The following is a 144,179-nucleotide window of genomic DNA, read 5'->3' as shown; positions in this document are numbered from 1 at the left end:
TATAATACAAGTAGTAACTGGTGAGTACCAGAAGACAGGCCCAGGGAGTTCAGAGGAAAGAGAAAAGAACACTGGCTGGCAGTTCGGAGGGATATCTACGAGGAAAGAAACATCCCAGGTAGGACTAGAAGGATAAATTCATACATAAAGAGTTAGAAGGAGGGAATTCCAAGGATGAAGAACAGCATAGATAAAAGTGGGAGACGATAAACAAAAGTGTTGAATATACACAGGGAACACTACAAAAATTCATTAATCTGGAACAATGTTCTCAATGTTATGCACATGCCACTTCCCAGGCCCCAGCCCAGACAATGACATCAGAAGGTCTGAAGGTTGGACCCAGGCATCTGTATTATTTTTAAAGTTCCCCAGGTAATAGGGTGATTCTAAGGTTCAGTCCAGGTCAAGAACCACTGTACTAGAGGTAGGGAGGGGTTAGGGGAGGTGGGGAGATGGGAGGAAGTCAGTCAGGCAGGTCTTTGGCTGGCACATTAGACCAGTGCATCCTCCTTCTTAAAAGTCTGCATAAGCAAAGCAATGTGGCCTTTCTCCCAAAGCTTATGGAGAACATGAAAGAGCAGAAACAAAGGAGTCAAAGTATCAGAGGTATATTTTGGAATGATGAATCAGGCAGTGGCGGGGATAAGACCAAGGAGGCCATTTTGGGTTTTGTTTTTTAAATGTTTTATTTATTTGTGAGTGAGACAGCATGAGCGGGGGAGGGGCAGAGAGAGGGGGACAGAGATCGGAAGCCGGCTCTGCGCTAACACCAGTGAGCTGGATGTGGGGCGCAAACTCACTTCACCAGCCGAGAGATCATGACCCGAGCTGAAGTCGGAAGCTCAACCGACTGAGCCTCCCAGGTGCTACCAAGAAGCCCCTTTTGATCTGGTTCTATTAATCGTCCTATTTACATCTTGAAGACATTGTGACCCTGCTGAGCACCCAAATCTTATATCCTTATTCTTCAAGATAAATACAAGCATTAGTTTTTGTTGTATTTATAAACATTACTAGTAGAACTAGTACATGCCAAATTAGACTCCTAAGGGTTAAATTTTCACAGGGTAAAAATTTTTAGAGTAAAAATAACCTGATTATACAATCACATCTTGTTGGCAACAGGAACTTAACCCAGAAAAAAAGTCAGATTTGGTAGAACTAAGTCATCCAAACTAACACTGTCAATGTCCAGAGCTGTACCTAATAAAATTTGTCAATGACCAAAAATTGCTAGAAGATTAAAACGATTTTTGACAAAATTTAAATCTACAGAACCTGAGCCAGGAAAAATGGGACTTAGTGTTTTAGAACGAGCTTAAAGAAATACCAACAATGGGGAGAAACTGTGATTGATAAAATCTGATGAAAACAACACCAGTGCAGAAGATCAATATGCCAAATCTGCCATAAACATAAAAAATGATCAAACAATAATTTTAGAGTAAAATAAAAATGAAAGTAGAAAAAAATCAGGAGTGGCGGAACCAACTTGAATTAAAAAAAAAAAAACAACATACAATTGAGGAAGTAAATTGACTTTGTGGAGTTAGATCTTCAAAAGATTTTCTTAGTTAAAATGCATTCCTATGCATATAATTCTGGTTAAAATGTTTGGGTTTGTAACTATCGAGTTTTAACCCTAACTTTATTGGCAAAGTAGCAGAGTCAAAACAGTGAGAATCTAAATATCCTGTAGGGATTAGATGCGAAGAGGGAGAAGACTGGAGAGGGTGTTATCCAAGCAAAAGGTGATGAAAGATTATGTTCAGGTGAGGGGTTGAAACCTCAGGCTGAAAGTCCATGCACTGGTGAAAGTCCACGGCCTTGGTGAAAGTTCATGGCCCTATCTACAGATAGGTATGAAAATTTCACCACAACTTAAGGTCACAGAAACCATCTTAATTGTCCCTAACCCAAACAATAGCAACCAGGTTCCATTAGCCTGATGGTCTAGCATGCAGCTCCAACCCCAATGGAGGGAGATGCTTGTACTTACTCTCTAGTCGTTTCTGAAGTCTCAGAAGAGCCATAATCATGACCATCCTCAGCAGCTGGGTAATCAGGCTTCCCCCAAAAGTTTGGAGAGTTCTGATAATCCTCAGTCCTGGGATAGTCTGGTTCCCCAAAAAAGTTTGGAGAATTAGGTTGATTCTCAGCACCCGGATAATCAGGCTCTCCTAGAGTGTCTATGTATGGATTGATTCTGGAACCAGCAAATTCTGGATTCCTTCTAGAGCCTGGATGGTTGGACATGGCTCTGGAGCCAGGGTAGTCAGAGTTTCCCTGAACTCCAGGGTAGTCTGGTTCTCCCAAAGAGTCCAGATAATCAGGATTTGTTCTGGAGCCTGCATAGTTTCTACTGCTTCTGGAACCTGCAAAATCAGAATTTTGTTGGGATTTAGAGTAGTCTGGCTCTCTGAATGAGACTGGATGGTATGGTTCACTCAAAGATCCAATGTAATCTGGCTCTGCCAGAAATTTGGGATAATCTGAACTTCTTCTGGAGCCTGCAGAGTATGGATTGTTCCTGGTGCCAGGGTAGCCTGGATTACTCTGAGATCCAGGATAATCTGGCTCTGCCAGAGACCCAGGATACTCTGAACTTCGTCTGGAACCAGTAGAGAATGGAGTGCTTCTGGTGCCAGGCTGATCTGGATTACTCCAAGATCTAGGATAATCTGGGTCTGCTAGAGACCTGGGATAGTCTGACGTTGTTCTGGAGTCTTCAGAGTATGGGTTGTTCCTGATGCCAGGGTAGTCTGAGTTGTTCAGAACACCTGGAGAATCTGGAGAATCCTGAGTTTTCAAATCCCCCCATGTCCAGTTCTGAGATCCTGAATATTCAGGGTAATCTGGATCTTCCTCATAGCCATAGTTCCTGTAGTAGGCAGACATGCTGGTAAAGCTTCTTTACCGTGGAATGTTAAAATGTTCCTGCATTTGTAGTTACTCAGGGATCTTTTTTTTTTTTTTTTTTTTTACCTGAAAAACAAGCAAAAAAAAAAGAAGGTCAGATTTTTTTTTTTTCTTCCCTGTAGAGATTGCTGGTTATCTTCCATTATTATCTATTCTCCTTTCTTTCATGGTTGGGTACACAGCTGCCCAGAATCAGAACTATGTATCCCAGCCTCCTGTGCCCCAAGATGTGACCATGACAGTGGTCAGTGGGATGTGAACAGAAGCAATATATATAAGTCCCAGGGTTGTGCTGTTTAAGGCAAGGGGCACTCCTCCCTTTGTCAGTCTTCTTACCTCCCATAGGCTGGAAGGCGGAAATGATGGTGTGCCATCTTGGGCCATGTACACGAAGATGGCACCCACCCCAGGCATAGCAGCATGAAAGATGGAAGAAGCCTGGGTTGCTGATGACATCACAGATTAGTGCCAGCATATCAGCAAGGGCTTTTATATAAAAGAAATAAGCCTTTGTCTCCTGTAAACCACAGTTTTTGGGGGGTCTCTGACACATGTGGCCAAACTTCCATCCTAACCACTATATTCCCTTGGTTGTGGGGGGAGCAGAACAATAAACCAAAAGACTGGAAGAAACAAGGACCTTGTGAACATTTCGATTGCACTTGTGGTTGTAGGGTTTAAAGCATAAATTAGTATTAGTGCACAAGAGAAGAACACTTAATGGTAACTAGAGGACTTGGGTAGGAAGACAATTGCTACCATCCCTTCCAGTCTGAAACTGTGTTTTTGTGAGTTCTCTGAGCTCTAATCTATAGACAGGGTATACTTTCAAATCAGAAATAATGGGATTTTAATTTCTGAGTGTGCTGGATATCTGTTGTTTTTACTTGCCTATTACTCCTTTTCCCTTCTTTTGGCACCAATGCCCTGGTTTTCATCTGGGCACCTGCCCCTCCCCATTCCTGACTCCAAGGACAGTTACACGACCTAGGCTTAGCCAATCAGGAATGGGTATATAACCCAGGATTTGGTTCAGGAATGGGTATATAACCCAGATCCGTCCTCCAGGAGCTTGACTGGACTAACTGGGAAAGATGACCTCTTATTTCACTAAGTTGCCAAGGTGATGGAATGTAAGCCTAGAACCAATGGTGTCATGTCTATAGGAACAGAGAAGAAAATAAGTACAGGAGAAAATTTAAAGGAAAAATCAGTAGGATTTGTGGACTAACCAGATACGGGAATGGTGAAGGGTAAGGAAATGAAAAGACAAAAACAGCTCCATGGTTTCAAGCCACCGTGATTAGATAAGTAGTGATGTCTTTGAAAGAAGGAAGTAAGACCATTTTTAAAGTTCAGCCAATGTTTACAAGTTTATCTCTATACAAACGAAAAAGGTTAGACTCTGTTGAGTAATCAGAGCTGAAGAATTAATCTTCTGCCATTACCTGTAGTCTTAGAATATGCACTCACCAACTCAATTCCATATCCCTCAGCATAGTGGAAGTCAATTATTCATTATTTTGTCCCTGCCTAGCACCCATTTCTCTCTTTTATGATAACATTTTCCCTTGAGTAATACCTCTTCCCCCTCTTAGTCCATGTGGGCCAGGTGTGGACTTATGACCCAGTCAGAATTCTCTTCTTTCTGGCCACAGACATTGGGTCAGGGAACATAATCCCATCAAAGTCAATGAGATTCAATTCTGGGAGTTTTGTCAGAAATGCTGGGAAGAGAGAGGCTCTCTCTTTTGGCTGGATATGGAGTTAGGAAGCTATAAGACTGAGGCTGCCAGGGGTCATCAGTGGAGGAGGCCTGTCTGAGAGTGATGTCGACAGGGAAGAGTGAAGAGCCAAGAGATAAACAAAAGAAAGATCAAATGTGGACGACAGTGTTTCAGCACCTGAATCCAGCCATGCCTGATTCATACTGGGTACTTGAATAATTACATTCCCTTTATTTTTTTTTTTTAGTTTATTTATTTATTTTGAGAGAGAGCATGTGCACGTGCATGTGCACAAGCAGGGGAGGGGCAGAGAGGGAGAGAGAGAATCCCAAGCAGGCTCCGTGCTATCAGAGCAGAGCCCAAGGCTGGGTTCAATCTCACAAACTGTGAGATCATGATGTGAGCTGAAATCAAGGGTGAGAGGCTTAACCGACTGAGCCACCCCAGTGCCCCTCATTACATTCCCTTTAGACTTAAGTTAGTCTACGTTGGGTTTCTCTAATTTGCAAATGAAAGAGAAAAGTTTTGACTAATATGTCTAGTTTTGCAAACAGAAACATCTACACTTGTGAGGGCAATGAAAACTAAACGCTATATGATAATGCAAATTATTTCTCATAACATGGAAAATGAACCCATTCATTTGCTTATATGTAAGAGCACGAGGAAATATATTTATGATCTAGGATTTCCACAGCCTACCAAAACCCCAGCTCTTACATCTAACAAGCTAACTGATGCCTTCTAAATTCAAGAAAATGAAAACTGATACAATGCCACCTGAAGAGAAATGAGTGTGTCCGCCAAAAGTCAGAGTGTTCACAGCTGCTTCTTGTCCATAAATGCCAGAAATCAAAACAACCAAACGTCATTCAACAGCAAGAGAAGTCAATAAACTGTAGCATATTCATACAATGAAATACGACACAGAAGTAACGGGACTGAACTTCTCTACTACAAAGACATAGTTGTAGCTCACAAACATAAGGATGACTAGAAGGCTCAAACACAAAAAAAGGACTGCGTGACACTTATCCAAAGCCCAGGAACAGGCAAACTAGTAAATGATGACAGAAGTCAGAACACTGATTACCCTGGGGAAGGGAGGAGATGGGAAATGACATGAGGGGGCCTCTGGGTGCTGGAATGTTCCATATGTTGATCTGGGTGATGCTTTCATGTGTGTGATGGTGTGATGTGTGTGTGTGTGTGTGTGTGTGTGTGTGTGAAAATTCATCAAAGACACTTAAGAATTGTGCACATCTCGCGGCCCTGGGTGGCTCAGTCAGTTAAGTGTCCGACTCTGGATTTCAGCTCAGGTCACGATGTCACAGTTTGCGAGTTTGAGCCCCGTGTCCGGCTCCAGGCCGATAGTGTGAAACCTGCTTGGGATTCTCTCTCTCTTTCTCTCTCTGCCCCTCGCCCACTCACGCTTGCACTCCCTCTCAAAATAAGTAAATAAATAAATAAACATTAAAAAAAGGAACTGTGCACATCTCTGTAAATGTATTTGTCCTTAATTTTAAAAAGGAAAATGAAAAAGACCTAAACCAGAAGCCATAACACAAAACCCTCTGTTTTCCCACAGGGTTATAAAGCAGTTGGGGGAAAGGAAAAAAATTAAAAAAGAATAATCTGGCTCACAAACATTTCCAATTTTCTTGTATGTATATACCACAGAAAATCTGAATTAATGAAAATGAAAGCTAGGTAAGGACAGGACACACTATCTGGATTGAATCATCTATCTACGTACTGCTGTAAAATGAAAGTGGTCAGGAACCCAGCCCTTGACATCAGATATAACTGTATTTAGTTGCCATCTGCTGGCTGTGCAGAATTGGGCAAGCCATTCAACCTCTCTGAGTCTGTATCCTCAGCCACCCAATCCTGACAAGAATATCTCATAAGGCTATTATAAAGAATGAACGAGATAAGTCACATAAAGCCGTTGGCACCAAGGAAGCATGCACTGAAAAGAAGCTATTATCTACCATTATTTGTGTTTATGTGTAATATAAACCTTGGCAACTTCCAACAGAGAGGGGAGTTGGTGGACAATTAAAGTCACACACTCAACCAGGACCTGACTAAAAAAATAGACCATGTTTTATAACAAAGTACAGGGAGGAGAACTCTGCGTAATTCCTGGGCTGATGTAGTGACTCTAATGAACTAGATTTTGCTGTGAGCTTCTTATTAGCCCAGACTGAAAGGGGATCATGGCAGGCTAGCTAATATTTACTACTTGTGAAAAAGAGGAAGTATACCAGTTTTTCAAAAGGGCCACACTTCTCTCCCAGGATGAATTTCTGAAAAGAATGTGTCATAAGAATGTTTCCAAAGGGATCAGATAACCACATAATAAAGCCAGGGTTCACGGTCACCAGCAAAGAGCTCAGAAGCTCTAGCGAATACACGCTGAGTTGCGGGGGGGTGGAGGGAGGTTACCGTGAGGCGATCAGTGGCCCCTTGCAGAAATTCAGCAGCACACAGCTATTTTTAGGCAATGGGTTGTGAACAAAAGTGACTGTGCCACTTCCAAGCCAAGGCATTTAATAACCAAAACACAGCTTTCTAGCTCCATTTTTCCTGCAATGGCACTATCATTTCACATGGGGACCCCATCCATCAGCCTGGGTTCCTGCATGACTACGCAGGGCACCACCCACGTCCACCAACCCACAATAGCTCTTATGGCAGCTTTTTTTTTAAGTTTATTTGTTTATGAGAGAGAGAGAGACAGAGACAGAGACAGAGAGACAGATCATGAGCAGGGGAGGGGCTGAGAGAGAGGGAGACACAGAATCCGAAGCAGGCTCCTGGCTCTGAGCTGTCAGCACAGAGCCTGCCGCGGGGCTCAAACCCACAAACTGCAAGATCATGACCTGAGCTGAAGTCAGATGTTTAACCAACTGAGCCACCCAAGCGCCCCCCCCCCACAACGGTTCTTCATGAGCAAGAAATAAATTTTATGAGTTAAACAACATACTATATGTTCATATAAGATAGATAGGTAGGTAGGTAGGTAGGTAGGTAGGTAGGTAGGTAGGTAGATGACAGGTAGGTAGATACATAGATTTTATATGTGATCAGCCACCAATTAGTTCCAAGTTTGTTGGTACAGTTCTATGTTCCACTAATATCACCTGACAAGAGCTTACTTACTCCACATGTTTTTCACAGCCCGGGCACAAATGGTGCTCTAACCACTACCACCTGTACCCAGACAAATTCCTAAACAAAAGGCTAAGCCCACAGATAAGGACTGGAAAGGAGGTGGGGGGAAGAAATAACCACAAGGAAATAGTCTTGTATTGATTGTCAAATGAAGTGGGAGTTAATCTTCTGAGAACCTTACTTATGGTTTCCTGTTACCTCTTAGAGAAACAACGATCCTGTCCTTTCAAAATAATAATTTTGCTTTGTGCCTTGGGACAGCACTAAGATACTTTTCCCCCCTCCAAATTGTATTGCTCTCCTAACTTTCCAATAAAGGCTATTGAACTATCTGTTCTGAGTCCTCCTTTTGACATCCCATTGACATCCATTTCATCCTTGACATCATCCCATGGGGTTTCCCACTTTACTGTTCCAATGGTTTTCAATCACATCCCCGAGCAAAGCAGATGCCTTCTAAATCTGTTAGGCACTGGACTCCCTGTTTGATCTTGCAAGGCTCCTGGTTTGAACGGGAGACCCTAACAATCCTGCATTTGTCATTCAGCTAGTCCACAAATGTTGGGGGATTAATTACGTCCTACAGTCTTGATGAGGTCTCATTCAGGCTGTTTATCTGCATCTCGGCTGCCTCTTGGCCTTTCTACACTTAAGACACTATAAGCCAAGGCAAGCCACCCATAAGCTTGGTTCTGCAGCCACCACGTGGCCCTCAAATCATAGGGACATAGAGCCATTAGTATTGTCAGGCCAAATTTGGAGTGTGATGACAAAAAACTGGAAACAATCCGGAAACCATGAAGAGAGGATGGGCCAAGTCAGTAATAGCGCATCTGCACAATGGAATATCGTGGAGCTATAGAAAAGAATGTTGAGATCTACACAAAGCAGCAGAAGATAGCTTAGTATGTATGGCTCCTCTCTCTAATCTCCTTTTTCTGTGTCCTGCCCCAGGCTAGAATTGTAGCCATGCAGAAGTGAATCACTGTGCAAAGGTTAATTTTGCTGACTGAGGTCAGTTATTACCTGAAAGAAAAGGAAAGAGAAGCCAGGGCCTTGTAAAACAGCAGATGTGACCACCACCAAATGCAGAACATCACCCCATAAGAGGCAAAGCCAGACCAAGAATTCTAATTTCAGCTGTACATTTTACCTTTTATTTATTTATTTATTTATTTATTTATTAACTTGGCTTCACACCCAGTGCCAGGCCCAATGCCCCTAACGCGGAGGGTAAACTCTGACCATGAGATCAAGACTTGAGCTGAGGTCAAGAGTCAGATGCTTAACCAACGGAGTCAGCAAGGTGTTCCACAGCTGTATGTTTTATCTTTTTTTAAAAAATATTTTTAAGTTTATTTTTTGAGAGAGGGAGAGCAAGCAGGCAGGGAAGGGGCAGAGAGAGAGGAAGAGAGAGAATCCCAAACTGCCTCTGCACTGTCAGCACAGAACCCGATGTGGGGCTGAAACTCATGAGCTGTGGAATCATACGCTGAGCCAAAATTGAGTTGGGCGCTCAAATGAACAACCCATCCAGGTGCCCCACATTTTATCTTTTTAAAGAGATGAACTTTGTCATGACAACAAGTGACAGGGTAAACCTTTTAACCTAAATGAAATCAATATTGCCTATGTTAGCTACATTCCAATAAATGATGTAAGATACATGTATATTAAGAGCCACAGTCAAAATTACCAAAGTAATCCTTTAGAAGTTCTTTCATTTTTTTTTATTTTATATTTAAAAAAATTTCTTTAACGTTTATTCAGTTTTGAAAGACAGAGAGCATGAGTGGGGGTGGGGGCAGAGAGAGGGGAAACACAGAATCTGAAGCAGACTCCAGGCTCTGAGCTGTCGGCACAGAGCCCGATGCGGGGCTCGAACCCACAGACCACAAGATCATGACCTGAGCTGAAGTCAGATGCTTAACCAACTGAGCCACCCACGTGCACTAATCCTGTGGAAATTCTTTTTTTTTTTACGTTTCTTTTTTTTTTTTTTTAACGTTTATTTATTATTGAGAGACAGAGACACAGAGCGCGAGCAGGGGAGGGGTAGAGACAGGGGGAGACACAGAATCTGAAGTAGGCTCCAGGCTCTGAGCTGTCAGCACAGAGCCGGACGCGGGGATCGAACTCACAAACTGCAAGATCATGACCTGAGCCGAAGTCGGTCACTTAACCAACTGAGCCACCCAGGCACCCCTTTATTATTCTTTTTTTTTTTTACGTTTCTTTTTTTTTTTTTTTTTTTTTTTTTTTTTTAATTCTTAAATAGTTCTAAAGAGCCACCAACCATTTGGCTTGAGTGTTTTGAATTTCACTGGTGACAGTCCCCAAATAGTTGCACTAATTTCCAACAACTGTGGGTAGGTAGCCTTTTCACCTGCACACTGTCACACGAGATGGACCACTGGGAATATTCCCCAAATTGACCTTTCTTCCTTTTCCCTGTATTACACCTAGTCTGACCATATGCAGCTTGCAAAAAGTCAAGTGCAAGATGTGAAGATAGAAAAACAAGAACGGTAGGATTAGCCTCAGTTAAACTAGGTTTTTTCAATCTTCGCTCTATTCCTACTGGAGGCTAGAAAATTCTTCATTGTTGGGCACCTGTCCTGTGCATCCTAAGGTGTTAAGCAGGATCCCTGACCTCTACCCACTAGATGCCAGTAGCACCTCCCCCAGCTGTGACAACCAGAAGTGTCTCAGGTATTGCCAAATCTCCTCTGGGGGCAAATCACTACTCCCACCACCCCACCCCTGCATTTGAGAATGGCTGGGTTAAACTGATATTAATGTGGGAATATCTAAAAAGGCTTTTCCAATTCTTTAAATCACTGATGTGAAGAAAAGATTATAGGGGGGAAAAAAGGATGCAAAACAAAGAGAGACTTTGTCATTCAAGAGAAAGAAGTGGGGGCAGCTGGGTGGCTCAGTCAGTTAAGTGTCTGAATTCAGCTTAGGTCATGATCTCACAGTTCATGGGTTCAAGCCCCATGTCAGGTGCTGATAGCTCAGAGCCTAGAGCCTGCATCAGATTCCATGTCTCCCTCTCTGCCTGCCCCTCCCCCACCTCACTCTGTCTCTCAAAAATAAATAAACATTAGCAAAACTTTTAATCATCATTCAATTCAGCATGGGAACTCTCCCTGTTCCTATTTAAAGATGAGGAAATTGAGGCTCAGAAGGACTTGGTAACTTCTCTGAGTTTTCACAGATAGTAAGTGGGGACGAGGATTTGAATACATGTTCCTTTACTACACTTGACCACTTCCTACATACACGGGCTTTGTCACTTTTTAATTTACTTATTTAATTGTTTACATATTCAGAGGGGCGTCTGGACAGCTCAGTCAGTTAAGCACCTGACTCTTGATTTTGGCTCAGGTCATGATCTCACAGTTTGTGAAATTAAGCCCCACATTGGGCTCTGCACTAATGGCACAGAGCCTGCTTGGGATTCGCTCTCTCCTCTCTCTGCTTCTCTCCCACTCGCGTTCTCTCTGTCTCTCCCAAAATAAATAAATAAACTTAAAAAAATTACTTACATATTTGCAACAATCAAGGAAGATTGTTGAAGCAAAGGGAAATAGAGGCACAGTTTCTCCCCCTATTAAAGATAGAAAATGAAAACAACTCGATTCCGATCCAGGTGAAAAGAAGCCTTCTTTGCAGAAAGGAAAATAGTAAACAAGTTCAATAAAAGGAGGCAAGAATTGGCATAAAGTCAGACATACAGACCAATGGAACAGAATGGAAAGCAGAGGAAATATATAAGGTCATATGCATATAAGGTCAAATGATTTTTGACCAGGGTACCAAAATCACTCAATGAGGAAAGGACACTCTTTTCAAAAAATGGTGTTATTTTAAGTAGGCTTCAAGCCCAGTGCAGAGCCCAATATGGGGCTTGAACTCATGACTCTAAGATCATGACCTGAGCTGAGATCCAGAGTTGGACGCTTAACCAACTGTGCCACCCAAATGCCCCATCAACAAGTGGTGTTTGAGAAACTGGATAGCCACATGCAAAAGAATAAAGTTGAACCCTTACCTTATACCATACAAAAATTAGCTCAGAATGTATCAATGACCCAAAAGTAGGGCCTAAGACTATAAGACTCTTAGAAGAAAGCATAGGAGAAAAGCTTCATGTCATGGGACTTGGCAAGGATTTCTTGGATGTGATACCAAAAGCACAGGCAACAAAAATTAAAATAGATCAACTGGCCTACATCAAAACAAAAAACTTCTGTGCATCCAAAGACACAACCCAAAGAGTGAAAAGGCACCCACGGAATGGGAGAGAATATTTACAAATCATATCTCTGACAAAGGGTTAATGGCCAGAAGATATAAAAAACTACCACGATTTAACAACAAAGAACTAGGCTTTAAAAATAAGCAAAGGGCTTAAGCAGACATCTCTCCAAAAAATATATACAAAATAGCCCATGAGCACATGAAAAGATGTTCAACATCAGTAGTCACAGGAGAAATGAAAATCAAAACCACAGGGCGACATCACCTCTTTTCCATTAGGATGGCCACTATTAAAAAACAAACAAATAAACAAACAAAAGCCCAGAAAATAGCAAGTGGTGATGAGAATGTGAAGAAACTGCAACCCTTGTGCACTGCTGGTGGGAATGTAAAATGATGCAGCCATTATAGAAGACAGTATGGCAGGGGCACCTGGGGGGCTCAGTCAGTTAAGCGTCCGACTCTTGATTTCGGCTTGATTTCGACTCTTACTATCGGATTGAGGTCATGATCTCACAGTTCGTGAGTTTGAGCCCTGTATCAGGTTAAGCACTGACAGTGTGGAGCCTACTTGGGATTCCCTTCTTCTCTTCTCTGCCCCTCCCCCACTCTATCTCTCTATCTCTAAGTAAATAAATAAACTTAAAAAAAAGAATTTAAAGAAGACAGTATGGCAGTTCCTTACAAAATTAAAAACAAAATTACCATCTGATCCAGTAATTCTACTGTGGGCATATATCCAAAAGAATTGAAAGCAGGGTCTCAAAAATAGGCAGATAGATAGATAGATACACCCATATTCACAGCAGCATTATTCACAAAAGTGAAAAGGTGGAAGCAATCTGTATCCAGCAATGGATGAAGGGATAAACAAAATTTGATGTATCCATGCACTGGAATTGGAATATTATTCTGCTGTAAAAAGCAAGGAAATTCTGACACATGCTATAACATGGATGGACCTTGGGGCGCCTGGGTGGCTCAGTCGGTTAAGTGTCTGACTCTTTGTTTTTAATGTTTATTTATTGTTAAGAGAGAGAGAGAGAGCACATGAGCAGGGGAGGGGCAGAGAGAGAGGGGGAATGAGGATCTAAAGCAGGCTGTGTGCTGACAGCAGAGAGCCCAATGTGAGGTTTGAACTCACAAACTGTGAGACCATGACCTGAGCCAAAGTCGGGTGTTTAATGGACTGAGTGCCCCAGGCACCCCAGCATTCAATTCTTGATTTCGGCTCAGGTCATAAAATCCAGCCCTGCATCGGGCTCCATGCTGAGTATGGACCCTTCTTGGGAGTCTCTCTCTCTCTCTCTCTCTCTCTCTCTCTCTCTGCCCTCCTGTCCCTCCCCCCCCCACCTCTCTCCCTCAAAATAAGTTAAAAAAAAAACCCACAAAACATTAAAAAAATAAACAGGGATGGGGCCGCCTGGGTGGCTCAGTTGGTTAAGCGTCGGGCTCTTGGTTTCGGCTCAGGTCATGATCTCATGGTTCATGGGTTCCAGCCCCGTGTTGGGCTCTGCTCTGACAGTGTGCAGCCTGCTTGGGATTCTCTCTCTCTCTCTCTCTCTCTCTCTCTCTCTGCCCTTCCCCTGCTTGTTCTCTCTCTCTCTCTCTCTCTCTCAAAATAAATAAATAAATTTTAAAAAATGGATGGGCCTTGAGCAATCATGCTAAGTAAACCAAGCCAGTCACAAAAAGACAAATATTGTATGTGACTCCAGTTATGAGAGTATCTAGAATAGTCAAACTCACAGAAACAGAAATAGGCAGCAGAATAGTGGTTGCCAGGGGCTGGGAGGAGAAGGAAATGGGGGAATTATAATTTGCTGTGTTATGGGTATGGAGTTTCAGTCTTGCAAGATGAAAAGTTCTGGATGGGGTGCACAGCAATGTGAATGCATTTAGCACTACTGACCTGGATACTTTAAAAATGGTTAAGATGATATGGGGCGCCTGGGTGGCTGAGTCAGTTAAGTGTCTGACTTCAGCTCGGGTCATGATCTCACAGTCCGTGGGTTGGAGCCCTGTGCCGGGCTCTGTGCTGATAGCTCAGAGCCTGGAGCCTGTTTTGGATTCTGTGTCTCCCTCTCTCTCTGCCCCTCCCCTGCTCATGCTCTGTCTCTCTCACTGTCAAAAATGAACAAATGTTAATAAATAAATAAATAATGGTTAAGATGATAAATTTAATATTGTATGTATTTTGTCATAATTTAAGAAAAAGAATAATAAAGACCAAAAAAAAAAAAAAAAGGAAGCAAGAATTTCTCCAAATCACAGTCATTTCAAAACAAAAATTCATTTTCTTTTTTTTTTTTAATTTTTTTTTTTAACGTTTATTTATTTTTGAGACAGAGAGAGACAGAGCATGAACAGGGGAGGGTCAGAGAGAGGGAGACACAGAATCTGAAACAGGCCCCAGGCTCTGAGTGGTCAGCACAGAGCCCGACGCGGGGCTCGAACTCATGGACCGCAAGATCATGACCTGAGCCGAAGTCGGCCACTTAACCGACTAAGCCACCCAGGCGCCCCCAAAAATCCATTTTCTAAAAAAAAAGTAAAACACTGAAGTCCTGTGTCCAGGAGAAAACAGGAGAGAAATTACTGGAATAAGCTGACTGCGTGAAGACTCTTTCCCCCCAGTTTCCAAATAAGCCACAGAAGCTTTAAAATAAATCAAAATCGGGCACCTGGTGGCTCAGTCGGTTAAGTGTCTGACTTCAGCTCAGGTCACGATCTCGCGGTCTGTGAGTTCAAGCCCCGCGTCGGGCTCTGGGCTGACGGCTCAGAGCCTGGAGGCTGCTTCGGGTTCTGTGTCTCCCTTTCTCTCTGCCCCTCCCCTGTTCATGCTCTGTCTCTCTCTGTCTCAAAAATAAATAAACGTTAAAAAAAATTTAAAAATAAAGTAAAAAATAAAATAAATCAAAATCAGCTACAATCAATGCATATTGAGGTTTTGATCTGGGCCACTGACTTCAAGCCTCAAAATAAGCACAATAAAATCGTCACTGAAGGGTTGAACACAGCATTCATCACAGCAATACAAGGAAATTGAAAAGCCAACAATCCTGAACACATTTGCAGTCCCACCTGCACTTGACAGCTGACAAACGTGACACTCTCAGGAGCAAAGAAGAAAAGCCTGGGGGTGCACAGAACAGTGGGGGGATTCCCTCACTTATATAGAGGAAGGCGCTTTCCCAGAGCTCCAGAAAAACTAGACCACAAGACAAAGTTAACACAACACAGAAAGAGAGGAGAGCCTGCGTGGATCAGTTAGTTAAGTTTCTGACTCTCAGTTTCAGCTCAGGTCATGAGCTCCTGGTTCGTGGAGCTCCAAGCTGGACTCTGCACTGAGGGTGCAGAGCCCACTTGGGATTCTCTCTTTCTCTTTCTCTTTCTGCCCCACCCGTGCAAACGATCTCTCTTTCTCTTTCTCAAAAACGAATAAATAAACTAAAAGAGAGAGAGAGACTCTCAATATTTCCCCCACCTCCATGCCAACCCTGCTCAATAGCTTTTCACTGAATGGAGAACATCTAAACTCCTTACTATGGCGTGAAAAGTATCCATGAGCTGGCCCCTGCCCACCTCTCCCCTGTTTTTCATCGTCTAAATCAAGGGTTGACACACTTCCTCTGTAGAGAACCAGATAGGAAATATTTTAAGTTTTGTGGATCATAAAAACTCTGTAGCAACTGCTCAACTCTGTCACAAAGTCAGCCCTAGACAATATATAATTGAAGAGGTGTGCCTGTGTTCCAATTTATGGACACCAAAATTTGAATGTCATATAATTTTTATATGCCATGAATAATTCTTTTGATTTTTTTCAGCAATTTGAAAATATAAAAACCATCCTTAGTTGACAGGCTGTATCTGAACTGAGGGGCATAGTTTGCCAAGCACTGGACTAAACACACTGGCCCGTTTTTCTGGGTTATGGTCTTTGCACATGCTGTTCCTTCTGCCTAGAAAGCTTGTCCCTCTACTCTTGGCCAGGCTAACCCTTCATCCTTAAGGTATCAGCTGAAATGTTGCTTTTGCAGAGAGGTCTCCTTTATTCCTCCACATGCAAATAGTTCCCCATGAGCCTCTATCACAGCATCCCACCTTTCTGCCCATGGGACTTACCAGTTTGCAATTATATATTAATTCTGTGTCTTATATTGTTCAATATTTGTCTTCCACTGGACTGAAACTCTATGATGGCAGAGGTTATACTATTTTGCTCACTATATCCCCAGCATCTAGCACCATGCCTGGAACTCAATTAGTATTTGTTGACTGGGTGCACCAGTGGGGCTCAGTAGGTTGAGCATCTGACCCTTGATTTCAGCTCAGGTCATGATCCCAGGGTCATGGGATCAAGCCCCGTGTCAGGCTCTGCACTGAGCATGGCGCCTGCTTAAGATTCTCTCTCCCTCTCCCCTCTCCCTTGCTTGTGTGCTCTCTCTCTCTCATATAAAAAAAAGATGTTGAATAAATGAATATTGTCCTACAAAGTTCTCATTCATCTCATCTGTCACCTGGAGTCCATCATGGTGATGACCACCCTCAACCAGTGGGAGGTAAAACAAACCTATATTGGGATCAGCCAGACTACTCTGGGGCCGGGGAGGGGAGGGTCCATACAGACTAGCATTTCTCACGCCTGGGTCCATTTTTGGCACAAATATATCCCATTTATAAATTTAGAGTTTTGGAGCAGTTCAGGGATTCTTGAAAGGATCACCTCCCCTGTGGAAAATAATAAGGAATCTCCTGGCGACCATTCCTTCCTTCTTAATTCCCATTCAATATTTCTAACTAACAAGTAGGTAAAGTCTCTATTGATGCTAATAAGTCTTTTTTTTTTTTTTCAACGTTTTTTATTTATTTTTGGGACAGAGAGAGACAGAGCATGAACAGGGGAGGGGCAGAGAGAGAGGGAGACAAAGAATCGGAAACAGGCTCCGAGCCATCAGCCCAGAGCCTGATGCGGGGCTCGAACTCACGGACCGCGAGATCGTGACCTGGCTGAAGTCGGACGCTTAACCGACTGCGCCACCCAGGCGCCCCTAATGCTAATAAGTCTTTAACACCTGTCTGAATTTACCATAGTCTCTTTTTCAACAAAGACAGAGCAAAGCTCTAAGCTCACAACCTTCATGATTAGACTTTACTTCTGCAGTTAGCATACAATAAAACATCTTTGGTATATAGGTCTGTAAGTTTGAACACATGCATAACCACCACCACCATCAGGATACAGACCAGTTCTGCCACCCCAAACTCCCTTGTGCCACCCCTCTGTAATCAACCCCTCCTACCACCCTCTGCCCACCACTGGTCTATTCTCTGTCCCTCTAGCTTTGCCCTTCCCAAAATGTCATATAAATAGAATCACACAGAATGCAGCCCTTTGAGACGGACTGCTTTTACTCAGCATAATCTAGCTAGTAATAACACGATTTGGTTTTGTATATGTATATACATATGTATGTATGTACATATATAAATATATAGTCATCTATATTTACAAGCAAGTGATAGAAATTTTCCATTTACAATAATGACATGTTTCCTTCTAAAATAAATCTGTTAAGTAAAAAGAATAGGTAAATATTTGTATGCGTGGTAAGAAAAGGGGAAAAATCATGAAGGTGGGACACAAATGCCTAAATTCTGGGATATAACAGACATTAGATATATAATGATATAATTGCATCCTACCCTCTTACCCCCTACTCACACACCCAAAATACCAGTCTGTAATTCTATGAATTCCTGAAAGGGAAGGAAAAAGAATTTTAAGAGAAGAAACAGTCTATTCCCAGGCATCTCATTCCAACCAGGCTTTCCTGAGTGCAGTTCTAGAAGCTTTGATTCCTTCCTCAGGCACCTGATCGTGGAAAGACAATTCCAGCACAAAGAGCAAGGGCCACAAGAGGTAGATTTCTTTTGTTTGCAAACTCTTCTTTGTTGCCATGTTAGTTTAATGATTACTGTGGCTGTCATCATCCACACTACTACAAACAAATGTCTTAGAATCTTTTGTCTGTGGTGTGTAACGTTCAGAACACGGAAACAAAGGCAACTTAAATAGTGTGTTATAAGCGTGTGAGGGTAAAACCTTCAATCACCCATTTAACAAAAAGCCTCCTCCTGTCACTAGGCATGTTAGTTCATGCCCTACAGGACTTTTCAGAGACTGTTTCCGCCTTTGACCCAGGTGCAGTCGTAGCCAAACATTTGGATCCTTCACAAAATAAGGTCTGTGCTTGCAAAAGAGCAATATCGAAGCTATGAACAGGAGGGGAAAATTTAAATAGAACTAAGTGGGTACATCTTTCTGTTCTTTATGTTTCCTCTCCAAAAAATTTGCTTCATTTTTAAGACATTTATTTAGTTCCTAAGGAAAGGTAATTATATTTTATGAATGGAAAAAGAATATAAGGTTTCTAGCTTGCTGAATATGTAAGAAAGAGTTAGAGGCTGGAAAATGAACATGAACTTTAATCTCACGAAGGAAAATCACCTAGAAAAATCCATCCAGAGAATGGTCTAACGTGCTACACTTACCACTGAGATAGTAAATGCTTTTTAAAATGTCAAATTAAGATGATGCTAACATATTTTTTTAAATACTTTGGGAAACTTGGGATGATAGAGCTGGCAAATGTCACCAATTAATCTTCAGAGGAAAATTCAAGAAAAAGCAAGGATGGGATAAATCTTTTATTCACATGGATGTTTTGAAGCCCCTCAAATTTCATTACACTGGCTAAAATACTTCCTTTTTTACCACAATCCATTAAAAAAAATTTTAATGTTTATTTATTTTTCAGAGAGAGACAGACAGACAGAGAGACAGAACATGAGCAGCTGAGGGGCAGAGAGAGAGGGAGACACAGAATCCAAAGTAGGCTCCAGGCTCTGAGCTGTCAGCACAGAGCCCGACACAGGGCTCAAACCCGAGAACTGCAAGATCGTGATCTGAGCCGAAGTTGGACATTCAACCGACTGAGCCACCCAGAAGCCCCCCCCCCAAATTTTTTAATGTTTATTTGTTTTTGAAAGAGAGAGAGAGACAGAGAGCAGGAGCGGGGGAGGGACAGAGAGAGAAAGAGACAGAGGATCCAAAGCAGACTGTGTGCTGACTGCAAAGAGCCTAATGCGGGCTAGAACCCAGGAACATGAGATCATGACCTGAGCTGAAGTTGGACATTTAACCCACTGAGCCACCTAGGCGCCCCCTATAGTCCATTCTTGATGAGCAGTCTCTAGACTTTCCCAAAACCCTGCAAATTCTTTCCAGGAGTCTCACTCTTACTATAACCAGAACCCCTCTCCATGCATGTGACATTCTGTAACAAGACTTTCACGTATGTAAGACTGTTACCGAAGTAGGTGAAGCCCATAGGCTTTAGATGAAAAGCAGACCCATGCAAGGGCAAGTGCAAGATGGCGCGTGCATTCAGGTGCCAGTGCTCTGTTTGAAGTACAGGGTGTATGGTTGGATTTTCTTCTTTTAGAAAGACATGGGTGGAAGGACACATAGATGGCTCAGTCAGTTAAGCATCTGACTTTTTTTTTTAATATTTATTAATTCATTTTGAAAGAGAGAGAGACAGAGTGCGCACACAAGCAGGGGAGGGGCAGAGAAAGAGGAAGAGAATCCCAAACAGGGTTCACGCTCACAGCACAGAGCCCAATTCGGGGTTTGATCTCACAAAGTGTGAGATCATGACCTGAGCCGAAATCAAGAGTTGGTTGCTTAACCGACTGAGCCATCCAGGCATCCCAAGCATCTGACGCTTGATTTCGGGTTTCAGGCCCGTGTCGGGTTCTGCTCTGCCTCTCTCTACCCCTCCCCCACTTGTGCTCTTGCTCTCTCAAAAATAAATAAACTTACAAAAAAGAAAAGAAAAACAAAGTGATTGGTGGAAGCTATACGTCTAGGGCAGTGATTCTCCATCAGTGTAATTTTGCCCCCAGATAACACATTTCACAGCATCTGGAAGCCTTTTTTGTTGTCACAAGTTGGGGTCTGATATTGGCATCTAGTAGGTAGAGACTAGAGAACTGCTGAACATCAGTCTCCCAAAACAGAGAATTATCTGACCCAAAATGTTAATAGTGATGAAGTTGAGAAGCCCCATTCTAAATTTTTTTTTAACGTTTATTCATTTTTGAGAGACAGAGACAGCGGGGGGAGGGGCAGAGAGAGAGACACACACACACAGAATTCAAAGGAGGGTCCTGGCTCTGAGCTGTCAGCAGCCCGACTCGGGGCTCAAACTCACGAATCGCGAGGTCATGACCTGAGCTGAAGTCAGACAGTTAATCGACTGAGCCACCCAGGTGCCCTGAGAAACTCCATTCTAGAGGAGATCGTCTAGGGCAATACTGTCCAACAGAACTTTCTCTGATGATGATGGAATCATTCTATACTATGCTGTCCAATACAGCAGCCACTAGCCACATGTATATACTGAGTACTTAAAATGTGGCTAGTGCAAGTGAGGAACTGAATTTTTAATTTTGTTTGCTTTTAATTAATTTTAATGTAAATGGCTGTAAGTGGCTATGGGGCTGCCATATTTGCAGGGCAAGTCTAGAGAAGAATAAAGCCTAAAGAAAATTCCAATATTTAAAGCTTTGCTGATCACAGCACATCAAAAAGGATCAAACTGGGGGAGCCCATGAGACTCACTTGGGAGCTTGCTGGAGATGGATGCCTGTGGATCATTAGGTGGCCAACTAGTCCCAGTTTGCCCAGAACTTTCTTTTTTTTTAAGAAATTTTATGTTTTAATGTTTATTCACTTTTGAGAGACAAAGACAGAACACGAGCAGGGGAGAGGCAGAGACAGGGGGACGCAGAATCTGAAACAGGCTCCAGGATCTAGGCTCTGAGCTGTCAGCACAGAGCCCGACGTGGGGCTCAAACTCACCAACTGTGAGATCATGACCTGAGCGGAAGTCGGATGCTCAACCGACTGAGCCACCCAGGCGCCCCACCCAGAACTTTCTTGGTTTTAGCACTGGAAGTTCCATATCCTGGGAGACCTCCAGTCCTGGGAAAACTACTTTAGCTTGGGTCCCACTTTCAGAAGTTTTCATTCAGTGGGTCTGGGGTGGGACCTGGTAATTGGCCTTTTTATCAGATTTCCCAGGAGATTCTTCTGTGTAGCAAGGTTCAAGAATCAACGGCAGAGTGGCCAGTTAATGGAGGCTGCCAAAAGCAGGCAGAGGGAGGCGGGAGGGGAAGGGTGCTGGGTTGTTTGTGCCTTGGCAGCTCAGTGATTTCTTGCATGGCTGAACTACTCCAGCCTGTCCCAGAAGAACAAGGGCCCCTCTCCGGGAGAGCCAGAGACAATGCAAGACACATATAACAGCTCACGCACCCACTGACACCTGCTAGAAGGAGTAGCCTCCTCTGTGACCCAACGAAGATCTCACTTCCTGGAGACCTATAGGCTATGGAAGCCCCTCCTCATCCCCTTTGCCACCATATGTGTTGCTCAGAATCCTAGCAGGAGCAGTGGAACATGATAGACCTTAATGTCCCCTGTGGCTAGTACCCTCTAACACTTTCTCGACCACTGAGGCTCAGAAAGGCAGGAGACAGTAAAGCCAGGTTAGGCTTTATCCATACCCTGTGATTCTAGGTCTGTAGCAAGCCTCTCTCTTTGAGAGGAAAATGAACCCCTTTCGGGTTCTGTCTCTGGGACTAGAAGTTTAGTTCTTTTTATTTTTTATGTTTTTTAAGTTTACATATATGTTCATTTAATGTTCATTTATTTTTTTTTTAATTTAAAAATTTTATTTATTTATTTTTTTATTTTTTACATTTATTTATTTTTGAGAGACAGAGCACAAGTTGGGGAGGGGCAGAGAGCGAAGGAGACACAGAGTCTGAAGCAGGCTCCAGGCTCTGAGCTGTCAACATAGAGCCCGATGTGGGGCTTGAACTCACAATCTATGAGATCATGACCTGAGCCAAAGTCAGATACTTAACCGACCGAGCCACCCAGGTGCCCCAATGTTCATTTATTTTTGAGAGAGAAAGAGAGAGAGCACGCATGTGAGGCGGGGAGAGGCAGAGGGGGAGGGAGACAACAAAATCTGAAGCAGGCTCCAGGCTCTGAGCTGTCAGCATAGGGCTCGAACCCACTGACCACGAGATGATGACCTGAGCTGAAGTCAGACGCTTAACTGACTGAGGCACCCAGGTGCCCCTATATATTTATTCTGACAGCGAGAGAGAGAGACACCAGGAGACAGACAGACAGAGAGAGAGAGGGAGAGAGACAATCACAAACAGGCTCCACGCTGTCAGCACAGAGCCCTATGCGGAGCTCGAACTCATGAACTGTGAGATCATGACCTGAGCTGAAATCAAGAGTCAGATGCTTAACTGACAAGCCACCCAAGCACCCCTAGAAGCTTAGTTCTTAACCAGACTAATTCAGATCCTTATAATAATCCTTATAATGCCTATTTTTTTTTAATTTTTTTTAACATTTATTTATTTTTGAGACAGAGAGAGACAGAGCATGAACGGGGGAGGGGCAGAGAGAGAGGGAGGCACAGAATCTGAAGCAGGCTCCAGGCTCTGAGCCATCAGCCCAGAGCCTGACGCGGGGCTCGAACTCACGGACCGCGAGACCGTGACCTGAGCCGAAGTCGGACGCTCAACCGACTGAACCACCCAGGCGCCCCTATAATGCCTATTTAAACAAACATTATATAATAGAACATCATAAGTATTGTGGTTCCAGATCCGCATAAAGAAAAACAGAAGCAGAAACCAATAACAAAACAATGAATATGTATGTGCCAGACACTGTTATGAGAACTTGACAGGTATTAACTCATTAGATTCTTACCACAGTCTTATCGATGGGTGCTGTTATTATCCTCATTCTACTTAGGGAGATACTGAGGCACAGAGAGGTTCAGTAACCTGGCCAGGGAACACAGCCAGGAAGGAGTGGAATACAGCATCATAAATGCCCTTTCCTTTCAAGGAAGCAAATTTTCCCTTTTTCAACTCATTTGCTTAACATTCACATCTTGAGATCAGCCATCTTTTTGCCCATGCTGGGTAGGCATGATGTTAAGCTTGGGAAGTTTCTAGATTCAGTGCTGTTTGTAGCATGGCCAAGAGCAGGGTGAAGTGAAGAGTTTGCCTGGACACAGATTTAAGGGAGAGTACCCCAAATCCCAGTAACCTAGATAAATAATATCTTAGTGTAATATTTTTAAAAACAGGAAATACATGGTGAACAAAATATCAACATTTTCAATAAAGACAGGCTCAGGATTACTGATTTGTATCTTCTGTTCCAATTTGACTTGGCTCCACAGAGACTGGCAGGCAGGACCCTGCAATACACGCATTTCATGAACCACCCCAGGAATGACAGTTCTGGGGGCAACTTAAACCATCTTCCTGGGATTTCCGTCTACCTCCTCATGTTAAGGGCTTCCCTCTGATTGTACAATTTATAAGTCAAGTGTCTGCCACAGGAAAAACGTCCACCTCTCATTTGGAGAGCCATGATTTTTCATTTATTGGCGGGGGGGAGGGGGGTGCTAACAGATGAAACATTAGGAACCGCAACTCTGGACCTCCAATTTTTCTTGTTTCTCCTATTTTCAGAAATAGGGCTTTCTGCTCTTCTATTTAAATGATACCCACCCTGAATCAAATGCCATAGAATATGGAACTTGTTTGTCTGGCTTTTGTAAAAATACAGAAATCTTACCCAGCCCTTACTCCTTTTCCTATGAATAAGGAGTGTTCTTTCTAGAAATGACCCTATTAATGACTAGCATTGCATCAGCCTGGGTTTATCTCTGGGGACATTGAACCTGAGGTGGCTAGAAATAACCTTAAGCAGCAATATAATCCAATCTCCTGACACTCCATTCTGGGAACTCTTGGCAAATACAAACCACGGAGTGATTCACAGAACTTCTAGAAAAAAGTCTGCACCTTCAACCTGACCCTTCCTCCTGGGAAAAGGACCCTTCCTAGAAAAGCATGATTATAAACCCCATTTCCTTGTCATCCAGATCCACAGAGCTCCTTTTTGCCTCTCCAGTGTAGAAGGAGCCTTGTCAGACAACAATATCGGCAAGCATGAGGATAACACCATTTACTGAGCACCTACTTCAGCGCCAGGCACTATGCTACGCCCCTCACTGCATCAGCAACTGTATCCTCCAACAACTTTATGGAGAGGTATTATTATCCTCACTTTACGATGATTACACTGAGGCCCAGAGAGAGTTAAGTAACTTGCCCAAGGTCACACAGCTGAACAGAGGCAGATGGGATTCTAAGCTGTGCCTCTCTGACTGAACTTGGATCACATTTATCATCGTTATCAGAGGAAGAAAGGGAGTTGGAGATAATATTTATGGAGTGGCTTCCAGTGCACCATATTTTTTTTTTTTTAATTTTTAAAAAATGTTTGCTTATTTACTTTTGAGAGAGAGAGAGAGAGCACAAGTGGGAGAGGGACATAGAGAGAGAGGGAGACACAGAATCCAAAGCTGGCTCCAGGCTCTGAGCTGTTAGCACAAAGCCTGACGTGGGGCTTGAAACTCAAAACCATGAGATCATGATGTGAGCCGAAGCCTAACCGACTGAGCCAACCAGGCGCCCCACCATATTTTCTTATTAGCCTTGATATCCACCAGGGGAGGTGGGAGCTCTAAGCATACTACCCATTCTATAGACAAGCAAACTGAACCTTGAAAGGTACAATAACCCACCCACAGTGGCACGGTAGGACCGGGAGAAGCCAGATTTTGATTCAGGCAGACAGCTTTAGAGCTTCCTGAGCTGATATGTTCCCTGACTTCCCCATAGTCTTTCTTTCCTCTAACAAGTACTTATCGTGCACTTATTCTGTGCCTGGCATCTGGCAAGAAGCAACGGGACAGCCCGTTTCTACCTCCTCCCATGACACATTCTCCAGGGTTCCCTACCATTTATGTGACCTCCACACCACCTTTAAAACACCCTTTCTTACCTGCCCTCCGTCCTGGCGTTTCCTCTCCACCCTGTGGAGACAGCGGGTCCTCTCTCTCGCTCTCTCTTCTTTTTTTTTTTAAACACTAACCCATAAGGCCCTTCGTCTTCTGCCTTAGACACAGCCCCACTTGCTCTCTTAGTCACACTGCTGGGCCTGGCCACCCAGCTTCCAGACAGCAGCTATTTACCAGCCTATGGCAGAAGAAGCCCCAACTCGGAGCCCAAACTGTGTATTTCTTTCTTCCTGAACCCCAACCCTGCCCTCTCAACAATACTCTTGGCATCAGTGCACTAAAAAGACCAAAGTCCTTTCTAGAGGTTATTTTATCTCTTGGACACAATAAGGAAGTAACAAGGTTGATTTTTTTTTTTTTTTAATCCCAGGAGGGAGGTGCAATGGAAAGAGACTATCTTTTCATTTATTCAACAAAGCATTCTCCCACACATCATGCTCCACTAGATACCCTCAGGCGCTGGCCACTTTGTTTTGCAGGTGTAGCCCCTGAAGCAACAGGCAGACATTACAAGTTAACTCCGTAATTATGATGGCATGTCCCTTCCAGAGATAAAGGACAGGCCTCGTTTCATGGCCAGCTAACTTGAATCAAACCCTGGCTCCAGTGCTCTACCCCTCTGAGGCTCCACGACTCTATCCTTTTGAACCTCAACTTTCCCCGCCCTCATCTGCAAAATGGGGACAATATACTCTCCTCCAATGGGTTTCTTAGCCCTCAGAACTGTCATCTCTGGGGTGACTCATGGGACACCTGGACTGTAGGATCCTGCTTGCCAGTTAGTATGGAGCTGAGCCAAACTGGAATTGAAAGCAAAAGGACAAATTAGTAACTTTCTTGTAGGTGTAAGTCAGGGTTTCTCGACCTCAGCACTTCTGGCATCTGGAGTCAGATGTTCTCAGTCGTGGGGGCTGTCTTAAGTATTAGAGGATGTTGAGCCACATCCCCAGCTTCCATCCATTAGATGTCAGTAGGACATTACCAACCCCACAAGCTGTGGACAACTGGAAATATCTCCAGGAACGGACAAGTATCTTCTGGGAGGCAAAAGCACCCCCAGTCAAGAGCCACTGCTATGAATGACAGAATGTTCCACAAACTTGGGATAGTATCTCCCCATTCCCTTTGAAAAGGCAAGGACATTAGCACCTCAGCATTTTCCTCTAGGAAAGTTTTTCTTCCCCCCATTTCCCCACTTTTAGAAACTATACCATATTTTTACATGTTGTGCCCATTCTGCAGATCAGGGAACTGAAGCTCAGAAAGCAACTTGTTGAAGTCCCAGAGCTGGAAATTACTCAAAGACAATATTTGAACCCAGGTCTAGCAGGAAAAACTACTATGTAACTGTCCTTGCCACCTGAAATCCTCCTCCCAAAGCCTCATCAGCCACATTGGGTAATGCACCGAAGCAGAAGAACTCGGACCCTCTTTGCGATAACAAAAGGCTCCCGGTGACAGCCTCCTTGTACACTAGATGGGGAGACTAGGATACAAGGGAGACACACCTCCCTCTGCACTGAAAATAGAGGGCTTCTGAGGAATGTTCCAGATAGCAAACAGTGGCCTGGCTCTGTGGACAGGAAGAAAGCTCCTCAGGCACCTCCTCCCCTCCCCTCCCACCTCCTGCCTCCCCTAAATAAACATTCTTTCTGTACTATCGTCTCCACTCTGTAGTAGAAACGCATAGCATTCACTGTAGCCAAAGTGTCGGCTAAGTGCCAGGCACAGTTCAGAATGCTTTATGTTTACGTAAACCAGAAGAACACCATATGGGGTAGTTACCATTGTTGTCCCCATTTTACAGATAAGGAAACTGAGACCCAGAAGGGCGATAACCTGCCACATTCTCCTTACTAGGAGGATGTCAAGAACATGCAGACTTTATGACCAACAGACCTGGTTCAAATGTTGATTCCTCTACCAGCCTCCTGTGTAACATCCGGCAAGTTAGCTAAACTCCCTGAACCTCAGTCTCATCAGTAGCATGGGACTAGCAGGGATTGTTGTAAGAATAAAAATTAACATTCTTATCCATTCAACAAGTGTTTACTGAGCATCTACAGGGTCCAAGCACTGGGTATGTATCTGCAAACAGAACAGCAAAAGGATCCTACCCTAGCGGCATGCACACCCTAGTAGGGACGCGCTTTTATGTGTTAGGTCGGTTAATCCTCATGATAACCCATAGACTATTTACTATTACATTATTGTACCCATTTCACAGATGGGGAGAAGGGGCCTCAGAAGCAGTTTTCCCCCATCTCCCTTCAACCTTCTAGGAAATAGTGGGACCTGGATTAGACATTAATGCCCAGTCTCCAGAGCTCAACTTCTTGGATTCAAATCCTGCTGTTTCCATCTAATTGCTATGGGCACGTTACTGAACCTGAGCCCAAATCTCTTCGTGGGGCAAAATGGAACGAGGAGGCCCTATCTCAAGAGAGTGTCAAACGTCTAACATTTAGGAAGTGCTTCTTGGGTCCCCAGCATACGAGGCTCACAGAAACCCTAGGAGAGATGTCTTATTCTGGGTCCCTTTTCACAGAGGTGGACACAGGAGCCCAGAGAGGGTAAGTAACTTGCCCAATGGCGCAGAGCGCTTAAACAGTGCGATTGCAAAGTCGGAGCTCTGAATCACAACAGCAGGGAGGCACGCAGAGACAGACTCACGGGGTCGAGTACCCCTGGAGAGAGTGCCAGCAACTGGGTGCGATTATTCTTTCCCTTCTGCAGCTGTGCAGTGGGCGAGTCAAGGTGGCCAGGCCAGCGGATTGTGCTCGCTCTTCAGAGGCTTTCCTAACTCCAAGGCCCAGCGCGCTGCCGCCCGGAGCTGGAGCCACCGCCTGGATCTTTCCCTTCCGCGATGTTTGCCCACCCGGGGTGCTTCTTTCCCTGTGTCTCGTACCCTGTCCCTGCTCGCTCCTCTCTCCCTCGCCAAAGCTGCCATCCCTGGCCATCCCGCAGCTGCGCCGCGTTGGGGACACGCCCCCGATAGAGGGCCCGGTTCTTCCCGTCGATCCCGTCTCGGAACCAGGGAGGGGGCTCCGCCAAAGCCGCTGAGTCTCGGTGGCTACCTGGGAAGACAGTCCCCGAGCTGGCCCCGAGACTGGAGAATCCGCCTCACCTCCCTTAGGCTTTTGCGTCTCCTGCGCCTGACGCTCCGGCCGCTGCCGCGTCTGCTTGGCCGCGAGGCACACAGGCGACCCTGGTCCCGGGCAGCGGGTTGCGAGGCTGCGCGCGTCTTGGCACCGGAGCCGGACTTCCTGCCCGGAGGGATGATCGCTTTCTTGGAATCCAGCCAAGTTCCTGCAAGTGCTGGATTAGTACACCTGTTGGCGTCAGAGACCTCTATTCACTGTCCCGGGAGGGTCTGCATTCATTGTTTCTTTCCATCTGGCAAACCTTACCAAGTGCCCACCGGCTGCAGGGCGCCGGGACCCAGAGGAGCCAGAGGGCGCACAGGCTAGGGTTGTGGTCTCCAAAACGTTGGCCACTAGCCACATGTCGTTATGCAGCATTTGAAATTGTGGCTCCAATGAACTGAGATGTTTCTAAGACAAAGGATTAACACACACACACACACACACACACACACACACCAAAAAAAACCACACACACATTTTTAAAATGTTTATTTATTTTTGAGAGAGACAGAGCAGGAGCAGAAGAGGGACACAGAGAGGGAGATACAGAATTGGAGGCAGGCTCCAGGCTGTGAGCTTTCAGCACAGAGCCCCAGGTGGGGATCCAACTCACAAACTGTGAGATCATGACCTGAGAACAAGTCAGAGGCTTAACCGACAGAACCAACCAGGTGCCCTTACATACACATTTTTTAAACTCATTAAGAAGTCTTAAATTGATTGCATGTTAAAATGATAACATTTAGCAGACTGTTAAATAAAATATATCATTAAAATTATTTTCTCCTGTTTCTCCTTTTCTGAAATGCAGCTATTAGACACTTTAAAATTATAGGTCTCCTATTATCCTTCTATTGGATAGTGCTTGTCTTGGGCAGGAACCCACAGGATGTTCCCCAAATACCTCTCCAGTTCTCTGTCCTACAATTTATTCAGCCCTTCCTTATTTCCTTCAGGAAACATTTGAGGAAGACCTGTTATGAACCAGGCATGAATCTGAGCGTCAGATGTAATCTGAAACTGGCCCTGTATGCAGAGGGCAAAGCAAGACCCAAGAAAGAGGCAGATCACTCCAGACTGATAGGTGACAGGTTTAATAATCAAAGGAACTTACATACAAGACTTGTCTTGGGCAGCTGCAACACAAGTAGATCTCTGCACCCCTCTCCCAGAACCTTAAAAGGTTATACAGAGGACTTCATGGGGTTCAGTCATGTATCAAGCCCAGATATTTTCTTTTTTAATTTTTTTTAACGTTTATTTATTTTTGAGACAGAGAGAGACAGAGCATGAACGGGGGAGGGTCAGAGAGAGGGAGACACAGAATCTGAAACAGGCTCCAGGCTCCGAGCTGTCAGCACAGAGCCCGACGCGGGGCTAGAACCCACAGACCGCAAAATCATGACCTGAGCCGAAGTCGGCTGCTTAACCGACTGAGCCACCCAGGTGCCCCAAGTCCAGATATTTTCAACAGCACCTTACTCTTTCAAGTTTTCATTCTCGAAACCAGTTCCTACTGTGGGAAAGGTGGGCAGAATGTTATACCAAGGACGGGAGGGGGTGAGGAGCCTGTGATTGCCCAGGGCCAGCTGCAGAGCCAAATAGTGGTCACATCTCCCCATGACATCCTCCAACAGCTAGACGCTGGGGGAACAGAGTGGCAAGCAAAACTCAGAGCTGGCAGTCAGGTCAGGTGAGAGAGGTTTATTTTAAAAATGTGCAATGATGGGGCGCCTGGGTGGCGCAGTCGGTTAAGCGTCCGACTTCAGCCAGGTCACGATCTCGCGGTCCGTGAGTTCGAGCCCCGCGTCAGGCTCTGGGCTGATGGCTCGGAGCCTGGAGCCTGTTTCCGATTCTGTGTCTCCCTCTCTCTCTGCCCCTCCCCCGTTCATGCTCTGTCTCTCTCTGTCCCAAAAATAAATAAAAAATGTTGAAAAAAAAAATTAAAAAAAAAAAAATGTGCAATGATGGGGTGCCTGGGTGGCTCAGTCGGTTGGGTGTCCGACTGGCTCAGGTCATGTTCTCATGGTTCATGGTTCGAGCCCCGCGTCGGGCTCTGTACTGACAGCTCAGGGCCTGGAGCCTACTTCCTATTCTGTGTCTCCCTCTCTCTGGCCCTCCCCTGCTCATTCTCTGTCTCACTCTCTCTCACAAAAATAAATAAACGGGGCGCCTGGGTGGCTTGGTCGGTTAAGCGTCCGACTTCGGCTCAGGTCATGATCTCACGGTCCGTGAGTTCGAGCCCCGCGTCGGGCTCTGTGCTGACAGCTCAGAGCCTGGAGCCTGCTTCCGATTCTGTGTCTCCCTCTCTCTCTGACCCTCCCCCATTCATGCTCTCTCTCTGTCTCAAAAATAAACATTAAAAAAAATTTTTTTTTTAAATAAATAAACATTAAAAATTTTTTTAAATGTGCAATGAGTAGAAAAGGCAACTTAAGGAATGGGGGAAATATTTGCAAACTATATATCTGATGAAGAGTTAATATCTACAATATATGAAGAATTTCTACAACTCAACAATAACAAACAACAAAAATAACTAGATTTATTTTTCACATACTAAGAATACGAAAATTTGGGGCACCTGGGTGGCTCAGTCGGTGAAGCATCTGACTTCAGCTCAGGTCACAATCTCACGGCTTGAGAGTTTGAGCCCCATGAGTTCGAGCCCCATGTCGGGCTCTGTGCTGACAGCTCAGTGTCATGGGCCTCCTTCAGATTCCATCTCTGTCTCTCTGCCCTTCCCCCTGCTCGCTCACTGTCTCTCTCTCTCCCTCTCAAATATAAATAAACATTAAAATAATTTAAATATAAATAAATAAAAAATAAATAAAATGGGCAAAGGACTTGAATGTCCTTCTCCAAAGAAGACATACAGATAGATGGCCAACAAGTACATGAAAGGCTGCTCAACATCATTAATCATATGAGAAATGCAAATCAAAACCACAATGAGGTAACACCTCATATCCATTAAGATTGCTACAATGAAAACCACAGAAAATAGCAAGTGTTGATCAGGATTTAGAGGAACTGAAACCTTTGCGCACTGTTACTGGGGTTGTAAATTGGTGTAACCATTATGGAAAACAGTGTGCAAGCTCCTTAAATAATTCAAAACAGAACTACTATCGGATCCAGCAAATCCACTTCTGGGTATACATTCAAAGGAACTCAAAGCATCTATCTCTATCTCAAAGAGATATTGCACACCCATGTTCATTGCACCATTATTCACAATAGCCAAGAGATAGAAGCAACCCAAATGTCCATCAACAAATGAATGGATACAGTAAGGGTGATATATACATCCAGTGGACTGCTATGCAACCTTAAGAAAGAAGGAAATTTGACACGCTACAACAAGCATGAATCTCGAGGACCCTACGCTAAGTGAAATAAGCCAGTCACAAAAGGGCAAATAGTGTATCATTCCACTCATATGAAATATCTAAAGTAGTCAAAATCATAGAAACAGAAAAGGTAGGCGGAAGGAGAGCAGGAATTAATGTTTTATTGGTATAGAGTTTCAATTTTGCAAGATGAAAAAGTTTAGAGATCTGTTGCACAATGTGGATATACTTAATACTACTGAACTGTACACTTAAAAATCACTACGATGGGGGGCATCTGGGTGGCTCGGTTGGTTTGGGCGTCTGACTCTCCATTTCCTCTCAGGTCGTGATCTCACAGTACGTGAGTTCAAGCCCCATGTTGGGCTCTGCACCAGCTTGGAGCCTGCTTGGGATTCTGTCTCCTCTTTCTGCTCTTCCTCAACTAATGCACATGCACACGCGCTCACTCTCTTTCAAAATAAATAAATGGGGGCACCTGGGTGGCTCAGTTGGTTAAGCGTCCAACTGAGGCTCAGGTCATGATCTCACAGTCCAAGGGTTCGATCCCCACATCGGGTTCTGTGCTAATAGCTCAGAGCCTGGAGTCTGTTTCAGATTCGATGTCTCCCCCTCTCTCTCTGCCCCTTCCTCTCTTGTGTTCTCTCTCTCTCTCAAAAATATATAAATAAACTTAAAAAATAAACTTAAAAAAAAGATTAAGATGGTAAATTTAATGTTATGTGTTTTTTTTTACCACAATTCAAAAAACCATTCAGTAATGTAAATACAGTCATGATTATTGCAACCAAGGGGGGTACAAAATGCTCTCAGAATTTATAACTAATTGGGGGGTTTACTGGGTGCGAGGCAAGGCTTCCATTAGGAAGTAATGCTTCAGCTAACTTTGGAATCACACAGGAGAGAAGCAAGGGCTGCAGATGCTGAGGCAGCAGCCCAGCACAGACGCCAGGACAACAGGTCACGTGATGAGTCTGAATTTATTTTATATACCATAGTTGTCTCCAACCTTCCTGCTTCCGGAGTAGAATCAATGACAATAATGACAGTAACAGCCAACATGGGCCGGAAATTAATTCACTTAGTTAATTATGTACTTAATGTAAATATCAAGTGCAGGGATTCTGAACCATTGTACTTGGGGTTACATTCCAGCTCTACCATAACTTTACTAGCTTCATAATCTTGGGCAAGTTACTGAATCTCTGTGCCTTGGTTTCCCTTATCTGGAAAATGAAGACAGTAACGGGGCCTACACACAGGGTTGTTGTGAGGACAAATAAGGTAGCTTACACTGAGTTATATCACGTATACAGTGCCTGCCACAGAGCAGGGGCTATTAGTACTTAGTAAATAAAATTTAATTACATGGAAGCTGGGGTGCCTGGGTGGCTCAGTCGGTTAAGCGTCCGACTTCAACTCAGGTCACGATCTCACGGTCCGTGAGTTCGAGCCCCGCGTAGGGCTCCGAGCTGATGGCTCGGAGCCTGGAGCCCGCTTCCGATTCTGTGTCTCCCTCTCTCTCCACCCCTCCCCCATTCATGCTCGATCTCTCTCTGTCTCAAAAATAAATAAACGTTAAAAAAAAAAATTTTTTTTTTAATTACATGGAAGCCATTGGTGCTAACCACTTCACATGCTGTGATATGTTGCACACTGGGCACAAATTCCTCCCATCCCTAGAAAGAAGCATGACCTTTCGCGATGTGACCGGCAGAACCAGGATCCATCTTCCCACGTAAAAGTAGACTGCATCCCAAACCCAGCAAGGCTACGCTTGATCCCTAAGGGCCCTTCTTCCACCCCGTCTCTCCCACCGTCTCCGAACATGACAGCTCCGTTTTTGCAAATGGTTGTTCAGCAACCCCAGAAACTTTACAGCAACTATAGCTGGCTTTCCTATTTTTACTCCTCACATGCGCCAGCGTAACAGTGAGGTCCTGGTGCTCCGATCTCTATGTCCAAAATCCGACCACCTCTCACTGATTCCACGCTGCCACCTGCTGGTCCAGCCCATCATCTCTTGATGACTGCACGGGCCTCTTCACAGCCTCCCTGCTCCAGTCCTTGTGCCTCTGCGGTGTATTCTCAAGCAGGCAGTCAGAGCCATCCTGCAGAGGCACCTCAGATCCCCCGCCCAAATCCCTCTAGTGGCTCCTGCCTGACCCAGGATAAAAGCCCAAATCCCTATGGTGGCCTGTGAGGCCCTCCATGTTCCGTCCCATTACCCTGTGCTCTGACCTCATCTAGCACAGATCCCCCACCTGGCTCACTCAGCTCCACCACTCTGGCCTTTCTAGTTCCAGAGCACTAGCACTCCAGTACCACCTGCTGCCCCAGGGCACTAGCACTGTTCCATCTGCCTGAACCAACATTCCCTCGGAAATGCACGTAACCCACTTCCTCATCCCTTTCACACGGACTCCTGTAGTGATCTTCCTCAACACTCCAGTTCCCTCTGCACCTTGTCCCCAGCCCGGGTTTTCTCCTTACCCTTTCCTGCTTGTTTTTTTCCCAAAGCACTCACCGCCTGACACATTACAGGTGAGTGTGTGTCTTGTCTGTCTCCCTCCACTAGAATGGGAGCTTTGTGAGGGCAGAGACTTGTGCCTGCACTGTTGTCTGATTGTTGAATCCCCAGTGCCCACGACAGAGCATGGCATATAGCAGGCACTCAGTATTTGTTAAAGGAATACAGTCATGGGACTAAGTAAGACAGGAGAAGAAAGTAGGGGTACCTGGGTGGCTCAGTCGGTTAAGCGTCCAACTCTTGGTTTCGGCTCAGGTCATGATCTCACAATTCATGAGTTTAAGCCCCGCATTGGGCTCTGTGCTGACAGCACGGAGTCTGCTCGGGATCCTCTGTTGCCCTCTCTCTCTGCCCCTCCCCCACACACACATGCGCGTGCACTCTCTCTCTCTCAAAATGAATAAACTTTTTAAAAAAGTAAACCAATCCACAAATGCAATGAGGACCCTGCCGCCCTGATTGCTTCTTCCTATCATCAGCATGCCTCTTCTGTGTGTGTACCTCGCCTTACAGTTTGCAGAGCACATTCACACCCGTGTCACATTTGACACCTACACAACCCCATGAGAGAGGGATGTTAGTGGAGTGAAGTCATAACTCTTCCCAGACCCAAAGTTTTCATGGAGAAAGAGAAAAAAACTATTGAGACTTGCCTATGACTCAACAAATTGACTTGCAAATTGACTCAGCAGTGAAAGAACTATGATTCACCCATGACTTCTGACCCTGAGTCCAGGAGTCTTCACCTCAAGCAAAAAGGCTGTGTGTGCAGTGGTTAGACCCACCAGCTGTGGAGTTTGAACAAACAAGACCATGAAACTTACCTCTACTACTCCCTAGCTGTGTGACATTGGGAAAGTTGCTAGCCCTCTGTGTGACTCCCATTTTCTCAATCATCAAGCAGGGATAATAATATCCTCCTCATACGTTGTCCTGAGGGTTGAACGAGGTAAGATTAGGTCTGTCATGATTAGCCAGTTAAAAAAAAAAAATACTTTGAAAAAATAGGAGCATGTTATTTCGTGGTCATTCACTTTTTTCAGTGGCCCTGGCTCTGCCCTTTGCTCCAGCTAACCTGATGGGGAGAGACTGGAAAGTATGATGCCATCTATCTTAAAGGTGGTGAAACTAAGGCTTTTTGGTCCCAAAAGGGATTTGACTCAGTGCTTTTGGGAAGAGAACGGCTGTGAAAATTCCATAGCAACCAGAAGGCAGGCTACCCAGAGGCAGAGCAGAGCTGTTGCCACCCCCCGGGGCACTCATTATATTCACGACACAATCTCATTCAGCCACCTCCGGAGAGGACAGGACCGTGTTTACACATACTCCAGGGATGTTTGCAATGTTGTGGCCGCTGAACCGCTGTAGCCCCCACGGCGGCGCTCAAAGGGCTGCAAGGCACTCACGCCCGCTCACTTCCGCCCTCTTGTGGGAAGTTCCGCAGTCCGTCCAAAGGGTGCGGTGACAGGAAACGCAGCTAACCTACACTGAGTAATTCAGGCTGGGAGTCCGCCTGACACTTGACATCACGGATGACCTCACTTAATATCTCCATGAGGTGGCTTTACAAATATGGAGACTGAAGGAGAGAGACTGATACAAAGAGAAGCAAACCTTGCCCAGAGTCATCCTGCTAGTAAGCATCAGAGCCAACATTCAAATCCAGACTTGCCTTGACTCCAAAGCTCACAGACTTTCCCCAATATTTGCATTACAGATTTGAAATAGAATCAAGCCTACCGACCTATCTGGGGATCAAACTTTGTCATGACTCCATTATTCCATTCCACGTCGTGGAATGGTAAATTATGAAAATATGCCCCTACCCCCTAGGAAAAAAAAAAATCTCTCAATGGTCAGTCCCTGGGGAGTAGGGTGGGACTGGAGACCATCACACAAATGCACAGACATAACATACATGATTCCCAAGATAAACCATTCAACCAATTTCTAAGTCACCCACCCATACATACACTAGAATCCCATTTATTTAACACTAGTATAATATATCTATAAATTAGGATAAAGTGATCAGAAGAATATAAACTTAAAAGTAGTTACTCCCAGGGAGGGAAACAAGCATATATTATACATACTTCTGTAAGGTTGAACAAGCATTGTTATTTTCATAAATTTTAAAACCACTTAAAATTGTTTTTAAAAGTATATATTTTTTAAAGTTTATTTATTTACTTATTTATTTAGTGGGAGAGAGAGTGAGCACATGCTCATGTGAGCAGAAATGGAACAGAGAAGCAGAGAGGGAGAGAGAAAATCCCAAGCAGCCTCCATGCTCAACTCAGAGCTTGATCCCATGAACCCGTGAGTTCACAGCCGGAACTGAAATCAAGAGACCAACGCTTAACTGACTGAGCCACCCAGGCACCCATATTTATTTATTTTGAGAGATGGAGGGGGAGGGGCAAGGGGGGAATCCCAAGCAAGCTACGAGCTGTCAGTGCAGAGCCCAACAGGGGCTCCACCTCAGGAACCATGAGTTCATAACCTGAGCCGAAATCAAGAGTCAGACTCCCAGGGCACCTGGGTGGCTCAGCCAGTTAAGCCACCGACTTCTACTCAGGTCATGATCTCATGATTTGTAAGTTCGAGCCCCATGTCAGGCTCTGTGCTGATAGCTCAGAGCCTGGAGCCTGCTTTAGATTCTGTGTCTCCCTCTCTCTGCCTCTCCCCCATTCACACTCTGTCTCTCTCTCAAAATCAAAATTAAAAAAAAAAAAAAAAAAAAAAAACATAAAGAAATAAAAGAGAGTCAGATTCCCAACCAACTGAGCTACCCAGGTACTCCTAAAAAGTAGTATTAAACTGAAAAATCCCACAGGTGATTTTGAGGAGTGCCCTAGGTTAAGATAGGTTAAGAGTGAAAGATTATTGCCTTAAAATTTGTGACAGTGATATATAGTTAAAGAAAAGCAAACTGCTACCCTGTGGGCCAATAATACCAAAAGCTAACATTGATAAGAACCTACTGTATGCAGAGCATTGGTCTGGAATCCTTTCCATTTATTAATGCATTTCATTCCTTCCACAACCCCATGAGGTAGGTACTTGTGGTAGGCAGCCTGTAATATGGCAGTCAGGGACCCTCATCCCATGGTGTTCACACCCCTGTGTACTCTCTTCCCACACTAAATAGTACTGACCTGTGTAACCAATAGGATAATGTGGAAATGATAGTATGTGACTTCCAGGACCAGGTCATAAAAGATACTAGTGCTTCTGCCTTTCACTCTCTTGAATCACTGGCTCTGGGAGAAGACAGCTGCCATGTTGTGAGGATGCTCAAGCTAGCTGCCCTGGGGAGAGGCCCGAAGGATCATGAATGGCATTTAGCTTCATGCCTCTTTATCCTTCTTTAATCTCCTTTTCCGTGAATTTTAATTTGTCTCATCTTTTTTTTTTTTTTTTTCTCGTAAGACATTGGCATTGCTGAAACACCCTGGCCAGTTGCCTCTCAGGAGCATCCCACAATTTGCATTTGCCTCTTTCTTCCTGAATAGCTCCAGTTAACAGGTGAGGTTGTGTCAGAGGAAGAGGTTCATCCCACCGGTGTGGTTGACCTGATCTCTTCTTTAATCAGGTGCTTACAAATCTCTCTAATGCACAGATATTGTTTGTTTCTTGCTGATGATCACAAATCACTCTGGTATTTGACTTTTTTTTTTTTAATTGCAAAGATGTGATTGACCCAAATCTTGACCCTGAGAAAGGACCCTAAAGAAAAATTATAAATGTTAACAAAAGGAATATAATTTACAGATATAACTATAAGCAGAAAGAGTTGGGGGGGGGGTCCCCAGAAAAAGAAAGATGAGATATAACTTTTGTGGCACAGCAGAAGTCATTTTAAACCCCCAGCTATCTTCTGTGATCTACAGTTCACCAGCACTACTTGCCCTGGCAACACTTCTTACAGAACTCTTCCTAAGAGGTGTAAGAACTAAGAAATACAAAAACCTCAGTAGTTAAAGATCTTAAGGGAACAAAAGGGAATGCAAAACCCAATGGTCTCTACCAAGCCAGAAAATAGCCTAAACATATCAGACAAGTAAATCAATTGTAACACTACCAGCACTGTTCAAAAATAAAGATTGACCTACTGCAGGATTGAAACTGTGCCCCACAGGATTAATGAGGTTAAAACTGTCACCAGCAAGTCCCCTACTCATCCCCCTTCTTGACAGAAACATTAACCTTATCTTTTTAATTTTTTAACATTATTTTTGAGAGAGAGAGAGAGAGAAACAGAGTGTGAGCAGGGGAGAAGACAGAGAGGGAGACACAGAATCAGAAGAGCTATCAGCACAAAGCCAGATGCAGGGCTCAAACCCATGAACCACGAGATAATGACCTGAGCTGAAGTCTGATGCTTAACTGACTGAGCCACCCAGGCACCCCAACCTTGTCTTTTAAAGGCCAACAAGAGCTCCCGCCAGCCTAGACCAGTTTGAGCTCAAACACCGACTCACACCTGCTGACAGCGAGCTCTATCTCATTCTAATGTTAAAATCTCCATCCAAGGGGCACCTGGATGGCTACCTTGGTTGAGCATCTGACTCCTGATTTCAGTTCAGGTCATGATCTCAGGTTCATGAGTTCCAGCCCCATATCAGGCTCTGTGATGACAGCACAGAGCCTGCTTGAGATGTTCTGTCTGCCCCTCCCCTGCTGACGTGTTCTCTCTCTCTCTTTCAAAATAAATAAATAAACATGAAAAAAAAATTAAATCCCCACCCACGGAGGAACGCAGGTTTATTAACACAACATGGGATACATGCATAGGCATGTTTTCAAAGTATGCCTGGGCAACCTTACGCCCAACTTTACATGCAGTGACAAGATTCCCTTTTCTGAATATTCATTCTAACCCTAAAGAACAGCAACCCACTCACCTCCACTTGAAGAGTTACCACTTTGCAAGTTATTCCTCCTGATCTCCTTATTTGCTACAAATAAAGTTTCCCTTGTGACACAACTCCGCCTAGAGTGGTCTCTGCCTGTAACTCACCAAAGAGCAAACGTGTCACCAGCTAGACCCCAGGACCTGACCTTTACCGCCCACCTGCATGTACTCACTAGCCTCACTAGCCTTTGTCTTACGTTTTTCCTTAAGCGCTTTTTTCCGGCTTTCCTCTTAACTCTGGCAAACGAAACCCAAAACTACCTCAGGGGTGGGATGGCGACTGCCCTGACCACACCCACAAGCTAGACCGTTTGGCCCTGCGCAGATGGACTGTGGAGTGACCCCTAGAACGACCCAACATAACCTTTACCTCATTATACTACTAAAATCCCCTCCCCAGGAGGAGCACAAGCCTCATTTGCATAACACACAACGTTGTCTAGGCACGTTTCCTTATGGCGCATGCGCAATTTTATGCCTGCCTCTCGTCCAATGACAGAGATCTCCTATCTAAATATTCATCCTGATCCTAAAGATAACCATTCACCCTCTCTTGGGGAGTCAGGGCTTTGGAAGCCATTCCCGTGACCTCACTTATTTGCTGCAAATAAAGTTTTCCTTGTGCCACAACCCACCTGGTGAAGTTTCTGTGACTCATCGAGAATCGCACTCACGTTGGTTTGGTTACATACCTGGAATGTTTGCAAGTCAAAGTGGTCCTAACTTGGCGCTTTAAAATTCCCAAATGCGAGAACTTAAGAAAACAGTTCCATCTGCAATTGCCCCTAAAAGAATAAAATGCCGAGGAATAAATTTAACCAAGAAAGTAAAATTTCCAAACCTAGCATCTCAACAAAGCCAACATCCATCATCAACCAGTGTCAGTGGGACAATTTGACCTCATATGCCTCCTGGTGTGGTGACTGAAATGTACAAAACAGTAACATTTCTCGAATAAACTTTGGGAGCAAACCCAGGGTTACCAGTCTTTTTTTCCACATGACCAACACCGGGCAAAATTATATAAAAAGAAGAGAAAACGAGGGGCACCTGGGTCGGTCAGTCGGTTAAGGGGCACCTGGGTCGGTCAGTCCGTTAAGCGTCGCACTTCAACCCAGGTCGTGATCTCACGGTTTGTGGGTTTGAGCTCCCCGTGGTGCTCTCTGTGCCGAGGGCTCAGCGCCTGGAGCCTGCTTCAGATTCTCTGTCTCCCTCTCTCTCTGCCCCTCCCCGACTCACACTCTGTCTCTCAAAAATGAATAAACATTAAAAACAATTAAAAGAAGAAAAAAGGGGCGCCTGGGTGGCTCAGTCGGTTGAGTGTCAGAGTTCGGCTCAGGTCATGATCTCACAGTTTGTGAGTTCAAGCCCCGCATGGGTCTCTGCACTGACAGCTCCGAACCTGGAGCCTGCTTCTGATTCTGTGTCTCCCTCTCTCTCTGCCCCTCCCTCACGTTTGCTCTGTCTCTCTCTGTCTCTGTCTCTCAAAAATAAATGTAAAAAGATTTTTTTAATAAAAAATAAATTTAAAAAAGAAGAAAAAACAACATTAGCATTTAGTAATATAAACCTTTAATAAAAAATGTTTAGTTCATTTAACAAACATTTATATAGCAATTATTCTGGACCAGGCACTGTTCTAAGTGCCTTAGAGAACTGATCTCCTTATGTCATTCTGATGTGGAGAACAAAGGCAAAAGAAACGTAGATAAATTAAATTTCCTTATAACCTGCAGCCCCTTGACAAATACTGGAGATAGGCAGAATATGACATTCCTCCAGCAACTTCTGTCTTAAAGTCAGTGCTTTGCTAGAGGGGAAAACAATGTTAGCTAGGCCTCCAGGATCCTGTAAATCTTCTTTAACATAAGAGAATCCTTTTTGAAGCTTCCGTTGCCTTTACCTCCCTCAACTCCAAAGTATATAACCAGTCACTCCTCACAACCTCAGTGCAGCTCTTTCTGCCCACAGGTCCTATCCCTGTGCTTTATTTAATAAAGCCACCTTTTTGCACCAAAAACATCTAAGAATTCTTTCTTGGCCTTTGGCTCTCAGACTCTACTTTAAGCCACATCAATTCCAACAATCTTAAGAGCTCGGCTGGGACTAGGGTTGGGAGAAGAAGAAGAGGGTGGAGGAGGGAGATACTCTCAGGTGCTAACCCTGCACTTGCAAAACGCTGGGTGTCTCTATAAATGTTGCCCCCAGGACCCCTGCCTGCCTTACAGCCCTGTGTTGGTGGTAGATGATGTTGATGGGGTTTTGAGGTGGTGGGGGTCCGGAGCTGCCCAAGAAAGAATTCTTGAGACGTCTTTGGTGCAAAAAAGGTAATTTTATTGGAGCAAAAAAAAAAAAAAAAAAAAAAAAGGTGATTTTATTAAAACATGGGGACAGGACCCGAGGGCAGAAGAGCTTCCCGGGGGGTTGTGGAGAATGACTGGTTATATACTATGGAGTTGAGGAGATAAAGGCCGAAGGGAGGCCTCCAGAAGGACTTTCGTATGCTAAAGAGGACTCCTAAGATACTTGAGGCCTTGCTATTGTCAAGCTAAGGTGGTTTTCCCTCTAGTAAGGCATTACCATTAGGACAGTAGGGGGTTCTGGAGGAATGTTATACTTTGTATTTGCCTCAAGTATTTGTCAATGGGCTGCAGGTTATAAAGAAATTTCATTTTACCAGCCATTTCCTTCTTGTCTTTGTTTCCCACATCACTATGGAGGGGAGGGTGATGTTGGGGCTCCAGGAAACTGAGTCTATAGGTTCCTGGAGATTAGGCTATTGATAAGATTGCCGTTTTCTTGTAATTTACCAAGACATATGTAAACTGATGGAGACCCCTGTCCTGCATGACTGTGATCTGAGTTAACCATTTCTTTCCTTTCCTTTCCTTGGTTCTTGGGTAGCCATGAGTGCCTAAGGAATGTCACACACTTCCCACCTGGGGGAGGGGTGTTTGCGGGGTGTCAGCTTGCCTTATGCTCCCTCATCACTGCCATTAGAATCCTTTGATGAGAAATCAGGAGCACAGAGAGGCTTAGCAACTGGCCTCAGACCACACAGCTATTGAGTGGCAGAGCCGCCTGTGGAACCCAGGCTGTCTGGCTCCACAGCCCATGCTCTCAGCCACCTCTCTCTGCAAATGGACATTTTCACATGAAAAAGGATAACAACAGAATAAAACAGTCCTTCTGGGAAAGAAGGCTTTGCAACCTGACCCACTCAGAGGCACAGGTGAACCTAGGCGTTTACAATAAAAATTTAATGTGGCAATTGTCCTGTGCCCCACAGCTTGGAGGTGTGTGCAAAACAAGCTGAGGGGACAATTTTTTCTCCCCTGTCACCCAAGTGGACACGGTCGGCTCTAACAGCTGTGTTTTAGGCTTGTGAGCAGACTATGGGAATACTCTCGGCTTTTGTTGGGATTCAGCTCTTGAAGGGAGGGGATTAAAACTGAATCCTCCTGGGGGGAGGGGGATGGTCTGTGCTTTGTGGGAAGGCAAGGGAGTGGTTTAAGGCTGCAGTCCAAGTGGGGACTGAGAGTCAGGAAGGAAGCGATTTCCAGATGGGCCCTTGGTCCATCTCTGAGCCCCCTGGGAAGGGACAGGCCAGTGTGGAAGTGCATGGAGGCCTGACTGTAAACACTTAGGTCTTTAAAATAGCAGCTGAGCTCTCTCCAGCAGGGAGGGGTCCTTTGCTAAGAGCCCTTTCTTTGCTGACAGCCAAGAGCCTGGAAAACTCAAAACAGTCTGAGCCTCTCCTGACCTCAGAGGTGTTTGACCATTTCTGAATGACCTTGCAATTTGCCTTAAGATTAGTTTTCATGACTCCAAATAAAGAAGATTTGTATTTAAACATCCTTGGACAATTCATACCAGGAAGAGAGAGTCCCCCCTCCCACACCCCATTATTTTTCCCATTTTCACAGAAAATTTCATTAGAGCTGACTCAGAGTTTGGATCCCCTTTTATAATCCTAAATGAACAAACCCAATTTATGCAATCAGCTGGAATTGTTGAGCGCCTCCTGTGTGCTAGACAATTGAGACAAGGGGAATCTGTCAGTGACCACTGACACCAGGATCCCTGCCCTTGTGGGACTTTCATTTTAGTGAGGGAGACACACAATACACATAAAACAGTCAAATGTGTATGTGTATTTGTTCTGTTCGTGTTTTGAGAGAGAGAGAGTGTGAGCAGGGGAGGGGCAGAGAGAGAGAGAGAGAGAGAGAGAGAGAGACAGAATCTAAGGCAGGTTCCAGGTTCTGAGCTGTCAGCACAGAGCCCAACGCGAACTCACAAACTGTGAGGTCATGACTTGAGCCGAAGTGGAACCCTTAACCCACTGAGCCACCCACGTGCCCCCAGTCAAATGTATATTTCGTTAGAATGTGATGACTGCCAGGAAAAAAATCATACAGAGTAGCAATGAGGGAGCATGGGGCAAGCTGAGGGCAAAGTACAGGCTAGCAGCAACCCCCCTCCTCCAAGGTGAGGTATGTGTGATATTCCTGACACTCTTGGCTGCCCAAGGACAAGGGAAAGGAAAGAAAGCAGATGGTTGCCTGATAGAGATCAGAGTCATACAGGAGTCTCCTTCAGGCAACTCAGTAAACTGCAAGAAAAAAGGCAAGCTTATCTATAGCCTAATCTCCAGAAACCTATAGACCCCATGTCCTGGAGCCCTAATATCACCTTCATCAAGATGTAAGGGGGTTTAAGTGCTTGCCACGGTGATGTGGGAAACAAAGGCAAATGAAAAATTAAATTCCCTTACTGCCTTACTCTGCCATCTTTTTTTACCCCACTTAATCCACCATCACCCCAAAACCCCATGAGTAGGTTACAGTGTTATAGACAGTTTGTGGAATTTATGTGGTTTGAAGTGTTGGGGTTCAGAGCCTATGGCTAAGAAAGAATTCTTGAGACATCTTTGGTGCAAAAAGGTGGTTTTATTAAAGCACAGGGACAGGACCCATGAGCAGGAAAAGCTGCACTGGGGTTGTGAGGAGTGACTGATTATATACTTGGGAGTTGGGGGAGGTAAAGGCAACGGGAAGTTTCCAAAAGGACTTTTAGGGCACCTGGGCAGCTCTGTCAGTTAAGCATCTGACTCTTCACTTCGGCTCAGGCCACGATCTCACGGTTCATGGGATTGAGCTGCACATCGGGCTCTGTGGTGACAGAACAGAGCCTGCTTGGGATCCTCCCTCTCCTTCTCTCTCTGCCACTCCCCTGCTCTCTCTCTCTCTCTCAAAATAAATAATCTTTTTTTTTTTTCAACGTTTTTTATTTATTTTTGGGACAGAGAGAGACAGAGCATGAACGGGGGAGGGTCAGAGAGAGAGGGAGACACAGAATCGGAAACAGGCTCCAGGCTCCGAGCCATCAGCCCAGAGCCTGACGCGGGGCTCGAACTCACGGACCGCAAGATCGTGACCTGGCTGAAGTCAGACGCTTAACCGACTGCGCCACCCAGGCGCCCCTCAAAATAAATAATCTTTAAAAAAAATTTTAAAAATTAAAAAAGAAGGACTTTCATATGCTAAGGAAGACTCACAGGATCCTGGAGTTCTTGCTATTGTCAAGTTAAGGTTGTTTTTCCCTCTAGTGAGGCATTAACTTTAAGGCAGGAGTTCCTGGAGGAGAAATGTCATACTCTGCCAGCCTGAAGTATCTCTGAACTGGCTGCAGGTTATAAGGAAATTAAATATTACCTATATTTCTTTCTACCTTTGTTTCCCACCTCACCAGGAAAACCTACACAAAGAACATGGGTGATGAGGCCAAGAACTTATTTTTGATTGAAGTCAAGGGTCAGAGGGGTAAGGATAGGGGAACAGAGGGGGCAGTATTAAACACGTGGTCTGGAGGAAGACTGGTGAACAAGGGGCATGTGAATCTACTTAAATGAAGGAGAAGCAAGGGAGGGAGCCTCTTGGCTCTCTACAGGTGTTCCCTGAACATGGTATAACCCTACCTGCACAAATAATGTGGGAAACCAAACAATATACTGACCCAAGCCTAAGAGGAAAAAAGGATAAAACCAAAGTATTTGTAAGAGGATAATAGTCATGAAACAGTGGTTGTCTTCTAGAAGAAACATCTCAAAGGCTTCAGCTACAACAGCAGAGCGATACAGGGGTGTAGTAGTGATGACCCAACTACCCTGAGCAGCTTTGATTTTCTGAAATAGCGAATAACTCTTGACAGAGTTAGAAGCTAGGAGATATGCACTCTCCTCAATGTATACAGTGGCTGTGTTCCTGAGAAACTCAGTACAGGTTCAAATCATACAAAAACACTGGGTATTTATTTGTCAGATGGGGTTTGGTTTTGGCTCTGATCATTAGAATGGGTTTTCATCTGCTTGCGTGTCTGCTTGGATCTTGGGCACTTTGTGTCCCAGGAAACAGGATGTTTATTGTGTGGGATGGAACCCATCAGCTCATTGCTAGGGAGTAACCTGGCTTTCACTTTTGAATTAAGTCAGTAGCATCCCCTGTCCATGGTAACTGCTAAGCTGCCTCCCCACATTCCCAAAGTGCCCCCTGGCAGGGTATCACTTTAGGTTAAGAACCACTCCTCTAATCTGTTGATTTTGCAAATGTGAAATCCGGGGACTCTATGGGTAAAATTGTTTATGAACACACAGCCAAACTAGCAGGCATACATTATTACCTGTTGTAGCAATGATAAAAATTACATGTTCAGCATCTTTGTGTTTTTCTTTTTTTTTTTTTAATTTTTTTTTTTTAACGTTTATTTATTTTTGAGACAGAGAGAGACAGAGCATGAACGGGGAGGGTCAGAGAGAGGGAGACACAGAATCTGAAACAGGCTCCAGGCTCTGAGCTGTCAGCACAGAGCCCGACGCAGGGCTCAAACTCACGGACCGTAAGATCATGACCTGAGCCGAAGTCGGCGCTTAACCGACTGAGCCACCCAGGCGCCCCTTTGTGTTTTTCTATTAAGAGCGTGACTCAGGGGCATCTGGGTGGCTCAGTCGGTTAAAGCATCCGATTCAGCCCAGGTTATGATCTCGCGGTTCGTGAGTTTGAGCCTCACATTGGGCTCTGTGCTGACAGCTCAGAGCCTGGACCCTGCTTCGGATTCTGTGTCTTCCTCTCTCTCTGCCCTCCCCCACTCACTCTCTGTCTCTCTCTCCTCCAAAAAAAAAAAAAAAAAAAAAGTTTGACCCAAGAGGAAGCACAGGGATAAAGAATAGGTGTCCTATAATATGTTTAAAAATAATAACTTTCATTTATCGATTATGAGTGCAATTTTGTAGAGAAGCTGGTGAATACAGAAAGGCAATAAGAAAAAAAAAAGATGTCTACCGTCATCACCTAGAAAAACTACTGCTCAAACCTTGGTATGACTGTTTCTGTCTCCTTCTGAAGCCCAGTAGCATCTTGCCCGCTACCCTTCCGACAAATTCCCGTTATCCCTTAAGAGAATCACACTGGGTTATCACTGCAGCCAAATAAAAACGAATCAGCCTACACCAAGTTAAAAAATGAGTTAAAAAACCAACCAAATGAGTAAAAAACGCAAACAAACCAACAACAAACTCAAATTATCCACGAAAATTTAAAGTTGCAAAAACAGGGGTGCTTGGGTGACTCAGTCGGTTAAGCGTCTGTCTGACTCTGCACTTCCACTCGGGTCGTGATCTCACTTCATGAGATGGAGCCCTGTTAACAGGCTCTACACTGACAGTGCAGAGCCTGCTTGGTCTCTCTCTCTCCCTCTCTCCCTGCCCCTCCCCTGAGTGCTTTCTCAAAATAGATTTTGAAAAATGCAAAGTAGCAAAGACCTTGGCTAATTCTTTTTTCGTAAATTAACTGAAACAATATGCTTTATTTGCATGCATCTATTGGTGTGTAAAATTCTCTCTCCTTTGTCCAATTTTGCAAACCTATAGTTATAAGTCTATAACACAGCCAAGCTACTGTATAAACATGTATTTAGAGAGTTACAGTTTACAGAGCATTTCTGTTGTAGGCAACGTGTGGAATGACAATTGGTGGGGGCAGGAGGATGAAGTTTCCAAGGCAGTCAATGCACAGGGAATCCTGTTTGTACCAGGACAACCTACATGAAGAACTTGGGTGATACGGCCAGAAATTTACTCTTGATTTAAGTCAAGTACATCAGTTTCAGTGTAAGTATATCAGACGCTCCCTCCCAGGACTCGGGAATTATGACTCAGATCTCTACTCAGTCCTCACAGAGGTTATGTAAACTTGGAGCTGAGACACCACCATCTTTTGCCATGGGAAGAGAGAAATGGACAAAATCAGGGGCAAGTGTGATATGCAGGTTCCAAGCATAAAGAAACAGCAAACATGAATTCCACAGGCAAGAACATGCTAGATGCATCCAAGGAGCAGAAAAGAGGCCAGCCACAGTGGCGATGGTAGGAGATGGGGTTGGAAGGGTCCTGCAAAAGCCTGGTCCACACACAATAAGCAGGGTGCATATGTATTCTAAGTGGCAAGAGGAAACCATTGGAGGAGGGTTGTTTAAGCAGGAAAATGCCAAGATCCAACTTTTTTTTTTGGAAATTGGCTTTGACTGCTGCGTAGACAACGTTTGGATAAGTCAGGGAGACAGTCAGGAGGCAGTCCCTGCCTTGGGGGAGGCAGTGGTGCTCTGGGTGGTGACCCAGAGGAGGATGGTGGGAAGGAGGAAACAGGAGTGATTCCACTGTGCCTCTCTCTTAAGGAAAACATGGCTCTTTTCTCTATAAATGGGGTTTAGAGACTCCCATTGTCTTAGTATTGATGAAAGTTAAGTGAGGTAATGTATGACAAAAGGTTGATACAAAGTAATTTTTCAATAAGCAGTAATTATTATTATCATTATTCCCCTAATAATAAAAGAGAATCCTCACCAAGCCTCCTACATTGTCTTGTAGAAAATAGACAAAACAAAGCGCTAAACTGAGAAAGAAGATGGGGTGCTGTGGCAAGATGTGTGCCTCCCCTTGAAAATGAAAGCAATGTTCTGTTCTGTTTTCTGTCCTACTTGCCATCCTTCTGTCTGAATTTGTCCAGCTGACAGCCTTCTTCCTCTTCTACTTCAAACAGGAGATTTCTGTGACTTTTTCCTGAAGAACTACCCTATTTCTATACCTGTAAAATTAGTCCTTGGACACATGGGTGGCTCATTCTGTTAACTGACTGACTCTTGATTTCGACTCAGGTTATGATCTCACTGCAGGGCTCTGCACTGTCAGCATGGAGCCTGCTTGGGATTCTCTCTCTCTCTCTCTCTCTCTCTCTCTCTCTCTCTCCCTCTCTTTCTGCATCTCCCTGCTCTCTCGCTCTCTCTCAAAATAAATAAAATTAAAAAAAAATTAGTTCTCTCCTGGGAGAAAGGAGTCTTCTTCAGCAAGCTGGGCTCATTCCCTTGCTTTGGGGAGGATCTCAGGCCCCGCCTAGTCCAGGATGCAAACCCAAGCCAGGGCTAGGTGCCAGGTGAGACCAGCAGGAAGGAGCTTTGCACCTGGAGTTCTGAGCCTCTTCTCCAAGGTCATCACGCACCTCTACCCCATTGGGTTCCAGCCACGCCCTTCCAGGCCAGGACAGGGGACGGGGAGGTAACTAACCTCTAGTGAGGAAGGGAAGAGGGAGGCACTGTGTCATGATAGAAATTGCCACCATTTGTCAATATTTCTCTGCCTCAGACTTTTACTTTTTAAAAATACAAACGTGCATATGGGTAATATGTCTATGCAGTACAAAAAAAGAACACTTGCTAAATACCCCCACCCTACAACCTTGTTTGGAGATAAACTATCCATTTACAAACATATACTTTCTTTTTTTAAAATAATGTTTATTTATTTTGAGAGAGAGAGAGAGAGAGAGAGCAAGCAGGAGAGGGGTAGGGAGAGAGGGAGACAGAGAATCCCAAGCAGGTTCCAACAGCTGTCAGCACAGAGCCTGACTCAGTGCTTGAACTCCCAAACCGTGAGATCATGACCTGAGTTGAAACCAAGAGTCGGTCACTTAATGGACTGAGCCACTCAGGCGGTGCAAGCATGTACTTTCTTTACCTAAATGGTAGCTTATCTAATACACTTCTTTTGTTCTTTGCTTTTGTCACTTAATTATATACTTCTACATGCAGAACTTTCTATATGTGTACATGTAGAGTTCTATAATAGCTGGACACTTGTATCAAAATGTATTTAACCGGCCTCCTACATATGGAGATTTAGGCTACTTCTGGTCTTTTGTTGTTATAAACAACACTGCAAAGAATATCCTTGCACAAATGTCACTGTGTTGCAGAACTTTACATTTTTATATAGTTGGATTTATGCTTCTTTGGCTTCTGGGTTTTGGTCAAGCTCAATAAGGCCTATCCCCTTGATGATACTTTAAAAAAAAACAACCTTTCTCTAAAAAAATTTTTTTGAGTACTTCCATGGTTTTACTTTCTCACTTATATCTTTGTTTGGATTTTCTTTTGTGGAGGTGTGATATTCGCATCCAGATTAGGATTCCTCCCCCATCAGCAGATGCTCTCCCAGGCATTTCAGACAAGAGTATTGTCACTACAGCTCAGGACCTACTAATATATCTTCATTTTACATGTGAAAAACAGAGGCCCAGAGAGGTGGAGGCATGTGGCCCAGCTCACTCAGGGAATAATTGGAAACTGGGTTCCAACGGGAAACCCAGAGACCCCACCCTTAACTACAATAAAAATAGCCTTTATTTTGAGCCAAGCAATTACTTAAAAAAAATAAATACATTTTCTATTTTGGAACAGTTTTAAAGTAACAGAAAATAGTCCAGAGAGTACAGAGTTTCCATACAGAGAACAGTAGGGAGAGAATAGTACAAAGAGTTTCTCTACCCCGCCCCCCCCCCCCCAACTCCTTTGAATGATACGTTTCTCACAGTAGATGAACCAATACTGACACATTGTTATTATCTAAAGTCCATACTTTATTCAGATTTGCTTAGATGCTTCTCCCCACCCCCTCCGGTTCCACATCCTGTATCCTCCTCATCCCACTACACTTGAACTTGGTAGTCATGTCTCTTTAGGTTCCTCTTAGCTGTTGACAGTTTCTCAGACTCCCCCTGTTTTGGATGAACTTGACAAGTGGGGGAGTACTTATCAGGTATCCTGTAAAACGTCCCACGTTTGCGGTTTGTCTGTTTTTATTTCTTTTAATTAAAAAAAATTTTTAACGTGTATTTTGAGAGAGAGCACATGCGTGAGCAGAAGGGCAGAGAGAGGGAGACAAGAGGATGGAATCAGCTCCACGCTGAAAGCACAGAGCCTGATGAAGGGTTCAAACTCATGAAACCTTGAGATATGACCTGGGCTGGAGTTGGTCTCTTAACTGACTGAGCCACCCAGGCACTTCTGTTCTTTGTTTCTTTTTTTTTAGAGAGAGAGAATGAGGGAGAGGGGCATAGGGAGAGAATCTTAAGCAGGCTCCACCACACTCAGCTTGAGGCCCCATGTGGGGGCTCAATCCCAAGACTCTGGGATCATGGCCTGATCCAAAAAATCAAGAGTCTGAAGCTCCCAGGCACTGCTGTCTGATGTTTTCTTATGATTGATTAGGCTATAGTTACAGGTTTTGGGGAGAAAGACCCCACAGTTAGCGTGATTCTCATCACATCATACCAAGAGTGTATGCCATCAATGTGAACTTATCACCGTGGCGGGTTGATTTTGAATATCTGTCTGACAAAGTGTTTCCCAAGTATTAGCCAGGTTAAGTTACTTGCCCTCCCACCCATAATGCACTCTTTAGAAGGAAATCACAGTGTGTAGGCCACATTTAGGGTGGAGAATCAGGCTCCACCTCCTTGAAGTATCTAATTTGGAATTCTGCACAGGAGTTTTATCTACACTTCCTCATTTATTTCACTTGGCAATTACTTATATACAAATGCATATAGAATTACATTTAGTTAATCGTTCTACATTTATTTACATTTGGCAATTACTTTTAATTGCGTTTTAAACCGTACATGGATAGATGTAGAGCGAAGAAACATGGATATGCCGCGAAATTTGTAACACACACTCATACGGTGAGATCCTCCCTTGCACCTTACTCAGCCAGCTCCCCAATCGCATTTACAAACGGTACAGGTATCTTTTTTTCCCCCTTTTTGTACCCAAATGGTAACTTACTAGATACACTTGTTCAGAGTCTAGATTATTTCTATTAATCAACCTTTTTAAGTTTAGTAAGAGTCGGGAAGCCTCCCCTTATCTCGGCCGCTGGGTGGAGCCTTCCGGGGCCGGGGGCGCCGCAGCCGCGTCTCCGATCCCGGCTCCCGCAGCCGGCGACCGGCACTTCCACCAGCTCCCGGGCCCCCGAGGGGTCGGGCGGGCGGCGCACGTGCAAAGGGCCTCCTCCGCGCCCCGCCCCCCGCCCCGGCCTCTGTGACGTCCGCGCCGGAACCTGGAATTTCGGCTCCGGGAGCTGGCGGCGGCGGCGGCGGCGGCCAGAGCGGGTCCCCGACGGCCTCTCCGGGGCGCAGGGCGCAGCCATGAGCGAGTCCAGTGCCAGTGCGCTCCCGCCAGGCAGGCCCGGCAGGCAGCCCTTCAGCCACCCAGGTAGGGCGACGGGGACCGCGCTCCGGGAGGCCCGCGGGCGAGCTGCCGGGAGCTGGGCGGGGGCCCAGCCCCTCGCCACCTGCCCGCGCCGGGTGCTCCTGGCTTTGGGGGAAAGCGGATCTCCCATACTCCTGGTCTCCTTCCTGCAGGCAATACTCATTCAATTCAGAGGCCGCATGCCCTCCCCAAAGGAGCACCGGAATGGGAGCCCTGACCGAGTGGTGCCTTCCCGTCACTGCTCTAGGGATCCCTAATCTGTTAACTGAAAAGAGTGTGAGCGCCTCGCCAGCCCTAACATTGTGGTACGAGATGTCTGCCTCCCGTAACATTTCAGGCTTTACAGTTAGACAGACTTGGAGCTGAATTCTGCTTTGGCTGTTTATTGCTGTGTGATGTTTGGTAGATGGCTTGACTTCTCTGAGCCTCAGATTCTTCAGCAGTAAAATGGGACTAGGATGTTGGTGGGATTAGTTGAGAGAAAAATATGTGAAGTGCCAGGCACAGTGCCTGGTACACAGAAAGGCATAATAAATGGTAGCCAGCCAAGTGTTATAGTCTTTTTCCTTTAAAAAAACAAAGTTTATTAATTAATTAATTTATTTATTTAGTGCATGAGCAGAGGAGGGGCAGAGAGAGAGAGAGAGAGAGAGAGAGAGAGAGAGAGAGAGAGAGAGATTCCTAAGCCGTCTCTACACTCAGTGCAGAGCCCCACACAGGGCTTGTTCCCACAACCATGAGATCATGACCTGAGTCAGACGCTTAACTGACTTAGGCACCCCTCTTTTTCATTTTTTATCAAGTAAAACTTACAGTGAAGTGTAAGCATAGTGAATTTTTACATAAATATGTACAACTGCTACCCATTCAAGATAAAAAGTTGCCAGCACCCGGGAGGGCTTCCCAGCAGTGTTTGCATCTTACATGTGCCCTGAACCTGCTGTGAGTTTTACAAGCAGCGTTTCCTCTATTTCAATTTGAGAATAGAAGTTTTGTCACAAGAATTTACAGTAAGGAAACCGTGAGTGTGGATTGGGGCATTGGGCCCTTCTGATTGGATTGTTCTCTGCATCTTGAAGAAGAGGAAGGAAGATATCTAGAGAGACCCAAACCCTGGAAACTTGCTCAGGAATCAGAAAACAGAAGTCAGATTCATTTGGATGCTAATTATTTTTTAGCTCATTGTTAATAGTGTTGGCATCAGTTCAACTTCAGGCATTCAATCAGAGCCATTCAAGTGTTTTTCTAGTTGGTTTCCATTTACCTTGCTCTTAGTTTGGCACAATCCATCCCATTTAAGATGCCAGCCGTGGTTTCCCAGACAGAGGGCATGAGATTCATCTATTTTCGATCTCTGCTGGGTGTTTAAGGAGACTTTGTAAGCCTCTTTTTATGGCTTCTCTGACTGAAAGGTCTTCCCTGTCCTTAGGACAAATGATGTTTTATCACCTTGTATCCACCAGCCTGACTGGGAGGCTCAGAAGGGATTGTGTTTGTAACTCTGTTGTACTTTGTAAATGGTGGCCTGTTCTATGGGCATCACGAAAGCACAGTTGGAGTGGCAGGAGTCAAAGGACATCTGGTTTACAGATTGGGGAATATGCATCTTTCTAAATGATGAAAATTCCTCCAATATATTGTTGCTGCCTCGGGGCCTTTGCACCAGCTGTTCTCTTTGCCTGAACTACATTTCTCTTTGATCTTCCTATGGTAGCCTCTTCCTCCTCTTGTCAGATCTCTGCTCAGATGTCACCTCAGAGAGGCAGATCTCTGGAGACTTTCTCTGAAGAAGTGCTCCCATCTCTCTTCCCCTGATTGGTTCCCTTGTTTATTCCTTCAAAGCACTTACCACCTTCTGAAGTCATCTGGTTTGATTGTTTTCTTGTCTATTAGATGTCTCTTCTACAATGTGCGTGCCTTGAAAAGCAAGTGCTTTGTCTTTTTCTGCCAACACCCAGAACAGTGTCTGGTACATAGATGCTAAATATGTGTTCAAAGAATGAATGAATGAATGAAGTGTACCCGAAGCCACACTGACAGCTATAGCGTAGTGGCTGAGAATCTAGACTCTGGATTCCCAGATGTAAATCCTCATTTTCCATGTACTGGTGTTGTCTTCAGGCAAGGCACTGAAGTGTCTGGTGCCTCAGTTTCCTTATGTATTAAATGGAGGTAGTGACAGTACCTACTTCGGGGGTCAGTATAAGGATTAAGAACGTTAATTTACATTAAAAACTTCGTAAGGACTTGTATTAGTTATCTATACTGTTGACAAATTATCCCCAAACCTAGAGGCTTAGAACAGTGATAATCTCTTCTTATCTCACAGTTTCTGCAAGTCAGGAATTTGGGGATGACCTATCTATGTGGTTCTGGCTCAGGGTCTGTTATGAAGTTGCAATCATGGTATCAGCCAGGGATGCAAATCTTAGGAAAGCTTGCCTGTGGCTAGAGGTTCCCTTCCAAAGATGGCTTGCTCAGATGGCGAACCGACACTGGCTGTTGGCCGGAAGCCTCTCCATATGGACCTCCCAGAAGGCTGTTTGAGTGCCCTGTTGACATGGCAGATGGTCCAGGAGAGGGCAAAGAAGTCCTAATGTCTTTGATCATCCGCTCTTGGAGATCACACCTGTTATTTCTGCAATATCTTATTGGTCACAGGGGGCAGCCCTGTTCCGTGTAGAAAGGACCTATGTAAGGATGTGAATATCGGTATTTGGGGGAGAGGGTCACCGGCAGCCACCTTGGAGACTTTTGTGGCTGTCACAGGACCATGTAAGTATTAACTGTTGTTATTAATGTCTCTGTTCCCTACTAGATGATAAGCCCCAGGAGGGCAAGGGCTGGGCTCACCGTCATGTCCCCATGCTTAGTATAGTGCTTAGTACATAGTACACCTTCAGGAAATACTTGAGTGCACACCTTTCATGATTTGATACTGTGATGCTTCTAGAGCCTGCAAAGCCCCTACTGTTCCCTCTGCCATGGGTGCCATTCATTACCTTATTCCTTTGTAAGGCATACTCCTCTTCTTTCAGTCTGGTGTCACTTCCTCCTGGAAGCCTTCCCTGACTGCCTCCCCTTTCATAGGCTAGACTCTGTCCCTGCTTCATGCCCACATGGCCCACTGGCCTCATCCTGTCCAAGTATCCATTGGACTGTATTCTCACTTCTCTTGAGTTTTATCAGTTTTTAAAATGTTTACTTATTTTTGAGAGAGAGAGAGAGAGAGAGAGAGAGAGAGCATGCAAGTGGGGGAGGGGCAGAAAGAGAGGGAGACAGAGGATCAGAAGCAGGCTCTGGTGCAAAGCCCGATGCAGGGCTCAAACCCATGAGCCATGAGATCATAACCTGAACCAAAGCTGGATGCTTAATCAACTGAGCCACCCAGGTACCCTGAGTTATATCATTTAAAATAGTTTTTTAAAAAATGTTTGTTTATTTTTGAGAGAGAGAGGCCGAGCACAAATGGGGGAGGGGCAGAGAGAGAGGGAGACACAGAATCCCAAGCAGGCTCCAGGCTCTGAGCTGTCAGCACAGAGCCCGACCTGGGGCTCAAATTTACGAACTGTGAGATTGTGACCTGAGTCGAAGTCGGATGCTTAACCGACTGAGCCATCCAGGTGCCCCGCCAAGTTATATCATTTTTAAGAGCAGGGATTTTGGAATTGAACAGACCCAAGTTCAGACACTGATTTGCCTCGGTTTCCATGACTAGGAAGTGAAGGTTCTGATAGGAGTAAAGGCTGGAGGCCCACCTTCTCCCAGGGTCTATAGACAGGATTGCCACTCTGAGCCAGCCCCTGGCTACCTCTCCTGACCCCTGCTCCTGTCCCACTCATGCCCCCCAGGCCCCAGCCACCCATTGTTCCCTTCCAATGTTCTCCTTCTCAGGTCTGGAGGTCATTGTTCTGTTCTGCCTGATCTCAGCTGAAATGTCACCTCCGAGGAGCAAAGACCCCCCTCTATCTCAAGTGCCCCCAGGAGGCATTTGCCCACTCCATACCCGTCAGTCCCATGACTCCTGGCATGTGCTGTTTGTTGAATGGAATGACTTGGTGTTTCCCCTTTGCCAAACATTTACCATATTCCAGTCAGTAAGCACTTCATACGACATCATCTTCAACCAGAATGCATTCAGTGATTTATTTATTTTTTAAATTTTTATTTATTTATTCTCATTATTATTATTTCAGTGTTTGTTTTTGAGAGAGAGAGAGAGAGAGAGAGAGAGAGAGGGAAAGGAGGAGAGGGACAGAGAGGAGAGAATCTTAAGCAGGCCCAGGTGCCCCATTCAGTGACTTTTAAGTTGAGGTATAATTCACATAACGAAATCAACTATTTGAAAGGGTCCAATCCAGTGGCATTTAGTACATTCATCACCTCTATTTAGTTGCATTGTCATCACTCCCAAAAGAAGCCCTCTGTCCATTAAGATATCACTCCCTGATTCCCCTTCACCCAGCCCCTGGCTGCCACCAGTCTGCATTCTCAGTGGGTTTTACCTAGTTTAGACATTTCATAGAAATGGGATCATACAGTAGTGTGACCTTTTGTGACTCCCTTCTTTGCTTAGCATAAACAATGTTTTCAAGGCTTATCCACATTATAGCCTGTATCCATTCTTCATTCCTTTTTATGGCTGAATATTATTCCATTGTATGGTTATACCAGAGTTTGCTTATTCGTTCATCCGTTAATGCACATCTGGATTGTTTCCAGCTTTCAGCTCTTAGGAAAGATGCTGCTGTGAGCACTTGTGTACAAGTGTTTGATTGAACATCTGTTTTCAGCTCTTTTGGGTAGGTACTTAAGAGTGGAATTGTTGGGTCATGTGGTCATTCTGTGTTTAACCTTTTGAGGATTGGCCAACCTCTGGGACTCTTAACCCTCATGTGGGGGTTTGCTGTGACCATTACCCCTTTGTTCATCGGGGGTACCCAAGTGACTCAAGATGGCCTGATTGTCATTGTGTCATGGCCAGGCTTGCAACTTCTGTGATGGCTTCGGAGCTACTCACCCCTCCTCTGTCCTCCTCAAGAGGCACTACTCCGGGGAGGGGCCCTCGAGGGCCCCGATGTTGTGACTATTTGCATTGACCCCATTTTCCAGAGGGTGGGACTTAGTCTGGGCCTTTGGAGCAGGAACGCTTGGAAGGGTAAGGGGTAAAACTACACAGCCCCTTTAGACTCCTTCTGTGAGGGGGTGCTGGGACCCATTTTATTATTATTACTCTTATTGTCATTATTATTATTATTATTTTGTTTTTAAGATAAAGAGAGTAGTAGTTTGTACCTGGCCCAGATACAAATCCCAACTTGGCCAGTTATACGGTGTGTGACCTTGAGCGAGTCCTGTTACCTCTCTGACGTTCAGTTTTCTTACCCATAAGATGGGGATAATCAGACCCCTATTTGCTAGGGTCTCTGAGAGGATTTAATGAGATAAGCATGTTGAAGACTTGGGTGTTGAGCACTCAAATGGTAGCTGTTCCTATTATTATTATTATTATTAATTATTAGGGGCTTCTGTAGCCTTAATCTTATACGATTTGCTGATTTCATGTGCTGTGTACTTATACTCTCTAGAGTTACGCTATTAGATAATTAAAGCAATTCTTTGGGTTGTTTCAGCCCAAGAGGTTGTATTAAGCTTGAAGACAAGTAACCATTCATCCTGCAGTGTTTGTTGTCCTTACCTGCTAAGCCCATTCATCAGGGTCACTCGGCACACTTACTTACACATGTCCCAAGGGTCACTTGGGAGGGTGGTACCCTGAAAGGTACCCTGGGAGGGAGGGATCTTCTGCAGGACTGGACACAGCTGGAGACGGCACGCATCACTTCAGGCCACACTAGTTCTCTGGTGAGCCAGCAGTCTGACCTTGAATTGTTTTTTCCCCTCTGTCTGAAAAGGCTGAGCTCTGCCCAGCAACTCAGGCCAGATGAGGCCCAAAGGCCCTCGGTGGCTTTTTTTTTTTGTTTGTTTTTGTTTTTTTCAGGAAGTGAAGAATTTAGAGGGATAAAAGGGGGAAATGACTTCTCAGTGTTGTAACCATTGTTGCAATCTGGTTGCTTTTTAAAGGAGCTTTGTTTGAGTGTGGGACCACCCAGACCTTCAGTGGGGCTCCCCCCTCCTACCAGCAGGGAGAGGAGGAAGGGAACTGACCCTGAGTCATGACCGTGTACCAGGCGTGGAACCTAGTGCTGAAAGAGGCAGGCCGGGGACATGCTTTTAAGAAGCTTCTAGTCAAGCGGGGGAGACACTCACTGAACAGGTAAAGAGGGAAATAGGGTAGTTACAGCTAAGTGTAATTGCTGAGAAGGAAGTAAACAGGTGATGAGCTAGAGAGGGGAAAGGCCTGCTTAGCTGAGGTGGTCAGAGAGGTCTCTCTGAGCTGTGGACTTGTGGACGGAGGCTGGAGGGTGTAACAGAACAGCCATAGGGAGTGCAGGTGGAAAGAGTGTCCAGAAGGGCATACAGCAAGAGCACAGGGTGGAGATGGCAGTGATGTTGGTGTCTTTGGGGAGGCCTCAGGCTGGAGCCAGCAGGAGGAGGAGAGGGGAGGAGGTCAGGTGAGCAGGAACCCGTTCCTCATACGGTAGGCCCTGGTCAGCAGTGTGACTTTGGGCTCAAGTGGGTAACTTTCTCGAATTACAGCAATTCCTGAGGTGTTATTTGCCCATTTGACCCCTGAGGAAACTGAGACTCTGGGAAGTTACTTGACAAAGTACTGAAACAGAAGGACATTAATGTTGTGACTGTAGAGCCACATGTAATAAACAGCATGTCTGCGTGTTTATTAGACAAGTGTTTGTTTGATTTGGGATGTGCTAGGCCCCATGTCAATCTCCAGGGATGTAAGAGTGAATCAGACCCGTGGAAGTCTTTGCCCTCAAGGTTCAGACTTCAGCTCAACCTTGGGCAGAGTTCTCTGAGCTTTCCTTACTGCAGAATGAAGGCACATGTAAGAAGGACCCAGGGATGAAGTAATTGTAGGGATGACAGGAGATAGGTATATAAAGGGCTTGGCATAATCATGGTGCATGGTAAATGCTCAGTAAAGGCTAGTTTCTGTTGTTGCTTCCAGGAATGTTGGAAATCTTCTTTGGAGAAATCTTGGCCAAGGAAGGTAAACACTCCACAGAAGGAGTAGCTTGGTCCATAGCGAGATCCCTCACGGCACGTATAAAATCTCCCTGTACATTGAGTTCATTACTAAATGACCGGGTATAAAGCACAATGTGCTGGGCACTGCTCTAAGCCAAGGGTCTGCAAACTACAACCCACGGGCCAAATCCAGCCTGCTACCTATTTTTATAAATCAAGTTTTATTAGAACACAATCATGCTATTCATTTATGGATTATGGCTGCTTTCCTACAGCAACGGCAGAGTTGAGGAGTTGTGACAGAGACTGGGTGGTAAATAGTAAGTAAATAGTAAGGTTTGCTGACCTCTCTTCTAAGCATATAATAGCCACCCAATCCTCAGGATGGTCATGCCAGGTGGATCCCCATTTTATAGGTAGAAAACTGAGGCATGGAATGGTCAACAAAGTAGCAAGTGGACCTTGTATTTGAATCCGGGCAGGGGGCTTTGGAGGCTGTGCTCTTAACCACTACGTCTGTGGTCCACTCAGGCAGACAGAATCCCAGTGATTGCCCATGTATAGCCCACCGGATGCTCCACCCACTTGAAAACCAGGACACTTGGGTTCAGGGCCCAGCGTGGCTCTGATTGCCCGGTTAGTCACTCCTCTTGAAGGCTGTTTGCTCATCTGGTCGTAAAGCCTTGCACCCAGCCAGTCCCTAGGCCCCACCCAGGTGCCAGGCGGTGTGACTCATACAGGTCCTCCTAGCCTGGCAGTTGTGAAGTCTGGCAGATGGGGGAGGCTCCCAAGGCCCTGGATCCTCCCTTCTCAGACCAGGCTCTGGCCTCCTAAGAACGAGGCCCCTCTACATTGTCCGGTACATCGCTACTAGCCACGTGGGGCTATGCAAATATAAATTTAATAAAGTTTGCTAAAACTAAAAATTCATTTCCTGACTCTCACCAGCCCCATTTCAATTGGTCAGTAGCCACATGTACTGGGCAGTGCGGACATAGAACATGTCTGTCATTGCAGGACAGTGCATTTTGACATTTGATGCCCTGGGATAGGACATAGCCATGCCGACCTATGCAGCTCATGGACAGAAATAGCCACAGGACTGGCCAGAGAGATCTTGTTAAATCGGAGTCAGAATATGTCATTCTGCTGCGCCAAACCCCTCATGGCTCCCACCTACTCAACTGAAAGCCAGAGTCCTCACCATGGCTCACAGACCCTGTCTGGTCTGGCCTGTCTCTCCCCTTGAACTCTTACCTCATCACTCTCCTCTCTGCTGACTCTCCTTCAGCCATAGTGGCCTCCCTCCTGTTCCTTGAACTGAGTGGGCACGGTCCTGCCTCTGGGCCTTTGCACTTGCCCTTCTCTCTGCCTTGGATGCTCTTCTCCCCAGTAACCATGTGGCTCTTACCCCCACCCTCCACCTTCCTTCTGGCTTTGCTCCAACCCATCCCTGCTTTACTTTTCTCCACACAGTCTGCCTCTGAAATATATTACCTTTTTTTTCTTAACCTGAGCCGAAGTCAGACACTTAACCGACTGAGCCGCCCAGGTGCCCCTGAAATATATTGTTCTTAACTTGCTTACTGTTGGTCTCCTCTGGCTAGAATGTAAGTCCCATAAGGGCAAGAGAATTTGTATGTCATATTCAAGGCTATGTCCCAGTCTTAGAGGAGTGCTTGGCTGGCACATAGCAGTTGCTCAGTAAATGTTTTTGAGTGACTGAAGGAATGAGTGAGTGAATGATGGATGGACGGGCAGGTGGGTGGCCTTTCCAGGAGTAAGACAGTGATGAGACCCTGGCCTTGGAGCACTTGGGGGAGCTGTCATAGCATCTTCCACTAGATCCCCTGGGTTGTGAGCCCTTGGGTTAGGGTTAGCGTTAGGGTTAGCTGTGAGCATATATTACTTTGGTACCCCACCTTCAGTTAGCATTCAAAATAAAAACAATGTCAAAGAATATGAGTGGAAAGAGGTCCCCAAAATTCTGAAATCAGTGTCAACAGTGCCTCGTTGGTAATATGAGACCAGATGTGCATGAGACATTTGATCATTTCTTGAGAAATGACAGCAAAGCATGCTTCTAACAGGGCTCATTTGTGTGAAGTACCTAAATAAGAATAATAGAGTATTCAGTCAACATCTCAATCATTATTTTTTGACGGCTTATTTTTTCTCCTTAAAAATTTTTTTTTCAATTATGGAAAAAATATATTATCCGTATAGAGAAGAATAATGCTTATGTTCCTTAAACCCTTTTCTCACTTTTTAGTGTCCCTGCTTTGCTGGTGTGCTGAACACATGCTTTGGTCTGCCTGGTGGGTTAGCTAATGTTGCCTGTATCCCAAACACCAAATTCATTCATTCATTCATTCAGTCAGTCAGTCAGCAGGTGTTTATTGAGCAGTCACCATGAGTCAGGTTCTGTGCTAGACCCTGGGGACTTGGCAGTGGGGGAGAGAGATGGGGCCCCTACCCTCATGGAGGTTACAGTCTTAATGGGGGAGGAAGGGGGTGAGACACTAGGTGCAAGTAAACCGTGAGGAGGATAGAATTAGGGATGAGGGGTGCCTGGGTGGCCCAGTTGGTTAAGTATCTGACTCTTGATTTCAGCTCAGGTCATGAGCTCACAGTTCTTGAGTTCAAGCCCCACATTGGGCTCTGCTGACATCTCAGAGCCTGGAACCTGCTTGGGACACTCTCTCTCTCTCTCTCTCTCTCTCTCTCTCTCTCTGTCCCTCCCCTGCTCATGTGCACTGTCTCTCTCTAAATAAGTAAACTTCAAAAAATTTTAAAAAGAATTAGAGATGAGTGCAGTGGGGTTGAAGGAGTGAGTGAAAGCTCACTGAGGCAGGAAGCAAGTCTGCAAACCCTCCTCCCCTCCAGAGTCCCTGCCTCAGAGTCTCGTGCAGAGAGGGGCTCCATACAGTTTGTCAAACAGAACTCATTCCCCCGGCAGCTGGCGAGAGGCCTGGACCAGATGACCCAGAAGGTCCCTTCTTGCCTGGAGTTTCTACGATTCTGTGAGTGGGAAGAAAAAACCCTGAAGTGAACCCAGCACCAAATACGGCTGGGCTAGATTCTTGGCAAGCATGAGAGGGACTCTGGTGGTGGTTTGAGTGCCATTTAGATCACAGTTGGCCTGTGCCCACGTCCTGACAGTGTTCATGCTTATGGGTAGGATTTCTTGGCCTGTGGAAAAAGCTGCTAAGGAAGTTGGGCCTAAGGATGCTCTTCAGGTGTACCTGCCTCTCCGCATTCATTCATTCATCCATCCTTCAGATGGAGGGCTGTCCCTCAGCAAGACACTGCTCTAAGTCTCAGAGAGAGTAACTTGGGCCTTAACCTGGAAGGATACCAGAAAACAGAAAAAGTACTTAATGGCCGCCCCGGCCCCCACATTCTCTGTAATTACCCAGTCATCCTCCCACCTAAATAATAATCTAAGTGCCCAAATCCAGCTCCAATGGCCAATGGGTTCTAGACATTCCTAGATGGAGGCACCCCAATGTCTTAAGTATGCTCCTGCCTCCCATGCAAATAAATGGCCAACAGGCAGCCCACACACCGCCCACAGGACTTAATTGGCCATGCTGATGATAACTTTCAGCTGGACCAATTCAGGAGCACATCTGACAATAACTATGATGAGACATTCTTACTCTCTAAGGATGAGAAAAGCAAGTCTCTGCGAGATGATACAACCTGTCTTTCTAAGAAGGTAAAACCAGGAGTCTGTCTGGACAGCAAAGCCTTGGGCAAGCCGCCATTTCTCTGGGCCCCAGTTTCCTTGTTGAAAAGCCAGGGCAGGGACGCCTCTGTCTACCGCTCCAGGTTGGCGTGAGAAATCCGGTGATGTCATGCTCTGACCAATGTGTGGTCGTATGAAAATGGAAGGAGGTGGATCATAGTGTTAAAAATAATGATGCCTGTGTTCAAAGGGTTGCTTGTAATTTTTTGTTTTCTTGATTTGAAGATGAAGCACTTCCCGAGAATGTCTGAAGAGGAAGAGTCGTTCCTCTTTGATAATGGCCATTTGAAAATAGAGTTTTCCACCAGGGACTGTTGTTATGAAATATGAATAGGAGTACGTGGAAGAACAATTAAATAATTTGTATTTTAGTGTTTATGAAGCACTTTCTTAAAATTTTTTTAATGTTTATTTTTGAGAGAGAGAAAGAGTGCAAGCAGCAGAGGGACAGAGAGAGAGGGAGACACAGAATCCAAAGCAGGCTCCAGGCACCAAGCTGTCAGCAGAGAGCCCTACGCTGGGCTTGAACTTGCAAACCGCAAGATCATGACCTGAGCCGAAGTCGGACACTTAACGGACTGAGCCACCCAGGTGCCCCACGAAGCACTTTCAAATCCATGGCCCATTGAGTCATTTCATGGTGAAGACTACAGCTTTGGCATTTGGCAAACCTGTGATAGGTTCCTAATTCCAACACTTACTAGCTGTGTGAGTGGGCAAGGCACTTAACCTCTCCAAACCTCAGTTTCTTCATCTGTAAAAGGGGATGATTCTATTCAAAGAGTAGTTTAGAGTATTTAGTGTGGTGATGCATACAGAGCACCTCAAATAGCCTGGCACAAGGTAAGTGCTCAGTAATCCTAGCTAATGTTATTTGCGTTGTTTGTAACACCATCCTCATGATCTCGCTGATGAGGTCCATGGTATTATGTGCCCCGTTCCTGAGAAGAGAAACATGTGACTCAGAGACAGTCATCATGTTGCCTGGGGTGGCCTGGCTGGTGGGTGACAAGCCAACCCAGGCTCTAGCTCCAGCCCGTGGTCCCTGACCTCACAGTTGCTGAATATTCGACTGGTTGATGCTGCTTCATATTCAAAGACCTTTGTTTGTGGTAATAAGAGCTCTTTGTTGGTGGCCAGAAGGAGTGGCCTCCAGCCAGGGCTCTGACCCTTTAGCCTCCAGGCACACTGCCCCCCCCCCCCCCACTCCCCACATTTGCTTTAGGAACTGCTGTTACTAATGGAAGTGTGTCATTTCCTCAGGGTGTGTTGGAGCAGGGAAATGCAAGGTTGAGTGAGATTCACAAGCTTGCACTTGGCAGCTGGCAGGGCTCCAGGCGCGTGTCTGTGTGTCATCTGCAGTGGGACAGCTGTTCCGTTGTGCCTGAACGTGCTTATCAGAGAGGCAAACATTACAGATCTGCACTGTCAGACTCCAACTCAGACAGCCCAGCCTTGGCTGGTTCCCCCCTCCCCAGCACCCCCTCCTCGTAATAGCTGTAAGTACATTTTATGGAGCCACTGTGTGCCAGGCGCTAAGTGTTTCTCCCTTTCTCCCTATGCGGTTGCCTTTAATGCGCATAAGCCGGCCCCTGTGGTGGGTCCCATCCTTAGCTCTGCAGCCCCCAGAGGGATCCTCTAAAATGTGGTCAGATTGGGACATGTTTCGCCTCTGAGCCCTCAGTGGTTTCCTGTCTGCCACATCCAAGGGGCATTCCTGACCCATAGAGTCTCACTCGGTGTGGCCCCAGCCACCTCTCTGACCTCCACTTTTCCATGCTCCCTGTCCCAGTTACCTATTGTTGCTAACAGACTACTCTGAACGTGATGGCTTAGGCCATTTTATGGTTTCTGCTGATTCTGTGCATCAGGAAATCAGCAGGGCATGGAAGAGATGTTTTGCTTGGCCGCATGTCATGTCTGTTGGGTCTAGAGCGTCCAGGTAGTCCCTTCCTGCCCCCGGTGGTGCTAAAAGTGAGGGCGACCCAAGGGCTGGGGGCAGCTACAGCAGCTGCTGGGGTCAGAGCTGGGGTCTCTGGTTCTCACTGTCTGCTGGTTCCTCGCTTCTCTTCCTTGGACACCCGGGGCCTCTTCCTCTCCACTTGCCAACTTTCTACACGACAGCCTCGGCGTCCCAAGAACACAAAAGCGGACGCCTCTAGGCCTTTCAAGGATTGGAGCTACAGATGGCAGAGAAACACTTCTGTTGCGACCTTTGGTTAAAGCAAGTCACAGATTCAGTCCCGATTCAAGGGGAGGGGACCGCAGAGGGGCTGGTGTGGTTCATCAGAAGTCAGCAACACCAGAACCTATCACTGCCTGTTCATTCACTCCTCTCCAGCCACACAGACCTCTGTGCCCTTCCTCAAGCATGCCGCACACACCCCAGCCTTGGGGCCTTTGCGTTTGCTGTTTCCCTCCCCTTGGATTCCCTTCCCCAAATATACACAGGGATCAGGTCCTCTATTCAACCTTGGCTTAAATGCTACTTTAATACCAAGATCATACCCTACCTACCTTATCAGAAACAGTGCCTTCCTTCCACATGTCACCTGTCTCCTTACCCCCCTCTGGTTTTGTTTTTGCACTTTTCACCTCCTGGTGTATTTATCACCTACTTACTGTCTAATCTTTCCCTGTCCCCACCCCAGAATATAAGTGCCATGTGAGTAGGGCATTTGCTTTGTTCACCGCAGTGTCCCTAGCTCTAGATCTGACCCGTGGTAGCCACATTTGGTGAATGAATGAGTATTTGAGATGAGGAGAGTGAAGTTCAGAGAGGTTAAGTAACTTTCCCAAAGACACACACACTAATATTCGACAGAGCTAAGATTCAAATCCAGTCTTAATCCATGAAGCCTTAGAAGTTTCACTACCTGTAGGGGTAATTGCTGCTTAGGTAATTATGGCTGTTTCCTATTTCCTCTCCCTGTTTCCTGTCTGCACTCAAGGTGGTTTTCCCACAACTAAAATTGGATCAGGCATAAACCCATCTTGAAGGGGGCATCCTCACCTTCCACAGAAGGCCCTCCCTTCTTAGACCGCTGCACAAAGCACAGCAAAACTTGGCCTCCAGCTGTAGCCTGGTGTGGTAGAGCAAATAATAGATTTTTTAGTCAGGCAGACCTCGTTCTGTTTCCAGCGCCTCCGCTCATTAGGCTAAGCATGGGCAAATTAGGAATGTCATCCATCCACCCATCCATCCATCCACCCATCCATCCACTTAATGAGTCTTTATTGAATTCCTCTCTGAGTCAGGGACGGTGCTAGGTTCCAGGGTGCATTGGTGAAGACATCGTCACCGCCCCAGCCCTCCGAGAACTTCCAGTCCACTGGAAGGGAAAGATGTGCTCACACAGTCACACAAATAAATGTATTTACAAATACTCTACTTATTTACCTATTGTGATAAGTACTGTAAAGGACTTAGTGTATGTGTAGGGGGGAATGGCACCTGTAATAGTACAGTGGGGCAGGGGCGGTTTCCCTGAGTAAGTGACGTTTGAGTGGGAGCTAATGGGATAAATAGATGTGGCAAGTTCATTCCAGGCAGAGGGAACAGCATATGCAAAGGTTCTGAGGAGGAGGGAGCAGGGCCCATCTTAGTGTCTGAAAGATCCTAAGAAATGTGTGGTCGGAGGGCAGAGAGCCTGAGGAACTGGAGACACAGATGGGAATCCAACCAGGCAGGGCTTTGAGGGGCCTGGGCATGGGGTTGGGGAACCCGTCAGCTTTATTTTTTCATCTGTAAAATGGGAATGGCAACAGTACCTCCCTCAGTATGAGTGAGCAGCTGTGGCCAGCTGGGTGACAGCGGGGTGTGGCGAATCTGGGATGGTCTCAGCTGGGTTGATCATCCTCTGCTGCAATGGTCTCATCCTCCAGTGGGTTAGCATTGGGCTTGTTCACAAGGCGGCAGCTGGGAGCCAGAGAGCAGCAGAAGCCAGCGAGGCTTAGGAAGCGGCACAGCATTGCTTCTGCTGTATCCTGTTGGTCCGAGCAGATCACAAGGCCGACCCAGATCCATGAGTGCATGTGAAACTCTCCACACAGTGCCTGGTGCACAGGAAATGCTCTGTAAATGCGATTATTATTGTTGTTGCTATTGATGTTATCATCGTGCATTTGCATAGTGCTTTATGCTTTTCAAAGTTTTGTCCTATACATCATTATAGACTACACTGTGTGAAGAGAGTTGGGGCAAATGGTACCAGCCCCATTTGACAAATGTGGAAGAGTTCACATAACTGTCTCAGGTCACACATTTAGCTGGTGGCTGCAGCCAAACACTAGAACTCAGATATCATGTAACCTAACGCATATTTGCACACACATCTGCTGAAAGTGAACCCATTTGTGGATGATGTCGTCATCCCGAGCACCGTCCTGGTAAACAGAATAATTTAGATACAAATGTTTTAGGGGCGCCTGGGTGGTTTAGTCAGTTGGGCGTCTGACTTCAGTTCTGGTCATGATCTCACAGCCTGTGAGTTCGGGCTCCACGTCGGGCTCTGTGCTGACAGCTCGAGCCTGGAGCCCGCTTCAGATTCTGTGTCTCCCTGTCTCTCTGCCCCTCCCCCACTCATGCTCTGTCTCACTCTGTCTCTCAAAAATAAATAAACGTTAAAAAAATTTTTTTTGAATACATTAAAAAAAAAAGATACAAATGTTTTTGTCTGTGGCACAGGCTAGTGACCATCTGCTAGGTTTGGGTATGGCCTCTGAGACTCAAGTTCTCCTATGCAAGTTTTGTGTTTTTGGCTCCCAGGCTCAGTGGGGTCACTGATGATTCTCTTTTTTCTTGCTCAGAGAACCTCTCGTTGGACTCCAGTTGCTTTTCCTCTCCACCTGTGAATTTCCTTCAAGAATTGCCAAGTTATCGGTCCATTGCACGCAAGAGGACGACCATTCCTACCCGAGAGAAGCAAAGTGGCACTTTGCTAAAGCCGACAGACTCTTACAGCTCCCAGTTGGAGGGAGGAATCACTGAAAACCTCAATAGCCAATCGATTCGGAAGTATGCACTGAACATCTCTGAGAAGCGGAGGCTAAGGTTTGTTCAGTAGCCATCTGGAAGGCATTTGATGTATGTTTTAGGCACGGGTGTGTTGTATGCATGGAATGCATTTCCTGAAGAGTTCATGTAATTAGAAATGTATTACTTAAAGTAATCCACACTGCAGTGACGAAGTTACCCGAACGTGTAATAACTCAACATATTAGAAATTTCTTTCTTTTTTTTTTTTAATGTTTTATTTATTTTTGAGAGAGAGAGAGAGAGAGCACAAGAAGCAGGTCAGGGAGGGGCGCAGAGAACAGAGGATCAAAACAGGCTCTGTACTGACAGCACAGAGCCACATGTAGGGCTGGAACTCACAAATGGTGAGATCGTGACCTGAGCTGCTGAGCTGAAGTCAGACACTCAACCAGCTGAGTCACCCAGGTGCCTCTAGAAGTTTATTTCTTGTTCACATAAAAATCCTGGGTTCAGATCAAGGGGGAACTTTGTAGTCATTCAGGGACCCAGGCTCCCTCCGTCTTGTAGCTCTGCAAACCCCCAAAGCCTCATCGTCTGTAGTTACTCCTCTCTGTTTCCCCTCCCCTCAGCTACTAATCTACTCTTTGTCTTTAGATTTGCCATTCTGGACATTTCATATAAATGGAATCTTACAACATGTGACCTTTTGTACCTGGCTTCTTTCACTTAGCATCATGTTTTCAAAGTTCATCCAAGTGGTGGTGTATATCAGTATGCAGTTCCCTTTTTTTTTTTTTTTTTGCCTTTAACAAGGAGTGGCTTTATTTATTTATTTTCTGATTTGAATATTTTATTTTTTTAATGTATGAAATTTATTGTCAAATTGGTTTCCATACAGCACCCAGTGCTCATCTCAAAAGATGCCCTCTTCAGTACCCATCACCCACCCTCCCCTCCCTCCCACCCCCATCAACCCTCAGTTTGTTCTCAGTTTTTAAGAGTCTCTTATGCTTTGGCTCTCTCCCTCTCTACCTTTTTTTTTTTCTTCTTCCCCTCCCCCATAGACTTCTGTTAAGTTTCTCAGGATCCACATAAGAGTGAAAACATATGGTATCTGTCTTTCTCTGTATGACTTATTTCACTTAACACTCTCCAGTTCCATCCACGTTGCTACAAAGGGCCATATTTCATTCTTTCTCATTGCCACACAGTATTCCATTGTGTATATAAACCACAATTTCTTTTTCCATTTGTCAGTTGATGGACATTTAGGCTCTTTCCATAATTTGGCTATTGTTGACAGGGCTGCTGTAAACATTGGGGTACAAGTGGCCCTATGCATCCACACTCCTGTATCCCTTGGGTCAATTCCTAGCAGTGCTATTGCTGGGTCATAGGGTAGGTCTGTTTTTAATTTTTTGAGGAACCTCCACACTGTTTTCCAGAGCGGCTGCACCAGTTTGCATTCCCACCAACAGTGCAAGAGGGTTCCCGTTTCTCCCCATCCTCTCCAGCATCTATAGTCTCCTGATTTGTTGATTTTAGCCACTCTGACTGGCGTGAGGTGGTATCTGAGTGTGGTTTTGATTTGTATTTCCCTGATGAGGAGCGACGTTGAGCATCTTTTCATGTGCCTGTTGGCCATCTGGAGGTCTTCTTTAGAGAAGTGTCTATTCATGTTTTCTGCCCATTTCTTCACTGGATTATTTGTTTTTCCTTTTTTTTTTTTTTTCAGTTTGCTTATTTATCTTGAGAGAGAGAGGGAGAGTGTGCACGTGTGCTCATGAGCCTAGGAGAGGGGCAGAGAAAGAGGGAGAGAGAAAGAATCCCAAGTGGATTCTGCACTGTCATGCAGGGCTTAATCTCATGAACTGTGAGATCATGACCTGATCTGAAATCAAGAGGCAGATGCTAAGCTGATTGAGCCACCTAGGCACCCCCCCTTTTTATTTTTTATTTATGTTATTTTATTTTATTTTATTTTTTATTTATTTTTTTTTTTTATTTAAAAAAATTTTTTTAATGTTTTATTTATTTTTGAGACAGAGAGAGACAGAGCATGAATGGGGGAGGGGCAGAGAGAGAGGGAGACACAGAATTGGAAGCAGGCTCCAGGCTCTGAGCCATCAGCCCAGAGCCCGACGCAGAGCTCGAACTCACGGACCGCGAGATCATGACCTGAGCTGAAGTCGGACGCTTAACTGACTGAGCCACCCAGGCGCCCCGGCACCCCCCCTTTTTAAAAAATTTTTTTAATGTTTATTTATTTTGAGAGAGGGAGAGATAGAGCACAAGCAGGGGAGGGGCAGAGATACAGGGAGAGAGAGAGAGAATCCTAAGCAGGCCCCACAGTCAGTGCAGAGCCAGATGTAGGGCTCAAACTCAAGAACCAAAACGTCATGACCTGTGCTGAAACCAAGAGTCAGATGCTTAACCAACCGAGCCACCCTGGTGCCCCAATATGCCATTCCTTTTTATGGTTGAATGATATTTCATTGTATGGATGTGCCTCATTTTGTTTGTCCATTCATCCATTGGTGGACATTGGGTTGTTTCCACCTTTCAGTTCTTGTGAATAGTGCTGCTATGAAAATTTATGTACAAGTTTTTGTTTGAGACCCTGTTGTCAGTTCTTTTGGGGGTATCTACCTGGGGGTAGAATTGCTGGGTCATATCAGAATTCTGTGTTTAACATTTTGAGGAATATCCAGACTGTTTTCCTTAGCGGCTGCAGCATTTTGCACTTCCACCAGCAGTGTATGAGGGCTCCAGGTTTTCCACATCCTGTTGGCTGGGATTTTATTTGATACTGAGGCTTGATGACCTTGTCATGATCATTGTCATGACTTTTATTTATTTATTTATTCTGAGAGAGAGAGCGAGTAGGCACATGGGGAGGGGCAGAGAGACAGAGGGAGGGAGGGAATCCCAAGCAGGCTCCATGCCTTCAGTGCTGAACCTCAGGTAGTGCTCAGTCCCACGAACTGTGGGATCATGACCTGAGCCGAAATGAAGAATCGGACGCTTAACTGACTGAGCCACCCAGGCGCCCCTGTCATGACTGTTTTTTAATGCAGGAACATTCAGGAGACCCAGATGAAGTATTTATCTGAGTGGGACCAGTGGAAACGGTATAGCAGCAAGTCTTGGAAGAGGTTCATAGGGAAGGCTCGCGAGATGACGACCCACCTGGAGCTGTGGCGGGACGACATTCGCAGCATAGAAGGTACCATGCCCCACACTCTGCGCACGGGCTCCGCGCTCCTTGGCAGAAGTCTCCCATGCCTGGCGGAAAGTACAGCTTCGTTTTCTCTAACCTCTAGATGAAATTTAGCACTTCTTTCCGTGATGAATGGGAGCAACAGCCCCAGTTAGGATTAGCAGAACCTGTGTCTTTGTCAGCAGGAAAATCAGATATTTTCCTATCCCTTCCGGCTGTAATTGTCTTGGAACACCATTTATGCTCATCACTACTTTGAAATTGTAGCAGTTAACCTGCAGGATCTGCCACTAGGTCTTGTTATTTAATGTGCTAATGAAGATGCTCCTATATTATTGTAGCACACGTTTGGCTTTTCATATTATAACCGGTTTTTAATATTATAACCATAGGTCTATTTGTATTTGGGGCATTTAAAATATTATTCTGAAATAAGGTTCATTAGACTTCACTGGACTGCCAAAGGTGCCCGTGGCCCTGAAAATACCGAGGACCCGTCCTTCCCCATATTGGGGGGAATTGGGCTGCAGGATTCCAACAGTCAGCTCTGGTTGCTCTAATCAGATACTATAGACAGGGTGGCCTCAATGACAGAAATTTATTTTTCTATAGTCTGGAGACTGGAAGTTCAAGACCAGGCTGCCTTCTCGCTGTGTCTTTACATGACCTCATCTTTGTGTGCTCTTGGGAAAAGAGGAGAGAGGGGGGCGGTGAGAGAGCTTCAGTTCTGACGCCTCTTCTTATAACGTCACCGATCCCATCATGGGACCCCACTCTTATAACTTCATCTGAACCTAAACACCTCCCAAAGACTCCACCTCGAAATACCATCAGATTAGGGCTTAGGGATTCAGCATATGAATTTGAGGGAGGGAGGAGACACAATTCATTCCATAGCAAGTATACAAAAAATTGCAAGTTGTGCCACAATATAAGATTAGAAAGAAACATTTCAACATTTGGGTGACATAGCAGGGCCAGGGAGAAAATACCTCTTAGGGTTACGTAGCCATAAAGCAAAAACAATTTACAAACAACTCCTCAAATCTGCTAAAGTGGGAATTTTGTAAAGTTTGTAGTGAATGTGGCAGGATGAATGGAAGAAATGTGGTCAATATTACTATTTTAAGACCTATAAAATACTCTTGGTAATTTATTCAATAAAATGCTTTTTAAAATTGTTTTATTGGGAGAATATAAACACAATCACAAGGGATTTCATAGGCTCACTTAAAACTTAACCATCTGGGGGGTGCCTGGGTGGCTCAGTCGGTTAAGTATCTGACTGCAGCTCAGGTCATTATCTCATGGTTCGTGGGTTCGAGACCCACATCGGGCTGGCTCTGTGCTGATAGAAATTCTGTGTCTCCCTCCCTCTCTGCCCCTCCCCTGCTCTCTCTCTCTCTCTTTTCCCCGCCTCCCCCCTTCAAAAATAAATAGACATTAAAAACAAACAAACTTAACCATTTAGCCGTACTTTTTTTGTGATCTAAGCACAACATCATGTTTGGAGCAAAATAATAAAAGCTGACCCCAGTTGAGCCTTAATTATCCAGTAGGTGTTGTGTTAAAGATTTCACTCATAACTAGCTTAGTTAATCCTCACAAGAACCTTTCATATAGGTATTTATCATTCGCATGGCTCTGATGGGTTAAAATACTTGGCCAGGTTCACTCAGCTAGGATGAGGCAGCCCCAGGATTTGAAGGATTTGATCTTGGCGGTCAAGCTTCCATGCCCAGCTTCCTTTCTGGTTTAGTGATGGCCTTTCTGGAGGTTTTCATTCAGAAAGGGGCTTGTGAGAATTCAGAAACGGGTTCATACAGTCATGGTCAGTTACAAAAGCACCTACTGCAATTCACTGGGGAAAGGGTAGCCTTTTTAGTAAGTGGTGCTGAGTCAATTAGATATTCATATAAGAAAAGATACTGAGTCCTACCACACACCATTGTCAAATAGCTAATTCAAGATGGAGTGTAGATTTACAAGTGAAAGAAGGAGAGACTTAAAGCCAACAGCAGATACACAAAATGTTTCTTCCTCCCTCCCCCACCAAGTCCCTCAGCTTTCTGGCTGATTGGATGTATCTCGGGTAGTGCGTGTGGGTCGATGCTCCTGGTTAGTGATGTCTGGATTTCTTTTTTCCAGGGAAGTTTGGCACTGGGATTCAGTCCTATTTCTCCTTCTTGCGGTTTCTGGTGTTGCTGAACTTGGTGATCTTTCTGATTATCTTTATGCTGGTTTTGCTCCCCGTCTTGCTCACCAAATACAACATCACCAACAGCACCTTTGTGCTTATTCCGTCCAAAGACACGGGTGAGTCTGAGGCCTGGTTTGCTGTGAGAATGTTCTTGTCACTGTGTGCCTATCTACCACTTGGGAGGAGCACTGTGGGCTAGGAGAGTGGAATATTTAGCAAGCATGATATAACCTACTTCAATAACTTTATTTCGAGACTTTTATCTCTGGTAACGGTGACACTCAGTTCCCACCACTTATGTGCCAGACATTATAGCAAGTGCCGGACGTGTATTTCTTTACTGAATGCTCAACAGAAGTCACATATTTTGGGCACTCTGTTTATTCTAATGTGGAAGGTTTCTGTTATCCACAGACATTTATCGATTCCCTTCTTGATTCCTATCTCTGTGCTAGGGGCCAGAAGTAGGGTGAACTGAGTCAGTGCCTACTTATGTTAGAATTATAAAATGGCAGAACTGGAATTAGCCTTGGAGGAACTGGTGCAACTCCTTTTTTTTTTTTTTTTTTTTTTTTTTAGTAGCATTCACGCCCATTGTGGAGCCCAATGCAGGGCTTTAAGTCACCACCATGAGTTCCAGACCTGAGCTGAGATCAAGAGTCAGAAGCTTAACTGACCGTTAACTTTCTTCTTTTAACAAAGGGGAACTGAGGTTCAGAGAAGGGTTCAGAGATTCAGGGTTCAGAGGTTCAGAGACTGGGTTATTTTCCTCAATTTGTCACTCCCCTGTAATTGTGACTTTGTAGGGCCTCCCACTGTGGCAGAGAATACTTTCTGCCCTGTTGGTATTGCAGTTGGCCCTGTGACTTGTTTTGTCCAGAGGAATATTAGCTTGAAATGGTTTATGTGGTTGACTTGTCTATGAGAAGAGTCCTGGGGAGGGCCCATTGCCTCAGCCTGGGCCCCAGAATGAAGTGATATGGTGTAGACTTGAGCCCAACTGGAAGACTGGAGTCCGTGCTATCTCAGCCTAAATCAGCTACATGAGCTCAAACTGTAGCTCCATGAATGAGAAAATATATATTTAGTATGTTTAGTAACTGAGGCTTTGAAGTTATTTGTTACATAGCAAAGGTAACTGATACAGAAAAAGTGAATTAGCTGTTTGAGGATAAGGTAGTTTCACTAAAATTAGTATTCAGATAATCTCTTGATCATTTGTACATATGTAAATATAGGTTGTTTTAATGAAGCTGCGTGTTTATTTACACACCTGGAAAGATCTTTTAAAATTGGATGTGCTTACAATGGAATAACAATACATCAATCACATATTCCAAAACACGTGCAAACATGAACCCCAAAGCACAAAATACCAAAACAAATAAAACACATGCTATAAGTAGACCCACATACAACATGTACAGAAAAAGACACACATCCACAGATATGTAGGGAGAATAGCGAGAGGGGAAAATGCTGCTGTACTTGGTGTATGGAGGTTTGGACTGCAGACAGAAAACCACAAGTTCATAAACACATCCACACATAATTATATGCGACATGTCTAAATATGTATACATATGCATGCATATGTACACAAATTATGATAGACAAATTGTAGAGACTGTGAAACCAGTTCCACTGACGTTCTTGTTTTTGTTTTTTCACAGATGTTCAATGCACAGTGTATCCAATAAGTAGTTCTGGACTCATTTACTTTTATAGTTATATCATAGACTTGCTCTCTGGCACTGTAAGTATTTCACATAATTCTGTATTTGGACCCTCGATATACTGCAAATAGGTTAATTTAAAATTTTTAAAAATGTTTATTTATTTTTGAGACCGAGACAGAGACAGAGTATGAGCAGGAGGGAAGCAGAGAGAGAAGGAGACACAGAATCGGAAGCAGGGTCCAGGCTCTGAGCTCTCGGCACAGAGCCCAGTGTGAGGCTCAAACCCACGAACTGTGAGATCATGAAGTCAGACACGTAACTGACTGAGCCCCCGAGGTATCCCAAAAAATAGGTTAACTTAAAGATCAGTTTCCTGAGTATCTGTGGTGAGCCAAACACAAGAGTTGACCACCATCGGCAAGGATAATGTTCACCCACCTGCTGCTAGATTATACAGGAAATGGGCTTTGTCACTTTTAGCCTTTGGCCTTTCCTTAGTCCCTGCCACCTTTGTATTGACCTATAGCAGAATACTGAGCTCTCCCACAGAAAGAAGTTTCAGTGAAAATAAACCCAAATAGAATTTATTTAATTTCTCAGACATTGTAATACCTTACATTTTGGGGTCTTCAGCCACCCGGATGAAAGCCTGGACTCTTCCTCCCAGAAATTACACACAAAGACCTGAGTCACACACACGTTTGTACACATCCATACACATTCCCTGAAATCCAGAGTTGATTAATCCCAGGTTAACCCCCTGCTCTAAAGTGGAACTAATCTCCTCCTTGCTATAGTAGTTCCAAAGGGTTTTTATCTTCTTTCTTCTAAAAAAAAAAAAAAAAAAAAAATGATTTTTTTGTGCACTTCCATTTGTTTATCCCACTTTTTCCAGGAAATGAGATTGCAGCTATGGAAAATGGCCATCTCTGCCTTCTAGACCAGGATTTCTCAACCTCAGCACGATTGATATTTGAGAGCCATACTTCTTTGTTGTGGGGGCCGTCCTGTGCACTGTAGGAAGTACAGCAGTGTCCCTGGCCTCTACCTACTGGACGCCCGTAGCAGCCACAGTTGTGACAATCAAAAATGTCTCCGGACATTGCCAGATGTTTCCTGGGGGACAAAATTGCCTCTGGTTAGGAACCACTCCTTTAGAGGGGTGCCTGGCGGGTTCATAATAGAGCCTGTGACTCTTGATCTCACGGTTGTGAGTTTTAGCCCCATGTGGGGCATGGAGCCTACTTAAAAAAAAAAAAAAAAAAAAAAGAACCACTCCTTTAGATGTTTAAAAAATACAAACATATAGGGACCCCTGTGTGGCTTAGTCGGTTAAGCGTCCGACTTTGGCTCAGGTCATGATCTCACGGTTTGTGAGTTCGAGCCCCGCGTCGGGCTCTGTGCTGCCAGCTCAGAGCCTGGAGCCTGCTTCGGATTCTGTGTTTCCCTCTCTCTCTGCCCTCTGCCGCGTGCACTCTGCCTCTCGCATTATCTCAAAAATAAACATTAAAAAAAAAATAAAAAATACAAATATATAAAAAGTCTTTCTGAAAGTTACTAGTCTTCATTTTATTATTTTATTTTATTTTATTTTTTAAATAGACTCCATGCCCAGCATGGAACCCAGCCCAGGGCTTGAAATCACGACCCTGAGATCAAGACTTGAGCTGAGATCAAGAGTCAGACACTTAACCAACTAAGCCACCCCGGTGCCCCTGAAAGTTACTTCTGCTTTACCGAATGTGCAAAGCTTTGAATTTGTCCATTGCATTTGATTTTGAAAAAGTGGTTTTTACATCTCTGAGCTTATGTTTTTCTCACAGCAATTGAGAGGAATTATCAGACACGTGTTAAAATGTCCACTATGCAAAAGAAGAAACAGAAGCTATATAAAATATGCAAGGGGGAAAGAAATTCAGTGAGTAACCCAAGGTTGCTGATGATAGCAAAGTGGGACCAAATTCCCAGAACTGCTGTTAGGCCCATTTCTGTAAATTACATTCCACAAGAAAAGTTTCTTTTTATAGATCTCCACACACCATAACCTTTTTCCTTATAGGAGAAATTATAGGAGGCTTAGATGCACTTGATCATAAATGTTTAGCATACCATGATAAAAGGAGAGATGGCCAGAGAGGTTAAACAATGGCTTGTCTTTGCTGAAAACAGTTGAGCTCATGATCAAATCAGAGAAATCTTTTTCCAGGCCCACTGGATCTTGGCCCTATAATGTTACATTATTTTGAAGGGGAGATACTGATGACAGACAGCCCTGATACCGACCAGGGCCAATGAAAACAGGTTTCGTGTAGTTGGGCAAGTTTTTGTAGCCTGTGTACCCAGCCTTCAGAAGGATTAAAGATAGAATCTTTTGTTTCTACATTTTTATTTCTAATAAAAATTGACTTAAGGGAAGCCATGATCTCGTGGTTCGTGAGTTCAAGCCCTGTATCAGACTCGAAGCAGAGCCTGCTTGGGATTCTCTCTCTCTGCCCTTCACTCGCTCTCAAAATAAATAAATACGTGTAAACATGTATTTAAATACTCAATATAACAATATATGGTTATCATAAAAAATACAAAATTTATAGAGTGAAAAGTGAAAGTACCTCTCCCCAGAGGCCACCTAACCTTTAACACTGGTTCATAGCCTTCTTGACCTTTCTCATGACCTTCTGGTTCACAGCTTTTTTGACTTTACTCTCAACCTTGCTTTATATGGTCTTACTTCATATTTTATAATACGGATTTTTCATGGTCCAGACAGCCTTCTATTGCTTCCATATTCCTCCTTTATAAATGATACTATACTGAACATCTATGTACCTTGTATACTCTTCCTGCTTTCTGTATATATTCCCTTTCCACTCTCCTACAGTTTTCCTGCTGTCAAAGGAGAAGAGTGAGGTGTTTGGTTATTCCCACCCTAAGTAGTCTGGGGGCTTTTCTATACTATATTTTCACATAGGGCGCCTTTGGGGTTTTTGTTTTGTTTTGTTTTGGTTTGGTTTCGTTTTGGTTTTGTTTGGTTTTGGTGAGAGCTTTATTGAGATATAGTTCATGTATCATATAGTCCATTTAAAGTGCACAATTCCATGGTTTTTCTGTGTGCCATCATTGCCAATCTTAGAACACTTTCATCACCTCAAAAAGAAATGTTGTGCCCTTCAAGTATCACCTACCAATCCTAACCAGCCCTGAGCAACCATTAATCTACCTTTGTGTACAAAATGCTCATTCCTGACATTTCATATACATGGAATCATACAATAGGTGTTTTTTTTTGTCTCTGGCTTCTTTCATTTAGAGTGTTTTTAAAGGTTCACCCATGTTGTGGCATCTCTCAGTCTTGTTCCATTGGAACAAGATTCCAGTTGTGTAGATTCCATTAAGATTCCATTGTGTAGATACACCACATTTTGTTTATCCATTCACAGTGGACAGTTGGATTGTTTACAACTAGTGATTCCACACCTATACCTAGGAGTGAAATCACTAGGTCAAATGGTAACCCTGTGTTTAACTTGTTGAGGAACTGCCAGACTTTTCCAAAGCAGCTGCACCATTTTCCATTCTCACCTGTAATGTTTGAGGATTCTGATGTCTCCACATTCTTATCAACACTTGCTATTTACCTGACTTTTTGATTATAGCCACCCCAGTTTGTGTGAAAGTGGAACCTCTTTGTGATTTTGATTTGCAGTTCCCTAATGACTAATGGTGTTGAGCATCTTTTCATGTGCTTATTGACCATTGTGTATCTTCTTTGAATAAATGTGTATTTGGATCCTCCTTCCATTTTTAATTGGATTCTGTCTTTTTATTGTTGAGCTATAAGAGTTCTTTTTTTTTTTCTTTTAAGATTTTCTTTTTAAGTAATCTCTACACCTAACGTGGAACTCGAACTCACAACCCTGAGATCAAGAGTCTCATGCTCTATCAACTAACCAGCCGGGATCCCCAGGGATTCTTTATATATTCTAGATATAAGGTCCTTATCAGACACATGGTTTACAAGTATTTGCTTCTATTCTCTGGATTGTGTTTTCACTTTCTTGATAGTATCCTTTGAAGCATAAAAGTTTTTAATTTTGATGAAGTCCAATTTATTTTTTCTTTTATTGCTTGTGCTTTTGGTGTCATACTTAAGAATTCGTGGACAAATTCAAGGTCATGGAGACTTTAGTCCTCTATTTTCCTGTAAGAGTTTTCTAGTTTGGGCTCTTGCATTTAAGTTTTTGATCCATAAGTTAATTTTTATATAGGGTAATGTAGGGGTTCAGCTTCTTTTTCTTTTCTTTCTTTTGCATCTGCTACCCAGCTGTCTTAGTACCATTTCTTGAAAAAACCATTCTTTCCCTTTATCAAAAATCAATTCATCATAGATGTATTTGCCTCAATTCTATTCCATTGATCTATGTCTATTTTTATATTACTACCACAATGTATTGATGAGTGTTGTTTTATAGTAAGTGAAATTGGGATGTGTGAGTCTTCCAACTTTATTATTCTTTTTCAAGATTGTTTTGGCTATTCTGGGCCCCTTACAATTCAATGTGAATTTTAGGATTAGCTGGTAAATGACTGCAAAGAAGCCCCCAGGGATTCTGATACAGATGTGTTGAATCTGTAGATTACTTTGGAGATTGCCATTATTCTCCTGATCCATGAACATGGAATGTTTTCCACTTATTTAGATGTTTAATTTTTCTTAACAATGTTTGATAGTGTTAAGAATGAGAGAAAGAAAGAAAGAAAGAAAGAAAGAAAGAAAGAAAGAAAGGAAGGAAGGAGGGGGGTGCCTGAGTGGCTCAGTCAGTTAAGCGTCCAACTTTGGCTCAGGTCATGATCTCACGACTCATGGGTTCGAGCCCCATGTTGGGCTCTGTGCTGACAGCTCAGAGCCTGGAGCCTGCTTTGGAGTCTGTGTCTGTCTCTCTCCGTCCCTCCCCCACTCATGTTCTGTCTTTCTCTCTCTCTCTCTCTCAAAAATAAACATTAAAAAAAAAAAAAAGACTGTGTGATTTACACTTCATGTTTTAAATCTATACCTAAAGTATGTTATTCTTTTTGCACATGGAATTGTTTTCTTAATTTCATTCTTGGATCATACATCTCTGTATTTTTAATGCTCGGGTTTTATCCATGCTTTGTTCCCCAAACACTAACCAAACATGCCTTATGATTCTGGCATTGTTCTGGTGTCTGGGAATTCAGGGATGAACAATGACACTGGAATGCGAGTTTCTTGAGGCAGAGACTGGTCTCCTGTTCCCTGAAGTGAATTCACCAGTCTGACCTCATGCCCTTGGTTTTGTTTCAGGGTTTCTTGGAGGAGACCTGCCTCTTTTATGGACATTACACCATTGATGGGGTGAAATTTCAGAACTTCACCTATGATCTGCCCCTGGCTTATTTGTTAAGCACGATTGCCTACCTGGCCCTCAGTCTTCTTTGGATAGTGAAAAGGTAAAATTTATCTCTTCATTGTATTCTTTTTGCATTACCTTTGATGGCTGGGGTTTATTGGAGGTCTGTGGACTCTCGGAGCCATTGCCCAAAGGATGAGCAGAGGCCAGGAGTAGGATTTGGGAAGAAATGTCCATGAGTCTTTTGCAGGCAGGGGAGACCTGGAGGAAATGGAAGCAAAATTTGGGAGCTGGAGCAGAAACCTGGGGTGCTTCAGTCAGTCATAATTACACACATTGGCCAGCGCCATAATGTAACCTTACCTTGGATCTGGTGTGGATGCTAATCAGGTCTCTACTGGGTTGCAAGTGTTAGAGACCCTACTCTGATTAACTGCGGTAAAGGGCGACTGAGGGGCTCAGAGAACCAAGGTAGGGAGGAAGCTCCAAATTATGGGAAGGGTAAGGATATAGGTATGTCTTCCAAACAACCAAAAGCAAGGGCTCCTTCCTCTCTGATTCTCCTGGTGGCAGCTTCCTTACATAGACTCTCAGTCACAGGTTCAGAAATCCTTTTGAAGAGACTCATTGACTCTGCTTCATTCAGGTATCCAAAGCCGACCCTTCAACTAAGGTCAGCAGGTTAAGGTCATAGGAAAACGTCTCATTTTCCATGGTAGACCAATGGTTCAGTGGGAGATGCCAATTCCCAAGACATGAATAGCAAGGAATATTAATTACTTTAATTACTAACAAACAACTGTCCTAAAAAGTACCAACAGCCAAACAATAGGAGTTGTATATCTTTCTTACATGAAGTTCTGAATAGAGACACAGGTTACTGTGGTAGACTCCTTCTCAGTCATTCTGGGATTCAAGTTTACCAAACTTCAGCCATTTTCAGCATTGGCTAAAAAGGCAGGAAGGGAAAACAAACATGGAGGAGTATCACATGGGAGGTGTTTATAGGCTAGGCCTGGAAGTGATGCACATTGTTCACATTCCATTAGTTATAGACCAAAGATAACTGTGGGGGAGGCTGGGAGATGTCCCTGGCTGGCAGCTATTTTCTAGCACTAATATAATACTATAGGAGAACCGCAAGTTTTTAATGGACAGCTTGCTCGCTCTGCCCCAACAATGTTGGTCGGCAGGCAAGGTTATGGGTGGGCACCTCTCTTACCCGCTTCACTGTCTACATGAGAGCATAGGTGCTATAAGCCATGGGGCTCTGAAGCTCCTTATCACAGGCATAGAAGGGACCAGGATGTTGAGGACTGAGTTGCCCTCCACATAGACTAGGATTTATCACCACAGAAAAAGCCCCAGAGACTAGCTGGGCACTCATATCCTGTGTTGGCATCTATGAGATGAAAATTAAGTGCTGTGTGTCCATCGCCCACTCAAATGGGCAGCATACTGATGCAAAAAAGCAGTGGCTCGTTTTGAGAGCAGAGAGATGCATGGTAGAGAAATGTTAGTTGATTGGGGTCTGGCTTTGCTACTCTATGATTATGGCAGGGACAGATCCAAGTTTTATGGGCCTGCGGTTTAGACAGTTTGGAGGGGCCCTCTTTAAGATGAAGAATACAAAAAGGTCTTGTGTAAAGTCTGAAAAAATAAACACAACAGGACCATATGAACACATTGCTGGAGGCTCTCCCAGGACCTTGGAAGGAGTCCTGGAGAAGATTTAAGCTTTATTAGCCGAATAGTGACTCCACCTTCAGACCTTGCCCAAGCTCCTCACCTCAGGGCTCTGATTGCTTCCTGAGGAAGACTGGAGGGAGGCCTGGGTGTGATGTCATGGGGAAAGTCTATCCCAGGAAGAGGAAGTGCTATTAACAGCTAAGAGCATGGACTTCAGGGTCCAGAGACCAAGGTTCAAACACCCCTTCACCTCTGTGAGCCTCATTTTCTTCCCCTGTGAAATGGGAGATTAACTGAAACAAGGCAGGTAAAGGACTTAGTACTGGCACCTTCCAGACATTTATTGAATTAAAATTACCATCGTTGTCACCGTCAAATTAGCCCCAGTTCTTGCCCTCACTCTCTGGATCTAGGGAAATAATTTTTCCCATCTCTGTATCTCTGCTTTCTCATCTGTAAAATGTAGTTTTGGTCTAAATCATAGGGTTTCAACTGGGATAGGACCTCAGAATCCCCATGGAGCTTGCTAAAATAACGTATTTCTGGACCCCACGTGGGATCTCCTGAATTAGGAATCTCAGAGTGTGAGGCCTCCTGGGCGTCTGCATTTTGGAAGAGCACCCCAGGTGGTTCTGATATACAATTTTTGCTGTAACCTTTTGGCAGAATGACTGATAACTGTAATTTCCTTACACTTCAGCTGTCTTTACAACTCACTAGCAAATCCTAAAAACATCCTGTTGCCTCTACACAGTCTGTGGCATTCGATGTTTTCGTATCATCAAAGGCTGGGGTGTATTTTTTCCAGGAAGGCATTTGAATGAATTAAAATTATGAAATGTGCCACCAAGTGGCATCTGACCTAAATAGGTGCTCACTAAATATTTGGCTATTTTACCATTTAAGTCATTTATACATTGATTTATCCATCAATTATATTTGGTCATATTATGGTCCAGGCATTCCAGATATAAAAATGGCCAGATAGCCAGGGTACTTGCCCTCAAGGAATTTAAAATCTAGTCAGGTTGGGGTGCCTGTGTGGCTCAGTCAGTTAAGCGTCCGACTTTGGCTCAGGTCATGATCTCGCGGTTTGTGAGTTCAAGCTCCAGATTGGGCTCTCTGCTCTCAGCACAGAGCCCGCTTCAGATCCTGTCTCCCTCTCTCTCTGCCCCTTCCCTGCTCATGCTGTCTCTCTCAAAAAATAAGTAAATATTAAAAATTTTTTTTAATTGAGTCAGGTTAAGGGGCTGCAAGATGATTGAGGATTAGGTTCATTGCCTTGAAGAAAATAGACTAATTTGAAGTGGGGGTCACAACTTTAGATGGGACAGTGAGGAATCTTTGCAAGGGATATTTGAGCTGAAACCTGAATGATGCAAAAGGAGCAGCCTTGGGAAGAGGCAGGGGAAGAACTGTCCCAAGAGTGGGTAGAGAGGGTCCTGTAAGTACAAAGGCCTTGGGGCCGGAGAAATTTGTGTGTTTATAGAAAGGAAACAAAGCCATGGTAGTTACAGCAGAATGGCCGTATGGGAGGAAAGATGGCACAGTGCAGGATCTCTAGGCTGTGTTAAAGAGTTTAGATTTATTCCAGCTATGAGAAAAGCCACTGGGCAGATGATATAATTGTCATCAAGCTACCTGTTTAACTGCCACTCATATTTAGAATGGTCCAGAACGTGTCCATGTCAAAATGAGTGGGAAATGCAGCCATGCATTTTTTTTTTTAAATTGTAAACAAAGCCAATCGGTGGGCCTGTATGCTGTTCTTAAAAGAAGGGGAATCATGTCTTGGGCTCAGGTCAGTGGAAGGGTTCAAAATCAACCTGATCCGGAGCGAGGAGCACTTTCAGAGTTACTGCAACAAGATCTTTGCTGGCTGGGACTTCTGCATCACCAACCGTAGCATGGCGGACCTGAAGCACAGCAGCCTGCGGTATGAGCTCCGGGTGAGTGCTGCTGGCTTTTCCCTCGGCGGGTTCCTTGCCAGCAAAGTCGTGCCTTGGAAAGCGGGGGTTGTAGCTTGCAGAGCAGCTGGGTCGGGGCCAGGCTGTCTTCAGTACTCAGCAGGTTTCCCCAGTGTTGGTTTCAAGAGCTTTCCACGGAGGATGCCACTGGGTGGCTCAGTCGGGTAAGTGTTCGACTTCGGCTCAGGTCATAATCTCATAGTGTGTGAGTTCAAGCCCCACATCGGGCTCTGCATTGGTGGTGCAGAGCCTGCTTGGGATTCTCTCTGTCTCTCTCTCTCTCTGCCCCTTCCCCACTTGTGCTCTGTCTCAAAATTAATAAATAAACTTAAAAAAAAAAAAAAAAAGAGCTTTCCACAGAGATCCCCTTACCCTAAGCATGGAGCTGATGGACTGAGGATTGGAGGAGATGTGGGGACATGATGGTGGGTGGGAGGGGAGAGTATCTTCCCTCCTTCCCCACCACCTCATGCTGTTATTTTTCCACCTGTTGAGAATCTGTCATGCATCACTTATACCAGGAGAAACAACTAAGCGGGGGAGGCCACAATGATAAGGTGGAATGGAGAATACAAAAAAGTACAAACGAATTTCCAGACTCATAAGGGGAGAAAGAGGAACAAATAGTATCTTGACCAAACCTACCAAAAAAAAGAGGAGGGGACAATTATATCAAAACCATAATAAAGTAAGATGGAAGGAATCAAATTAAATGTATTATCTGTTTAAAGGAATGGCACAGGGGCACCTGGCTGGCTCAGTCAAGTAAGCGTCCCACTTCGGCTCAGGTCGTGATCTTGCAGTTCAGGAGTTCAGCCCCACATCAGGCTTGTTGCTGTCAGCCTGTCAGCACAGAGCCCGCCTTGGATCCTTTGCCCTCCTCTCTTTCTGCCCCTACCCCGCTCACGCTCCCTCCCTCCCTCCCTCTCCCTCTCTCTCTTTTTTTATTTATTTATTTATTTTTTTTAACGTTTATTTATTTTTGAGACAGAGAGAGACAGAGCATGAACGGGGGAGGGTCAGAGAGAGAGGGAGACACAGAATCCGAAACAGGCTCCAGGCTCTGAGCTCTCAGCACAGAGCCTGACGCGGGGCTCGAACTCACGGACCGCTAGATCATGACCTGAGCCGAAGTCGGCCACCCAACCGACTAAGCCACCCAGGCGCCCCTCTCTCTCTGTCTTTCAAAAAATAAATAAAACATTTAAAAAAATTTAAAGGAATGGCACATACTGCATGTAAGTAATGTCATGAATAGGTTATGCTTCTGTTTTCACATTTATTGTGGAGTCTAACTGTTGCCTTAAATAGGAGGCTCTACCTTGACTTAGGTCTTTAGTAGACATGAAGACTAGTTGAGCTTGGTCTGGGAAGATACCTGGGGGGAGATGAATGCTTAAGGAAGGTCTTATAGATGGCTGGATAGGGCACGACGGTGAATCACATGTTCAACCCCTGAATATCGCTTCACCCAGTGCTCACAGATGAGTTTTCTTTGGCCCTCAGGCAGATCTGGAGGAAGAAAGAATACGGCAGAAGATAGCAGAGAGGACCTCGGAAGAAACAATACGGATTTACTCTTTGAGACTGTTTTTGAACTGTGTTGTTCTGGCTGTTTTAGCTGCATGCTTTTATGCAATTTATAGAGCAACGATATTCTCACAAGAGCACATGAAAAAAGTGAGTACTCTGTGAAAGTCAGTTTAACTTTTACTTTGGCTGGACATTTTGTAGGCCAAGTGCATTGTCTGAAGTGGATATAAATTTGGCTGATATGACAGAGAACTGGAAAATCAGAGGTGACCAATTTCCACTTTGATTTTATTTATTTATGTATTGTTTTAAAAGTAGGCTTCACTCCCAGTGGGGAGCCCATCGTGGCGCTTGAACTCACAACCCTGAAATCAAGACCTGAGCCGAGATCAAAAGTTGGACGCTTAACTGACTGAGCTGCCCAGGAGCCCACAATTTCCACTTTTAATAAAAATACAAAAGCATCCAAAAAGAGTGTTTGGAATTCCTCCTGGAATCCACAGGATTCAAAATTCAGGCTTGCCTGCCTAGATTTAATCGCCAACTCCACTACTTACTAGCTGGGGCCCCACTTTACCTAAAATAGCAGTTGTTTTAGGGGCGCCTGGATGACTCAGTCGGTTAAGCGTCCGACTTTGGCTCAGATCACGATCTCGCGGTCTGTGAGTTCGAGCCCCGCATTGGGCTCTGTGCTCACAGCTCAGAGCCTGGAGCCTGCTTCGTTCGGATTCTGTGTCTCCCTCTCTCTCTGCCTCTCCCCCACTTGTACTCTGTCTCTCTCTCTCAAAAATAAATAAAACATTTAAAAAAGTTTAATAGCAGTGGTTTAAAAAAGCCAAGTTGGTCTGGTGGCTCTACTTCATGAAATCAATCATCGGGGTCCCAGGTTCATTCCTGTTGTGACCCTGCCATTCTTAGGATGCGTTCTCTTCTATGTGGTACGAGACAGTTGAGCACATTCACGTTCTAGCCAATGGGAAGGGGTCGGGGAAGGCGCACCCTTTCCTTCAAGGGCAAGACCTAGTGCTTGCACTTAAAACTTCCACTCACATCCCTGATGGCTGTACCTAGCTATAAGGGAGGCCAGGAAACATAGTTTTATCCCAGATAGCCACATATGTGACCAATTAGTCTGTTACTCTGAAAGGAGGGACTGGCTAGTCCAAATCAATTACTACTATGGCCTTAATAATACTTTAAATTGCCCATTAATACAGATTCCATGGATTTTTTCTTTCTTTTTTTTTAATGTTTATTTATTTATTTTGTGGGGGAGAGAGAGATATACCATGAGCAGGGGAGGAGCAGAGAGAGAGAGAGGGAGAGAGAGAATCCCAAGCAGGCTCTGCACTCAGCATAGAGCACGACTTGAGGCTCGATCTCACAACCATGAGATCGTGACCTGAGCCAAAATCAAGAGTCAGATGCTTAACCGACTGAGCCACCCAGGCAACCCATCCATGGATTTCTTTCAATACTTGACCTTAATCCAATAGAGCTAATTTTTCTTCCTGAGGTGCTAGAGCACAGTTCCTCTATTTGAACACCCGAGGAAGGAAATGGCTTATGTTTATGGGCCATGTTGAATGACATATATGTTTTCTTCTGTTTGTTTTCTAAATATGTATAGTTGAGCTCTTTTTTGTTTGTTTCTTCCAGTTTTATTGAACTACAATTGACATATAGCATATAAGGTGTTCAGCATAATGACTTGACTACGTCAGAGTTAAGTTCTTTCAAGGTCGATTCATCTGGGTGCAAACTTCCCTTTGTTATCTTCACAGGAAATTGACAAGATGGTTTTTGGAGAGAACCTTTTGATATTGTACCTGCCTTCTATTGTGATCACGCTGGCCAATTTTATCACCCCAATGATCTTTGCCAAAATCATCCACTATGAGGATTATTCCCCAGGCTTTGAGATCCGGCTGACAATCCTTAGGTAATGCCTAGACATGCCAAGCAGATCACCACTTGCCCGCTTTCTTGCTCATGGCAGACATTGCTGATCAATTGTGGCACCTTTTCCTGCTGAGCCAAGAGGCCTCTACAGCCTTCAGACAGCCCCTGTGAATGAATCGGAGTGTGCCCATGCAGTGAAATCTCTTTGACTTAAGCATGTACTCAGCGGTACTATATTTTTTGTACATGTGTTAGCATATCAACAGCTGAGGGCATGAGATGGGGGCCCTGGGAGGCGGTGTTGCTCAGAAGATGTTAGTGTTTACCAGCAGGGGAGTGAGGGAATGAGAGAGAGAGAGAGAGAGAGAAGGGATAAAATGTATCTTATTGGAGCTGTTGGCAGCTGGGGCTCAGTCCTACTGGACAACTGGGAGTTTGGGTAGGAAAGCTCTTAAGAGTGTTCCCACCCAACAAGGTACTCATCCTGGACTTCCTAAAGGTGGCTGGCTCCCGGAGGCATGAATTCCCTCACATTGCCACCTCACTACGCAGTGTAAGGGCCTTGGGAGGAGAGGGGAGGAGAGTCACAGGGATTTATTGCACGAACCTGCCTGAGGCATCTACTGGTATAGTGAGTACCAAGAAAATGTGGCTAAGTCACTGACCAGATGTGTTTCAGCTGACTTCTTATAACTTGTTGTAATATCTCTCTTCATTCTTAATAAATGTTCAGTTTCCTAGAAAAAAGAAAGAAAGGACAGCTGTAAAGCAGGGTCTGGGGAGCTAACACAAATGAGCTGAAGAGAACCAGGTGGGGACAGTGTGAAATAGAGCGTTTCATGCCTCAGAGGGCATTTGCTTCTTAAAAACAAAACTTTTTTTTTTTTTTAATGTTTATTCATTTTTGAGAGAGAGACAGAGCACAAGCAGGGGAGGGGCAGAGAGAGAGAGGGAGACAGAGAATTCCAAGCAGGCTCCAGACTCTGAGCTGTTAGCACTGAGACCGACGCGGGGCTCGAATTCACAAACTGTGAGATCATGACCTGGGCTGAAGTCGGATGCCCAACCGCCTGAGCCACCCAGGCACCCCCAAAACTTTTACAGAACAAAAGGTATAATGAACCCCCCATATGCCCATCACTTAGTTTCAATCATTACCAACATTTGGCTAATCTTGTTTCACCTGTCCCGCTCCCCAACTTTTGCTGGATTATTCTGACCAAATCTTATTTCACCTTTTTTTTCTTCCTTAACATACTATCATCATACCTAATAAAATCAAGCCAGTTACCTGATAAAGTTGCAAATGGCTTTCTAGGATTGTTTTGTTCAAACCAGGATCCAAACAGGATCCACATGCTACGTTTGGTTGTTACGTCTCTTAAGCCCCCTTTATTCTTTTAAGAATTCCCCTTCCCCTTCTTTATGCCATTGATTTGGGTGGACACTGGGCATTTGTCCCGTAGAACATCCCCTAGTGTGGATTTAGTTCATTGTTTCTTCGTGGTATATTGTATCCTCCTGTTGCCTACAGTTGCTCTAAACTGTGTCAAATCTGACTTTTCATTAGATTCCATTTTTAGTGGTGGGCCCATCCCCAGTGGTGCTGGGTACTCACATTCTGCCAGGAGGGACACAACGTCAGGTGGCAGGCTATGTATCCAGAAGAGTGCTTTGCTCCCCCCTCCTAACTTTTTCATATTTCTATTTTTTTTTACAAACAAACAATAGAAAAGCATCTTTAAAAAAGGTTAGCCCGCTCTGTCCTCCTGTCTTTGTTTATTTGTGAGAGAAAGAATGCATGAGAGGTGCAGAGAGAGAGGAGACAGAGAATCCCAAGCAGGCTCCACACTGTCAGCGCAGAGCTTGATATGGGGCTTGAACTCACAAACCTTGAGATCATGACCCGAGCCAAATTCAAGAGTCGGACGCTGAACCACTTGAGCCTCCCAGGCGCCCCTGCCCTCCTGTCTTGAATCCTGCTTCCCCCAGGCAACTCTCATCTGCATGGTTGCCATTGTCCATCTGCCTGTTTTGTGTTCTTCCAGAAATAGGATCCTATCTAAGTGACACTCTGTAACATGCTTTTTCCACTCCCCAATATACCAGACATCTCTCAAAGCTTCTACTTAAAAGACACAATTAGTTCCCTTCAGGAATGTGTAATGTTCTGTAGTGTGGCTGCATCATCATGGATGCAGGAATTCCCAGCTTTTTGATCTCCGCCCCCCCCCCCCCCATTTAAAAAATTGTAGCAAATTACATATACAGCATGAAATTTCCCATTTTAGATATTTTTAAGTGTACAATTCAGTGGCATTAAGTACATTCCCAGTGTTGCTACCAGCACTACTATCCTTTTCCAGAACGTTCTCATAATCCCAAACAGAAACTCTCTAATATTTCTAGATTTGCTTTGAAGCTTTTCCACTTGTAGCTTCAGTTCCAAGGAGCCGGCCTGCCCTGAGGCCTCCTCGTCCTGTGCCCTCCCCTCCCTCTTTTCCCTGCAGGTGTGTGTTCATGCGCCTGGCCACCATCTGTGTGCTGGTATTCACCCTGGGCTCCAAGATTACATCCTGTGATAACTACTCCTGTGAGCTCTGTGGCTACAACCAGAAACTCTACCCGGTGAGGCTGCAGGGATGGGGGTGTCCTGCAGGGGGGTCATCCTGGGGTGACGGGCTCAAGGTTAAGAGAACAGCCCTCAAACCTCTGGGTTTGAATCCCAGATTGGCCCACTATCCTGCTGTATGGCACAGTCTGACACAGGAGACACTTCTCTAGGCTTGAAAACCAAAGTCTGTGCTGGAGCTCAGAGGAGCATCTGCTGGTGGCCTCCAGAGGTAGCAGGATCTGTGGGCGAAAAGGGCTCTGGAAGGAATCTGAGAACCTGGCATTCTCTCTCTCTTTTTTTCTTTACGATTTTACTTTTAAGTAACCACTCCACCCAGTATGCAGCTTGAACCCACAACCCCGAGATCCAGAGTGCATGCCCTACCAACCGAGCCAGGCAGGAGCCCCAAGGGCCTCATTTTCTCTTGATCTCTTTGGTTCCAGTGCTGGGAGACCCAAGTTGGACAGGAAATGTACAAGCTGATGATCTTCGACCTCATCATCATCTTGGCCGTGACGCTTTTTGTGGATTTTCCTAGAAAGTAAGCATGAGGGAAACCCCTCTTATTTCCCCTACCCCTCTGACCCCCTCCCGAGTCCTCGCTGGAGGCTCCCACCACAGCTGCTTCACAGAGTGCTGACAGAAATCACCAACAACCATCTGGTGACTTTTAACTTGCTCTGGGCCATTGACCTCATGGTCCATTAGGTGCCTCCTTGAAAGGCAGCATAAACAGAAATGGTGCTGCTTTCCATGAGGCTTCCGTGGAGGTGGCTTCCGGCCATTAGCACAGCCACTGTCAGGGGAGACCTGGGTTCATGCCCCAGGACTGCCACTTGCTGGTCATGTGACCTTGGGCAAATTATTTAAGCTCTGTGCCTCTTTTCCCACCTGCGAAGTGGGGATGGTAGCATTAGCCACTTGACTGCACTGTCTTGAGGATCACATGAGAAAATGCAGAGATAAGTACTGAGCACTCAAGAAAATACTAGCACCACATGATCGCCATTATTTAAAAAATTAAAAAAAAATTTTTCTTAGTGTTTATTTGAGAGAGAGAAATAGAGCATGAGCAGGGGAGGGGCAGAGAGAGAGGGAGACACAGAATCCAAAGCAGGCTCCAGGCTCTGAGCTGTCAGCACAGAGCCCGGTGTGAGACTTGAACTCATGAGCCTTGAGATCATGACCTGAGCTGAAGGTGGATGCTCAACGGACTGAACCACCCAGGTGCCCTACATGGTCACCATTATTTTGTCATCATATTATTACTGGCATCTCCTTGAGCCTTAAGTGAAACTGTTTACTTAACCACTTTTTTTAGCCAGGTGTACAAATTATTCAGGCATGTCAGAAGTCCAGTAAGCCCTTCAAAACCAACTTTAAAAAAGAAAGTGTCCTTTTAAAAACCTACACAAATATGACATGAATGTGTGCTTATTTAAAAATGTTAAATATTTAGTATTTAAATAAATACAGAAGTCCAGAGAATAGTTAGACTTCTCTTTTGTTACTGTCCCCTTAACTCCCCAGTCCTACCTTATTTCTCAGACGTGGCCATTGGGGTAGATCCAGCAGTCCTGGGGCATCTGGGTGGCTCAGTCAGTTAAGCATCTAACTCTCGATTTTGGCTCAGGTCATGATCTCGTGGTTCATGAGATCGAGCCCTGTGTCCAGCTCCATGCTAACAGCATGAAGCCTGCTTGGGATTCTCTCTCTCCCTCTCCCCCTCTCCCCTACACATACATGTGCGTTCCCTCTCCTTTTCTCAAAAAAATAAATAAATAAAAACAAAGACACATTTACATAACTACATGTATAAGTAAACACACAGTCTTGCTAGAAGTGTTCCTTTTCCGCCTTTAAATGGGATCACGGTACATCTGCATTGGTCTGCAGCTTACTTGTTTTCCTCCCTTGCACACACAAAATATCATGAATAACTTTCCAGTCAGGACACATGGATTTTCCTTGTTCATTTTAAGGACCGTATAATGTTCCACTGTGTCTGTGGCATATAGTTTGTCAATGTAGCCCCTACTGATGGTCATTTAGGTTGTTTCTAGTATTTAAAAAAAATTTTTTTTAATGTTTGTTGCATTTTTGAGAGAGAGAGAAAGAGAGAGGGAGAGAGAACATGAGCAGGGGAGGAGCAGAGAGAGAGAGAGGAAGACACAGAATCCGAAACAGGCTCCAGGCTCTGAGCTGTCAGCACAGAGCCTGATGCAGGGCTCGAACTCACGAATCATGAGATTGTGACCTGAGCCGAAGTCAGTACTTAACTGACTGAGCCACACAGGCGCCCCTGTTTCCAGTATTTTTGCTAACACGTGGCAATCCACAGTGAACAACTATGTGTGTTAGTCACAGGCCCCTGCTTCTGGGGTTTCCGTGAGAAGATTCTAGGATTCCAGGAAGCGGTTATGCTAAGTGGTAGGATTCTTATAAGCCATTTTCTGTGTGAATGCACATTACTTTTTGAGCCGAGTGGCAAGCCAGAACACAGAGACTGCCATTAATGGTCACCACAACCTGGTGCGGTAGGTTGTGTTATAATTCCCCTACATTCCATATGAGGAAATGAACCTCATCTAACCTTATCTGGCTGGTAAACTGTAGATCTGAGATTCAGACTCTGGTCTCAATGATTCCAGAGTTCACGGTCTTCTGCATCTAAACATATGACTAACCAGTTTCCATGAGAAATGTATGTGGAAATAGCCGTGATTTGGAGGACATGGTTCTGTGGCCTTGGCAGGTACTGGCAATCCAGGTGAGAAATTGTCCTGTTGTTTCCAGGCTCCTGGTGACCTACTGTTCTTCTTGGAAACTGGTTCAGTGCTGGGGACAGCAGGAATTTGCCATTCCTGATAATGTTCTGGGGATTGTTTATGGGCAAACCATTTGCTGGATTGGAGCCTTTTTCTCCCCTCTTCTCCCTGCAATTGCAACCTTGAAACTCATTATCATCTTTTATGTGAAAGAGGTAAGGAGAAGGTTGGGCAGGGGGCTGATATTCTGGACCATTCTTGACCTTGCAAGGCATTCGGCAGTCGTGTGCCTGGAACCTATCCACGTCCCATCAGATGTATTAAAACTACATTCCTAATTTGATACATATTTTTATTCTGGAAAAAAAAGACTTTGAGTGGATTTCCACATTTTTATAATTTTGAGAGTCTTAAGATTTTTTTTTTTTTTTTTTTTTTGCTCCTGTGATTTAAATGTTGTTTTTGTAGGTAACCATCTAAAAGTTGAGTTGTAATTGATCCATCAGTTGGTAGTGGCACATCTGGTGATGTTTAACAAAGCATTTATTAAAGTTTTGTCATTTTCTGTTTGGATGTTGGAGGCATTGTATTTATTTTCAGGTGTCAGTTATTTGTGTAGCTCCTTGATGGGCTCACGGGAAGTAAGTATTGTGTCTGAACTAAGTGCTGAATGGGTAGAGTGGCCCTGCAGATGACTGACTGATCTGGGCTTCATTACTGAGCTTCTTTTATTATTGTTGTTATTATTATTATTATTATTATAGAAGCAATAGATGCTCAATATTAAACATTTAAACAATGCAGATATGTATACAGTAACTTTCATCCCTTCTTCCAGAGGTGCCATCTACTAATAAGCCCCACACTTATTAATTACCTATTATGCCAAGCCCTGAGGATTCAGAAATGGAAATAATAATTATAATATTAATATTCATAATGACAGTAATCATAATGATAAGAATACCATGTACTCCCCTGCCCTGCTGAACACTTTCCATAGGCTATCATATAATGCTTATACACATCTTTTGAAGTAGGTACTGACGTTAATCATATTTTATAAATCAGGAAGCTGAAGTTCAGAGAGGTTAAGTAACTGGTCCGAGGTCACATAGCTTATAAGTGACTCCAGGTTTACTTCACTCAAGACCTAAGCTATTTAATCCTTAGGTAAGCAGAGCCTTGAATTGAGCCTACCCAGATGTTTTGGCCTTTGAAGAATGTTCTGATGCTTTCATTTGGAAACTTCAATTGGTTGAAGTAACCGAAGGAGAGGTGGATGTGAGAAAACATATAGGAACTTGTTCCCTTTCCAGAAAGTATTGGTTACCCAGTGCTTTCCCGGTGTGTAGCCCAGTAAAGATATGTGGGAGTAACGGAATAGGTCAGGGGCGCATGGCTGATACAGGCCTGACCAGCTAGCCACCCCCAAACAGGACACCGGGGGTCCCTAGTACTCTTTGCCGTCTGGCTCAGAAGATTTTCTGGCTTCTGCTGAAGTCAGAACGGCTTGCTGCTCCCTCCTAGTAATGTATTTTTTAAAAATATTAAGGGGAAATCTTATGCCTATTGCTATACCTTTCACCCCCTTTCCACTTGATATTTCCACAAGTCTTTTTGGCCCTGATGGAGATATTTGTTTTTAATATACAGGAGAAATAAATGCTTATAAAAAATTCATGTAATGAATTGTATGTTCTCATGGATCCATTTAACACATATTTAAAGTCCTGTAAAGTTTTTTAAAAACTTAAATGAGATCATACAGCACAGAGTTCTGAAATCTGCCCTTTCATTTCATAGTACTGTCAGGGCAGGACGCAAAGCCCATATCCTTTCTACCGGCTCAGGGTATTCCATTGTGTGGATGCACTTTAACCTTTAAGTGACCCCTGTCGATAGCTCTTTCATTGCTTCCAGTTACTCCCTGATATCAGTAACTATAGCAGTAAACATCCATATACGTGAACTTTGGCCCATTTATTCTATTTTCTCATCAAGATGAATTTCCCAGCGTTGGGGTCTGTATTAAACATGTTTCATTTTCATCTGTATTGCTGACTACCCTCTAGAAAAGTGGCATCAGTTTACATTCCCCTGGAATGCATGAATGTGCTCATTTACCTTCAAGGAAGCTATGCTCTTACTTTTTTCTCTTTCTTTCTCTCCCCTTAGATAAGTCTTCTTTACACCTGCCGGCCCTCCCCAAGGCAGTTCAGAGCATCCAATTCTAATTTCTTCTTCCTGTTGGTGTTGCTGATAGGGCTGTGTTTGGCAATAATACCTCTGACGATCAGCATGGCACGGTAAATATGATTTTGTTTTCGAGAACATTTCCTTGCTTCTTGACATGTTCCTCTTTTTTTTTTTTTTATTTAAAAAAATTTTTTTTTCAACGTTTTTTATTTATTTTTGGGACAGAGAGAGACAGAGCATGAACGGGGGAGGGGCAGAGAGAGAGGGAGACACAGAATCGGAATCAGGCTCCAGGCTCTGAGCCATCAGCCCAGAGCCTGACGCGGGGCTCGAACTCACGGACCGCGAGATCGTGACCTGGCTGAAGTCGGACGCTTAACCGACTGCGCCACCCAGGCGCCCCAGACATGTTCCTCTTTTATATCAAAGGGTCCATTGTGTTCTTTATTGGTTTTCCAAATTCATGGCGTTCCACCTGCAGAAGTCAGTAAGTCACTCCTGGTTTAGCCAGGCCCATCGTTGTTTTGGAATCTCTCTCTGGATGCTGGAATGTCTTGGTCCACTTCCAGAACTTTGGCTGGCTGTGTTGCCAGTGTTTTAGAGTACTGGTTGGGTCTCCTCCCCCACTCCCTTTTCCTAGGACCTCTCTGCTGGTATCCTTTTGGATTATTTCTTTGTTTCTGATTACAAAAATAATACATCTTCATTATAGAAGAATTTGGAGTATCTTCATTGTGACAGGCACTGGGCTCGGTGCTAGGAGTATGGAGACGATTCAGACATGGCACAAGGAATGTTGAGTCTAGTGTAGAATTTGGTAGGAGCAGAAATGCTTAAGACTAGGGATCAGAAGTTGAGTGTTCAGACCCCAGTGACCCTACTCCTTAAGAGTATAACCATTTATACCAAAGGCCAACAAACATTTTCTGTAAAGAGGAATCCTAAATATTTAGGCTTTGTGGCCATATGGTGTTGGTAGCAACTGTTCAACCCTCCTGTGGCATCACGAAAACAGCTGTAGACAGTATACAAACTAATGGGCATGACTTATTCCAACAAAACTTTACTTATAAAAAACAGATGGTGGGCCACATTTGACACTAGGGCTATAGTTTACCAGTCTCTCTGACTTATATTCTCATGGAATTCCATTTCTTCATCTTTCAATTAAAATCCTTGAACTTTTCTGTCTCTCAGATTTTATTTTTTAACCAATTTGACTGTATATCTTTATTGTTTTTTTATTATAGTAATAGATGTTATGTATAAAAAAACTGTACACAAGGGTGTAAATGAAAGAGAAACAAATTTCCCATTATCCTCCCTTAGTTGCACTCCACCAAGGTAACCACTATGAATATTTTAATATTAATATTTAATATTAATTATTCAGTATATTAATATAAATATATTACTTCCAGAAATTCATATGAACACATTTATTTTTTAAAATATTTTTAATTTAAAATCATTAACATTAAAAATTAATTAATTTAAAATTAAATTAATTTAAAATTATTAAAATATTAAGTTTTAATTATTTGATATATTAATAAATATATTTATTACAACCCGAAATTCATATGAACACCCTTTATTTTAAAAAATATTTTTAATTTAGGGGTGCCTGGGTGGCTCAGTTGGTTGAGCATCCGACTTCAGGTCGGGTCATGATCTCACGGTTCATGGGTTCCAGCCCCGCATCGGGCTCTGTGGTGACAGTTCAGAGCCTGGAGCCTGCTTCGTTCAGATTCTGTGTCTCCCTCTCTCTCTGCCCCTCCCCTGCTCACACTCTGTCTCTCAAAAATAAATAAATGTTAAAAAAAATTTAACAAAATATTTTTAATTTAAAATCATTAAAGTTTTTTAATGATTTTAGATTTTAAAATTAATTAAATTAATTTAAAAGTATTAAAATATTAAAATTTAATTGTTTAATGTATTAATAAATATTAATATATTTATTACTTCCAGAAAGTCATATGCACACTATTTATTTTTATTTATTTATTTTTTCCTTCTTTATTTTATTTATTTTTTTTAATATGAAATTTATTGTCAAATTGGTTTCCATACAACACCCAGTGCTCATCCCAACAGGTACCCTCCTCAATACCCATAGCCCATCCTCCCCTCCCTCCCACCCCCAATCAACCATCAGTTTGTTCTCAGTTTTTAAGAGTCTCTTATGATTTGGCTCCCTCCCTCTCTAACCCTTTTTTTTTTTTCTTCCCCTCCCCCATGGTCTTCTGTTAAGTTTCTCAGGATCCACATAAGAGTGAAAACATATGGTATCTGTCTTTCTCTGTATGACTTATTTCACTTAGCATAACACTCTCCAATTCCATCCACATTGCTACAAAAGACCATATTTTATTCTTTCTTATTGCCACGTAGTATTCCATTGTGTATATAAACCACAATTTCTTTATCCATTCATCAATTGATGGACATTTAGGCTCTTTCCATAATTTGGCTATTGTTGAAAGTGCTGCTATAAACATTGGGGTACAAGTGCCCTCTGCATCAACACTCCTGTATCCCTTGGGTAAATTCCCAGCAGTGTTATTGCTGGATTATAGGATGGATATATTTTTAATTTTTTGAGGAACCTCCACACTGCTTTCCAGAGCGGCTGCACCAGTTTGCATTCCCACCAACAGTGCAAGAGGGTTCCCGTTTCTCCACATCCTCGCCAGCATCTATAGTCCCCTGATTTGTTCATTTTAGCCACTCTGACTGGCGTGAGGTGATATCTGAGTGTGGTTTTGATTTGTATTTCCCTGATGAGGAGCGACATTGAGCATCTTTTCATGTGCCTGTTGGCCATCTGGATGTCTTCTTTAGGGAAGTGTCTATTTATGTTTTCTGCCCATTTCTTCACTGGATTATTTGTTTTTCGGGTGGGGAGCTTGGTGAGTTCTTTATAGATTTTGGATACTAGCCCTTTGTTTGATATGTCATTGCAAATATCTTTTCCCATTCCGTCGGTTGCCTTTTAGTTTTGTTGGTTGTTTCCTTTGCAGTGAAGAAGATTTTTATCTTCATGAGGTCCCAGTAGTTCATTTTTGCTTTTTAATTCCCTTGCCTTTGGGGATGTGTCAAGTAAGAAATTGCTGCAGCTGAGGTCAGAGAGGTTTTTCCCTGCTTTCTCCTCTAGGGTTTTGATGGTTTCCTGTCTCACATTCAGGCCCTTTATCTATTTTGAGTTTATTTTTGTGAATGGTGTAAGGAGGTGGTCTAGTTTCAATCTTCTGCATGTTGCTGTCCAGTTCTCCCAGCACCATTTGTTAAAGAGACTGTCTTTTTTCCATTGGATGTTCTTTCCTGCTTTGTCAAAGGTTAGTTGGCCATACTTCTGTGGGTCTAATTCTGGGGTTTCTATTCTATTCCATTGGTCTATGTGTCTGTTTTTGTGCCAATACTATGCTGTTTTGATGATTACAGCTTTATAGTAGAGGCTAAAGTCTGGGATTGTGATGCCTCCCGCTTTGGTCTTCTTCAAAATTACTTTGGCTATTCGGGGTCTTTTGTGGTTCCGTACAAATTTTAGGATTGCTTCTTCTAGCTTCAAGAAGAATTCTGGTGCAATTTTGATTGGGATTGCATTGAATGTGTAGATAGCTTTGGGTAGTATTGACATTTTTTTTTTTTAATGTTTATTTATTTTTGAGACAGAGAGAGACAGAGCATGAACAGGGGAGGGTCAGAGAGAGGGAGACACAGAATCCGAAACAGCCTCCAGGCTCTGAGCTGTCAGCACAGAGCCCGACGCGGGGCTTGAACTCACGGACCGCGAGATCATGACCTGAGCCGAAGTCGGCCGCTTAACCGACTGAGCCACCCAGGCACCCCAACATTTTAACAATATTTATTCTTCCAATCCATGAGCACGGAATGTTTTTCTATTTCTTTATATCTTCTTCAATTTCCTTCATAAGCTTTCTATAGTCTTCAGCATACAGATCTTTTACATCTTTGGTTAGGTTTATTCCTAGGTATTTTATGATTCTTGATGCAATTGTGAATGGGTCCATTTCTTTATTTGTCTTCCTGTTGCTTCATTATTAGTGTATAAGAATGCAACTGATTTCTGTACATTGATTTTGTATCCTGCGACTTTGCTGAATTCATGTCTCAGTTCTAGCAGACTTTTGGTGGAGTCTGTCGGGTTTTCCATGTATAATATCATGTCATCTGCAAAAAGTGAAAGCTTGACTTCATCTTTGCCAATTTTGATGCCTTTGATTTCCTTTTGTTGTTTGATTGCTGATGCTAGAACTTCCGACACTATGTTAGACAACAGCGGTGAGTGGATGGTGGCTTATTTTTTTAGCTTAATTTTATGATGTGCCCTTTTCCATGCCAGCACATACAGAACTCTCTCATTCCTTTCAAATGATTTTTAGCTTTGATTTTTTAATATAATAAGTAAATATGTATAATATATAATATAAAATATATAAAATATAAAGTTCTACAAAGTATGTAATAAATATGTTTACATCCCACAGAATTTAAATAACATAAGAATATATGATGGAAAAAATTAATTTTCCAATCCTGTTTCCCAACTATTTTCTGTATGGGAGCCAGTCATTTTACATCTCAATGTCTCTTTCAGTGGTTTTTTTTAGTGTTCTCTTTTATTTTTTTATTTTTTATTTAAAAAAATTTTTTTTTATGTTTATTTATTTCTGAGACAGAAAGAGACAGAGTGCGAGTGGGGGAGGGGCAGAGAGAGAGAGAGAGACGCAGAATCCGAAGCAGGCTCCAGGCCTGAGCTGTCAGCACAGAGCCCGACACGGGGCTCGAACTCACAAACTGTGAGATCATGACCTGAGCTGAAGTCAGTGGCTCAACCGACTGAGCCACCCAGGCGCCCCTAGTGTTCTTTTTTATGAATGGATCATAAATTGTTCATCCATTGCCTTAAACAATAGTTAGGTTGCTTCCAAGAATGTTTTTTTATCCATAAAAATAGGGCTACAGTGGAAAAGCTCATACACAGAAATTAATTCTTTTAGGCCTTAATTACAGATTTTTTGCATTGAATTTTATTTAGTTTTTATTTAGGTTTTTGTTTTGAAAAATTTCAAATGTGTAGAAAAGTTAAAAAAAATAGCAGTAATGGAGGTTCACATACCCATCAACTGGATGTCCCAGTTGTTAGCATTTTGCTACATTTGTTTTATCTCTCTCTATGCATATGCTTTTTGTGGGTGTGGTGACCTATTTGAAATTGTTATAGGCACCATGACATATGTAAATAATAACCTCAGCCACCCCCATTTTGAGATCTGGGGGTGCACAGAAGATATGAGCTAAATACTTGATTGTGCAGCTCCTAAAAATAAGGGTATATTCTCCTCCTCATGCATCTGCAATAACATCACATCTCAGAAAATGAATACTGTCTTATTCTTGCCATTTTCAAATTTCTCCAATTGTCCCCAATAGTCTTTTAGAGCCTTATTTTTATATTTAAAATTTTTTTGTGTGTATTTATTTTTGAGAGAGACAGAGAGAGAGCAAGCATGAGTGGGGGAGGGGCAGAGAGAGAGGGAGACACAGAATCCTAAGCAGGCTCCAGGCTCTGAGCTGTCAGCATAGAGCCTGATGTGGGGCTTGAACCCACGAACTGTAAGATCATGACCTGAACCGACGTCAGACGCCCAACCGACTAAGCCACCCACGTGCCTCTATAGCCTTTTTTAAAAATGAGGATCTATCTATCCGGGGTGCCAGGGTGGCTCAGTTGGTTGCGTGTCCAACTCTTGATTTCAGCTCAGGTCATGAGATCAAGCTCCATGTGGGGCTCCACACTGAGCATGGAGCTTGCTTGGAATTCTCTCTCTCTTTCTCTCTCTCTCTCTCTCTCCCCCTCTGCTCCTCTCCCCAACTCATACACTCTCTAAAATAAAGTTAAAAAAATTTTTTTTAAATAAAATAACATGAGGATCTTTCGAGTTTTACCCATTGCTTTCATTGCCATGTCTCCTTACTCTCCTTTAATCTTTAATTCTTTGAAGAGTCCACAACTGTTTCCTCCCCTCCAAACTGAGAGATTGGTGCACAAAATCACTACCACCTTCTGGATCTATTTGATTGCTGTCTTACAGTGTCATTTAACTTGCTCTTCTGTGCTACATTTCCTGTACACTGGAAGTCAGTCTACAGATTAGATGGAATTTCAGGGTCAGCATTTTTGTCCAGAATATTCCAGAAGGCCCATAAGATTGGGCTGTTCCTCACAGGTCGCTGGATGACAAAACCTGCGGCCAGGTGGAGGAGTGACACTCAGCCTGTGCCGCATGCCTCACCCTGAGCCCCTTGGTCTGTGTCCCGGCAGCGTCCCTTCCTCAAAAGCCTGTGGGCCGTTCACCAACTTCAACACCACCTGGGAGGTGGTCCCCAAGACAGTGAGCACCTTTCCCAGCTCACTGCAGTCCCTGGTCCATGGCGTCACCTCGGAAGCCTTTGCAGTGCCTTTCTTCATGATCATCTGGTGAGTAAGAACCGCTTAGACCCTTGCGAGGATTCTCCATTGAGACATGTGGACTCCTCTCCACTGGGAAATGGAAGCCCACCTGTTACGCTTGATAAGTCACTAAACCTCTGTGAGCCTCATTTTCCCATCTCTAAAATGGGCATAATAATAGTGATTCTTAAAGAGGGTCGTTGAGCGGGTTCATTAAGATCCTGCAGGTGAAGCCCTGAGCCCAATGCCTGACATAAATCCAATGAACTTTGTCGATTAATATTACTGATTATTCACAAAATCACTGGCTCTTTGATAAAGTAAATTATTACTGGGCAGAGAGAAGAGCACCAGGTTAGACACATGCACTTGAACCCTGGCTCTACTGCTTCTAAGTAGTCTGTGTCCTTTCTGCGCCTCCATTTCCTCACCTGGAAAATGGGGATAAGAATGGCACATACCTTATAGGGTTGTGACATGAAGGAAATGTGGTTAATGATGTAAAATGCTGGTGCGCCTGGGTGGCTCAGTCGGTTAAGTGTCCGACTTCAGCTCAGGTTGTGATCTCACAGTTCGTGAGTTTGAGGCCCGTGTCATCGGGCTCTGTGCTGACAGCTCAGAGCCCGGAGCCTGCTTCGGATTCTGTATCTCCCACTCTCTGCCCCTTCCTCCCTCCCTCCCTCCCTCTCTCTCTCTATCTCTCTCTCTCTCTCTCTCTCAAAAATAAACATTAAAAAATTTTTTTAATGTAAAATGCATTTTTATTTTATTTTTTTAAATTTTTTAAAATTTTTTTAATGTTTATTATTTTTTTTTAATTTTTTTTTTCAACGTTTTTTATTTATTTTTGGGACAGAGAGAGACAGAGCATGAACGGGGGAGGGGCAGAGAGAGAGGGAGACACAGAATCGGAAACAGGCTCCAGGCTCCGAGCCATCAGCCCAGAGCCTGACGCGGGGCTCGAACTCACGGACCGCGAGATCGTGACCTGGCTGAAGTCAGACGCTTAACCGACTGCGCCACCCAGGCGCCCCAATTTTTTTAATGTTTATTTATTTTTGAGAGACAGAGAGCGAGAGAGTGAGAGAGAGCATGTGTGGAGGAGGGGCAGAGAGAGAGAGGGAGACACAGAATCTGAAGCAGGCTCCAGGCTCTGAGCTGTCAGCACAGAGCCCTACGTGGGGATCAAACTCGTGACCACAAGATCATGACCTGAGCTGTAGTCAGACGCTTAACCAACTGAGCCCCCCAGGCACCCCTAAAATGCATTTTTAAATGTAAAATGCCAGCAGAGGACCTGGCCCTTAGTAAAGGCTCAGTAAATGACAGGTGTTATATGTCAGGGTGACAAGAGTCATTGCTGCATAGTGATTGATTTTGCGTGTTAAAGTAATTCTAATCACAAATGTACATTGAGGGCTTACTGTGTGGTGGCCATTGTTCTAATCACAGTCTTACAGTCTGTCTTCGTTATTCATAGATCTCAAGGTGTTTTTTTTTTGTATTGTGAATATGCCTACTTGCTAAAATATTTTACAACCCCCAAAATCAATTTCAAACCATCAGTTTCATGGTCATTTGTGGACTTGCACAGGGTAGCAAAAAATTTGAGTCACCCAAAGGGCATTGTCTTAGTCTGTTTGGTCTGCTATAACAAAATATCATAGACTAGGTGGCTTATAACAACAGAAATTTATTTCTTACAGTTCTGAAGACTGGGAGTCCAAGATCAGCATGATTAGGGGAGAGCCCTCTTCTGGCTTACAGACTTCTGGTGTCCTCACATAGCAGAAGGGCTGAACTAGCTCTCTAGGGTCCCTTTTATCAGGGCACTAATGCCATTTGTGAGGGACCTAATCACCTCCCGGAGGTCCCACCTTCTCATGCCATCACCTTGGGATTAGGATTTCAGCGTACGGATTTTGCGGGCACACATTCAGACCATAGCATGCATGTAAACAGCTGAGGTCAAACAAGGCAATAAGCCTGCTATCTTCTTTCCGCTTTCGTACTACAAATGTCTTTGGTGACCTATTTAGTGCCATGTTTCTTGCATTTTGTGCTTTTGGTGGCTCATTTCCCAGTATAAAACCGTCCCAAGCGTAGTGCTGAAGTGCTTCTCATGTTCCTAAGTGCAAAGAGGCTGAGATATGCCTTACAAAGAAAATCTGTATGTTAGATAAGCTTCATTCAGGCATGGGTTATGGTACTGTTGACACCGAGTTCAGAGTTAAGGAATCAACAATAATGGTAACTAAATTATCTTTAAACAGAAGCAAGATTACGTATTGATAGCTGATTTGCTCAATGAATAAGAAACATAAGGTATTGATCAGTTGACAAAAATGTTGTGACCAGTGACTCAAGGAACCTCCCCTTGTATTTCCCCTAGGGCCATTGGTTCAGAATTCACTAATCAGGTGTTCCTAGAAGCTTTATAGAATAGAACTACCACAAATAACTAGAATTGATTGTAGCTGGTATGTATTAACTGTAATGAATGAAATCATCGCAATTTACCCCATGATAGAGATATTCTTACAGTAAAACCCCACCCAATGAAGGAAGTGAGCTTCAGAAATGTATTTGTTAAAGGCATGATACCTTTGATGAGATTAACAACATGGTTTGGGGGAGCTGTGCAGACAACCAGCCTGGAATTCTGAGGACCCCAGGATGCAGAGACTCCTGGCCCCGTGCATTTACTCCAGCTGTCATTTGGTTGACGCCATCTGGTGGCGATTACCTGATCTGGCCATTCTTGTCCTGTGGCCATGGTATCTTCTAGAAGAGTTTCATTGATATCAGTGTTTCCAGTGGCCCTCATTTCCTCAGCCCTATCTGGGGAGATTGGACAGGAAACCACCTCCCCTTCATGGAATGGAATGAGTTGCCTACTCTTTTCCTGGGGGCTTGCTCTCCACTCCACTTGCCCCTCACCTCAAAGACAGTCATTTCACTCACCCCACTTTGAGATCTGGGACTACATGGAAGATAGGAGCTAATTGCCAGTTGCTTTTATTCAAAAATGTATTATCCTAGGCTTGTTGTCCCTGGGGTTTACTATATTATCCCCATTTTACAGATGAGGAAACTGAGACGAGGGGGGTTCCACAGTGATTATCCACATCCAGTGCATTCTATGCTGAGCTGACTTTCTGGACCATTTCCTTGTCTCTCCCTATCATATTCTATGTGCCAAGGGAACAGCAACAACTTTTAATATTAGCTTAAAAAGCAAGGCATGAATCAATCTCTGCTACCACTGCCAACTCATAACCCCTCTGGGGCCATTTCTGATTGCCTTCTGCTTAGGATGAATGAGTTTTGTCTTTCTTTTTCTTTTTCTTTTTCCTTTTCCTTTCCTTTTCTCTTCTTCCCTTTCCTTCCTTCCTTCCTTCCTTCCTTCCTTCCTTCCTTCCTTTCTTCCATTCCTTTCTCCCTCCCTCTCTTTTTTTCCTTCCTTCTTTTCCTAACAACAGTAAAACTGTCCTGGGCAAAATGGATCAGGTGGTTTTTCTAGTGGCCTTCAAATGGTGCAAACTCCCTACTGACCTCTCCACCTTGTGTTGCAGCCTCATTATGTTTTATTTCATCGCCCTTGCCGGAGCACACAAGCGGGTGGTGGTCCAGCTCCGAGAGCAGCTGTCCCTGGTAAGGAAGAGCAGGTCCAGAGGGTCATGGCTGGGGACCTTTACCCAGGACATCTAACAGAAAGTGGCACTTTTCCCAGGGAGAGGGTGGAATGCTGTGGCCCCGCTCACCACCACTTCCCTAAACTCTGCGTTTAGGCCGGGCCTTCCCCAGCTTCGTTCATCCAGTCCTTCAACATGTGTATTGATCACTCCCTGCTCTTCACACTGTGCTGGGATACAGTGGTGATAAAGGGAGACAAGATTGCTAAATAGTTACAGAAAAAGTGATAAATTTCAATAGCAGTAACTGCCGTGAAGAGAACACAGACAAGATGAGTGGCCATCTACTGCTGTCGATGGTGGCCACTGAAGCCCACTTTGAGGAGGTGACATTGGAGCTGAGACTTGAATGCTGTGGGAGGTCTTGGGGATGAGAGTAACAGGCAGAGGGGACAGTGAGGGCACCCCTGGGGCTGGAGGACGGTGGCTTATCAGCCGGGGTCACAGCACAGTCTGAAGGCTCTGTTGAGAAGATTGAGTTTAATTCTGAGTGTGATGGGAAACCAGTGAAATGTGTTCAGTAGCAGTCTGGTGTACATTTCTTTTTAATGTTTGTTTATTTTTGAGAGAGAAAGAAAGAGAGAGAATATGAGCAGGGGTAGGGCAGAGAGAGAGGGAGACAGAATCCGAAGCAGGCTCCAGGCTCTGAGCTGTCAGCACAGAGCCTAACGCAGGGCTTGAACCCACAAACTGCAAGATCGTGACCTGAGCTGAAGTCAGATGCTTTACCAACTGAGCCACCCAGGCGCCTCCTGATGTACATTTTTACAAGACTGTTGGCCACTTTGTGGACAAGGGGCCATGGAGGGGCAAGAGTGCCAGAGGCAGACCAGTTTGGAGGCCATTACAACCATCCGGGGGTTAGGATCATTAACCGTGAGTCTGACAGGCAATTTATTAGGTTGAAATGATGATACATGTATCCAAAAATATTGAATGTGCTCTTGCACCCATCTCTGTCCTTAGGAAAGTCGTGACAAGCGTTATCTAATTCAGAAACTAACAGAAGCCCAGAGGGATATGAAGAACCGTCTAGACTGGCAGTGAGGATCCTACTGCGTGTTGCTCAGAAGCTGACCTGCTGAGCCTACAGAGTCCACCTGGGTTTGGAGCAGAGATTTTAAAATATATTTTTCTGGAGTTGAGGTTTTTCCTGAAAGTAGCTCCATATTATGCAGCTGCGGTGGCTTTAACCCACCCCTAATGTAACCCAGCCCCCCCATTTTAGTGTCTTAGAAAGACCAGGTTCAAACCTGGTTTGCCTATAGACCAGCAGCTTGGTGACTCCCCCACAAAACTAACTTACTTAGCCGTTTAGGCTGATAGAACAAAATTTGAGGAGGAGAGCCCTTTTATATTTTTCAAAGTGCATTTGTGCTTTTACAGTTAATTGTGGGAGTCATCCGTTCATGAGACTGGGCTCGTTCTTTTGAACCAGGTTCTGGAGTTTTAGGCTGAAAAGTGTTCCTTAAGAAGTAGTAATCCTTTTTAAATGGTTCTGAGACCTGATTTTTTTTTTTTTTCATGAAGAGAAATCCTTGAATTCAGATGTTTGAAACGGATGGTGGAAACATGGAGAGGGTGGCTATATAAGTCCAGTTACCTGGTAGTAATATGAGAGAGAAAAGCCATCCCTGCTGTGTGAATAAGGTTAAGTTTGGGGAGGAGGGGAATGCTGTGGATTGGGGGCCTTGATGTCTTAGTTCCTGGGTATTTTGCTGCCGCCTTATTACTCGGGGGTGGGGAGGTGCTCAGGGTTGGGGGGGAGCTGTCTCTAAGGTGCTGGGTATCCATAGGTCCTGAGTTCCCTTCTGGTCCTGAGTTCTGAGACTTAGCAGAGGGCCCTGGGTATCAAAATTAAGAGGCAAAGCTTGTCTTTCAAGTCTTCCAAATGCCATTTTCCTTCCTGCACTGAGGTCCCCGTTTCTCATGGACACTTCACATTTCAGAGCCAGGCTGGAAAGGGCAGTTGAGTATGTGCACGGAGCACAGGGGGCCATGGTTTATGTGCGTAAGTGTTTGAGGATCAGGGGTTGCAGCATCAGACCAGCCTGTGCAAGTGTCCCAGAGGACACTGAATGCTGGCATCTGCAATGCCATATGTTCAGGGCTATTGTTTCCTTGTGCCTAAAATTTTAAGTTTTATTTTACATGATAGGCAGAGTATTGCTTAAGATTTCCGTTACAGCAAAAACCACATGCAATAAATACCTCATCATAAACTTACATGGAATTGATAGCTCTGAACCTTTTAGTAAGCCTAAGTTATGGTTTCACGTAATCAGTTTGTGTCTTAATTATCTTCAGAATCCTTTTTAAAGTACTGAGTTTTGTAACAGACCATCGGAGCCTTTCTTCTGTTGTTTTCCTTCCTTTCACAGGCTCTAAACCTTTCCTCGGGAGTAACCTGGAGTTTAAAGCTGGGTACCTGTTTTGGAAAGCTGTGCTCTGCTAAGAGTATTCCCATCCCCACCCCCATCCCGCCATTAATCAAAACGATGGACCCCTTGCTCTGAGGAGCAAAGTATGCTTTCCACAGTTTACACATTTCTATATATTTGTCCCTTTGCCAGATCATTTTCTTGCTGTTCCCCAAAGTTACCATTAACATGTGATACTTTTGTACCTGTGAGACAAATGAGCCTTTCTGGCTAATAACTAGTATCACAGAATTTTGAGTAACCAAAAGTTCACTCTATCCTCACTTGAAAAAAATTCTAATTGTTGGTATTTTTACCTACTGCACTTATTTATATGTTTTTGCTTTCACCATGCTTCTGAGAACAGTCAAGTTTGTGTGTGTGTGTGTGCGCATGTGTGTGTACAAATGTAAGTGTGTGAGATGGAAACTCCATTTTCTTTCCCTGTTATAAAATTGATACTGAAGTATGCTAATATATTCATTTTGGTTAAATGCTGCTGATTTGCATACCTCTTACTTGAATGTTTTTATATATTTTGATAACTTTAATAACTTCAAGTGATGTCTGTATAATTGTTGAAGTACAGGTCTCTCTAACAAATGTGCCTTAAAACTACTGATTAAACAGTGTCTTGAAGGTTTTAAAATGTGTTTGCGTATATTTGAATTCCTGGAGGTTTCTTGTCAGCAATGAAGTGATTGTGGAAAACTAATAGTTTGTAAAGTTGTTCTTTGCCTTTTCCTAGAATCACAGAAGTGTTGTTTTTGTTTTTTTTTAAGTTTATTTATTTTGAGAGAGAGTGTGCACAAGGAAGGGGCAGAGAGAGAATCCCAATCAGGCTCCATGTTCAGCACAGAGCCCAGTGGGGCTCAATTCCCCCAACCATGAGGTCATGACCTGAGCTGAAGTCAACTGACTGAGCCACCCAGGCGCCCCAAATGACAGAGGGTTTAATGCAGTCATCAGATGAGTGCTTTTAAGACTCCTTGGCTCTACCGAAGCCAGGAGGGAGTATAGGTATGTGTTTTAAACTAAAAACACATAAAATTATTTCAAGCACTCCTCTCCCAATCCTCCACCCCCCAGAGGGAACCTCTGCTAATGATGTTTATTTTCTTTTCCCAGAAAATTATAATACATATTCAAATATATATGTGTGGTTGAATGCATGAAAAATGTATATTTCTGAGCTTCTCCCTTTTTCCTCCTTAATAACATCTTGAAGATCTTTCCATATAAATAGCCACATAGCATCCCATTGTATCTTTTTAATAGCTACATAGCATCCCATTGTATCATTGTGTACTTCCATAAGGATATGTTCCTTGCTAGGTACTTTATTTTCAACTCACCAACACTGCCCTCCACCCTCTCCTGTTACAAACATGGGGAGTTTTAAAAGTCCCTCCAATCATGTCTCTATTGTCTCTATTTCCCTGTTCTGCTCCATTCTCCTCAAGAAGGTTCTTGTTACTATTATATTTTTTTTTTGCCTACAAAACAGGGCTTTATTGGAATTTAAAATTCTTAATTAAAATTTTTTTTAACATTTATTTATTTTTGAGAGACAGAGACAGAGCACAAGGAGGGGAGGGGCAGAGAGAGAGGGAGACACAGAATCCGAACCAGGATCCAGGCTCTGAGCTGTTAGCACAGAGCCCGATGTGGGGCTTGAACTCACGAACCCTGAGATCATGACCTTGAGCTGAAGTCGGACGCTTAACCGACTGAGTCACCCGGGTGCCCCTAAAATTCATAAATTTTTAAATCAAAGGAATAAAATTTAAAACAAAACATATATATTTTTTTAATTTTCTATTATTTTCTATTCTTAGATTTTATTTCCAATTTTAATATAAATTCTAGTTAGTTAACATATAGTATAATACTGGTTTCAGGAGAATTTAGTGATTCATCACTTACTTATAATATGCAGTGCTCAATGCAGCAAGTGCCCTCCTTAATGCCCATCACCTATTTTAGTCCATCCCACCCCCCACCTCCATTCTAGCAACCCTCAGTTTGCTGTCTTTAGTTAAAAGTCTCTTATGGTTTGCTTCTCTCCCTTCTCACCTCCCCTGTGTTCATCTGTTTTGTTTCTTAAATTCCACATATGAGTGAAATCATACGGTATTTGTCTTTCTCTGAATGACTTATTTTGCTTAGCATAATACACTCTGGCTCCATCCATATAGGTGCAAATGGCAAGATTTCATTCTTTTTGATGGCTGAGTAATATTCCATTATATATGTGTCCATTATATATAATATCCATTATATATACACATATATACATGTATACACATATACATATACACACACGATCTTTTTTAAAAAAATTTTTTTTTAAGATTTTTTTTTTAACGTTTATTTATTTTTGAAACAGAGAGAGACAGAGCATGAACGGGGGAGGGTCAGAGAGAGGGAGACACAGAATCTGAAACAGGCTCCAGGCTCTGAGCTGTCAGCACAGAGCCCGACGCAGGGCTCGAACTCACGGACCGCGAGATCATGACCTGAGCTGAAGTCGGCCACTTAACCAACTGAGCCACCCAGGCGCCCCTCAAAAAAATTTTTAAGGTTTATTTATTTTTGAGAGAGAGCGTGAAGAGGAGAGGGGCAGAGAGAGGGGGAGACACAGAATCCGAAGCAGGCTCCAGACCCTGAGCAGTCAACACAGCCCGAAGTGGAGCTCGAACTCATGAACTGTGAGATCATCACCTGAGTTCAAGTCAGACGCTTAACTGACTGAGCCACCCAGGTGCCCCAACACATCACATCTTCTTTATCCATACATCAGTTGATGGACATTTGGGCACTTTCCATAATTTGGCTGTTGTTGATAATACTGCTATAAACATTGGGATGCATGTACCCTTTCAAATCAGTATTTTTGTAGACTTTGGATAAATATCAAAGGCTATAAATCTGCTTAAATTGCTGGGTCGTAGGGTAGTCCGTTTTTTAACTTTTTGAGGAAACTCCACACTGTTTTCCAGAATGGCGGCACCAGTTTGCATGCCCACCAACAGTGCATCAGAGGGTTCCCCCAGAACATGTTCTTGTTCTTTCTCAAGGCAGCCTTGCATGTTCTTGCAATCACAGAATATTCTCATCCCAGCAAAGAGAAGAATCCAGCTGGGCAAGGGTTTTGTTTGCATTAATTCTTAAGTTGGCAATATCTGATAGCAGCTACTCAGGAGTAAGTAATGATGAAGAAGACAATCCATTTTGCCAGAGTGGAGCTGCAAGGTCTGATCCCTGGGAAGACAGGATTTCTGAATGTATCTTCTTTATATAGGGTATGGCTTTATTAGTAAATTCCATTTTCTGTATTTTCTCTCCAATGCATGGGATGCTTAGGGACCTGGAACGGCTTTGCTACTTGCTTCGTGTCTTCACCTTTCTGAGATAAAATTCCCTTTAAAATGGAAAATAATACATATGGTTACTTTTATTTTTGAGAATGGAGTTAGGGACTAATATACTTTTTCTTTCTGAAATTTTGTTTTCTCCTTATAAAAATACTTGTTATAGAAAATATTGAGAACACTGAAAGGTACAGAGAAAAAAATCACATATACGCACCATTTATTGACATTCACTGCTAATCTTGCCAAATTCCTCTTAAGATAGAAAGCACAAAGGGAGGGAGGATGGGATGAAAAGAAAGAAAAAAAATGTTGGTATTCTTTTCACTTACCGTGTTATTTCATGTTATCAAAAGTTCTTTATAAACATTTCAATGGGCTACATAACATCATAAAGATGGGTCATAATTTCTAACATTCCTTTGCTGCTTAACATTTTGTTTTCAATTTTTCCTGACAATAACTTGGACTTCCATAAATTTTTGTCAATATGGGATGGGATTACACTAAAGGTTTAGTAAGAATGTTTTAGGGCTTTTGAGAGACAAGTTTACACTCAGCTTTACATTAGAAGGTCACATCATCCTCACACTAATTGCTTGGGTTTAAAAAGCTATGGAATAGTTCGCCATAATTTATAATTACTGTACTGTGTTAGAAAAGTTTGAAACAACTGTATTAAATATTTTATTAAAATATAAATTATATTGGGGCACCTGGGTGGCTCAGTCGGTTAAGCGGCTGACTTCAGCTCAGGTCATGATCTCGCGGTCCATGAGTTCGAGCCCCACGTAGGGCTCTGTGCTGACAGCTCAGAGCCTGGAGCCTGTTTCAGATTCTGTGACTCCCTCTCTCTGAGTGTCCCCCGTTCATGCTCTGTCTCTCTCTGTCTCAAAAATAAATAAACGTTAAATTTTTTTTAATATAAATTATATTAAATGTTTTATAACTTGGAAAAAATATATAGTTCAAGGGTGTAAAGTAGAAAGTGAAAGCCCCTTTCTTAACAATCCCAACCCTCAGACGTTACTGAAAAATGTTTTGTTATATCTCCTTCCAGATACGCATCTTTGATTTTTTGCCTTCAAATATATATCCTACATTTGGAAAATTTCTGTTGGTTAGATCCCTTGACGTAGTCAGTGGATATGCGTTATTTAAAAAATATTCCACAAAATTTTTTTGATAAAAATTTTTAAGTAGTTTCAGGATCACAGAAAAATTGACAGTAAAGTGGAAATGACCCTTTTCCCCTACATGCATAGTCCCCCCGCATTCTCAACATCCCCCCACCGGAGTGGTACATTTGCCAGAATTGATGAGCCTGCACGCACACATTGGGCATTCACTTTCAAAAGCATGATATGCGTTGCAAAATCTCCTTTTCCCCACCCCACACCCCTCAAAAACAATTTGCATCAATAAAGATACACATCAATCGTAAAGTGGAGACAAACAACGAAACAAAAACCATGTTCTCTATACAAAACCTAAAATTAGAGAAAAAAACTAAGAATTTAAGTCGGCCGTTAGAACCATCACCTAGAGACACTATTGACCATGCGGTGAATTTAATTTCGTCAGGCAACTTCTACAAGTGGATGCAGGATGTGAGATACACATAGGGAAAACTCTCCTTCCATGTTGGTAAAACAAAGTACAACAGCTGTGACAATAAAGAGTTCCCTCTTGGCCCTCTTTCCCAGGAATCTACCCAGTCGGCATCTTGGGAAAAGCAATTTAGCATCCTCAACTCCCTAGCAACCCAAGTCTCCTTTAGAAACGTCGGACTCCTGAGTGATTGATGGTGATCATACCCAATATCATCTTTTCCTTTGCCCTTTCCAACCAATCGAATGGAAGCAGGGGCCTAGGGGCGTTCCCACCGCTGCCAGGGCGGGCAGTGTCTGTCTTACGTCTGCTGTGCGTCATCAGTCTGCGCTGAGCGCACGTTTGGCCGTTGCGCTCAGGGCAGCGGTTACCTTGTCACAGCAATGAGCTGCGCGGGGGCGGCGGCGGTTCGCTCCCTGTGGCGGCTGCGCACGGGCGCCCTGCGGCCTCTCCCAGGTAAAGAATCAGCGCGGCCGCATAAGCGCGCTAAACCGCCGAACCAGGGAATTTTCGCCTGTGACTTGGGCCGTAGAGGTCACGGGGCAGACGTCGTAAACGTCATAGGGCTGCGACGGCGCGCGACTGCGAAATGGGAAACTCGGACCGCTGACAGGAGGGGCGGAGGTTGTGGTGCTCTGGGGGAATGTGGGGCGGGAGGGCGTGGTTTTCGGCTGGGGCGCGCTGGAGTGTCCGTTCGCAGTTGGCACGCGGGAGAATGACATAATTGTACACCTCTGACGGGACGTCACTGCCGGTGTCGTTGGCATTCCAGGCTGAGGACAGGTGGAGGGAGACCTTGCAAGTTCAGTGTCTATGGGCGTCATCATAGCCTTCTTTTGGAGCCCTGCTAGGCAAAGTAGTCGCGCGACCTGCCGCGTGGGCTTGTTAGAAGTGCAGGTCCCACTCCTGACTTACAGGGTCGCATTGTCTGTAGTTTAGCTAGACCTTCGAATGTCTTGCATGTACTAGAAAGTTTGAGAAGCACCTGGGTAGTGGAAGGGGCATAGAGTTTGGAGTAGGGAGATGAGTTAGGATCCTGGGTCCTTCTCCTATCCTCTTTTCATCAGAGCTGCCTCAGAAAATTGTGAAGTCGTTTTCTGAAAGTTGAGTCGTTCGTATACCACCTGAAGATTTTTACCTTTTAGCAATATCACTTGTACTTTTGATTACCAAATGTGTTTTTTCTATAACCGTGTTCCATCTTTTAAAAATATTTATTTTTATGGGGGGAGGAGAGCACAATCGGGGGAGGGACAGAGAGAAGAGGACAGAGGATCCGTATCGGGCTCTGAGCTGACAGTCTCACAGCAGTGAGCCGGATGTGGTGGGGCTCCAACTCACCAAACCGAGAGGTTGTAACTTGAACCGGAGTCAGGATGCTCAACCGACTGAGCACGTCAGTGTGTTCCATTTTTAAATTAAATAATTTCACGGAAGCTAAGTTCTTATGGTGAAGACGGAAAACCAAGTATTGCCTGGCCCAAATAGACTAATCAAAAAATGAATGGGTTAAAAACAAAAAGTACGTTGTATTAGATACTATTGCCTACCAAGACTTGAACCCCGAACAGTCTTTCTGGGTGGGGGAAAAAAAGATTAGCAAGTATTAGGAAGGTATTTGTAAACTGAGACATTCTCCTTCATGAAATCAAAGGGATTGCAAAAGAATTTAAAAGAGAGTAACTCTTAACTACGTGGGTGTTATTAAATGCATGTTCATAAGCCACTTAAGATCTTCCTGTATACTACTTTAAATCTCCTAGGTACCATCATTATTAGATTTTTCACACTGTGGGAAAGCACTAACTTAAAATGATACATTTGAGAGCTTCTAGCACAGGGCCTCAACTTATTTTTTCGCAATTTTAAAGTGTGTGACAATGCAGGCAAAACTCAATGCAGGATATTTAAACATGACTTTTAATGCTCCTTTGTTGAGCCAATGAGCATAACAATAAAAATCATTCTTTATCACTTATAAAGTTACTTTGCTTCCTTTATCTCATTTTATCTTCATGATAATTCAGTAAGAAAAGTGTTACTATTGTAGGTTTCCTTAAAAAGGAAAAAACCTGATTATTGCCAATTTTATATGTAAGAAATGGCAATTCTGATTTGTCCAAGGTTAGTGTTAGAGAATAGAACATGTATACGGTGCCTTGGTGGCTCAGTCGGTTAAGCGTCCAACTATTGGTTTCAGTTCAGGTCATGATCTCACATGGTTCGTGGGTTCGAGCCCCTCAGCTCTGCTGGTGTGGAGCCTGCTTGCAATTCTGTCTGTGCCCCTCCCCTACTCGCTCGCTCTCCCTCAAAATAAATAAGTAAACTTAAACAAACAGGACACAGTTTCTGGCTCTAGCTCTGTGCTCCTTCTGTGGTTCATCCCATACTTTTTAAAGATACCTTACAGAGATTGTGAAAAGATAAAAATGGCAAATAATACAACCCAATCCTCCACACACCCCACAAAAAATCATTTATTAGGTGCCTGAGCCTGGAAAAGTGCAGTGCTGGGGAACTGTGTGGTATGTTTTTAGTACAAATACAGTCCTGCCCATCAGAAGTCAGCTGTGTGTTTACACTCATCCTGTGTACTCAGCCCCTTGCTATTTCTCGTGAAATGTGTTTTTAAAAAACGAATCCTGGGCTGTAAGTTCTTTCCTATTAACATGTTTTGGGATGGGAGTAACAAATGAAAGAACAAGCAAACAAGATTATCTTGAGAAGTAGAGCCAGCTCATTGTTTTCAATTCCAATTCCTAGGAGTCCTATTTCTGTAAGGAGGTAAGATTCATGGGAGCATCAGTCCTTGGACCTGGAGGAGAAAACTTTGGACAGGCAACCCTGACTTTGTCAAATGTGTCAAATTGTTCTCCATAAGAGAACATGGTCATGGGGGCACCTGGGTGTCTCAGTTAAGCATCTGATTCCTGATTTCAGCTCAGGTCATGATCTCACGGTTTGTGAATTTGAGCCGCATGTCGGGCTCTGCAATGACAGTGCAGAGCTTGCTTGGGATTCGCTCTCTGCCCCTCCCCTGCTCTCTCTTTCTCTCTCTCTCTCTCTTTCTCTCTCTCAAAATAAATAAATTTTTTAAAATAATGATAATAAAATAATAAGAAATCACAAAAACTGGACCACAGTGACCCACTGTCTGATGGCACAGATCTGAGTGGTACATTACACTCAGCAGAACTTGCACTCCATCTAGTTTTTGGTGTCCAGTTCCTGGACTCCATCCAGTTTCTTGAGTCAGGCAGGCACAGTGAGATGGAGCAGGTCCTGCAGAAGAGTGGATTAGAGCTGGGTCACAAGGCCTCAGACCCCCATATCCTTGCTCCTTTGTTTAGTGAAGCATTTAAAACCCCAGAATACAGAATCACTCAGATTTCAGCAGACCTACCCCATCACCTGTGTCCAAAGCACTCAAACCTTTTTTAATAAAAAAAGTGAAGTTTTGCACACATTTTCAGGGTGTTGAAGTTAGCCTAAATGAATAGAAGTATGTGTTAAAGATATGGTAGTCATGCATAAGAGCCTTAAGACACATCTCAAGATGACACCAGTACAAGTCAAAGTTCACATGACAGCTGCGTCCATGGGGTCTGCATTTTCATATCTACAAAAAGAGCTGATAACATCTTATACACATAACAACACATTGGAAGGCTCTTAGGGGAAAAAACTTTGGGGATGCCTTAATGCAAGGCTCAGAGAATACAATCAAGGCGTTAACGATTAGGAGATCTTTTTTAAGTTTATTTCATTTATTTTGAGAGAGAAAAAGAGAATGTGAGCAGCGGAGGGGCAGGGAGGGAGAGAAAGAATCCCAAAAATTCCAATGCGTGAGATCCCACAAACCATGAGATCATGACCTGAGCCGAAACCAAGAGTCAGATGGTTAACTGACTGAGCCACCCAGGCACCCCTGTTAGGAGATTTTTTTAAAGACAAAATTTAATCTATCTTGAAGAATTTACATTTTGAAGACAAGAGTTCAGTTGAACTGATGATGTACCATAAGGAGATGAAACTCAAGGTGTAAGGCTCTGCTCTCAAAATCCAACGCCCATGTGTGTTTTGAGAGAACTTAAATCAATTTTCTCAACCTTGGCTGCACAGAACTTTTTAAAAACATGGCTGCTTCCTCTCCCCACCTCGGGGATTGACTGGGGAGGAGCATCCATGGTTTTGACAGCTCCCTAGGAGTTCTTATGCAGCCAGCATTGGGAACGAAGAGGCCTGAGGGGAGGTGAACTGGAGAAGCATGCTCATCTAGAGGTCACTGCCACGTTAAATACTGAGCCTGTCTTTTTCACTGCCTGATGAAAAGACAGGCTCAGTATTTCCAGATCTTTATATGTTTAACATGAAGCCAGAAGAATCAGATCTTTAGGTAAACTCTATGTTTTAAGTGTTGGTAATTAATTCACTTTTAAAAGGGGGTGGGGGCTGGCTGGCTCAGTCAGTAGAGCATGCAACTCTTGATCTCAGGTCATGAGTTCAAGCCCCATGTTGGGCATAGAGCCTACTTTAAAAAGTAACAAAACTATGGGGCGCCTGGGTGGCTCAGTTGGCTAAGCATCTAACTTCGGCTCAGGTCATGATCTCGCAGTTTGTGAGTTCGAGCCCTGTGTCGGGCTCTGTGCTGACAGATCGGAGCCTGGAGCCTGCTTCAGATTCTGTGTCTCTCCATTCTCGGCCCCTCCCCTGTTCATGCTCTGTGTCTGTCTCTCAATGATGAATGAACGTTAAAAAAAAGAATTAAAAAAATTTTTTTAAAGTAACAAAACTGCAGGTTTAACAGGATACATTTATGGGGATATCCTTCCTATGAGGAAGTCATCTGTGACCTTAGTTCCAAGGTACCCCTTTCTTCTGTCTGTAAAAGGAAACATCTGTTTTACCCGAAAGTAATGAAGAATAAACATTTGCATTGCAGCTTATGGAAGAAGAATCAGTGTCAGATTTTACAGTTCAGGAATGACCTTAGACAATATCAATTGGGCAGCTGTGGATCGAATAATCCGGGTGGATCATGCAGGTGAATATGGAGCGAACCGAATCTACGCAGGGCAGATGGCCGTCCTGGGTCGGACAAGTGTCGGGCCAGTCATTCAGGTGGGTGCTCTGTTACCCCTCTCAGGCTGGCCTCACTGAATAGCGTGGGGATCCAAAGGCCTTCAAGTCATGAATCACATTACGTCATGCACTGTCAAGGGAGGTACTGTCCCCAAGAGAACAAAAATTGGTTACTAAGGTGGGGTCAAGGGAGGGAAAAGTATATTATTATTTGTATGTATCAAGTAGAGACATATAGTACATAAACAGATATATGGTATATCTGAAGTATTAACATTTCACTGTGGGGTGGGCAATTAAAAACGTTTGAGAATCATCACATGAGGTGAAAGCACCAGTTGCTGAGAGGTTGTGATCCTGTTCCCAGTGGAGATATTTTATATTTTATACTGAGAGGCAGAGGGAGGGGCCTGGGCTCTGTAGTCACAAAGACCCAGATTCACATTCCGGCTTTCTTCCACCTCCTACTTCTGTGACCTTGGGGAAGTTACATGACCTCTCTGGGTCTCTATTTCGACATTTGCAAAATGAACTGATAATACCTACCTCATTGGGTTTTCGTGAGGAATAAATGAGCTGGCATAGAGCAGCTAACACCACATCTGGTATGTAATAGACACTCAGCACAAGTTAAATTGCCTGCTGTGAGCCCTTGGGCAAGTTACTTAACCTCTCTGTGCCTCACTTTATCTGTGTAATGGGGATAATGACAATTAGTGCAAATTAAATGAATTGCCTTCATAAATCTATTTGATAGCACCTGGCACTTAGGATGTGCCAGCTAAGTGTTAGCTCTTTTGTCTTTCCCACTTAATCCTTTGATGTAAATGGTACTTCTAGCATTCTAGAAGGAAATTATACAATCGGTGATTCTCTGCTCTCCTAATTGCGGAGTGGGCTGAGCATCTCATTTCTCTTTAGTGTGGACCTTGTCCTTAAAGAGGCATGTGTTTGGGCACCTGGGTGGCTCAGTCAGTTAAGCATCCGACTTCGGCTCAGGTCATGATCTCGCAGTTTGTGCATTCGAGTCCTGCATCGGGCTCTGTGCTGACAGCTCAGAGCCTGGAGCCTGCTTTAGATTCTGTGTCTCCCTCTCTCTCTGCCCCTCCCCTGCTCGCATTCTGTCTGTCTGTCTTTCTCAAAAATAAGTAAACATTAAAACACAAAAGGCACTTGCAGGTCTCAGAACTTCTGGAGCCATGGTTCATGGCCCGCTAACCTGGAATGGAGATAATGGCTCTTCTCCTGGTTTGCTGGCACTCTCTTCTCCATATCCAAGATGATTTTTAGTCCGATGCTTCGCTTTTTCCTTGGGTGATTGAAGGGGAAGGGGAGAAATAGCGGTTCTCATTCTTCCTCCATCTCCCTTGTGCTTCCTGTCTCCCACAAGGACAGGGCATGGAGCTTCCTTGGCATGTAGCAGGTGGTCTCTGAGTAATGCTTGCATTTATTTTTATGTTTTTCTTACAGAAAATGTGGGATCAAGAAAAGGACCACTTGAAAAAGTTCAACGAGTTGATGGTTGCATTTAGGGTGCGGCCCACCATTCTGATGCCCTTCTGGAACGTGGTGGGGTTTGCACTGGGTATGTGTCCAGAAGAGCTTGCTTGAGCTTAGGGATCTGGGGCGATTACATCGTTAAAGTACTGAATCCACAGTTCTTTCTGTGTCCTCTTACAACCTTTTTGTTGACTTAATATTTCTTAAAGTTAAATTGACTTTTTTTTTTTGGCTTAAATTTATTTAAATATTTATGGATTTAAATCAGTGGTTTTATAAATAGAAAGTACAGTAAAAACAAACACATCGGAGGAAGAAAAAAACTAGAGCAATTCAGTTGTAGCCCGGTGATGTTCCCTGACAAAGGTTCTAAGTCCTGCTCACTCTTAAAAAGGGAGAAGAGCAAATGTTGGGAAAGAAATAAAGATGTACTCACCCCAGATGAGGACTTTCTTCTTGCCATAATCAGAGGGCTAAAAAGAACATTGAAAAGAGAATAGCATTCTTACTCTGTGATTCAGGATTTGACAGTGTGACCTGGTACCACCTAAAACAGCGATTTTCACTGGGGGCAGTTTTTGTCACAACCAGGGGTGTTTCTGGCCTCTAGTGGGTAGAGGCCAGGGACGCTGCTAAAGTATCCTCCAGTGCACAGGATGGCCCCCACAAAAAGGAATTACTGAGCCCTAGAGCCTGTAGTGCTCCGGTTGATGAACCCTGACCTGACATGATCTCCCGCACCGGTGTAGTGTCTGTCCCATCCTTTTCTGTGCTGGATTTGACAATTCCAGGTGCGGGAACCGCCCTGCTTGGGAAGGAGGGAGCAATGGCCTGCACTGTGGCTGTGGAAGAGTCTATAGCACATCACTACAACAACCAGATCAGGACGTTGATGGAGGAGGATCCTGAAAAATATGAGGAACTTCTTCAGGTATTTGAATATACTCTGGAAATAGCCCAATAAGGGCGAAAAGGGTAGGTAAGCAACTTGGTGGAAAGGAAAAAAAATAGCAAGTTGGGGAATGACATGGCCTTAGAAACCTAGGTGAGTGCCTCATTCTATAGGCAAGAGACACAGAAAGCTCAAGTCATGTGCCCTGGTCACATGCTCGGGCAGAACTGGGACCAGAAGCCATGTCGTGTCTCCTGAGCCCACAACTGTATTCTCTCCACTTCTGGATCATTGATAGATTCTGAGCCAATGCTGTGAGCACAAATACTTCAGCTTAAATAAATTAACCAATAGATATCTTCATGTAATTTTCTATTACAAATAAGGGAACTGTTTAATTTTTTTTCAAGTGTAAATTGGGGGTTGGTAAACCCTGGCCTGGGGCCAACCACCTGTTTCTGTAAATTAAGTTTTGTTGCAACACAGTCACGCCCATTCTTTAATGTGTCTGTGGCTGCTGTCCCCCAAACATTGGCGGAGTTGAGTAGTTGTGGAGAGGCCCATACAGCCAGCGGAGCTTGAAGAACTGACTTTTTCGCCCTTTATAGGAAAAACTTTGCCTACCCCTATCTTAGACCGTAGAATGAAGCTTTAGCCTCTAGAAGAAGATAGGACAACAGATTTCTTTTGATTTTCTTTGATTTCTTTTTATTTAACCAGGTGATAAGGAAATTTCGGGATGAAGAGCTCGAGCACCATGACATAGGCCTTGAACATGACGCACAGCTGGTAGGGGACCTCTCTTTACTATTTGCTTGTGCTGCCCCGGGCACCTTATTTGGAAGAGTAAAGGGTGGGAAAATTTTTGTTTCCAGAAAAATAGATTTCATAGTGACCACCAAAGATAGCAAACCAATACTTTGCTTTGATAAAAAATCGGGCAAAAGCATTGCTCCCAATGGGAAGTCTTATTTCTTGCTTCCTTTCTCATCATTTCCCCCTAGCAGCTTCTTTCCTCTTCCCGATGAGAAACCAGATGATTCAGATTTTCTGGCAATAGTGGAAGCTTCCCAACCTTTTGAATTAAAAGAAATGTTTAGATCTTATGTCTTATCCAGAGAGCTGCAGCCCTGCCATTTCAGGCCATATCTTACTGCTACAAGTGAACGTAGAACATGTTTCTTTTGTTTGCTTATTGTCGTTTTCAACAGGCTCCAGCATATGCTGTTTTGAAGAGCATTATCCAGGCCGGATGCCGCGTGGCAATATATTTATCAGAAAGGTTTTAAAGTATGTCCACTTTTCTGTCTATAAAAAAGGATAGTAATTAAACAAGGGGCATTGGCGGAAAAGGAAATGTGCAATTGTCATTATATGAATTTTGTTAATAAACTGCAAGAGGTTTTTTTTTTTTTTTTTCATTAATAAAAGTCTCTAGTGATGATTTTTTTTTCTCCTGTGCCACCTTACGCCAGAAGGCTGACTGTTGGCCAGGTCTGTTCCAGTTAATAACAGACGAAGCTGCTGCTTGTTTGGGGCATAGTTAATTTTTTTTTTTTTTAAACATCAAGAATGAATCATTAAGAAAATAACAGAAATCTTTAAGGGGAAAAAAATTTGAATTTACTTCTAACCAAAGGTAATTTAAAACATGAGGGTGTTGAAGATTGACAAAGCAAGACTGTCAAATCCATCGTTAAATGGAAGACTGTCATTGTCTCCATTGTTTCCAGTGGCCTCCTTAGCTATTGTTCCTCTTCTCTGGTTCTTGGCCCTGTTCTGTCTGTCATCTTTTTCTTGGTATCTCATCCTGCCTTGTGGTTGATTCCTTCACATTCCTGTTTCAGCCCAGCTTTCTCATCTTCAAATATCCACCTGCCAGCCGGTCCCCTCCATTTGGAAGTCAGAGAGAATCTCAAGTTCCACGTGCCCCAAGCAGAACTCCTCGACCCCCACCCCACCATCCTGACACCCCAGTGGCCTTCCTTATCACAGTTAATAGCCACTCCATCCTTCTGGTCCTCAGGCCAAAAATCTCTGGAGTCACCTTTGACACCTGCTTTTATCACACCCCCATCCAGTCAGTCAGGACATCCTGCAGACTCTACCAAATCCTTTTTGCGGCCTCAGCTGCTGCCACTCAGGGCCCAACCACCCTCATCTCAGCTAGGTTATTTCAGAAGCCTCCTAACTATTCTTCCTGCCCTGCCTGGCCTCCCACAATCCATTCTCAACCCAGCAGCCAGAGTGATCCTTTGAACCAGAAGCCAGACCTTGTTACTGTTGCTCAGCTCGGAACCCCCCCCTCCCCCAGTGGTTTATCCCATTTTCCTCAGCACAAAAGTCAAAGTCCCTAAAATGGTCTCTAAGAACCCGCATGATCTGGTCCTCTGACCACTGCCTCCTTCCTCAGTCTGTTCCAGCCACACTGGCCTCCTTGCCATTTCTCAAAATACCAGGCACCGTCTTGTCCTAGGGCATTTGCAGTGGCTTCTCTTTCTGCCTGCAGTGCTCCTTCCTGTATATCTGCATGGCCAGATCCCTCACCAGCTCTTGGATTTTTGCTTGATGTCACCTTTTAACCAGCTGAGCCACCCAGGTGCCCTATTGATGTCACCTTTTAAAGGAGGCTCTCCCTGACCACCTTTTCCAGAACTGCAAACCCCGCCCTACTGCTTGCCTCATCCCACTTGCTCAGCTCTTGCAGTTTTTCCCCACAACACTTACCGCCTTCTGACATATTACATGATGTATTTATTTATTTATTTTTGTCTGTTTCTCCCTGCAAGAGTGTAAGCTCTCTGTAGGGCAGGAATCTTTGTTTTAATCACTGACCCATAATAGGTGATCACTAGATAGTCTTCAGTGGGATTGAATGAAGAAATAGCTCTCCTTTGTTAGAAGTCATTTTCACATAACCAGTAATGTAAGAATTCAAGACTATGTGCTTCGCAGCAAAATTCAGTACAGATTTATTGAAAAGATGCTACTGGGCCAGGCTGGGCTCCTGGGTTCTGGGTCCATACCATATGATTTGCTATAAAACTCCAAATCTTCCAGCCAAAAGGAAAAAAAAAAAAAAAAAAAGACGCTACCAAGAAACTCAAGGCCATTCTCTTTTTAAAATTTTTTTAATGTTTATTTTTGAGAGAGAGCACAAGTTGGGGAGGGGCAGAGAGAGAAGGAGACAGAGAATCCAAAACAGGCTCTGAGCTATCAGTGCAAAGCCCAGCATGGGGCTTGAGCTCATGAACTGTGAGATCATGACCTGAGCTGAAGTCGGATGCTCAACTGACTGAGCCACCCAGGCACCCCTTTTATCTATTTATTTATTTTAATGTTTAAAAGGCCATTCTCTATGCTTCTTGCTGATGATTAAACTAAAAAACATGCAAAAGAATGAGTTTGGACCCGTGCTTCACAGTATATATATAAAAATGAACTCAAATGGATTAAAAATCTAAATGGTAATGCTAAAACACATAGAAGAAGACATAACAGTAAATCTGTGTGACTGGATTAGATTAGTTTTCTGCATAGGATGCCAAAAGCATAAAGCAACAAAAGAAAAAAACAGATAGATTGGACTTAATCAAAATAAAAACTTTGGTGCTTTCAAAGAATACTATCAAGAAGGTAAAAGACAACCCAAAGAATGAGCAAGAATGTTTGCAAATCATAGATCAGATAAGGGATTTGTATTTAGACTATATAAAGAACGCTTTAACAACTCAACGATAAGAGCCCAATTAAAAATAGGCAAAGGATTTGAATAGATGCATCTTTAAAGAAGACACAGGCCACTAGCATTTGAAAAGATGTGTAAAATCATTAGTCATAGGGAAAACCACAATGAGATACCACTAGTGTGGCCAGTGGGTAGTGTGGCGCTGCTCAAATAGTGGAAAATAACGTGTTGGGAAGGGTGTAGAGGAATTGGATCTGCACACACTGCAACGGACACGTAAAGTGGTGCAGCCCCCTTTGGAAAACAGTCTGGCAGTTCCTCAGACAGTTAAATACGGAGTTACCATGTGACACGGTGACTCCTCTCCTAGGTATAAACCCCAAAGAAATGACAGCATATATTCAAACAAATACATATTCACGAATGATTGTAGCAACGTTACATAGCCAAAAAGTGGAAACAATCCAAATGTTCACCAGCTGATGAGTAGATAAGCAACATGTAGCCTATCCATATAATAGAATATAAACTGGTCATAAAAACCCTTCAAAACATGATGTTTGGGTACAAAGTTTCAGAATGGAAAGAGGAAAATAGTGAAGGCAGATGGTGGTGTGAATGTACTTACGGACACTGACCTCTGCACATAAAAATGGTTAAATGATAGGGATGCCTGGGTGGTTCAGTCACTTAAGTGTCCGACTCATGACTTTGGCTCAGGTCATGATCTCACAGTTGATGAGTTCAAGCCCCACATCGTGCTCTGTGCTGACACTGTGGATCCTGCTTGGGATTTCTCTCTCTCTCTCTCTCTCTCTCTCTCTCTCTCTGTCTGTCTCTGTCTCCCTCTCTCTGTGCCCCTCCCATTTGCACTGTCTCTCAAAATAAATAAAAACTTAAAATGTTTAAATGATGTTATGTATACTTACCACAATTAAAAAAAAAAAATGCTAAGTGAAGGAAGCCAGACACAAAAGGCTAAGATTGTAGGATTCTGTGTATATGAAAATGTTCAGCAGAGGCAAATCCATAGTGACAGAAAATAACCTAGTGGTTGCCTAGGGTTGTAAAGAATGGCGGGACACGAGGACCAATTGCTTTTGGATACAGTTTCTTTTTGGGGTGATGAATGTTCTAGAATTAGCTGGTGGTGGTGGCTGTACAACCTTGTGAACAGATTTTTAAAAACTGCTGAATTGTACACTTTAAAATGGTGAATTTTATGGAATGTGAATCACAGCAATAAAAAATAGACGATTTATAGTTATTTATAGTTTTATGCCGTATTTGAAAGCCAATTTCAATCCAGTCTGTTGAATGGGGGAACGATTTCCTTAATGTGCCACCCTTCAAGTCAGCAGAGCCTGTAGAAGCCTCAATCTTCTGAGATGCTCTTGCTGTTTCTTGCCCTCCCATATCAAAGCTAATTCTGTAAGTATTGCAGTCAGGAGTCTTAGTCCTATAAAGACATTTTGTACAATACTTATTAAAAGCCCAGATTTGCTGCCGTTTGTTTAGCACCTGCTTCAGAACTGATGGCTGATGTTTTATGCTTCTGAGAGCTTCCAGAACAAGACCAGAGAGATTTTCTGAATCCTCCTGGGATTGTTTATAATTCCATTACAGATTGTCCTCGTGTATTAACAAGGTAATCTTGTCTTTCCCTTACTTTACTGCTCTGACCTTTCAGGGAAAATGTGATTTCAAAATTGGACACCATCCAAAGATGATGCCAGGAGGACAAAGGATGTTATTCTTGCAAGCAGGATAGTTCCAAAGAGACAACCTGAGCTATAGTTCTTTGCATGTCTTGGATTCCCTTGCTGTTCAAAGTGTGGTCCACAGACCAACAGCTAGTGGCATCACCTGGCAACACTTTAGCAATGCAGAATTTAGGGCTCCTCCCCAGACTTTCTGATTAGAATCTGCATTTTGACAAGATGTGGTGGTTTTCTACTCTGGCCAGAAATTCCTGGATAGTCCTCTGTTCAGTGGAGCCTTGTTCCCCTTGCCTTGAATGTGGGCTGTACTTAGTGACTTGTTTCTAACAAGTGGTGGAAATGATTGAGTGTGACTGCCAAGGCTGCCGGCTCATAAAAGACATTGCAGCTTTCACCTTTCTCTCTGAGATCACTCAATTTAGGAAAACATACATGCCAGTAGTCACGTATGTGTGCCATCTTGGGAGTGAATCCTGCAGCCCCAGTCGTGCCTTCAGATGATGCAGCCCCTGCTGACATCCTGACTGCAACATCATGAGGGACCCGGATTCCGAATCAGCCAGCTAAGCCACTCCTCAGTTTCTGACTCTCAGCAACTATGTTAGATAATGTTTGTTGTTTTCAGCTGCTGAGTTTTGGGGTAACTGGTTAAATACAGCAATAATTAACCAATACATGACACTTAAGCACATTAGATTTGAGAAGCTGAACTAGACGGTGAACTCCTGGATGGCAGAGACCACGTTAGTCGTTTCCATGCCTTCACAGCTTAGCACAGTGCCTGACACTCAGTAAATTTTTGCTGGACTAAATACAATTTTCAGTTGCCATTTTTAAAAAATGAAAACTACCGACTTCAGCTCAGGTCACGATCTCACGGTCCGTGAGTTCGAGCCCCGCGTCGGGCTCTGTGCCGACAGCTCAGAGCCTGGAGCCTGTTTCAGATTCTGTGACTCCCTCTCTCTGTGACCCTCCCCCGTTCATGCTCTGTCTCTCTCTGTCTCAAAAATAAATAAACGTTAAAAAAAAAAAAATTAAAAAAAAAAAAAAGAAAACTTTTTGTAAAAAAAAAAAAAAATGCACACATCCACATGGTGAAATATTCCAACAGTGCTAAAGGTATTTACAGTGACAAGTAAATCTCTCTGCAGACCACTGTTGCTTTTCAGGAAACTGACCACTTGCCTTACTTTGTGATTAGTTGTTAGCAATCTGTCACATAAGACAGTACATTTTTTTCTTTCTTCCCCCCCCCCCCACACTTCCCAAAGAAATCGCTGCTTTGAAATGAAACAATATAAACTGCATATAGGTTAAAAAACACACACAAAAAACACTGTTTCCAAATCTATCTCTAGAAGTAACCACTATTAAGAATTCATTGTGTACCTTTCCAGACTCGTTTTAAAACATCTCTTATTCAGGGGCACCTGGGTGGCTCAGTCAGTTAAGCATCCGACTTTGGGTCAGGTCATGGTCTCCTGTTCATGAGTTCGAGCCCTGCGTCCGGCTCTGTGCTGACAGCTCAGAGCCTGGAGCCTGCTTCAGATTCTGTCTCCCTCTCTGCCCCTTCCCTGCTCACGCTCTCTCAAAAATAAATAAATGTTAAAAAATAATAATAAGTCTTTTATTCATACATGTACACCTTTGGGTTTGTAGTGTTCCCTGTGCAGAGTGATACTGTGTGTCTTGATCTGCAGTTTGTGCTTTCCTTTTAGAGACCTATGCTGGCCATCCTTCTAAGACAGCATGTATAGATCCACCTCATACCTCTGACCCGCTAAGCCACCACCACTACCGCGACACTGGCCTCCTGCCACCCTGCAGAACTGCTCTAGCTGCTTCACCCACCGCATTCCCACCACCGCCCCTCAGAACAGGTACTTTCCTCACCCCTTTTATGGAGGAGGAGGTGGAGACAGAGTCTGCAGGGGCTGGAGAGCCTCGAACTTAACCACCAGATCCCTTGGTTTCTAATTTCCTCTCTTCCTCTGTCAGGTGGACATTTGGGCTATTAATAGCACCAAATTGGGGGACCTCTGATGCTTTAGGCGACCACCTTTGAACATAGTTCTATGGAATTTCAGGAGGAGAGACCTCTCAGGGTTCTTCCCCCTTTTTGGAGGTTCCAAACTTTTTGAGAATGTGATAAAAAGTCTGAATCCTCACCCCAGGGCCTCCTTAAGGCCCTCCTTAAAACTTCTTGATCCGGTGATTTGAGGAGAAGAAAACTTGACCTTTCCCAACAGAGAGGAACAAAAGAAACCTTTCCACAAAACTGCTCTTTTCTGGCTCTGCCAGAGCACAAGGCGCTTTCCTGCTGAATGTATTTTCAAAGGTTTAAAAGGCTTCTCTTGCCTTCGGGGACGTGCTTCCTCCCACTCCTGTCTCCCGAAATGGCAGCCCTGCAGGGCTGTGACAGAACACGACAGGTCCTTTGATCTGGGATCGTGTAGGAAGATCAGCTCCCTGGTGCGCCAAGGGCAATGGAAGGTCCTGGGCCTCATTGCGCCCGCCTGCGGCCACCAGAGGGCGCCCTCGCCCCGAATTCTGAGTCCGGGCGCGCAGCCTGCCCTGCTCGTCAGTCCAGAATGTCCCAGGGACAACGCCTGGTGAGCAAGGCGAGGTCATTGCTACGTGTGGTGATAATGAGGCCCCAGTAGTCCCACCTCCTGATCGCTGTTGAACGGGAATGGATTGTCACATTTGCACACTGCAGGAGACGGAGGGCTGTTCCAGTCTGCTCTGGCCCACTGACTTGAGAGCATCCCTTATCAGGGAGGATGATTCATTTTCTTCTTTAGGAAAGAGAGAGAGGAAAACAGGGCAGGACGATTAGTCTCTGTCTAGGAGTAAAACACGGAGAGACCAGCTTCAAGCATCAAGCAGTATCCAAGGGGCAGCGTTGAATATTTATTCTTCAGTTCACGCTGCTCCCTGGACACACCTTGGTCACACACACCTTCCTCCCATTTGTACGATCCGCCCTTTTTCCGATGACCCTTTTTCCGATGAAGGCAATGAAGGCCATTTGCCCTTCTAAACCGCTTATCTCTTAAGTGACGTCACCCCACACCCTCTCTTATCTCTCCATACTTGAGCTTCTTGCCCTGGTACTTTATTCTACCATCGTGTGGTCACTACCTGCCTTCCTGACGACTCTCCAACATGTTGTGGCCTTATTAAAGTCAAGGGCTGTTCGCACACCTCATTGGCCCTCCGCCAATGTGTGATAGATGAATCTTAGCTAAAAGAAAAAAAAGCCCATGTGAACGCATGAGGTGGAAGAAAGTGAATTGACAGGAGTAATTACGAGTAATGACAAACAATCTTCCTGATCTCAGTATGAACAACCTAGACACTGTGGTGGGACCAGATGAGGTGGAGGCCTGAGGTGCAGGCGGTGAAAGAATTCTGCTCAAGGCAGAACAAAGGAGATACAAGAGCTAGAAGTTTGTTGAATACATTGCAAGGGAGCGAAGAGCAGACTGTCAGTCCAGAGGCAGTGGTGGGGGGTGGGGGGGAGGCTGGAGTTAAGGAGGAGAGGTGAGGAGGTATGGAATGTATGGAATTCTCCTTTTTTGGTACCTGTGCCTAGTTGGAAGTAGCCCATTGGTCAGCTAGGGCTCGTGCATGTTTTGAGGCGGTCACCTCCTGAGCCTGTTAGCATTCAGCCCAGTGGTCACTGGGGGCACTTTTACCTTACTTAGGTTTCCATTGCTCAAGCCTCTTGCCTAAAAGAGGCTTCTACAGAAACTTCTGGATGAAAGGATGAAGTCAGGCAGGAGGGTCAACCTTTGAGTGTCCTCTTGTGCATCTGCATCCCAAACCCGGGATGAGCCTGGCCAACATTTAACCCGCGGCCGTGTCTCAAGTCTTCTTCCTCAAAATGCTTTTATTTTTTGCTGCTGTGTTTTGTTTCTTTAGAATTTCTCTTCATGTGACTTTCTTCCTTAAAAAAAAAAATTATTCATTTATTTTTGAGAGAGAGAGTCCATGTGCGTACATATGCTCCCGTGAGCAGGGGAGGGACAGAGAGAGAGAGAGAGAGGGAAAGAGAGAATCCCCAGCAGGCTGGCTCTGTGCTGTCAGCACGGAGCCCAACTCAGGAACAGTGAGATCGTGACCTGAGCTGAAATCAAGAGTTAGACGCTTAACCGACTTTCTTCCTTTTTTAAAATGTCAATTACATTTCTAGGGCTATACAGAATTTTCTAACTCTTAATCCTGGAACACTTAACTGGGCATGCTCCATCAGAGTCAACCCTGAGATTAAAAACAAATGTGCATCTGTTCTACCCAGCCTTCCCGAAGCAGGAGCTCCACGGCTGGCCTGGGGGATAAATGTCTTTTAAAAACTCACATAGGGGCTCTGATGTGCAGGCCTAGTTAAGAATCAGTGGTTTCATTCCAAGGGCTTCATTTTAAATCTGCCCCCGAATAGACCCTTTTCCCCTGCTTTACATTTTATTTTTCCGGGCTGATTCGGGATTTCCATTCTGTTCCATTTCTTTCCTGCGCTGTTTTCTGCTGAGACGTGACTTGTAGTTCCAGTGTTCTCCGGCCCATTCAGTGCCATGACAGCTGGAAACACGTTCTTCATCAGGTGGAAACAATGGTGAAGAGCGATGCTCCCCGTTCTGCAGGGGGTGGGGGTGGGGGTGGGGAGCAGCCTTTGTGTGATGTTTTCCATGCCTAGCTTCCAACTGGCCTTATTGAAACAATGAAACCCTGTGTGGAGATGCCACCTGTTGCACTTGCTTGCTGATGCTCTGTGTACGTATACGTGCTTAAATAAGACGTGGCCACTAAATGAATAATTATCTCAATTATTTGGTTTTAAGGGAGCATATTATTGTAAGTACTGTGGAGCAAACAAAAACAAAACCTTTAGAACATGAACTTCAGTCCTTTTTTATAACATTTAGAAGAGACCCAAAACATCTCATCTCTGCTGTAAAAGGAACTATTAGTTCTGCTAAATGAAAAACCCAGAGGTTGTTCTCTTCAGCTGTGGTTTGATCCAGGAGCGCAAACCAAATACTTGGCTTCTCTCTCTTCTCTCTGCTTTCCACAGTGTCGATATCAGGCTCACAATGACCGCCAGGGGCATGCATCACCTCCTAACACTGCTCCAGCCACTAGAAAGATGAAGATCTCTTCCTCTAGCTTCTGCAGAAGAGACAAAACTTTGCTTTCCCAGAGTCCCCAGCACATACCCGTCCCTCACCTCTAGGCTCATTTTTCTCCCATCAGGTCACACTCCTCACCATCAGCCAATCACTGTGGTCCAGGAGATTGCGGTGCTCTCATTGGCCATCCTTAGTCACATGGTTGCTTTTTTTTTTAAATGTTTATTTATTTTTGAGAGACCAGACAGAGCACGAGTGGGGGAGGGGCAGAGAGAGAGGGAGACACAGAATCTGAAGCCGCTCCAGGCTCCAGAGCTGTCAGCAGAGAGCCCAATGTGGGGCTTGAACTCGTGAACCATGAGATCATGACCGAGGCCAAAGTCGGATGTTTCACGGACTGAGCCGCCCAGGTCCCCCTCCAGTCACGTGGTTGCTCTTGAAACAAATGGAGTGGGGACACCTCCACCCAACCCACATGGGCCAAGAGTAGGGGCAGGGTGGTTTCCACAAAGGAAGCCAGAATTCCCTCACCAGGAGGAGGGAGAACGGATGTTGGGGAAGGAAAAGTCCTGTTGTTCCCTGAGCCCTGGGGGTCATGACGGAGACAAAACTTGAGTGAAGGTAAATGGGGCAGCGGGTTTAGGATGGAATACATACAGCAGGGAGGACCGACACCAGTCGGGGGACATTAGGATAGTGCTCCCGTTTAGCATGGTGAGGACCTGGGTGAGAGCTCTGTGGTTGCAGGCAGAGTAGCATAATGGTTCACAACACCTGGGTGTGAATTCTTGCTCTGCTACTTAGTGGGTGTTACCTAACCTCTCTGTGCCTTAATTTCCCCACTTGTAAAATGACTGCACCTGGGTTGTCACGGATGACCCTGAAAACAACATGCGAAGTGGAAGAAGTCAATCACAAAGGACCACAATTATAGTTCCATTGACACGAAACATCCAAAGTAGGCAAATCAATAGATACAGAAAGTAGATTAATATTGCCTCCGTTTGGGGCAACAGAGATGTTGGGAGGTGATGGCTACGGGGTTCAGGGTTCTTTTGGGGGTAAGAAGTATGTTCTAAGACCGTGGGGATGGTTGCACAACTGTGTGAATGGACTAGAAGACACTGAATTGTGACTTAAGTTGGTGAATTGTAGGATATGTGAATTATATCTCAATAAATCTGTGGATTTTTAAAATTATTTATTTATTTTGAGAGAGACAGAAAGCACGGGCAGGGGAGGGGCAGAGAGAGAGGAGAGAGAGAGAGAATCCCAAGCAGGACACAGGGCTCAGTCCCACGAACCACAACCCAAGCCTAAATCAAGAGTTGGACACCCAACTGAGTGAGCCACCCAGGTGCCCCCAAATTGTGGGTTTTTTAAAAGTCATAAGTGTCAAGTGCTTTTAATCGCACCTGGCACATCCTCTCTGCCTGCTCCATCGGGCCCAGAGGTCACGGTTGCTTCTGACTGATGTAGGCCCTAGGGGACTGTAGACCAGCCCTCAAGTCTAAGTTTCCTTTATCCCGCCCTTGCCTTTCTGAATAGTCCCATCATAAACTCCCTGTATTAGCCTCTTTTGAGTGTGCCTCTCTTTGCTGCCAGGACCCTGACTGCATAGAGACTACCTCTCCAGAAGAAGAGCGGGAATTGTTGGCTAATCAGAAAGGACTTGTCAATTTTTGTGTTCAGTTGACTGGGCCACAGGGTGCCCAGACATTTGGCTAAAGATGATTCTAGGTGTCTCTGTGAGGGTGTTTTTTTGTTGAGATTAACATTTGAATTGATAGACTGAGTAGAGCAGAATGCTCTCCTTGACGTGGGTGGGCCTCATCTAATCAGTCGAAGGCCTAGATAGAACATAAAGCCTGTCTCTCCTAAAAGTAGGAGGGAACCCCTTCTCCCTGACTGCTGGATGGGGACATTGGTCTTCTCCTGACTCAGGACTTGCGTTGGAACATCAGCTCTTTGGTCTTTTGCAGATTCGAGCTAAACCACTGGCCCTCCCAGGTCTCCAGCTTGCAGACGGCAGATCTTGGGACTTAACAGTGTCCCGAATCACATGAGTCTCTTTTTTCTGTATATGTAGATCCTTTTGGTTCTGTTTCTCTGGAGAACCCTGACTAACACAGGACCTAAAGAAAAGATGAGTCAGTGATGAGTTTCAGGCGAAATGACTGGGAAAACAGTCAAAATATAGGACAGAAATAAGGAAATCAAATCAAGGGAAGTGGTTGCTTTGGGGAAAATTTTTTTGGTAAACATTTATTTAACATCTGCCCTGTACCAGATAGAGTGCCAGCCGCTGGGGATTGAAAGAGCCACCCAATTGGCTAAACTAGACACCAAATCCATCCTTGACTGTATCTCCAGCCTCACTCTCAATACTGAATTAATCTCAAGATCTGTAATTTTACCTCCGTGAATTGCTTTCAAACTCATTTCTTTGGCAGGTAGAGAGGGCTTCCGTTGGAATTACCATCCCCCAACCCTTTTATTTTTTTATTAATTAGTTAATAAATTAATTAATTAATTTTTAGGTAGGCTCCATGCCTAGCATGGAGCCCAGTTTGGGGCTTGCACTCACGACCCTGAGATCAAGACCTGAGCTGCGATCAAGGGTCTGACACTTAACCGACTGAGCCACCCAGGATCTCCCCTCCCCCAATCCTTTTAGACCCATAACATTTTGTAATGACTTCACTCAGGGTTCAGCAGGACCGTGGCATATTTGAGGTATTTGGAGAGCTTTTGTACGTAGAATTAGAAAATAGAAAGTCACAGGTATCGATCAAAGTACGTGGAAATAAGGTTTATTTTGCAATTCCATATTAAGGTGATAAGGAAGGGTGTGGCTAACAATGTGAAGTGTTTGTTAGGGGATGAGATGGTGTCTGAAGAAAAATTATCTGCAATTTTTCTGCAAAATGCCATTAGTCAAAACAGGGCCCAGAGTAAGGGAAAGATGGGTGGAGGACAGGGGATACCTCCAGAGAGAGAGGAAAAAGGTGCCCTGGGTGTCCTGGGTGACAGCCAAGACTGAGAGTCCCCTCACACTTCATACTTTTTTTTTTAAGTTTATTTATATTTATTTATTGTTGAGAGAGAGAGAGACAGACAGATTATGAGCAGGGGAGGGGCAGAGAGAGACGAAGACACAGAATTGGAAGCAGGCTCCAGGCTGAGCTGTCAGCACAGAGCCCAACGTGGGGCCTGAACCCACAAACTGCGAGATCATGACCCTAAGCCAAAGTTGGACGCTCAACCAAGTGAGCCACCCAGGCGCCCCTTTAAGTTTATTTTTATTTATTTTGAGAGAGAAAGAGAGAGAGAGAGAGAGAGAGAGAGAGAGCAAGTGGGGGAGGGGCAGAGAGAAGGGGAGACAGAATCCCAAGGCTCTGGCAGTGCAGAGCCTGAAGTGTGGCTTAAACTCATGAACTGCAAGATCGTGACCTGAGCCAAAGTCACCGAATGAGCCACCCAGGTGCCCCCACACTTCATACTTTGTCCCCCTCTGAGGGAAGGGTATCTTAAGAAGCCACAGCAAAGAGGGACCACCCCTGCCTCCTTGGAGTCCTGTAGGGTATCATGTTGTCCACCGATTTCCAAGGGAGCCCAGGGGAGGCGCTCAGACTGAGATCATCTCAGGTGAGGGTGGTGGGAGGTTGTCCATTCTCTGCTGAGTGAATCCAACAGCAGGAAGCCTTTTCTCCCTCCGCCCCCTTTCCTTCTTTTTGTTCTAGATGACCGGAGATGAGAGAAAGAATAAATCACTTTACAAAAGAGACGCTGCTTTTGGTATTGATTTCTAGGCAGTGAAGCTAGAGAGTATTTGGAAGTTGTTATCATATTAAAAAAAATTCAAACCCCTGCCATTTTCTCTGCATTCCTATCACCTCTTCACAAGTATTGGCCGCTGTCATCTCTTACCTGATGCCTCAGTCTCCACATTGGGCTCTGTGCAGCCCGCATTCTCTCCCTCCACATTGCAATGGGATGTGCCCACGTGACTATATTCGGGCCAGAAAAATACAAGCAGAAGTTCTTAGGTGGGGTTTTGGGAAAGCTTCTTAAGGAATGGGGCATAGAGCTAAAACGGACTTTTGTTTTTCCCCTTCCCCCAAATCCTCCTTCCATGAGGGATGTGGATATGATGGCTGGAACTCCAGCATCTGTTCTGAAGACACAGTTCCGGATGTGCAAAATGACACGTGTACAGGGATGTTTGCTGCAGCGCTATTCACAACAGCAAAAGATTGTAACCCATCTCAGTACCTGTTAGGAGGGGACCAGCCAAACGACTTAAGACTCAGCCATATCAGGGATGACCCCGAAACCATTAAAAAGAATGAGGTGGCTCTATTTGTTGTAATATGGAAAAATCTCTAAGACTTACTATACTGGGGCTATGCAAAGATGCAGAACAGTGAATTACAAGTATATATAAGTATAGTTCAAATCCCAGATGAACCACTTCACTCGCCTGATGAGGTTGTAGGTCAGGGGTCAGGGAACTACAGTCAGGGAGCTAAATCTAGCTGTTATTGTACATCAGTTTTTATTGAAACACAGCCCTGTCCTTCATTTACAGGTCTATGGCTGCTTTCCTGCCAGAAAGTCAGACTTTGACACCTGCAACAGAATCCATATGGCCCACCAAACATGAGTTTTTTATCTACTGGCCCTTTACAGAAAGCATTTGTAACCTCTGATCTAGACCTTGCTCTCGTTATCTCTAAAATGGGTTGATAGAAACATGCCTTGGTTCACAGGGATTGTAAGGATTATGGAACACAACGAACATAAAAACTACTTAGTATTTATAGTAAATCCTCAATAAACATAGGTAATTATTAAGATTTTCTCATTGATCTTATTCTCTTTTCTTCCAATAGAAATTTCCCTGTAGCTATTTAATGAATATAAGTTGTCTGTTTGTTTTTGCAGATCTAAGTAAATTGCTTAGCTATTAAAGAATAGTTTCCAAATCTAGGAAGTGTGTGTGTGTGTGTGTGTGTGTGTGTGTGTGTATGTGTCGGGGGAGCTGGCCCTGAGTTAAGGGTAGGAAACCAATATTTGTTAAGCCCCTACTATGTGCCAGGTGTGGGATGAATGCTTCCCATGTGTTACGTCACTGAAGTTTTATTACCCAGGAAAGGACACATGACGCTCAGAAAGAAGGGATAAATAGTCAATGACACTGTTACCAAGTCCCTGAGCTGGGACTCAAATCCAATGCTGCTTCCCTCCAAAGCACATGCTCTCTCCATTATAGAAGCACCTAACTGTTGAGCTGTGTCCACTTCAAGGCAAGATCTTGAACCACTGCACGCCTCGCTGACAGCCCTGGCCAATGCCTCTTGTCCACCTTATTTATCCATGGTAACCGTTTTCCCTCTCAAGAGCGAGTTCGGACAATAAATTCTGTGGTCCCCACTGTAATGTACAAGGCTGAAAATATCAGCTCAGTGAGGGCTGAGGTCTTTGTTCTGTTTCCTGAGTGTACTTGGAACACCTAGGTGTTCTAAGCACCTAGGACAGAGGATGGCACATAGTGAGTAGGTGGTCAATAGGTGTGTGTTGAATTGATGGATGTTGAATGGATGATCAGTAACCCACACAGGTAGCTGCCACGTAAACAAAAGCCGCACAGTGGGAAGAGGGTTGTTCTGTTAAAATAACTCCGAACATGCCTGGGTACCTGGCTCTTGGTCCCTCTACGGGGTTACAGCAAACTGTGCCTAGTTTGGATTTGGGGTTTTCAGTGATACATATTGAACACCCACTTCGTATGGGATATGGACCAGTTGGGCATCCCGGATAAACGAGGTGAGTATTGTTCAAGGCCTCGTAAAGAACGGGGATGTTGGGGAAGGGGCCTCTCATGCAGGGTCAGAAATTAAACACACGAAAGTGAGCCCCGGGTGGCCTTGCCAAAGAAAAGGGAGGTAGATTATGTGCTCAGCACAGCCATGACATGAAGGCAAGGCTGATAACCCGTCCCTTTGATGCACACAGTGTGTCATGGGCCACTTCCAGCTGCAGAAGAAAGCCTGACCTTTGCAGAGGGGCTATAAAAAGACAGCCGAGCTCGCTCCTTCTCTCCCCACAATGTACCTTTAACAAAGGAAGAGAAGTGAAGGATCTCTTGTGTTCAAGTGAAATGTATGTGAAGGCGACTTGGCGTTTTGTCAAGCTAATGGCCAGAGCACAGAGCGACAAACAAGATGCTGCTTTGGCTGGGATGGCCTCATGTGGCCTGGCGAGAGTTGGACAGTGGGGCTGCCAGCCGAGAGGGGCATCTTTTACGCCAGCTTTCCAGCACCATCAGACTGGGGTGGGGGACGGTTCTAGAAGATGCTCGAGAACTCCAGAGCCAGGAGTCCGAGATCACTGACAAAGCTAACTCTCAAAGACTTAGAAATCACATCTACATCTGCGAGGGGCTCAAACGGATAGGTTGAAGGGCGTCGTACCCTCCAGTGAGAGCATTCCAAGCGGCCAAGGACTAAAACATCCCAGAGGATGACAGTTGCTGAAGGTTCAGAGAAAGTGAGCAACATGTTCGTTCTCCCCATCCCTTGCAGCCTAGGGATGGGATGCGGGAGGCTCGAGTCCGCAAGGATGACGAAAAGGCACGTGTTGTCAGACACCCTTGAAATAATTTCTTAAATTCCTAGAATATGCAACATTGTACTATCTCCATACACCTGGTTTATTTTTTTCCAGGGCTGGAACAGGGTTGCTGCATTTCTGTGGTCGAGCTCAATACGTTGTTTCCTGGGACCATACTGAAGGAAATAGCAGTCTTTGAATATTAGTCACACCCAGGAGGTGGAAATTAGATAGAGGGAGGTGACAAGCAGGTTGTCAGCTTCCATCTCACATTTAATCATGAGCCATGTGCCCGATGGAGTCAAGGGCAGATTGGTGGCTTTCCTGCAATAAATGTTAATATGTAATTCTCCTATCCCCCCTTTTCCTCCCCCCTCCCCATCCCCTGCTCCCCTATCTTTCTGCCAAGCCGTAGCACAGGCACCTCTGTCTAGCATTCCGTGGGGTCAGAAGAGTTCTCGCATCCTGGTGCAGGCCCTTGTTTTCTCCAAGCCTTTAGATTTCACAGGCTGGTAAAATAGATTCAACAAATATTTATTTATTGAGCGATTCTTGTGCCAGGCGCTGAGGAGATAACAGAGCACAACACAGATAAAAACCCTGCCCACATTCCAGTGCCAGACGGAAGTGATTTGGGACTCTGACCTAGGATTGCCCACTTTTCACTTTGCTAAGTTAGGACTTAAGGAGAGAGACAGACCTCCTGTGATCATCATTATTATCAATTTCTCCTTAGGAGAAGATGGTTTTTTTAACCTCCATCAGAGTGAAAGGGCATACTCTTACTATTTTTTTAAAAAGCTTTTGTTAAAAAAAATTTTTTTTAATGTCCGTTTATTTTTGAGAGACAGAGATAAAGAGTGTGAGTGGGGGGAGGGGCAGAGAGAGAGGGAAAGAGAATCCCAAGCAGGCTTTGCACTGTCAGCACAGAGCCCAGTGTGAGGCTCGATCTCACGAACTGTGAGATCATGACCTGAGTGGAAACCAAGAGTCGGACTCTTAACTGACTAAGCCACCCAGGTACCCCTAAAAGCCCTTAAGTAATCTCTACACCCAATGTGGGGTTCGAACTTACAACCCTGAGATCAAGAGTCGCATACTCCACTAAATGAGCCAGCCAGGCTCCCCAGGCATACTCTTAAAGGACACATTTTTTTTTCAATGATTTTATTAGAACCTTATTATATGCAAGTATAAGTTGTTGGGATTCAGCTACACAAACAAAACCGCTTTGGGTGTGGGAGAGAGCACTTTAAATAGTGTGGACAATTTTGTTCACTTCTTTACTTAAAGAGCTGACTTCCCCTGGTCTCCCATTTTCCATGTCTTAACAATGGCTCCTTCACCATGCTGAATGCTTAAAGATATGTATTATTTATACAACTTGGTCGATAACTCAAACCAACTCCTTCATCAGGTGCTCAACCGATGGTTTCAAAGTTGGAGAAACATCAGACTGTGAGGGTCAGCGAGAGACAGAATATCAGTTTCCAAGACAGCAACTTTCTACTAGATTTTGAAATGTATTTTCTTCTTTCAACATTATATTGAAAACAGTTTTCCAGCATACAGAGGAACCAAATGAATTGTGCAGAGGACGCCCACTACTGCCACTTAGATTCTACCGTGAATGTTTAACTCGACTTGCTTTCTCATGTCTGTTCGTTTATCCAGCCCCCTCTCCACCCGTCATCCCAGCTCGTCTTCTTGGTACATTTCGAAGGCAGCGGCTGAAATCAGTACACATCACCCCTAAACACTTCACCATGCAATTCACTCCCTAGAATCCAATTTGTGTTTATGATTTTTTTTTTTTTGAGGTAAAACTGAGATACAGTGAAATGCACAAGTCTGAAGTGGACTATTCAATGAGTTTTGACAAATGTGTAATCCAAATCCCTGTGCTGATCTATCAAGGGTAATTTAAACGAAATGCAATTTTTCTTCTGCTATGTGATGACTTTGAAATGCTCCTACCCAGTGAGACGAGACTCCACTGTAAATTGAACCTTATGAAAAATTCTCTTTACATGTCTTATTTTGCTCTTTTGCCCCAGACCCTGGAAAACATCCTCAGATGTCCATTTGGAAGCAATTGAGGCAGTTTGTGGGGTGGTTCAAGTTATCAGCATAAGAAGCATGGGTTTGAATCCCAGCTTTTCCAGTTTCTGGCTCTATGAACTAGGGCAAAGTATATAGTGTGCCTATATGCCTCAGTTGCCCCATCTACAAAATAGAGGTAAAGATAGAACCTCCCTCATAAGGTTGTTCTGTGTGAATGAGTTAAATGATATAACGGCCTTAATTAGAACATTGCCCACCACGCAGCAGACATTCAGGACAGGCTGACCTGTATCACCACATTGGTAGCAGGAGACAGGGAAGGAGCTCTCGTATCTGACTCATTGACTTTGTAGACAGTGGCTTTTGGAACTCAGTGATTTTATGGTCCTCTCCGTTCTGAGTCTCTCTGGCTGAGTTGGCCTTCCAGCCAGAAATTTAATGACTGTCAAAATTCTCACCATGACATCACCAGACAATGTCAGTGGGAAGTCTGTGTCCATAAAATGACTCAAACTAGAAGAACTGGAGCAGGTGGGGGATCGGGTTCTTACTCTTTAATTGTGTTGGGTTTTAGTGTAAATCTCATGGCCTTGAATTTAATATTGCGCCATTTTATTGGCATCAAATTGCATTACAGACTCATTAGCTCTCTCTTGGCCCTTCATCTCTGCCGGACCAAAGCTTTCCTTTGACTGATGTTGGTTTCATTATTCAGGACTCTGAAACAAACAGTGTCTTTGAAAATGGAGATCAGGGAAGGACACTTTCTGGTGGACAAGCTCTGTATCGATGTAGGGATACTTTGCTAGACTTCTGAAGGAAGACTCATTCATTGTTTCTTTCATTCAGTCAGCCATTCAACAATTAGTAATTGAGTATGTGCAAGACAGTTATGGTCCCGTTTGCAAAAACTCTCACAATATATTTAAAAATACAAGCACTTATTTAGTAATCACACAAATAATGAATCACAATCAGGATAGAACTCATCTCACAGCAGCCCTTGGAGCAGATCCTATTGGTTGCCTGCTATGGCAAAGGCTGATAACTGTCCCTTAATATTTAGTTCCTTTCTTTTCTGTAGTCACAAAACACTTATTTTTAGCAGGATACATGCTATCTAGGGTAATGACTACATTTCCCAGCCTCCTTTGCTGTTCTATGTGAGAAGTAAGGGAGATGATTCATTTTCAGAAATACCAAATAAAAGCTGTGCTGTCTAGTTAACAATAGGTTTACCACCTATCGGAAATATATATGAGTCCTCTACCCACCCACAATGGAGTCCCAAACCCTTACACACTTCACTTCTTGGTTCTTTTTCCCCCTTTCCATTTCGCGGGCTTATTTTCATGGGCTTTGCGATGAGCTTGAGCCAAAGAACAAAGGAGGGATTGAAAGTCTCTGTGTGTTGTCAGGAAATATACATTTGTTCCAATCAGACTACTTTTTGCCTTACACGGGCATAGGCGACATTTGGGGTAAGGCTGTAACCTCTGTGGTACTCAGCCAATGAGGAATCAGGGGAGGGACTTGCACCCTAACAGATAAATTGTCTGCTGTAACTGCCCTGAGTGCACCTGTCCATCTGACACCCGCTCTTGCAAGACCATTGATTAAAGCCTCACTTCACTGTGCTCCGAGGCCCCACGTCCCTCCTTTGATTGGGTCAGTGGCCTTATTTCTCACATTCTATAAGGCCGTGTATGATTCTAGGACCAATTCCAATGTATGGAAGGGGGTTTTCTCATATCACCAAGCAATTGTCCAAAACTAGCTCGGTGTCCAACAACTCAACTCAATTCTGACATTATGTACCTGGAGACAGTCAGATTCCGGTCCCAAAAGAGGTCCCCTTACCACCTCACTTTGGGTGCCATTTGCAAGACTAGGTTGTCACCTGTGCTTCTGCTATGAACTAAAATGCTCTCCACCTCATGCCATGACCAGCCCTGCATCAGGGTTGTGAGGACGAGGCACACTCACGTGATCTGAGACCCCAGTGGGGATTATTATAAGGATCCAAAGAAATGAGGCCACAGCCTCTCACTCAAATAGGAATGAGGTCTGGAATGTCATCCAGGCACACGGTGGCTGTAGTGTCCCAACATCAATCATTCTTGGACACCCACCATTCTTGGATCAACTTCTTATTCTCCCTGCTTCTTCCTACCCTCCCCTGACCTGCCATGGTATCTATTTTCTCAAGGTCTTTGCATATTTTTTTTCTTTAAGTTTATTTATTTATTGAGAGAGAACAAGTGGGGAAAGGGCAGAGGGGTGGGGACAGAGGATCTGAAGCAGGTTCCGTGCCAACATCAGAGAGTTTGATGTGGGGCTCAAACTCACAAAACCATGAGATCATGAGATCATGACCTGAGCCGAAGTTGGACACTCAGCTGACTGAGGCACCCAGGTGCCACAAGTTTTTTGCATATTCTGTGACTTCTGCTTAATTCTGAATCCCAGTTCATCATGACTTATGCGTCTCATTCAGAATCCCTATGGGAAAAGATAGGTTTGGGGCATTTGGTCACTACCTAGTAGTGGGTGGCATTGTTGCAAAGCTGTGGGGCAGACTCCCTTGTTCCTGGCTGCCCTGGTCCAGTCACTTGAGAGTGAATATTTAGAAACATATGCATCAACTTGACATTGCTGTGACATCCAAAGAAGTGTGATTGATGAATTTGTCTCTCTGAAGAGGATAGAGGATAAACACCCATAACAGCATGGGTGTTCTGAGCTGTATGTCACACGAGCTGTGTGATAGTCGTGCATACGAGAACCAATAGGAAATTTTTAAAGAAATGGTAATAGATCATTTATCATATATGGTTTGAGAGGCCCTGAGAAAGCTGCAGGAAAGGACTGCGACCCCAACTTCCAGAAGATTCCTCAGCCACACAGCAGAACTGGGCCATCATGGGAGCTGCTGCCTCAGCCTCCACCGGAGAGCTGCCTATGAAATCAAGGCCCAGCTGTGGGTCGCAGAACCACCCCACCTTTGCCACCAGCCATATTACCAAAGCAGGTGTCTTGGGCGGATTCTGTCCCTGGGCCAGAGAATCCAAGAATGTGTCTGGGTTTCCAGTCCCAGATGCAGAAGAAGGGCTGCTGGAGAAGGCTGGAATGTTGGCCAATGAATGCCACCGTGTCCATTCACAAATTCCAGGCTCTTTTTTTTTTTTTTTTTAACATCTATTCATTTTTTGAGAGACAGAGAGACAGAGCACGACTGGGGCAGGGGCAGAGAGAGAGGGAGACACAGAATCCGAAGCAGGCTCCAGGGTCTGAGCTGCCAGCACAGAGCCTGATACAGGGCTTGAACTCATGGGGACTGTGAGATCTTGACCTGAGCCAAAGTCAGACGCCTAACTGACTGAGCCACCCAGGTGCCCCCACAAACTCCAGACTCTCGTGACAACAAGCCTGATGTCCTGCTCCCCACAACTGTCACATGCCCCTCAACCTCCGTGCATTTGCACATTCTGTTGCCATTACCTGAAATGGACTCCCCACATTCCTGCTACCCAAAATCTTATTCATTCATTCAACCCTTGCTGGGGACACCAAGTTGAATATGGCCAAGTCCCTGCTTCCAAAAACCTCATCACCTGGTTAGGGAGATAGAAATGTAAATTAACCTGCCTTTCCAGAATGCTCCCTTTCTGTGCTATAAAACACTTTACACTGTGAAAGGGAGTCAAGGACCAGGTTTAAGCACTCAGCTCTGGGGTCAGATTTGCCAGCTGTGTGACTTGGGAGAAGTTGTTTACCCTCTCTTAGCCTCACTTTCCCCATGTGTGGAATGGCCTTAATAACAGAGCCTGCCTCACTGGGCTCGTTCTGACTATTTCAGGAGATGTTGCATGGGCAGGACTCTGTCCAGGAGGCACATGACATCTATCAAACGCAATGTCCTTTCCCATCCTTCAAAGCCTGATCATATGTCTTATCCCAGTCCTCATGAGCCTTCCCCAAGCCTTCGGTGAGAAATGAGTCACCTCAACCCTCTCTCTTCCTCTTACTAGCATTTTCCTCCATGGGACACACCTCTGGGGTATCAGAAATGCCGGGAGGACTGTGTGTATATATTTGCTGACCTTTTAAAAAAAAATTAAAAAAAAAAAAACAGGAGTGGCCTTAGTCAAATATTAAACAATAAAGGCTATTTTTTTATTTAATTTAATTAAAAAAAATTTTTAACGTTTATTTATTTTTGAGAGAGAGTGCAAGTGGAGGAGGGGCAGAGAGAGAGGGAGACACAGAATCCGAAGCAGGCTCCAGGCTCCGAGCCGTCAGCACAGAGCCCCACATGGGGCTTGAACGCAGGAACAGTGAGATCATGAGCTGAGCCCAAGTTGGACGCCTAACTGACTGAGCCACCCAGGCGTGCCCCCCCCCTTTTTTTTCTAATTTTTAAATGTTTATTTATTTTTGAGAGAGAGACAAAGAAGACTGTTTTTAATGAAATAAGAATCAAAAGTCAGTGAAAAAGTGGCAGTTTTCTGAACCCTCCCATGCAGTGCGTCTGGCGTTTCAGTCCCTGAGCTTGGAGCCCCGGGATGTTTTCCTTCACCTTCCCCTTTGCCTGGCACAAGGTGAGAACCCATGGAGGTGTGTAATAAATTAATAATAAATGAATTTGTGTTTGTTCTGACACATACAGCAGATTTTCCAAGGGCGAAGTTCTGAGGCTTGTACCTTGTACTCTTTGGAGGAAATGAGCTATGGAAACCGATTATCGGCTGGAAAAACAGTAAGAGTGAAGCATCATTTACTCAGTGTAGTGGGGTGAATCGTGGCCCACTGTGAGAGCATCGAAGACAGGTATATATTGGTCTCTGAGCCTGGTTCTTGGCACAGAGCTCCTTAAACCCTCGAAATTTCCTAGGTGATAAGAGCTCTAAGATTATCTTTTGCTCTAATGAGATGACTGGGGCGGGGGCTCCTGGATGGCTCCAGGATTGGGGGTGGTCACCAGAGATCAAGCCATGATTAGAAGCTTGGAATTTTCAGCACCCCTGCCACTTCTTTTCTTTTTTAATTTTTTTTATGTTTATTTATTTTTGAGAGAGAGACAAGGTATGGGTGGGGAGGGGCAGAGAGAGGGGGATACACAGAATCTGAAGCAGGCTCCAGGCAACACAGAGCCTGATGCGGGGCTCGAACTCACAAACTGTGAGATCATGACCTGAGCTGAAGTCGGCCGCTTAACCGACTGAGCCACACAAACG

The 144,179-nt window shown here is 44.2% G+C and overlaps 3 protein-coding genes and 1 long non-coding RNA gene across 5 annotated transcripts in view; 2 read left to right on the top strand and 2 right to left on the bottom strand.

Annotated features, from left to right (window-relative positions):
- Positions 1-2,977, bottom strand: part of TMC5 (transmembrane channel like 5) — a 50,153-nt gene extending 47,176 nt beyond the window's left edge. Inside the window, exon 1 of the mRNA XM_049638337.1 lies at positions 2,003-2,977. Within this exon, the coding sequence (XP_049494294.1) occupies positions 2,003-2,901 (899 nt within the window). The 5' untranslated portion in view covers positions 2,902-2,977. The remainder of the gene's footprint in view (positions 1-2,002) is intronic.
- A 32,010-nt stretch (positions 2,978-34,987) lies between these two features.
- Positions 34,988-51,466, bottom strand: LOC125927930 (uncharacterized). The gene is made up of 4 exons (XR_007459505.1): positions 51,263-51,466; positions 39,781-39,873; positions 37,329-37,899; positions 34,988-35,100 (listed from the first exon to the last, which is right to left on the bottom strand). It is a non-coding gene; the product is annotated as an uncharacterized LOC125927930 (long non-coding RNA).
- A 78-nt stretch (positions 51,467-51,544) lies between these two features.
- On the top strand, positions 51,545-107,921 carry TMC7 (transmembrane channel like 7). Of its 2 annotated transcripts, XR_007459504.1 has the most exons (17): positions 51,545-51,691; positions 67,359-67,602; positions 70,605-70,753; positions 72,896-73,063; positions 74,621-74,703; positions 79,950-80,095; positions 83,486-83,633; positions 85,158-85,331; positions 86,969-87,126; positions 89,597-89,714; positions 90,144-90,241; positions 92,497-92,683; positions 94,647-94,777; positions 101,020-101,175; positions 104,724-104,802; positions 105,810-105,947; positions 107,225-107,921. XR_007459504.1 is itself a non-coding variant. In XM_049638336.1 (16 exons), the coding sequence occupies exons 1-16, from the start codon at positions 51,625-51,627 to the stop codon at positions 105,888-105,890; spliced, it is 2,187 nt and encodes a 728-aa protein (XP_049494293.1). In that variant the 5' UTR covers positions 51,545-51,624; the 3' UTR covers positions 105,891-105,988. The 2 variants fall into 2 exon arrangements, 1 of the variants encoding a protein (XP_049494293.1); XM_049638336.1 differs by lacking the exon at positions 107,225-107,921 and having other exon boundaries at positions 105,810-105,988.
- A 4,642-nt stretch (positions 107,922-112,563) lies between these two features.
- COQ7 (coenzyme Q7, hydroxylase) lies at positions 112,564-121,326 on the top strand. The gene is made up of 6 exons (XM_049638335.1): positions 112,564-112,704; positions 117,191-117,369; positions 118,801-118,915; positions 119,622-119,761; positions 120,443-120,511; positions 120,934-121,326. The coding sequence occupies exons 1-6, from the start codon at positions 112,632-112,634 to the stop codon at positions 121,009-121,011; spliced, it is 654 nt and encodes a 217-aa protein (XP_049494292.1). The 5' UTR covers positions 112,564-112,631; the 3' UTR covers positions 121,012-121,326.
- Positions 121,327-144,179: the final 22,853 nt, after the last annotated feature.

Source organism: Panthera uncia, chromosome E3 (assembly GCF_023721935.1).
Source record: "Panthera uncia isolate 11264 chromosome E3, Puncia_PCG_1.0, whole genome shotgun sequence".
Classification (NCBI taxonomy): domain Eukaryota; kingdom Metazoa; phylum Chordata; class Mammalia; order Carnivora; family Felidae; genus Panthera; species Panthera uncia.
Note: the sequence above shows the minus strand (reverse complement) of the source record. Positions and strands in the feature narration are given on the sequence as shown.

Coding starts and splice junctions, on each gene's coding strand:
- COQ7 (XM_049638335.1), top strand. CDS start 112,632: ATGAGCTGCGCGGGGGCGGCGGCGGTTCGCTCCCTGTGGCGGCTGCGC. Junction 112,705..117,190: donor CGCCCTGCGGCCTCTCCCAG/GTAAAGAATCAG, acceptor TTTGCATTGCAG/CTTATGGAAGAAGAATCAGT. Junction 120,512..120,933: donor TTGAACATGACGCACAGCTG/GTAGGGGACCTC, acceptor CGTTTTCAACAG/GCTCCAGCATATGCTGTTTT.
- TMC7 (XM_049638336.1), top strand. CDS start 51,625: ATGAGCGAGTCCAGTGCCAGTGCGCTCCCGCCAGGCAGGCCCGGCAGG. Junction 73,064..74,620: donor TATTCCGTCCAAAGACACGG/GTGAGTCTGAGG, acceptor GTTTTTTCACAG/ATGTTCAATGCACAGTGTAT. Junction 87,127..89,596: donor ATCCGGCTGACAATCCTTAG/GTAATGCCTAGA, acceptor TTTTCCCTGCAG/GTGTGTGTTCATGCGCCTGG.